The sequence below is a fragment of the Crinia signifera genome, chromosome 7, assembly GCF_055691185.1.
Source record: "Crinia signifera chromosome 7, ASM5569118v1, whole genome shotgun sequence".
In the NCBI taxonomy this organism is placed as follows: domain Eukaryota; kingdom Metazoa; phylum Chordata; class Amphibia; order Anura; family Myobatrachidae; genus Crinia; species Crinia signifera.
The window spans coordinates 40,475,700-40,619,878 of record NC_139223.1 but is presented as its reverse complement, the minus strand read 5'-3'; positions in this window follow the sequence as shown (position 1 = coordinate 40,619,878).

Sequence of the window (144,179 nt, the reverse complement as noted above, 5' to 3'; positions counted from 1 at the left end):
TTTATGTGTCACCGGGTCTCAGACCTTTAAGAAATGGGTGATAAGTGAACGGTTGCTGTGACAACTGATTCAGGTGCTCAGGGTCATATCAAACCCCCATGACCATGAGAGCCTGAATCAGTTGTCACAACCAGCTTTTTTTATTCTTATTTGATGTTGGGCTTCCAGGGCTAGAACACACAATAACATTTAAAAATAAATATAGAAATGAATCTGTCAGTTAATGTATGTTTAGCCCTGGAAGCTCAACATCAGCTAAGATTCTTTTTAAATTGATCATTATCAAAATATCAAGAAATTAATAATAATAATAATTATTAAAAATATCAACTTACATCGATCAACATCAAACTTTAGTAAATATATCCCTCAACTTCAAATTATCCCACATTACATACTGAACTTAATGTGCCATCATAACATCGACTACACACTCCCCTCAGTGACAATGTAATGTCACTCAATTAGGGTATGAGAAATGGAACAGACCTAACTGATTAGCAAATCTGGGAAATCAGTATGCAACTTTATAACATGGGTCCCCTTATCCTCTGGGCCCCATAGCAATGGTAACCCTAATGCCCCTGTGCTGGACCAAAAATCTAGTTCTGTTGTATATACTCCTTTTAAAACATGAAGGATGCCTGTGCCTATGAATTCCATATTTTGGGATCTGTACCCAGTGGCATCACAATGAGGATAAAGGACACACCTGGTTGTCACCTGCCGAGGGATGACACCAAACTACCAGCCATCCCTCCCTCCCAGATCCCGGAGTGATGAAAACGGTATGCTCAACCACGCCCCCGCACAACCTGCCTCATGAAGCCACACCTCCTTATTAGTGGCACACTGCAGGCATGCGTATGGACTGCACTAGCCGCACATGGTATAAAATGTATATGTGATGCCACAAGATGCATTGCAGTATAATTGCTCTGTATGGAGACAAAACAATAATACAATTATCAGTTGCCATACTTTGCAAGAACAAAATATATATATATATATATATATATATATATACATATATATATATATATATAATATATAATTGTAATCCAGCACTATTTCAAAGATGATATACAAGGTCCAGTGCCCCCACATCCAAGCAAAAAAGAATGGAAAAAAGATATGGCTTACAATACATGCGGCACTCGGAAAAAAATGAAGAGACACACAAGGAACGGCTTTCACCGTTTAGAAATGTCATCAGGTGTGTTTCTTAAATTTTAGCTGAGTGCCACACATATTGTAAGTCATACTGTGTGTGTGTATATATATATATATGCAATAACTACTGAATAAGGGATATTCAACCTGTATGTGATATAACCCAATCACGTGTAGTTGTATGTGGCCGGTACCTGAGACTCCGGACTCCTCTTCTGGCACTGCTCTGCTGTGTCTTGCCGGCTTCACTCGCCTGCAGTTCGGAGGGTGGAGAGACAAGGTTCCCCGGGGAGAGCAATACCTCAAAACAACCCCACAAACCGGTCAGCACTATTATGGCGGTGATCAGAATATTTTATTCAGACTGCTATGAAGTGCAAAATCACCGTTACCACAGAAAGATTTATCAGTGTAATGACAATAAAACAGAAGACCAATAACAGGTACACAATCTGTACACTAAAGTTGTCAAGTATTACGAGAGTAACAGGAAATGTTCTACAGTAGAAATATTGTGCGAAATGGGGCCAGCTATAATACCCGTAGGCCACAACTCACACAATATTCTGTTTCAACAATACCGCCAGCGATCTATGCGCAGCTGAACGTGAGGATCTCACATAAAAATAAAGGTTTGCAAATGAATTTCTATAAAACTGTAACACTGTACACTAGCACAAACAATAACAGAGGTCCATAGATCAAAAGATGCTGAGTCCCTGAACTGCGCAGTTCACTAAAGTAGTAGGGTACCCTTTGGCCTAGGTGCACCGTGGATAAGTCAAAAGCTGATAAGGGTCCTGTGATCCACAACAAAAGTCCCTCGGGTACTGGAGGCTTAACTTTCCATTAAAACAAGATCCTAGGAAAGTACTCTGTCTCTCACACTGTAAGGTGGCCAGGCTCTTAATTAAATGTCCCGTTTGTGTCTGTGAGTATTCTCACGTGAGAAAGGGGCAACGTGACACTACACGGCAGTGCAGGCCTAGGTAGCAGAAGGGCCCCTGATGGGGCGGCCCTGGGTAGGCGGTTTCTTGGGTAGCCTTGGAGGCAATGATACACAGTTCCTGGGGCAGGATAGGGCGTCTGGCAGAGCCTGTGGGTGTAGTGGCTGTACTTTTAGCAGGGATGCTGCCCAAGGGGTCAGGGATCGCTGTGGGACACCAGGTACCTGAGTTCTCTTACAGGGTGCCAGCGCCTGCTGGTCGCGATGCTGCAGCTCCTGGGCGTCTTCAGTGCTGGCGGTGGACCCTGCGGCTGTACTCTGTGCTGGGCGGCGTGCTGCTGCGATTCCCCCACGCTGTCGGGTCCTGTCGATCACCGCCGGCGTCTTCTCCAGTCAGACACGCGTCGCTCTCTCTTTCTCTGCTCCCTGCGTTGCTGGGCAGCCGTGACGATGCCGCGCCTCCGTCCTGCTTCTCCTCCTTGCGCTCCGGGTAGGTACGTCTCTGTCTCCCGCTCTGCTGTCGCGCTCACCACGTGGAGATCCTCTCTGCCTCGATCTCTCCTTCCTCGCGCTCTGCTCCTCCTTTTTTCCAGCCCCGCGCCACTTGTAACATTATCTTCTGCCTGGCAACAGGCTAGGACAACCCCCGCCATCTCGCGCCCTGCTGAGCCACCAATGAAAGCGGTCCCTCACTGAAGTGGGCTACAACTGAGCCCCGAGTCCCTGGCCACCATCTTGACAAAGGGCAGGCTGCCCATCCATGGCGCTCCGGGGCATAAGGTACCCCAATCCTAGAGTGCCACACGCTCCCCCGCTTGAAGAATGCCAGTCCGCGGGCATTATAGCGGAGGTCTAATAGTCTCCGGGCTACTAAACAGCACGTTTAGTGCCACAAATGTCCATGACAGGGTGAACAACTGTACATTCGCATGGAAACAGTCCAAACACATACAAAAAAAACTTTCAATGACTGATAAGGATAGGCACTTTACTGTCTATACCTCAAGGGCGGGACACCCTTGGTCGTGCGTTCTGACTTGCGCGTCCAGATCGCGGGCTGAGGTACCTCCGGGGAACCGTGGTCCGGCACTGGTGAGTGCTCTTCTGCTGCAGGGTGGCTAGCCACCGGCACAGGGGGCTCCCGTGGAAGGAAAGGTACTGGAGCACTCATGAAAACTAACAGATCAGTAGGGTTATCCCAAGGCATGCCCCCCCAGGTTCCCTGCCCCTCCACCTCAGGCGAGACTCTTGGTGCTGTTGGGACTTCGGCAGTGCAGAGTTTGAGCTGTTCCCTTGACACCACGCTGATGGGCCCCTCGGGGGTCTTCTGGATCTCGTAGGTGTGGCGGTCATCCGTGGGGGTTCTCACGATGGTGTACGGTTCCGCTTCCCACATGGCGTCCAGTTTACTTGCACGGTGGTTCCGCTTCTTCCATACGGGGTCTCCCACCTTCAGTGGCACGGGTCGATTGCCAGAGTTGTAATCCCTACCTTGCCGGCGCTGGGCGCCCTCCATTCGTTGTGTAACGATTTCTCGAGCGGCATCAATCCTCTGCTGATGTTCACATACCCAGTTGGTCTGAGGCCGGATTGGGGGGCCCTCTATCGGGGATAGTTCCAAATCTTGTGGAAGCCTGCCCTTACGGCCAAACATTAGGTAGTACGGAGTGAAGCCGGTGGAACAATGTTCGGCGTTATTATAGAGGTACGCCAGTTCTGGAAGCAAGGTCGGCCACTTATTTCGATCTTCAGCGGACAGGCTGCGGAGCATGCCGATGATGGTCTGGTTAGCTCGTTCGCAGAGCCCGTTCCCCTGGGGGTGGTAAGCTGTCGTCCGGATTTTTCGGCAGCCGTAGTAGGAGCATAGCTCGTGGAAGAGTTGGGACTCGAAGGCGGGCCCCTGGTCCGTGAGAATGCAGTCGGGGTAGCCATAGGGTCGGGCGAAATGCTTGAGGAATTGCTCCGCGGTGGTCTTGGCGGTGAGGTCTCGGACTGGAACGACCACCAGGAATTTACTGTAGTGGTCGGTGATGGTCAAGGCATATTGATGGCCACTGGAGCTGGGTTCGAGCTTGACGTGGTCGAGGGCCACGATCTGCAACGGGTGCTGGGTTGTGATGGAATGTAAGGGGTCCCTCTGGGAAGCGTCAGGGGCCCTCTTTAAGCTGCAGGGGACGCAGTCTCGGCACCACCTTTCGACGTCCTCTCGCATGCCCACCCAGAAGTATCGGGTGCGCAGTATGGCCTCAGTCTTCTGCACCCCGAAATGGCCGGACTTGTCGTGGTATGCGGTCAGGAGCACTGGGGCCTGTCTTCTGGGGACAACCACTTGAACCGCGGGGTGGTGCGTGCCGGGGTCTACGCTATCCCGAATCAGGATACCCTCTTCTTCACGAAATCTGTCGCGGTGTCTCAGCAGTTTCACGAGCTCAGGGTCAGCGTCTTTGCGTTGGTGCCTGTCTAGCTGACGGCGTTGGCGTAGCAGCACCAGGAGTTCTTTGAATACCGGGTCTTGGCGCTGGACCTTCCTCCAGTCGATTGTCGGGGTGTCTAGTAGTCCACCTCGCTGGAGGCGTGGCTCTGTGGCGGACAGGGGGTCTGAGGTGACCACGTTCCTTGCCTTGTATACCCTGAATGAGGGCATCTCCACTTCTTCGCTCGGGTCCCCTTCTTCTTCGGGGGCGTCGATTACAGGCAATCTGGAGAGAGCGTCGGCATTAGCGTTGGCCTTGCCGCTGCGGTAATTGGTCGTGTACCTATAGTTAGCGAGGCGCGACATCCACCGCTGTTCCAAGGCTCCGAGTTTGGCATTTTGCAAATGGACTAGCGGGTTGTTGTCAGTCATGACCACAAACGGGGTGGCAGCGAGGTAGTGCTTAAATTTTTCCGTCACGGCCCACACCAGGGCAAGCATCTCTAGCTTGAAAGCACTATAATTTTCACAGTTCCTTTCGGTCTTGCGAAGGCCTCTGCTGGCATATGCTATTACACGTTCACGCCCATTCTGGGTCTGGGAGAGTACAGCACCGAGCCCGCGGTTGCTGGCATCCGTGTAGAGTTGAAACGGCTTGTCGTAATCTGGATAGGCCAATAATGGGGCGTCTATCAGGGATCTTTTCAGCTGGTCGAAAGCCTGTTGTTGGTCTTCTCCCCAGGCGACGGAGGCCGACCCCCTTCGTTCATGGCCCGACTGGCCTCTCAACAACTCATGCAGGGGGGACGCTACCTTTGCAAAATTCTCAATGAACCTTCGGTAGTAGCCCACGAAACCCAGGTAACTGCGGACCTCCCTGACGGTCTTGGGCGCTGGCCAGTCCTTGACGACAGTGATCTTCTCGGGATCGGGCATCACACCCTCTGCACTAACAACGTGTCCGAGGTACTGTACTCTGGGCTTTAGCAGGTGACATTTGCTGGGCTTCAGCTTCAAACCGCTTTGTATCAGTCGTTTGAAGACCTCGTCCAGGTGCCGCAGGTGGTCGTCATAGCTCTTCGAGAAAATTATCACGTCGTCTAGGTAGAGGAGCACCATCTCGAAGTTATGCTGCCCAAGGCAGTGCTCCATCACATGCTGGAACGTGGCGGGGGCGTTACAGAGTCCGAAGGGCATCCTGTCGAACTCGAACAGGCCCATTGGCGTCGTGAAGGCCGTCTTCTCTCTGTCTTCTGGGGCCATCTGGACCTGCCAGTACCCGCTGGTCAGGTCAAGGGTCGAGAAGTATTTCCGCCGTTTTCAGGGCCGTGAGCGATTCCTCGATCCTAGGGAGCGGGTAGGCGTCCTTGTGTGTTACGGCGTTCAGTTTGCGGTAATCCACGCGGAAGCGTAGACTACCGTCCTTCTTTTTGACGATCACAAGGGGGGCCGCCCAGGGGCTATGGCTTTCTTTGATAACACCAGCCTCCTTCATTTCTGTGATCATATTCCGGACAGGCTGGCACATGGCCGGTGGGAGGGGTCGGTGCCTTTCTTTGACCGGGGGAGCCGATCCTGTAGGGATGTGGTGGTATACCTTCTCGGCTTTGCCGAAGTCACTCGGGTGTTGGCTGAACGCGGCAGCATTCCGTTCGACAACACGGAGGACCCCCTCTTTCTTTTCGGCCGGGGTGTCCCCATCTCCGATCTGTATGGCTGCGTACCAGGGGGGTTCGCTGTCGTCCCTCTCTCCTTCCATCACCCCTTGTTGAGCTGCCGTGGCGCTTTGCCCCAAGATGTCCTGGAAGTCCACCCAGCTAATCCTGGCCACTTGACAGTACTTGTATAGTTTGACTGCGTATGGATGTGGGTTCAGCAGCCTCACCGGTACTCTCCCTTGGACCACCTTCGCCAAGGTTCTGGCAACTGCGAATGGCTGTCGACCATCTGGATCGCAGGATTCGACCAGGGCTTCATAATCCCTGCCTCCCGGGCCCGTCCTGGCCTTGCACCAGACGACTTGCTCTGAGTTTGGTCGCAGGAGAATCGGGCGGCGGTCTGCGATTCGGGCCTTCCCCACTTCTCCTTGTTCGTTGATGAACTTCTGCTGACCCGTGATCAGTCGCACTGTTTGCTGCAAAGCCTTCCTCTCTTGGGGGGGGGGCTGTTCTCATTTCCCACCGTAATGCTTCTACTACTTCATCCGGGCAATTTCTAAGCACGTTCATGCCCAGTATGACCGGCGGTAGGTATTCATTGGAGTTAGTGGTGACTAGGAACCCCTGTTGGTCCAGGGTGGCTTTTCCCACTTGTACATCAGTTTCCCAATATCCTTGGTAGGTGATGGGCTGGCCGTTGCTGGCTAGTAGGTGTAACCAGGTTGCGGGGGGAGACACGATGTCTTTCTGTGCCCAGTGCTGTAGGAAGTCTGCGATCCTGATGGTGGACACCTGTGACCCTGTGTCCAACAGGGCTGTCAGCTGTACCCCGTTCACCCTGATGCTCAGGTGGGGGCATTCCCCGACGTACCGGGGCCACCATTCTGCTGGTGGTGCCGGACCGGTTAGTGAATCCCCTCCCGAGGGTCGGTCCCTTGCCTCGGGGTCCCCTCGTTTAAAGTCGTTTCTGGGCAATTTCTCTCAATGTGTCCGCTCAGCCGGCACCTTCGGCAGATTGGTCGCCCCTGCTGGTCAAATTGGTCAGATGATCTTCGGCCGGACTCGCGGGTGACTTCCCATCTTGGGCGATTCCTCGGGCCACGGTCCTGCCGCCATTCCCCTTGTCGACTTCTGCCTTGGTTTCTGTCCAAGTCTTCTAGTTTCTGCGACATACGCGTCACATTATTCGTTAGTTCGGACATCTGGCGAGTCAGCACTTCGAGCGGGCTTGGTTCCGCGGGGGCTTGTGCCTGTTGGGTAACGGCCCTGTTCGGGTATAGGGTGTCCGTGATTTGCCCTTTTGGGGCCTGGTAGCAGGCTTCTCCTTCCGTCGAATCCTCATCTTCATCCCGGCCACTCTGGTTCATGCCCAGGATCTGTAGGGCGGTCTCTTTAAATTTGGCGAAGGAGCTGTCAGGTTGTTGCCGCCTCCACATGCGTAATTGCGACTTGACTGCCTCCTCTCTCGCTCCTTCGATGAAGAGGTTGGTCAATGTTTCATCTACCAGTTCCTTCGGTGTCTTTTCCCTCAGCTGTATGGCCTTCATGGCTTCCTGCAAGCTTAGCGCGTATTCCCGCAGAGGCTCGTTCGGTCGCTGCTTTCTTGAATACAGGCGGCTCTTCAAATCGGCTATCGTCTTTGATTCAAAGATCTCCCGCAGTTTTTCAAAGATTTGTTCTGCCGTTTCTTTTTCGTTGGCCTCCCACGTCCTTACTTCACGTAGCGCTGGGCCTCTCAGTTGCCCCACCAATATTTCTACCGCTTGTTTGTTGCCGAGCCGGTACAGCTGCGTCATGGAAAGTATCCGGTTTTTTGAATTCCTTTAGCGTGTGCGTCCCTGGGGTGTTGTTTCCCGAGTACGTCGGTACCCAGGGTGCGCCAAAGTAGTATGGCATGGTGATTGGTGCCGCTGGATTTCCTTCCCCAGGTGATGCAGGAAGTCGTCTCCTCCTTCTGGTTGATGTGGGCGCCTCCGATTGGTCCGAGTCCGACATCATTGAATCCTGTTCGCGGACGCCAAGTGTGATATAACCCAATCACGTGTAGTTGTATGTGGCCGGTACCTGAGACTCCGGACTCCTCTTCTGGCACTGCTCTGCTGTGTCTTGCCGGCTTCACTCGCCTGCAGTTCGGAGGGTGGAGAGACAAGGTTCCCCGGGGAGAGCAATACCTCAAAACAACCCCACAAACCGGTCAGCACTATTAGGGCGGTGATCAGAATATTTTATTCAGACTGCTATGAAGTGCAAAATCACCGTTACCACAGAAAGATTTATCAGTGTAATGACAATAAAACAGAAGACCAATAACAGGTACACAATCTGTACACTAAAGTTGTCAAGTATTACGAGAGTAACAGGAAATGTTCTACAGTAGAAATATTGTGCGCAATGGGGCCAGCTATAATACCCGTAGGCCACAACTCACACAATATTCTGTTTCAACAATACCGCCAGCGATCTATGCGCAGCTGAACGTGAGGATCTCACATAAAAATAAAGGTTTGCAAATGAATTTCTATAAAACTGTAACACTGTACACTAGCACAAACAATAACAGAGGTCCATAGATCAAAAGATGCTGAGTCCCTGAACTGCGCAGTTCACTAAAGTAGTAGGGTACCCTTTGGCCTAGGTGCACCGTGGATAAGTCAAAAGCTGATAAGGGTCCTGTGATCCACAACAAAAAGTCCCTCGGGTACTGGAGGCTTAACTTTCCATTAAAACAAGATCCTAGGAAAGTACTCTGTCTCTCACACTGTAAGGTGGCCAGGCTCTTAATTAAATGTCCCGTTTGTGTGTGTGAGTATTCTCACGTGAGAAAGGGGCAACGTGACACTACACGGCAGTGCAGGCCTAGGTAGCAGAAGGGCCCCTGATGGGGCGGCCCTGGGTAGGCGGTTTCTTGGGTAGCCTTGGAGGCAATGATACACAGTTCCTGGGGCAGGATAGGGCGTCTGGCAGAGCCTGTGGGTGTAGTGGCTGTACTTTTAGCAGGGATGCTGCCCAAGGGGTCAGGGATCGCTGTGGGACACCAGGTACCTGAGTTCTCTTACAGGGTGCCAGCGCCTGCTGGTCGCGATGCTGCAGCTCCTGGGCGTCTTCAGTGCTGGCGGTGGACCCTGCGGCTGTACTCTGTGCTGGGCGGCGTGCTGCTGCGATTCCCCCACGCTGTCGGGTCCTGTCGATCACCGCCGGCGTCTTCTCCAGTCAGACACGCGTCGCTCTCTCTTTCTCTGCTCCCTGCGTTGCTGGGCAGCCGTGACGATGCCGCGCCTCCGTCCTGCTTCTCCTCCTTGCGCTCCGGGTAGGTACGTCTCTGTCTCCCGCTCTGCTGTCGCGCTCACCACGTGGAGATCCTCTCTGCCTCGATCTCTCCTTTCTCGCGCTCTGCTCCTCCTTTTTTCCAGCCCCGCGCCACTTGTAACATTATCTTCTGCCTGGCAACAGGCTAGGACAACCCCCGCCATCTCGCGCCCTGCTGAGCCACCAATGAAAGCGGTCCCTCGCTGAAGTGGGCTACAACTGAGCCCCGAGTCCCTGGCCACCATCTTGACAAAGGGCAGGATGCCCATCCATGGCGCTCCGGGGCATAAGGTACCCCAATCCTAGAGTGCCACACGTATACATAAGATCAACATTTTACATTTTGGTTCGTTAACTATCTATATAATATTTGGCCTTTTCTGTTTGCTATATACTATAGCTTAAAGGCTTTTATTGTGTGTTTTCATTTTTTAGGATAACAGCTTAATAATGAGGTGAACTCTTCAAAGGTGAAAGTGAAAACTTACAGTACTATTCATTCCCCACATTCCTCCTATCTTCCCCTTATTATTTCTACAGTGTATATATTTTCTGACAAACTCTGTTCATAGTCTCAGGGAATTTTAGTTAACGAATGGTAGAGATAAACAGAATATCATATCCATTGTGAGGATCAAGGCAAAACTCTGTACAAAGCAACCTTCACCTCAGGCGCACACATTGACAGTGAGAATAGAGAAAGCAATTATTTTCCTATCTTTAATTGCCGCCTTAGTTTTGTAAACACAAGCAATACAGTTTGCACTGTTTATTGGGTGCAAAGAAAAACAAACTCCTTGCAAGTTGCCAATGGTTTCCGTGTTCTACCCACTCACAAAACCCAGTGAAACTACCTGCTGTGATTTCCTTGAAATAAAGGTGTTTAATTCCGAGATACTGTATGTGCCCTCTATAGCTATTGTGAGATCCTGAGTCTAGACATGAGGAATGCAGCAGCAGAAATCCACTGGAATAGATATTACAATAAAAAAGACAGTACTTACAAAATTGTATAATTCCGCTTACATTGTGTTGGTCTACGAATTGGTTAAGCATTGAGTTGAGGTGGGGCCATGATGGATCAATTTCTTCTTTGTGATTTCCTGGACTAGGAATGCACATAGCAGGATGTATGGGCAAATTCTGCCAATGGAATTACAGATATTCCATAGCCAGGGGTTAAATGAGGGGGGGGGGGGGGGGGGCGTCGCAAAACTGAGATCCAGCACCTGTGATGGTTGGTGGAAATAGTTCCACCTCCACCATAGCCCTGCATAGGAATTCCAACAGTAATACCACGTTATGCTGCTGTGTAGCATAATGTGAATAAAGAGCACTACTGAGTGAAGCAATATGAATAAGGGGCACTACTTTCAGTCATAACATGTATAAGGGCACTATAATGTGATGTAATATGAATCAGGGCACTTCTTGTGGTGCAACGTGAATAAGATTGTATTACTATGTGGCATATTTTGAATTGGGGGTACTATTGTGTGACCACGTTCCTTTCTTATGAGACCATTGAGACCACCTAATGGAGGAGAGGGAGCTAGATGGCAGGGGAAACAAGTTTGACAACCTCTACAGGACCACGGTAAACCCTGTTCACAACTACAGATGGTGCACCTCTCAGCCAGAGCCAGGGCTCGCCAAAATGCCCCCGCTGGCGAGATGGTGCTACATCTGACTGTGATGCGTGAGCATCCAATACGCACGAGCATCCCAGTTTCTGGGCGGCGGGGGACGCGAACCCTGCCCGTCTCCGGGAGATGAGCAAGGTTAGGGGGGGAGCGGGGAGGTGGGATCGAGCGATGGGAAACTCCATTATAAGAGAAAGCGCGAGAGTCCCCTTCCGGGGGCTGATAGGGGCTGGGGGTTGGCGTTCCGACTGCCAGCTCCTGCAACGATGACAAGCGCTACATCTGTAAATGCAAAACAAGACAAATGTCCCAGGATACCCTACATTCTTCTTAGATTTGCTTTTTGGATTGATATTTTACAATGTTAGGGCTTTGGTTTTTGTATGTTCTGTATATGTTTACATGTTCCATGCTGCATTCAGCAGTGTGGCCCTCGCAAGCGATATCCTTCATCTTGGGCATTTTTCATTGCAGCCGCTGAGTAATGCGGGGTACACACCAGGACGACCCGCTCACGATGCACATCGTGAGCGGGTCGTCAGTGTCTCGTCCGACCCGCTCACGATGACGCGGGAGGGCACGACCCGCTCACGATGTGCACCGTGAGCGGGTCCGATCCGATGGCGACCCGCACCCGGTTCTATGGTCGTCATTGAGATCCTACCTGCAGCAGGTAGGATCTCAATAACGACCGACCGACCCGCGGGACCGCGCATCGGATCGGAATCGCTCCACACCAGGTCAGAAAAGGGCCCAATCAGCACACAATCTACATCCGATTGATCGGAATTGGATCTAGATTGTGCTGATCGGGCCCTAGTCGTCCTGGTGTGTACCTAGCATTAGTCATGAGCTACACGGCAGCTGCGATTACTAGTGCCCAGTGTAAAAATTATCCGATAGTTACCAGCTTCTGATGGGATCCCGATAGCCAAAGAAATAGCTGAAATATCTAATCACATTCTCATTGTTTGGGGGTGATAACCGCCATTTTCTGGGAGTGTCAGGAAAAAGGCAGGTGTGTCCAGGTGTTTTAGGGGAAGGCCTCGATCAGTCTGTCTCAGTCGCAGACTTGTGGTAGGATCAGAATACTCACATTTACACAGAGTGGGAAAATCATATAACGCTGAGTGAATTGCGTATGGATGTGCGATAGGATAGCAGGTTGCTAAATTTACGCAATTCACTCGCAGATGTGCACAGGGCTGATATTCCTCTGTTTGGTCTTTAAGCACTAGAGGGACGGTTAGGCACTAAGGGGATATGGTCAGTGTCATCACAATAGCCCCGCAGACCCCGCAGTGGTGGGGAGGCGCTGAGTAAGTGTAGACACCGGGGGGGTCTGCGGGGGTTATTGCTGCGCTGACATGCCTTACCCTCCACTTGCCGCCGCGTCTGTGGCTGGGACCTGCAGATCTACCTGTCTTCGGTCCCGGCACTCCTCCTGGTTCCTGCTGCTAATGGAGGTGGCGACCTCCTCTAGCATCCTTAAAAACTGTCTGCTGTAAGTTTTTTATAGTTACGTCACTGGGTATGGTAAGGCTAAATAGGTATAGTCAGGGTTGCTATCAGGAAATTTGGGGCCTGAGACTCATTTCCAGTTTGCCCCCCCTCCTCACTTGAATTACCTTCACCTGGCTCCTGCTCCCCCATCTCCTCTTCCGCTGAGCTGTAGCCCGAAGGTCCCGGAGCATAGACTTCTTCAAATCAGGATTCCAGTGGCCAATTAAAATGCAGCACCAACTGGTGAGCCAATCAGAGCTCACGTACCAGTAAGTGAGCTCTGATTGGCTAAAAAGTTGGTGCAGCATGTTAATTGGCTGCTGGTGCCCTGGGTTGAATACGCTTGTGCTCCAGGACCTGCTTTGTTCAGTGCACTGAGAGCAGCACAGTGGAGCAGTTGGGGGGTTGCGGTGGGCAAAATGAGCTGCCCGGGCCCTTCCAGAGGCTGAGGCCTGGGACAACTGTACCCACAGCACCCCCTTATTTGCGGCCCTGGGTATAGTTAGCATATGTACCTAAAAGTGTTGGGAGCCTGGCCATCGGGATGCAGGGTTCAGTCTTATGACCGCCACAATCTCAGGCGCTAGGATTCTGATGCCATCCCATAATAATAACTATAGGATTTACTATGAGACCTCTGCACTCCATGGGCCTTATTCTGGTTGGAGCGGCCAAACGTGCGTACGTTCGCTATTAACGTACGCTATCCGTACGCGGCCGTTGGGGTTAAGTCCACCCACAACTCAGCCGCATACGTACGGGCATAAACAACGGCAAAGGGGAGTGGCGTACAAATGAGCGTACGCCAACGTACACGGACGGGCCAGCACTTACACTCCGACAACTGGCGTACAACTGAGCGTACGCCGCCGTTTACGGACGTCTCTCGTCCGTCTTCCCACCGCCTTCTTGCGGAGATCTGAGCGTACGCCAGCTTGCACGGACGGGTCCCTATTATTTTCAATAGAAAAGTCAGCTTATGTCACCGCTCGTGAGAGTGAGCGTACGTCCGTGTACGCTGACATACCCTTCATATATATGGACCTGCAAATCTTGCCTTTCAACTATAATTATAAAAATTAATTAATTGATTGAATTAATTAATGTGCAAAATAGTGGTCATGGGCTTAAAACATTGCTGAAACATCCTTTGTAGGTGTTAGATGTGGTTTATGTTATTGTATCCTAAATACAAAACCTATGTTTGTATTAGAGTGAACACGTTGACACATGTCGACTTGTGTAGATTGAGTGTGCTACTGTGTAAAGTCTATGAAAGCACGTAGTGAATGTGTCTAACTGTTTAACAAATACCTACCTTAGCATATATAAGCAGGTCTTAAAAAGATTCTTACCTTAAATTAAACAAACCTTTAAATGTAGAGAAGTATAGAAAGATAAGCTTCCAATGTGTTTGAGTGCTGTGTGTGGCTTGCAGGTAGTGAAATCATGGTTTTGACTTAATAGACTGCAGCATTGCTTATTACATTCAGGTGTATGTGTTTGAGTAGGAATCAGCGTTAATTAGCAAACTCAGGCGCACGCTGGCATGCGGTATCTGTAGGGGTGGTTTGAGATGGCGGTTGGCGGCCGCCTGTTTTGTGTCCGAAATGAACGGTGCCTTAGTCGATCGTGCGGTAGTAGCACCGCTTATTTTTGGTGCACACCCCCGTGTACGCCCATATTTACGCCAATTTTCCCTCATTATTTCGGCCGCTCCCCTCTTCACGCCCCTATGCCGCCCACAATACCCGTACACTCGCGTACAGGTTTTTTCGCACGTAGAGACCCGTCCGTAAGCGTTGGTGAGTGGTCGCGCCTGCGCATTAGCGAATGTACGCATGCGCAGATCATTAAAAAACCCGGGCCGTACGCGTACGGCCCGGCCGCTCCAACCAGAATAAGGCCCCATATGTGTAAGGTCATGGCTTTATGGGAGGGGCATGGTTTTGCACCTAAACCCCTATTTTCATCACTCCAGTGGGTCAGTTAAATGATGGTTGTACCCAGATAGTGCTTCAGTTTATTTTTTTTCACAATGCAGCACCCAGCTCTTGTTACTGAGCAGAAGCCAGCATTTTGTTGGCACCCCATGGTGGGTGGCAATGGGTGCGTCCCCATTTACGGCGCCAATTGGCTAACTAAGTAGGTAGTAAAATAGGATAGAGGCAAATCCGGCACTTCCGATCGATAATAGAGGAGCACAGAAGAGAAGGGAAGATGAAGAGTAGAATAATCAGAGGTCAGGCTATTAACTATGTAACATTACAAATCGTAGCAGGCACAGAGTTTGCCAAAAGGCCTCCAGTCTTATATTATAAGGTTATTTCTTGTTGGTATCGTTTCGTTCCCTTCATTGTAACTCGTTCAGTTCTCCAGGGAGCATGGAGCCAGTTGCAGCAAATATTAAGTGAATGTGTACTGTTGGCGACTGCAAATGGCTGAAATTCATCTAAATCTCAGCATTCAATCAATTTGCCCATCTTTAATGACGGGTACATACAGTAGTAACTTCACTGCAATCCTGTCTGGCTTTCTTGTGATTTATTTTCAAATCTTTAGTTGACCCAACTACATCAAATAGAGCAATTAACCTTTATAGTGAAATAACCAGAAAATAAAAAAATCTAGAATTTTTTTGGGATGATATTAATAAAGAAATATATATATATATATTTTACATCGAATAAATATTTCTTACATTATTTAAAATATCCTCATTTAACTAGTCACTGAAATATGTTTTTTTAATATTATACTAATACCGATGCCATTTTAATTTTGTGTATAAGCCTGACTTCATAAAAAGGATTATTCAGTTAAACCTTTCTGAATTCATACAATGAGAAGAAAAAAATTGTATTTAGAATTACAGATAAAACCTGGAATTTCAGTTGTGATAGCAAAACGGAACCCAGCGACCAGGATGCAGGAGGGGCTGGGTGTAAGCAGGAGACTGAGCTTCTATAACTGCCCTGACTGTTGATCAGCCAACATAAATACGTTATAGAAAAAGTAATTTATATCCCTTTTCCATTGACCTAAAAATCCTGGGTTTTTGCACATGAACGGGCACTGACCTGGGATTTTTGTCATGTTAAACGGTGACCAGGTAAAAATCCCGGGTCTAGTAAATCAATAATTCTTGCCCAGGAACCAGGCAGGGATTTTAGTGGGTTAAACCCAGGTAATGAGATGTTGAAACAGCTTTTACACTGGTTTTTCGACCTGGGCAGGGGAGGCTGCCATTTCGCACGCACCTCCCTCTGCCTGCCCATCCGCCGCTGACAGACCACTCCCCAGTGCTCACCGCTGAACAGCGCACACCTCCCGCCGGTGATCACTCCCACCCAACCATCGCTGACCCCCCCCACCATTGCCCACCTGCCGCAGACCTCCTGCAGGTGCCCTTCCACTGCCCTTCTTTTCCGGGTTTCCCTTTTCAGTGGAAAATGGATCAACCTTAGGAAAACAGGGCAGTGGAATTGGGGACCATGGAACGGATCCACCAAAATCCCAGGTCATAATCCCGGTGGTGTGACCTGGGATTCTGGTGGAAAAACGGTATTATTCAACTCAAGCTGTATAATTGAAGTGACAGTAAAATTAAAAAAAATTATTGTTATACAGTAAATCCTATGTCAGTGGCCAATTTAATGTACTACGTATATATTGTCCCTATAGATTGTAAGCTTGAAGCAGGGCCCTCTTACCTCCAAGTCTGTCTGTTGTTACCCAGTTTGTTTTATCACTGTCTACTATTGTAAAGCGCAACTGAATCTTCTGCGCTATATAAGAAGCTGTAAATAAATAAATATTGAAAATGAATTTATGTGAAATAACTTATGTGATGATTCAGGGGTGGGACTTTGCGGCTTATGCTAAATTGAGGATATGTCGGTTTTCTTAGTAAAATGCGGTAATTCAGGTGTGGTTGCAGATTTGTGTACTGTAAATCTGGTATGCTTCCTTTAATGAGGGAGGAAGGGGCATCAAATGCACCCCGACTATATTAGGGACATGTTTGCATAACTGTGTCGGAGATGGATACAAATGACTGTATCACTTACGGCTGCCTGAGGATTGGTACAGATCTACACTAATATTGATGAACATGATGACGAAAACAGTTGCCACTTCTGATTGGCTGATTGTAATTTGCCTGCTAAAGCGGATTTCTTCATTATTTCCTATGCTATATGATGCTTTGGGCATGCCTTCCAGTTCTTTTTATTTTTTCAACACAGCCTGTAACATGGCAGTTAGGAGCTAATTGGCTGATACTTTTTCTTTCCACTTCATCACTCTTCAAAGCTTAGTACATATCCCAATATATCTTTTAAAGAGTTTATTTATTTTAATTTACATTACGTGAAATAGAAATAGGGACTGAGATTTCTAAACCATCAGGTGAGATCACTGATAAAAACAGATTAAAAAAAAGAAGTACCTGGTTTGCAGAGCATCCATGGTTGAGTTCAGTATAATGCTCTCCTTCAATTGCTTCAGTTCATTAACCACTTGCCTGATCAACAAGTTAGGCTTTCCCTAACAAAGCTTAACCACCAGTGGCTGCGGAACAGTGGCAGCACCAGGGTCAGGAAGATGGTCAGCATTGCCATCAGCTCAGAACAGGCAGAAACTAGTCGAACCCAGGTACATACATCAATTGTTCAGAAAAGTGCAGTTAGAAGTGGTCTGCGTTCAATTTTTTTGGGCCTAAAACTATATCTTCGATGTGGAAACAAGACCAAAGGACTCAACTACTCAAGAAAACAGAGGAACTGGGGATCAGAAAAATGGCATGAGGAAGGTCCACATTAGGAATAATATTTCCTACTCCTAAATTGTGCTAGATTTATAGTGCACATTTAACCTAGAGCAGGCATGTCCAAACTATGGCCAGCTGTTGTGAAACTACAAGTCCCATCATGCCTTGCCAGTTTTGCTATTAGGGAATGCTAAAACTATTGCAAGGCATACTGGGATGTGTAGTTTTACAACAGATGGAGGGCCATAGTTTGGAAATGCCTGACCTAGAGTAAATACAGGGCACTTATATGGGTAGTAGGCAACATCAATTGTATTGATAAAAAAATTGGTTCAGTCCACAACATGGCTGCCTCCAGTGTCAGTGCAATTTATACTGTACACAGTTCAGATTCCTGAGGTTTTTCTTAAAGGAGCAATCATTTACTAGGCAAACCCATGCCTTGTAAATAATTGGCTATTTAAAAAAAAAACAAAAAAAAACGGCAAACCGCACGGCAGCCAATTACATCTGGCTAGTGAGCTTAGTAATTTGCTAATATGAATTTAATTTTGATTTTTTTTGGGTGGAACCTCAAATATTTGGAATTTTACCTTTTGACTTATTTTCTCAAATAAGTTATAAGTATTTTTGGAATAGTAAAAACAAATCCAAAAGAACAGTAAAAGAAAAGATTTACCAATCCCAAAACCTTTTTTGTGTTCAGACCATAAAACTTTATACCGCCTCATAAATCATGCTAACTGCTGAGAGTTAATTTGCCTGACAATAAAGTGCATTCAATAAGTGTAAAACAAAACTAATTGGTTCTCTCCCATACAAATTTAATCATACTATAAAGCAAGATCAATGTGGAGAAAAAAAAAAACAATCTATACAGTAAAATGTTTACTTAGCACTATTATTCCAACCCTTGGACGGGTTTCCATCTGAAGATAATTCTTATGGCTTGTTTAGCCCAGCAATTAATTGGAGAGTTTTGTGAGGAGCAGACATCTGATTTGTGAGTATAAATGGCGCTGTTGTCTTATTCAGCTAAAATCGCATTCGATCAGTTTTGGTGCATTTTATTTAACTCATTTTTTTTTTGCATATACAGTATACTCAACACATTTGTTGATGCCTTTCCAATTTTATTTGAACTTAAAAAGGACATTGGTGATGGGGGCTTGGCCAGAGGTGTAGCTAGTTGACATTTTAATTTTTTATAGTAATCCCCCTTACACACTATGCAACACCCCACATTATGCCATGCACGGTAATGCCCATTACACATATGCCACAAAAAACCATAATGTCCATTACACATTATGCCCCACACCAAAATGCCCTTTACACATTATGCCTCACAGCATAATGCTTATTTCACTTTATGCCACACACCGTAATGCCTATGACATATTGGGGGACATTTACTAAAGGAAATTTGTAAAAAAATAGGTGTATTTGTATCCAGAAATACACTCATTTTTGACATTTACTATCCCGAAAATACGGCAATTCGTATTCATATTGATGTGCTATCAATACGAATACGAATTGCCGTATTTTCGGGATAGTAAATGTCAAAAATAAGTGTATTTCTGGATACAAATACACCTATTTTTTTCAAATTTCCCCCTTTATGCCACACCATAATTCCTATTACATATTATGCCACAGTTATGCAGCTGACACCATTTTATGCCCCAAGTAGAAAAAATGCACCTTACAAATGATGCCCCACAGTGAAACTTCTACCCCATACATTAATACAATCATTTTTTTTACCTACTGTACCTGCTTGTTGCCATATTGTCTATTCTAAGCAAGTCAGACATATGATTAGAGCGAAGCATACATCTGGCAGAGGCTGCAAGACCGGCAGGTATCTCGCCTGTGAAGTATGGTAGATGTAGTATGGTGGATGTAGCATGCTTTTCAGCTGCAGGGGCTGGAAATCTTGTCAGAATCACAGATGGCCAGATGCAATAAGCTTAAAATAAACAACCGACCAATCAGCTCCTGTCTGACATTTTACTGACATGGCAGTTAGGAGCTGATTGGCAGGCTGTTTATCACTCTCCATTTTATCACTTTTGAAGCTTGGTGCATCTGGCCCTCAATGATTTGGAAGGTGCACGCAAAATACGGGAAGAGGGCGGGCAGCTGACCTGGCACCCTTGGCACTGCCTAATTTCCATGGGAACGCCCAGTGTTTTCATGGGAACACCCATGAAACGCTGGGCATTCCCATGGGTGCAAACCATCACCGCTGCCCCATGCCCCCCGCCCGCACTGCTACTGCTACTGTAGGTGCAAACAGGATGGCGAACTAGCAGTTTGCGGTGCCCGCTTGCACCCAGCGTATGCACATGCGCAGAAGAAAAACATCGCTCCCCTGTGCAAACCCGTGGGGGAGTGTACCAAAATAAGGCCCTATGTGTGTAAGTGGTGCTACTACTGTGAGCTTTATATGTATAAGGGGCTCTACTACTGAAGGGGTTGTTATGTGTATAAGCTGCGCAACTACTAGTACTATGCGGATCCAAATTTCAGTGTTTGCGCGCATGGGGTGGGGCTTGGTGACCTCAATCTCATCCCCGCCCCCCTCGATGTGTAGATTTGGCCTTCTCTCCGAGACTAGATATGGTTAATTGTCGCATTGTGCGAAGATGTACCGATGACAGTGAGGGGTAACCATGAAGGTATCCTCGTGACTTTCCATATCTGCATTTGACACTACAGGTACAGTACTGTATATTAATAATGTCTTCCATATACAGTACTGTAATATATATACAGGTCCTAATGATTTCACCAGTGATTCAATGAGTAGAGGGGGAGATCAAGCACGGTTGGTGGTCTCTGAGGAACCCTGACCTATATAACTTCTTCAGGACCCGTCTCCTATTAATCTAAGTTATTCAAGGCCCTCCAGCTCATTATCACTGAAGGGAGATTGATGTAGGTCAATCTGCCATGGCACCGAGCTGGTTACTTACTTTAACCCATTTATGAACAGACGACATGCCTGATACAGACCTGTTCTATAGGCAGCATCAACACGCCTCCATTTGCAGAGGGTACGTTTCTATGGGCGCACCCACCATTTTTGTGAGCACGCCCATGAAAGCTGGGCAGGCCCCCTGCCAGCCCATCCTGGTGCCAACACCCTGGCAAGTGGGAAACTCGTTGAAGCGTTTGCTCCGAGGGGTTTCACAAATACGCAAACCCCAAACATCGGCCAGGGGAGTGAATTCTGCTAGCAGCGAACGGATCTGTAGCGCCCTTAAACTTTCACGTTTTTATTTTCTGTCCATGTCAGACAACAGAGCGGACGTACTGTACGTCATTTGCCTGTTGCTCTACATTACTGATATGGGCTACGTTTTAGTTACAGTGTACTCCAATAACATCTTAGCCCAGGGCTCAGGGAACTTTTTTTTACCTTTTACCCCAAAATATATTTAGATACGCCGACGTTACCCCTTGATTTGAAAGGAAGGAATTGATATAAATGTAATACACACTGTACCACCCAGAAATGAATGACATATCCTGCTAGTACGGTACACAGCCTGGCAGCCATTGATGATGAGCACTATGTATGGCTGTGTATGGTACAAAATTTGTACCACGCACAGCCATACAAGGTAATCATCATCATCATCCCCAATGGCTGCCAGGCTGTGTGTGGTATAACCACTGATAATGTGAGATCCAAGCACCTATTAGTGTCAGTATTACAAGATGATACAGTATAGTAACAGACTGTGCAATGTTTCCCCTAGACTACAGATGGGTATACCTTGACAGAAGCCTATAACCAGGCAAAGAAACTTGGCACCGCAGCGGCAGTACAGATGGCACACGGCTGAGATGGTGCAGCAACTAGTCAACTCTACTGAAGAAGCGGGCAGACTTGGAAGCGCGGCCCGGGGCAACCGTCCATTACCCCCAGGAATTTCATTTTACCCCATTTACCTCTGTTCCCTGACCACTGTCTTAGCCTTTCTTGAGCAATGTGGTTATTATAAAGGCAGTATCCCCTCTCCCTATATAATAATCAAATGAATGATTGTTCCTGTACATAGGGACATCTTAACAGAAAAGCAAAGCCCTGGGACCAGCCACTCCAAAAATCAGCTTTCCCACTGATCACTAACACTACTGCACTTTACTGACCCGAGGTCACGCATGCACTCAGCCACTGGGAACACAGGGAGGACGAGAAGGAGGGATCTGCCCGGATCCCTCTTTGCAATCCCCAGACCTACTTCCCATTAGAGAGTCTATTGAACCTCTAATAATGAGTGGCTTGTACATAAAATATGCAGAAAGTAGCATTTTCGCATGTGTAACAGATCATTTTAGTTAAGAAGAATGGGCCCCCAAATTGATGGTGTATGTTGTAGCAGCAATATGTGCTAATTTGGCACACCTGCTCTTTCATTCCTGATTGTGGCTCCTTACAGTATGTTGAACTCTTAGAGCGGTATTCAATGCTGCCAGTGAGGGGCTTAGTATGGCAAGGGTGGCTTTTCCTTGCTGAAAATAAGCCATCCTCACCATTAAACGCCCTCAATATATTCAATGTAAGGGCCGAATCCTCACCATGAAAGGCCAGCGAGTATTCCCTTAAACGTTGAGGTTCGCCACAAATGTGTTGCATCCCACTGCAGTGGTGCCCCCTTGTCCGGACTCTTGTGCCCCTTTGATGGTGGCCAGTGCTTCCAAATGACCCTCTCTCCTTTAACCGGAGCTACAGGGGTAAATGAAGTGGTGTGGCACTTGGACCCAGCTGGTGTCCTTAACTCACCCTGGAGCAGCTGAAGTTTGACCCACCAGGATTGGCTGATCCAGCGGTGCGAAGAAGGGGAGTGAGAGGTCAGCCAGGTAGAACAGTGTGGCGTGTGGCATGTGAGGAAGGAGACCTGTGTGCAGGATGGAAGTGCCGTGCAACGGGGAGAGCTTACCTGACAGGGGATAGGAGAGATGGCCCAGACCGGGAAATGCTAAGCAGAGGACTGAAGGAGAAAGCAACACCACAGGGCCACATCTCCACAGCATTCTATAGCAGTGATTGACAGAGGTGACAGAGGCCACAGAGAGCCGGGTGCACAGTGGCCGGGAGAAGCAGAGACGTGCTGCTAACCGAGCGGTACCCGGCGGTGATTGACAGATGCAGGAGCAGCAGGCGGGTTGTGACCAGCAGGAGCTGGCAATGGCAGTGGATCAACCAGGTACCCTGTCCCCCCCCCTGGCCACTAGCTGTACCCCCACAGAGCCTGAGGACAGACATCTGGCCACTCACGCACCCTAAGTCCTGGCCGGGCTAAATCGCCCCTGTAGCAACCCCACGTGATTACCCCACCTCACCTGCCATTGACACTGGCCAGAACAGGGTCTGCCCAAGCCCTACAGACTCCTGTTTCCCAGTGCAGCAAGACACCCTATTGGCAGTGTTCACCATGGGGACAAACCATCGACTGATTAACGGGATATAGAAGCAGAACAGAGAGGCGCCTGCTAGACTCATGTTGTCAAGGGCAGCTTTATATTGAGGCTACCACTGCAGCCTGGTTGAGATACTGAACAGGAGGTTACACCGAAAGTGGGAACTTGCCTGTCCCTCTGCTCAAAGGACCGTTGTACTAGTGACCCTTTCCCCGTGGAGTATAATTTAGGGTGTACCCTACCATAAGACCTAATTTATGCCAGTTTGAAGACCCTTATTCGTGGGACCAGTTCTTGGAGCCAGGGACTGTTTATCTGGGACAGTGTATGTGATTCATTACTTATTTGCATTAAGTTATTAGTAGGTTTGGACTGGCTGCAGAGTCTATTGAGGTTTAATAGATACAGTTGGAGTAGCGCCAATTGGCGGACATTTTTAAGTATACAGTTGTCTTAAATTCACTGTTATAGCATCCAAGGAAACAGATTGTCATTTATTTTCTTGTAAATGTTCTTTCTTCTTGTCTTATTATCATGGTACTACTCATGACCGCTAAATTCTGACCAATTGAGAGCATGAGAGTGGTTATTTTATATATATATATATATATATATATATATATGTAATGCTTTGCTGCGACTGTTTATTTGTTGAGTATTATTGATGTCAATTGCTTATATTTATTGAAGTACTGCAGTGGTCAGTTCGTGTGGGACTAAATAAATTATTGTTGCTGCTAACAGTGGTAGTCCTTCTTTTGTGTGTCTTCCCTGGGGTGTACCATTCCCTGCCATAGGTTCCCCAGCAAAGGGCCGTAAAGAATCCCGAAGTTGGTTGCCTGATCCGAGTCCCGGTACCATCTTGCACCGGTTAGTTACAGGGGCCTTGTCACAAATGCAGCGAGTCCGCTGTATTTTGTGGCGAGCCTCTCCATTTTAATGCCCCCACTTACCGTTTCCAACTCGCCTCAGGGAACAGGCGAGGAGGCAAACGCAGAGTGAACCAGATTCGTTGAATACCCTGGCGGTGAGGCATTGGCACTTCTATGTGCCGATAGCTCGTTGTCAGGGCAATGTCAGTCGCTAAGTATAATAATTTCGGAGTTTGCGCCAGGCGGCCAGCTACAGAAAGGGTTACACTAGTCAGCCTGAAAATAATTTTGCCCACAAAAGAAAAACAAACTCAAGAGGCGGTAATAGCAGGTTCTGTTACACGCAGGTCTAATGCAAAGCAATTGAAATCTAATGAGTGCTGGGTTTTTCCTCCAGGGACTAATTAATATTTTTGTCATGACCTTGCAGGTGTAACTGCAGCAACACCAGACAGATTTAGCAGAGAATAAACCTAGAGAGTCAGTGCGGCAATGCATTTTATAACCCTGACAGATTGCATGTAAATGCCTTGTACCTTGGATACGTTCCGTGCATTACATTACATTCTCCAACATGTTCCATGTACTAAAGCTACATTTAATTCAGACACATTATATATGCTCCTTACAGTATGTTATATGACAATAAGAAGTGGATGGATTTTTGGGGCGTCCTGAAGACAGTGTGGTGGACGATGCACAACATCCAGGTGCACTCACCTGGCAAAGGCGTTATTCTAAATGCACTGTATGCAATACTTTTAGGTTTGGGGTTGCCATGGCGATGATTGCAGAAGTGGTAGGCTGCCTGTGTTTGTGAATATAAATGAGCCTAAAATCCTGTACAATGGCACAGTTAACACTTTGCTTGCAAGCAATGGATTACCTGGTTTATTTTGGTTTATTTACAGGATTTCATTAGACAAACTGCGACCGTTTCATTTCTCTTTGAAATATTAATGGCATGTGTAAGAAATCATCTTTTATACAGTAGGATATTTGTTAGTGTGTATAAGGCTGCAGCTAAGTCAGATTTAGAGTTTGTGCACTCTCTATAAGCGCCATTGTTTGATTTCTCTTTCCCGTTGTTCATTTATCATCTTCCAAATCTCTGCTGTCAATCTAATGAGGCATATAAACTAACGATAAGGTCTATAAAGTCCATATCGGTAGAAAACAAAAGAATATATCGCACGGTGTGTATCAAGCTTGCGATGCCAATGTGCGCCCCTGCTGGGTCAGCATCGCAAGAAAAAACTGAATGTGTGCAGGCAGCACAATTTTGACTAGACAGTGTACAACTTATAGAACAGCATACATTTGGAGCCGCTCTCAGTATTGCCAAGTGTGCACCACATTCCCCTAGCTGGTGAGCGCTGGCAGAGGGCAGTGGTGGGCGTGCAAGCGGCTCACTCGCGCGTGTGTCCCATTGCCGAGAATGGGGCGCATGTGCGGCTCGTGTGGCTTGTAGGGCCCGTGCTTGCACGCCCCATTCTGTCACATGGCACCAGCTAGCGGAGGCTGGCGGCCGGCGATCCTTTCGTTTCTAATGAGAGCGGCTCCATCTTTAGTCTGTATTATAAACTGTATAATACAGTGATGGCTAACCTTGACACTCCAGCTGTTGTTGAACTACACATCCCAGCATGCCCTGCTACAGTTTTGCTATTTGGCCATGCTAAAACTGATGCAGAGCATGCTGGGGTGTGTAGTTCAACAACAGCTGGAGTGTCAAGGTTAGCCAACACTGGTATAATATATATAGCTGTGTGATCAGTTAGCCCCTCACCCATACACCTGAGTGGGATCACGCCCCTGTGTATCCGCAGCGTGCGAAGATGGGAAATTCCTTTTGTAATGGCTCACCATAAAAGGGAATTGCCCCCGTGTGCAGTGCCGCGTAAGCCAAGACTTACTCGGTGGCCCTGTGGACTGGAGGTCAGAGCTGCTGACGACGTCTCTGGCCCTCCCTCCCAACTTCCAAGCCCACCTGTGTTTTTGTGTGGCACTCCCAGAAAATTCTGGTTCACCACGCACAAATGTTGACAGCCTGTCAATCAGGCAGTGTATGGCCTGCGATCGGAGGGCTCATGCATGCATACTGCGGACCATGCATGTGTGCGGTCCTCCAATAATCACCAGGGCTGAATTGGCCCCGGTGTATGCACCTTTATTGAGATACTTTAATCCGTCTCAGTCAGATGGAGAGCCGGGCTGCTGGTGGATCGCCAGCGGTGACAGTCTGGCGAATCGCCAGCAAGAGGGAGCCCGGCTCCATCTGTATGTATGTATATATATATATATATATATATATATATATATATATATATATATAGAGAGAGAGAGAGAGAGAGAGAGAGAGAGAGAGAGAGAGAGAGAGAGAGAGAGAGAGAGAGAGAGAGAGAGAGAGAGAGATGATAAGCAGCTTACGATCTTATACCACAAAAGGGCAATTACATCAATAGGAGCTAGATAAGCCTAATGTACAGTATACAGTATATTACTCACTGGTGCACATGTGATCATGTTGAAACACAGCAATCACCATGGGCCTTATTTTGGTTCATTCTTTCTGACAAAATCCTTCTTAGATGGGCAAAACCATGTGCACTGCAGGTGGGGCAGGTTTTACTTGTGCAGAGAGAATTAGATTTGGGTGGGGTTTTACTTCAAAGTGAGATCTATATTGCAGTGTAAAAATAAAGCAGTCAGTATTTTCCCTGCACAGAAACAAAATTACTCACCCAAATCTAATTCTCTCTGCACATGTTACATCTGCAGTGCACATGGTTTTGTCCATCTAAGAAGTATTTTGTCAGAAAGAATGAACCAAAATAAGGCCCCATATTACCAGAGAAATTTATAGTGGTCAATCTAATTAAGTCTCTGTGGAAGCAAACTTGCTTAATGAATCTAGCACACCACGCCCGAATGTGTGCACCTGACAAATGTAAGCTTACATTAGAAATGCCTAATCACATACTGCTGATGTCAAAAGACAGTTTCCAGGTAAGATAACAACTTAAAATTAGCTGTCCACTTTAGTGTCCTCTATGCATGAAAGAGTTAGGGCGAGAAAGGGGCCCGTGTGCAGTCTCCGCCTGGCCCCCATCCTCTCTGGCCTGTAGCATGTTACTATGAGCTATCCACCAATCAGAGTTCAGCATTCTATATTTGTCTCCCAGCCTGCAGCCAGACATTGAATGACTATCAGCATGCGGATTGGTGTGTGGCTGTAGCTATCCACCAATCAAAATGCTGAAATCTATTCACTGTATGGAAGCAAGTGAAGAGATGGCACAGCACCACATGAAGGGCATGTTATGATTTTATTTTGTTTGTTTACATTTTTGGTATGGAGGGGCCCCAAATGCATTGCTTTGCTGAGGGCCGACAATGCTGTTAAGATTGTTCTGTGCTGGAGTGCTATTTAGGAGTACTATAAAACAATGATCCAATAATATCAATATATATCCCCTGCTCAGGGAAGAAATTGCGCTCACCAATCTTCGAATCGATGTTGAACAGATAATGAAAATAAAATAGGTTGCCCAAATAGAGTGTCAATGTTTTGGTCCACAAAAGGACCTTTATCAAGGCTAACTTTATATAGAGCAAAATGGGTAGGAACTGGAAAACCAGGTTTTGCCTCCCATGCTCCTCCTTTCAAACCAACTGAGAAGTGTGTGGCTTGTGCCCATCGTCTGCTGCGTTCTACAGGGCGGAACGCATGACGTCAGTTTCGGCACAGTGGGCTATCACTGTGTGTAGCAAATAACAGAAGCAGCATTGAGTAAATGTGCTTGGCCTGTAGGTCTTTCATGCATCCAGGCTATCTGAGCTGGACCAAACCACGGGGTCTCAAATTACAGGGGAGCATCATTGGGTGCTTACCACTGAGTGGAACGCATGACGTACATCTGGAATTATCCATAATCTAATCAGGGATAATGTGATCACATGGGCTAGGCATGTGTGTCCACAGTCCAGGAGGTATGTGCAATAACACACATATACTGTTGATATGGTAATGCTTATATAGATTCAGCATTGAGGCAATGAAGTCTGAAATGAATCCAAATGTAGGTGTTAAAATGAAGGTCCTCTGAGCCCACTCCTGCAGGTCATGCAGCATGTGTATCCAAAACAGCACGGTTTTCTTTCCGAAAGCTTAGTGGTGTTATTATTTTTTTGATGGGGGTGATTAGATATTTGTAGGCCCCATAGCAAAAGTTTGTAAGGGTCCCTATATAACACCCAATGGTGAAAAATGTATATATCTCAGAGTTAAGGTGAGCCCTTTTTAGCTTTGGGCCCCACAGCAGCTACCAGGGCCACCACTAGTAATCTTGGGGCCCGGGACTGACCTTCAAAAGTCGGCCCCCGCACCCCCCCCCCCCCCCCCCGGAACAACTACGCCCCCCCCCCTCCGCACCGCCGCACCATTAATTACCTAACTGCAGCTTCGTCCTTGTTCCTGCATGCCTCCTTGAGAGTGCACACTGCACAGTGCAGCCTGCAGAGCTCCGAGCCCCTCTGTGTCCTGGGCTTGGCGCTCTGCAGGCTGCACTGTGTATTGTGTGTGCCTGGCTTGGGGACCGCCAGGTGGGGGAGGCAGTGTGCGGCCGCGGGGGTGCGGGGTGGCACCATGCTGCTGTCGCTGTGGGCAGCGGCCTGGGCCCCTCCAGAGGCTGGGGCCCAGGACAGCTGTACCCACAGCACCCCCCTGTTGGCGGCCCTGGCAGCTGCACTTCCTGCACCTATGGCAGATACTGACTGACTATCCCATTTTGGACATTAGAATCAACAGAAAGTATATTTCCCCTTTGTGTGCTATCGTGCAGTGATTCCTTGTCCTTTCCTGCAGTGAATGGGTGTAATCACCGGTAAATTCATGCTTGTCACTTTGTATCACATGCCTAGCACTGTTTCATCCTTTCCTAACTTACCAAAATATATACTATGCCGTCTTTCTAAGGTGCAGCTCTAGATTAAACGCTTTGAATCATGCGGCTTGATTGGGTGTCATGTTTTGTTGTTCCGTAATAAGAAGCCAAAGGAAGTCATTTGGTGGAATATTGTGTTGTGCAGGAGGTTGCCATCTGGCCCCATAAAACCTAAATGGGCTCAGCCTTTTTGGGCGTTTTGAAATAGCATAGGAGATTTGCAGCCCGAGAACGGCTGAGGCTGCTCATGATAATCTAAAGCCATTAATTTAACCAACCTGCATAATACCGGGACCTGCCATACTGAAATCTGTTTACACATTTATTACAGGACAACCTCGTGTCAAAGCAGAATTATGGCATAGATTTCCAGAACCCTGTTGTTTTATTTAAATGTTCCTCTTATTTATGGGTTACTCAGTATACACGCTGACCTGTGGCATAAATCAGCGTGGTGCCGCATAGGAGTGGGTTCTGCCTTCTGTGCTCCAGTCTGTGCTTTCGCATTCCCCGCGCCAGCAGCTGGCATGTTAACTTGTCTCGGCCGACTTTGTGTGGTGCCCCCCACATGCAAGCACCCCACAAAACCTTCATGTCTTATAAATAGATCACTGAAATCAATGAGTCCTGACACTTTATCCAGCCGGAGTCTGACTGTATAGCGCTATGCATTTATAATTTAATTAGGCAAATGTACACTAATCAATGGCAATCTATCCACATCACATTACAAAAGGCAAATGTGCAGAAATAATGACACTTAATCTGCAACTAACTTTGCGGGTTGGCAGATTCCCCCAAAGACGCGCATTGTATAAAAGATTAAATCATCATTTAAAGTCCATCTGGCTAATAACTCTTACAGACCAATTTACATAATTGCTTAAGATGACTTCAAGGTGGAGGGCTGGTGCTGCACTCACCATATCTCCCACCTATACCTACAGAAGGAGCAGGAGACATCTTTAGCCGGCTCTCGCCAGATCCCGTGCACTGGTGAGCGCCGGCGATAGAGACTGGGACCCGCGTGCGTCTCACATGCACGTGCGTTCCAGTTTCCCATCGGCGGGGGGACGGGAACCCTGTCCAACTCCGCTTCACGTTTTATATATTTGGATGCGCCAAATCAGTATATTTTTTTCTGAAATTCTGAAATCTGCTCGCTGTGTCCTGTCTGAACAGCGAACCTGTTACAGTTGCCATACAAATTAAAATTAGTAATAACAATAAAAATGACTGCTGAGCATTACATGGACTATGGACACTGTGGGGCTGATACAGGTTTGGCAACCATTACAACCGCATTAGGCCTACTGCATAGAAATCATTGCAGATAGTCATCAGTGCGCACCAACCATATACTTTGTGCAGAAGATCTAATTGGAAAAAAGACAAGGTGGATGATATGTGGGTACTGTGAATACAAAACCGGTGGGAATCCGGTGATATTGGCAATAAATGTAAAGCACCAATCAGCTATAACACAAAACCAGGTGATTGTTTCTTTAAATTTAGTACTGAACTTCCGCAATCCCACATTCCATATGTAAAATCCACCACGCACACATCATTGTTTCAGTCGTACGAATAACCCCTCCCTGCATTCGCGGGTCTTATATACTCTTATAGCACCAGGTGTTTTGTTGTTTAGTTTTTGGCCTTAGTTGCAACACAAATGGTTGTGGGGGTCACTGACCAGTGGCGGTTTTTACCTATGGGCTGCAGCCCCCCCCAGGTAAAACCCGCCACTGTAGTGAAGCCAGATGCAGTCTGAGAGACTGCTCTGGCTTCACTGTGACTGGCAGTGACTTCCTATTGGAAGTCTGACCTGCCAGTCACAAAGGTAGTCCAATTGGGAGGTGTTACCTCCCTCCGGGACGCCTTTGTGCGGGCTGCCGTGCAAAAATATATAGGTACTGCACACTCGCTGGTCCCGGTGTTTGTAACTTACATTGTACAGGTGCCGGGACCAAGATTGCTTCTATGGGCTGTTGCCGAAGAAGCCCATAGAAGTTGGCTGCATGTGCGGAACACTTGTGTACTGCGCATGATCCAGAAGAGGAGGCAGCGGCGGCAACAGGGGGAGGGGGGTGCCTGAATTGCGGCATCCCCGCTGCGGCCAGAGGCAGCCCCCCTCCCCCAATAAGGTACGAGCCGCCGCTGCCACTGACATCAATATCGGCCAGTGACGTTCGGGGACGTGCATTGCTGATGCTATAGCCCCCCCCCCCCCCACACACACACCGATGTAGGGGCATTTTCTAAGCGACTTTGCAAAACTCGCTTAGAAAAATGCCTTAATATCGGCATGTGTGTACGGCCCATACGAGCACATTGTTATCTGAGTGTTTTCTCCACCTGTCAGGGATTATGTGTGATTTATTTTTTTAATGAGTGAGTCATAACATTTTTTGCCAGTTGACAGCGCTAAAGCAACACAAAGTATATAAATGTATGTAATGAAATAAAACTGAGGAACAATATGAGGCATAGTGATAACATCAGTGGCAAGCTGTTAGAAGAGAGCAGCTTCACATTTATTAGAGATGTATTAAAATGTCACTCTGCTATTTCCCATTACCATGTTTTGCACTCACGCTGCCGCTTGGCAAATGTAATGATTCTTTTCTTATTTATTGGTATTTTCAATATTTTTCCTTTTCTCTTAACTTAACCTTTTCTTGTTGTCTTCTTACAGGGAGTAATGTAACTACATAAACAGACATAAACAGGACAATATTTACCAGAATAACACCCAGGGGTTTAACTAGATATTTCTTGGCCCCACAGCAAAAGTTTTTAAGGGCTCCTTAGTTAGCAACTGATGGTGATACATGTATGTAAACATGGAGTCAGTAAAGATGGACCCAGGGCCGGCGCCACCACTAGGCAGCTCTAGGCATTTGCCTAGGGCGCCGGCCACTAGAGGGCGGTAGTCCGGAGCTGGGAACCCTCTTGGATTGGATGAGCAGCTAAGTGGCTCCCCGCCACCCCCTGCAACCTCGTCAGCTGCGGATGCATTACACCCTCCCCCTGTCACTTTACTGCCGACAACCCACCCGCCCAACACCGCTATGGAGAGACGCGGCACCCAGCAGGTGAGCAGCTTCCCCCCAGCAATCTCAGCGGCTGCCACCGCATCACTGCCCAACGCTGCTGTGGATCGGCTGATGTGGCAGGCACCCGGCAGCTGAGCTCCCGCCCCCCCCCCCCCCCGGAGCGACCGCATCCTCCACCCCCCTCTCCAGCAGCGGCCGCATCATCCTCCCCCCGTAACAGCGCGACGCAGGGCGCCAGGGCGACCCCCTCGCCTGGGGCGCTCCAGTGCCTTGCACCGGCCCTGGATGGACCCCCTTCAGCTCTGGGCCCCATACCAGCTTGCACCTACGCCTTTGATAACACCATCTCAGAGCCACCAAGACTTTGCCTTTGGTGACATGGGATGTACCAGCCTGTATTCAAACTGTGGGGTCAATTCTGGTTCACTCGTAGTGAACCAAAATTGGCCCTTGCCCCAATGGTCGGGGTTTGCGCATGCACATTTCTACGCACATACGAAATCCGACTCAAAACGGCCGCGTCGATTTGCAATGTCGCTGGGCCGTTCTCACAGAGGAGTGCGGGCCGGGGGCATGGGGCGGCAGATTTTGGTAGTGCCCAAAGAAACGCCCAGCATTTCATGGGCATCCCCATGAAAATCCTGGGCGTTCCCATGGGAATGAGGTGTGACGGGGGCAGGAGGCTGACACATGAAGCCTGCCGCCCACCTTGTCTTCATCCTGCTGTCCGCCAATATAAATCAGTCTCCACTGACTTATACTTCCGAAGACAGGGAAAATCATTCGATGGTGGCCGACCATCGTATGATTTCTCCTGCTGCGGGCACATGCGTGGACACATCCCCTCACATGGTGCAAGGAGAAATGGTGGTCGGTGGCAAGGGTACTCATGCATTACCAAGTCAACCAGAATCACCCACTGTATTCTGACTGCAACATGGGCCTGATTCATGTAAATAAGTAAACCAAAAAAAGCAAAGAACTGGGCAAAACCATGTTACACTGCTGGTGGGGCAGATGCATTGTAAGAAAAAAGCAACCAGTATTTACCCTGCACCGAAACAAAATAACTCACCCACAGCTAACTCTCTCTGCACATGTTACATCTGCCCCACCTGCAGTGCAGCATAGTTTTGTCCATTTTGAGAATAAATTTGTCCTGCGGTCAGGGGTGAATTGCAGAGAGGGATATTAGATTTGGGTGGTTTATATTCAGATTGAAATCAAAATTGCAGTGCAAATACTGTATACTGCTGTACATTTAAAAGCATCCAGTATTTACCCTGCACAGAAAAAAATTAAAATGTATTTTCTCCCCTTGTTTGCAGCATGAATTGTTACTTGCTCTTTTTGCAGTGGGCAGCCCACTGCATGCTACCACTGGGAGTTGCAGCTCCACAAATTTTCTAAATTAGGTCCAATGTTTGGTTATTTCCTGTTGATGGTTGCGGTTCTTTGGGACCGGCTTACCATACTACTTGATAGTGGCAGTCAAAGCTTATTTTGAAGTCACCTTGGAGAGAACAACCCACAATTAATTGACACACCATTATAAAGTTCTGTATGATCACTGGCTGTTGCTAGCCCACCCCAATCCAAATTTTCCGCTGGGATTTTGCAATATTATACAAAATTTCTATATAACATTCAGGGCTGTTTTTATTGACACAAGTCCATCAGGACAATTATGCTACAGTTTTGTACTGTCCCATCATCCAACCAGGGCCGGCACTACCCGCTCAGCAGAGGATGCAAGGCAGGTAGGCGCCGGGCAGGAGAGGCGCTCTCCCAGTCCTGCATCCCCTGCTGTCCTCTGTGGCTGCCGGGCCGGCTGCTGCTGCGCCTGTCACACTTACATGACAGGCAGCAGCACCAACAGCACAGAGATCCCTGAGGATCCTTAAATCACCTGGTCATTGGCAAGGAAGGAAAGGGGGCGGGGCTACGTGGAACAGGGCGGGGCTACAGGGGGAGCTTGTCTGATGAAAAAGGAAGCAGGCGAGGATGAGCTGCCAGCCTAAATTAGGTGAGTAACTTGTGGGCATACTACTGCTGGCAGCTGGTGTGGGCATATGTATAGGCAGCGCTACTGCTGTCGGCAACTGGTGTGGGCATATGTATAGGCAGCACTACTGCCGTTGGCACCTGGTGTGGGCATATGTACAGGCAGCGCTACTGCCATCGGCAACTGGTGTGGGCATATGTACAGGCAGCGCTACCGCCGTCGGCAACTGGTGTTGGCATGTTTATCATCAGCGCTACTACTGTTGGCAACTGGTGTGGGCATATGTATAGGCATCGCTACTGTCAGCAACTGGTGTGGGCGTATGTATAGGCAGCGCTACTACTGTCAGCAACTGGTGTGGGCATATGTACAGGCAGCGCTACTTGCGTCGGCAACTGGTGTGTGCATATGTATAGGCAACGCTACTACCGTTGGCAACTGGTGTGGGCATATGTACAGGCAGCACTACTACTGTGAGCAACAGGTGTGAGCATATGTACAGGCAGCGCTACTGCCTTAGGCAACTGGTGTGGGCATATGTACAGGCAGCGCTACTGCCGTCGGCAACTGGCATGGGCATATGTATCGGCAGCACTACTACTGTCGGCAACTGGTGTGGGCATACTGTATGTATAGGCAGCACTACTATTGTCAGCAACTGGTGTGGGCATACGAAATAGGCAGTGCTACTACTGTTGGTTACTGTGGGAAGCAGTACATGTATAAGCAGCGATACTACTGTCACCAACTGGTGCGGGCTTATGTATCAGCAGTGCTACTACTTTCGGCAACTGGTGTGGCCATTATGTATAAGCAGTGCTACTACTGTTGGTTACTGTGGGAATCATGTATAAGCAGCGATACTACTGTCACCAACTGGTGTGGGCTTATGTATCAGCAGCTGTACTACTTTCGGCAACTGGTGTGGCCATTATGTATAAGCAGTGCTACTACTGTCGGCAACTGTGAGCATTTTATAAAAGCAGCGATACCACTGTGGGCATGTGCAGGAGTACTTGGGGCATTACGTGTAGCATAATGTGTGTCATTATGTCATATGGGCATTATGGTGTGCTGCATATTGTGTAAGGGGCATCATGATGTGTGGCATAATGTATAATGGGCATTACTGTGTGTAGTATAATGTGTAATTGGCATTACGGTGTGTAGCATAACGTGTAATGGGCACTACGGTGTTATTGGTACTTTTATGTGGCCACGCTCCTTCCCCATGAAGCCACGCTCCTACATTTTTGCCGCGCGCCTTCGGTGCACACCCTTGCTGTTTTGCCTGTGGTGCCCTTTCTGTGCCTTTCTGGCACAGGGCACCAAAATGTCTAGTTAAGGCACTGGTGCTGTATAATGTGAATAAGATTGTGCTACTGTGTGGTGTAATTTGAAATGCTAGTACTATTGTGTGGCCACGCCCCTTCCTTGGGAGGGACGTCTTTCTTTTGGTGTACGCTGTACCTTTGTAAAGTATGGGAGGGCGCAAATTTATAGTTTGCAGGAGGGAGCCGAACACCCTAGCACTGGCCCTGCATCCAACCAAGGTCTCACATTATCTATCCTGTCACCCATTGCCCTGGGCCGCACTGTGGGGATGGGTACTGGGATGAGCACTGCCAAATTAGATCACTTTGATGGATTTTTGTTTCATTCTAATTTGCTACGAGATAGACACATACTACAGTGTTATAAGTGTTATAAGGCATGCAAGTGGCACACAGACATGAGAGGGTGCATTAGTTGCTACTATTTCTCAAGACAAATAATTGCTAATCATCAGCATAGCTCCCAACTGTTCCGACTACAGCAGGAAAGTCCCGCTAATTGTAGTGTCACGCTGTCCCTCCTGCGGGTTACAGTGTCCCATGGGTGGAGTGAGCAGTTGGGGGAGCTGGTAGTGATAATGTTAAAGTGCAGGGAAGGAGACAGCTGTTGCCAGCTGATAGGGAAGTGCTGGGCCCATCGCCAAACTGACAAAAATGGGGGGATGCAGTGCTAGGCAACGCTTCCTCAATTGGAGATGAAGTCCCATCCCTTGTAGGGGTGGTCGTGCCATTGGCAGGTCCTGATTTGCAAAATACCAACTTTGGAATATATGCATTAGTTTACCATACTGCATTGTCCCTTTAAACTAGGACACACATGGGTTACACAGGTTCTGTGGTTGATTAAAACCAGGTGAAATTCAGGCTTGAAGTCAGCAGCCACAGAACCTGTGCAATTCATTAGTGTTCGTGTCCCAGTTTAAAAAACTGTATACTATGGCAAGCCTGGTAATTTATGATGTAAGAGAAGAATGGGTGAGAGAGGAGTGCCAAGTAAAAGATCAGCCTTGATATGGGGCAGAAACAACTTACCGGTTTGAGTCAAAATGGGGTGATCAATTCAAGTAAGGTGCGGCTATCAAACACGTTCTGGGGGGGACTAGATTGTTGGTTCACTCTCGATCTGTGGACAACGCAACGTGTGTTGGCTCACTCTCAATCTGCACTCCAACTGGAAACACCCCCTTTCCAGTTGGAGTGCAGTCCTACCTCCTTAACCCTTTGAGTGCCAACATCTCTGTGGAAAAATGTGCAAAATATACGCTAAAAATGGCAGCGTCGCTCACATTTGTTATATCAATTCAAATAAAAAAATGTAGTGTTCAAAAAGATTAAGGGGGGGATGTAACAGGGCGAGAAAATCAGAAAGTGAGAGATCTGGTAAGACATCTCCAGTTTTTTTAAAGCTGCAATCATTTACACTGCAAAATCAGATTGGTTTTGCAGTATAAAGGATTGCCGCTTTAAAAGAAACTGGAGATTTCTTACACTATTACATTTCCCCCTGTATTTCCTATATAAGGCAAACATTACAGGTCATTATGATGAATACAAATGTTTGCTTGCCAATTTTTGACAAATTCACTTGGCACTCAAAGGGTTAAGATGGTGAGATGTAAGCAAGGAGCCCAAATGGGCGTGGTTTGTGTGGGGATGTGCTGTCTGGTGTGGGTGAGAAAACAGCTTGCATGAGGCTGCAAGTGAAGGTGTGTCAGTCTCCAGGTGACAGGTGAGGGCGGAGTCATGATCCAGTAGGCTTCACTCCTAGAAAATGTGATTATCTTGCTCTGCAAACTTCAGCCTCCAGTGAACAAGATACTGCTATCCTTACAATTTGTACTCACCTTATCGAGTCCAATTATTGCTGCTCTGTACAATTATGGCACACCATGCACTCTTTATTTCACACGTCTATCATACTGCTTGGTGCACACAGGCTGGAATGAGTACGTGCGGCTACTGGGGAATGGAATTCCATTGTTCTAATGATATATTACATTGGAAATAAATCTGGGGGAAAATGAGAACGGTATTTCTGTCTGCGCTGGGCTTTAAATCTGTTCCCTCTCATAAAAGTCAGACACAGAGCTCCAGATGAGACCATGCAGAGACCTTGTTTGGAGTATGCGAAGTTACCCGTTCGAAACATATCCTTTAAAACTTGTGAGACAATTGACTATTCCCTACAATTTTAGCACAATAACTATCATTTCTTATAGCCACATGGGCTCTGATTAATCCCGGCGAAGAGAGAAAGCTTTCTACAGTATATTATAAAGTTACTCCCAGGTTTGGCTTATGCACATCCATAACCATCAGGTCGCTGATATGCAAGCACATGGTTCCTGGACACTGGAACGTAACACTACTTTTTCAGTCTCCTCTCCAGGAGAAGTTCGGAGAGGAGACTGTCAGGTGCACTTCAGGGGGTGGGGACTGATATCCACGTGATCAAGCCCCACCCCCAGTACAGCAAATACTGCAATTCGCAGGTCTGCGAGGAGGAGGCAAGGGCTAAAATTATGCAATTTGTGTCATATTTGCCCGACCGGCAAATTCTGGTTATATACCTGCAACTAGCAACCATTTCTTAAGTGCTGATTGGTCGGTCAATTAAACTTGCTTTCCAAGAGATAAGAGTGATGGGCTGAGTAAATTTTGTTGTTCTGAATGGTAAGATATTAACAGAAAATTTCCTCACAGCATATATATTTACTAAGATCCCATGTTTCAGTTGATTTGCAACTGGTCTGTTGGTTGGGTGAATTTATGTTTGGTGAGCCGGCAGCCGAACACTAATGAACATGAAGAATGCAAGGGTCAATCGGGAAACAAACCAAAAACAATAATTAGGTCAAACCACAATTTTTACCTAATTAACCTTTGTGGTTTGTGGTAAACCACATTTTCCCACACATACACTTCTATGGGACAGCTCAGCGGAGATAAGCCAATCAGGATATCGCTATTACAGTATGTGGTGCTCCCTGATTGGCCTCCAAATGACAGATGTCAAGTGGAGGACCTGCTTTTAGTGGACGAGAATCCTTAGATCTGTGGATACTTACATGACTAAAAATGAGGACCAAACTACACTGGATTAAGTGAGTATGGATTTTTTTTTTATAGGTACTCTATGGATTACTACTGGAGAAAAGGTGTTAGAATGTATGTGAGTCTTGATGGGTGTTTAATAAAAATGTTACCTTTGCTGCCCATCCGGATTCCAGGACACCCCTGAACACCCCCCAATCCGAACGCGTTCAGGAGCTTGTTCAGGTTTTCTCGCCCCCAGACTCAGGGTGCGCCCTTTCGGCACCCACGAGATCTCGCTGTCGGATCTTGCGAGATCCGGACAACATCACTACAACGTCACTATATGTATATAAGGATGGCCAGGCGGGCGCCAGATTCACTCCAGTCTAGGAGATTGAACAGTGTGCACGTCTGGCTGTCTTCCCTGATGCCCGCCCACATGCTCACTCTTCCGCCCCACTGTGCAACCTGCATGGTGTAGTAGTTTTAACTACTACACTGATGATAGTGACAACCTGCTGAGTCTGACTGTGGTAGTGTAGTGTAGTGTAGTGTAGTGTAGTGTGGTGGTACACTGACAGTCTGTGATGTATATTATATATTTATCCCTGTAGTCTGTGCCTGAGCCTCATATAGATTGATTTACCTGTCCTCCAGTCCCACTCCCAGTTCCTACTGGGGGTCCTGGCAGAGTGGAGCTTCCCCAATAAAGGAAAAAAGGGGTCCCCACCTTCCAGTGCACCCAAGGGCCAGGGCTGAAGCTGTCAGCCCTTGGTGTGTGCTGCATTCAGAGCAATATTGTGTAAAAACAATAATAAATATTGTGTTTCACCTGTGCAAATACAAATACCAGCAAGCATCCCATTCATGGTGGTATTTTGTGAACCACAAATATCTGCCTGTGGGGTATTAAAGGACCTACTGGCACCTGTAGTGTAGTAAACACAGGACACACACATAGCAAAGGTAACATTTTTATTAAACACCCATCCAGACTCACATACAGTCTAACACCTCTTCTCCAGTAGTAATCCAGAGTACCTATATAAAAAAAAAAAAGTTCCATAGTCACCTAATCCAGTGTAGTTTGGTCCTCTTTTTGTAAGCATCCACAGATCCAAGGATTCTCGTCCACTAAAAGCAGGTCCTCCACGTGACATCTGTCATTTGGAGGCCAATCAGGGAGCACCACATACTGTAATAGCAATATCCTGATTGGTTCCACTTTCTGAATGGTATGCCCAAAGAGGATTTTTGTTCCAGGCACTTCTTTCCCAGTTACTAAATCCTTAACTTTTCTTAAAGGGATTGTACGGCTCGCATCAATACTCATTGGCATGCCCTGAAAGCATCCATTGGTGGTTGTAAATTTGATTTTCTTGCCAATGACCTTCGTTAGGAAGCTGGCATCAGTTACTATGTCCATGCTAAACGTGTATTACGGGCACAGGAACGAGCACAGCACAGACCGCCGGCAGCAACTGCAAACAACCGCACCCTCCTAAAGACATTTTATCACAAATCCCCAAGGAGAGTCAAAGGGTGTTGGTGGTTATGATGCCGGACCTTCCCATCACTGTGGTGGAGGATTACTTTGGTGACAGCATCCAAGTAGACATGTCAGACAGTCCTTACCTGTACTGGAAGGACAAAAAAGGCAGTTTAGAAGCCCCTGTACAAAGTCAAACTGGCTCTATTTTACCTGAGTTGGCCCCCCTCCAGTGTGTACTGAAAATAGTTTTTAGTGCAGCAGGGAACCTGGTCAGTGAGCAGTGTAGCAGGTTGCCTCGGCAAAATGTGGAGAAGATGATGTTCATCAAAATGAATTGGATGAGGATGACATATTGCCTCTATAGAGCCAGTTTGTACAGCCAGAGGTGACTTGCTTCTTTTTTTGTGGGGCCCAAACAAACCAATCATTTTAGCCACAGTCGTGTGGCAGACCCTGTCGCTGAAATGATTGGTTTGTTAGTGTGCATGTCCTATTTAAACAAAATAAGGGTGGGTGGGAGGTCGCAAGGACAATTCCATCTTACACCTCTTTTTTTTTGCCTTTTGTGCCTAGTTTTTCAAACTGCCATCCTGTCTGCCGCTGCAGTGCCACTCCTAGATGAGCCACGTGTTTGTGCCACACACTTGTGTGGCTTAGCATAGTTATCCAGCTACCTCTGTGCAACCTTTTGCCCTAAAAACAATATTGTGAGGTGTTCAGAATAGACTGGAAATGAGTGGAAATTAATGATATTGAGGTTAATAATAGCATAGGAGCAACAAAAACAATTGTGCAATTTTAGCAGTTATTATGTTTTTAAAAAAAAATCAGAACTCAAAGCACGAAACACAAAATACGAAACACGAAAATGGTGGTGTTTTGAAACAGATCCAGATCCAAAACACTGCACGAAATACAGACCCAAAACTTGTTTCACGGAACATGAAAGTGCCCGGTGCACATCCCTAGCAGGTACCAATATAAATGTGTTCCCTGGCAAAGGCATTACCTTACTGAGTAGTAGAGTCCTAAGCTGGTTTAAAAAATACATGGGCAACTACATTATTATTATTATTATTATTATTATTATTATTATTATTATTATTATTATTTTTGTAGAGATTTTGTTAGAAGTTTCCTTTTTTTTAAAGCGGCAATTATTTACACTGCAAAACCAGGATGATTCCGTCATGTAATTGATTGCTGCTTTTATAAAAATTGGGAAAACTCTCACAAAATCTCTCAATTTCTGATTCTTACACGCTATTACATTTCACCCTAGGGCCCTTATTCTGATCGGTGCAGCTGGATCCAAATATGCGGCCAGCACCGTGCGTCCTAAACCCCGCCTTCCATACGAATCGCCAACTCCGTCCGTACACGGTAAGAAGCTGTCCGAACGGACCGCACTTGTATTTCTCAAGAATACACCTCCTCCATCTCAGGGAACCTCCCCCATCATTCGATGGTCGCAGACCATCGAATGCAGGACCGAATGGCCAGGCAGCTTCCGCAACCTCAGACCACACGGGCATTTCTCCGTGCAAAAGCAGGGATCTGGGCGGGCAGCTGACATCCGGCAATGTCATATGTCCGCCCCCCACACGTGCGTCACGGCCGCATTACCATACGTACGCCCAGCGTTTGCATGAAACGCGGGGTGTAAACATATGGTAATGAGCCCAAACAGCACTTCACACCCCTCTCCACCCCCTGTTCGTAGTGTACACATTTCATGCGGAATGTGGCCATGCGTCCCGCTCGCACATGCACAGAGACGCCTCTGCACATGCGCAGACACAAAACATCGGCGGCACGAACGCACGCGGATATTACCGCACCAACCAGAATAAGGGCCACGGTCTCACCTCATTGTCACTAATTCAACTTTTTTGGCACAAACTGGATGAAAAACGTATTGGCCCTTATTCTGGTTGGTGCGGTGTTTGCCGCTTGCGGTCGTACCGCCGATGTTTTTCGTCTGCGCATGTGCAGAGGTCACTCTGCGCATGTGCAAGCGGTTTCGCCGTACGTTTTTTTTAGACGCCGCACAGGGGGCGGAGAGGGGCGTGAAGGGCTACTTAGCCTCATTACCCTATGCATACGCCCCGCGTTTCATGGGCGTTCCCATGCAAACGCTGGGCGTATGCATGGTAATAAAGCCGTGACGCATGTGTAGGGGGCGGGCATCTGACATCGCCGGATGTCAGCTGCCCGCCCCCATACATGATTTCATACGGACAAGTGTCCGTGTGGTCTAGGGTGGCGGGAGCTGGTGGAGCGTGCGGCCCTGCATTCGATGGTCGGCGAACATAGAATGCAGGGGCTGCTCCCAAGATGGAGGAGGCGTATCCCCGTCCACTTTCATGCGGACCGCCACATATCCGCGTACGGACTGAGGTGGCGATCCGTATGGAAGGCGGGGATTCGCCTGCACGGTCCTGGCCGCATAAACTCCACACAGACATAGGCATTCATCCACACTCACACCACTTATCTAAGAAATAAAGACGCGTACAACTGAAATGGGCTTAAAGGGGACGGCTTATTTATTTTGAGCAGGGGCGGCCTATTTGAATCTAACTAAAATTTATGTCCCTGCTCTAACTAAGGTGGCGGGCAAAGAACGGCATGCAAAATAAATAACATTGCTGGAAAATAACAAAGTAATAAAAATAACAAACTCCGGATCTAAGGGCCAATTGCCCTTAATTGCCAAGGACCGGCCACCTGCCAGCGTCCAAGACAACGGCTCAATTATGAAGCGGACTTTTCAAAAGGGGCCAATTGCCCTTAAGGTCAGGGGGTTGACCTTCTGCTTCTGCCCCTGACCTCGCAAATATCACTAAGGCAGAGCTCACCACTCTGCCCGAGTCATCAAAAAATTGGGCCACCTGCCCTAAACTACAAATGTCCGCAAGAATTTTCGCTATCCGAAGTAGATGATCGTTAAGGTCCAGATGCGGGCCCACCTGGATCGGTGATGCCCACATCTCGACATCAACCACCAGCTAAGTGTAAATACATCTCTAATTTAACTACCGTTCTTTCCGCCAATACAAAATAAGCCGACAACAACTAAACGAATAAATGCAAACGACTTCTCAAAAAACTAATTCTAACTAATAATTGGGGCGGGCGGGAGGGCAACGTTTCCTGAAGCAAGAGACAGAATCTTCTGGAAGCAAGAACATCACCCCATCAATCTCCACCTCTGACCTCAACCGGCCTATCCTGAACCGTCATTCAAATCAGCCAACCCTTCAATCAAGATAAGCCGAACCCCCGGGCCCAGATCAAGTGTGTGAGCTAAGGATTCCTGCCAATAGCCAGGTGAGTTTATGCTGTTCTCAGCCAGACAAGCCGGCTTCTACAGTCTTAAACTCCACACAGACATAGGCATTCATCCACACTCACACCACTTATCTAAGAAATAAAGACGCGTACAACTGAAATGGGCTTAAAGGGGACGGCTTATTTATTTTGAGCAGGGGCGGCCTATTTGAATCTAACTAAAATTTATGTCCCTGCTCTAACTAAGGTGGCGGGCAAAGAACGGCATGCAAAATAAATAACATTGCTGGAAAATAACAAAGTAATAAAAATAACAAACTCCGCATCTAAGGGCCAATTGCCCTTAATTGCCAAGGACCGGCCACCTGCCAGCGTCCAAGACAACGGCTCAATTATGAAGCGGACTTTTCAAAAGGGGCCAATTGCCCTTAAGGTCAGGGGGTTGACCTTCTGCTTCTGCCCCTGACCTCGCAAATATCACTAAGGCAGAGCTCACCACTCTGCCCGAGTCATCAAAAAATTGGGCCACCTGCCCTAAACTACAAATGTCCGCAAGAATTTTCGCTATCCGAAGTAGATGATCGTTAAGGTCCAGATGCGGGCCCACCTGGATCGGTGATGCCCACATCTCGACATCAACCACCAGCTAAGTGTAAATACATCTCTAATTTAACTACCGTTCTTTCCGCCATATCAGTTCAACTTGAACTGACCCGCCACCAACCTAATTCCAAATACTCCCTCAACTAAAACTCTAAACTTCTCAATGCGTCTATTAAATTCTGAAAAAACAAATCCATCCCGACTAAAGAGAGGTGCACCCCATCCGGCCTGTACAGGGTCTCGTTTCTAAAGGATATGGCCTCGTGCCTGACGACCACTCCGCCCTCCGTCACTATAGCCCTGCCGACTACGGAATTGATCCGTCTACGTACCAAATCAATGGCACCCGGATTGAGTGCATCTCTCCAAACCCTCCTAGGTATAATCTCTGACCAGAAGAAACGGCAAAATCTCCATTCTCTGATCAGGTCCAGCAATAAATTCCTAATCTCAAATCGAATATTGAGACCGGAATTATGGGTGAGGTCGTTGCCCCCCAAGTGGATGATTACAAAAATTGGGTAACCAAACGCCCTAACTGACTCCTCCAACAGACCCCTCAACGCGGACCACCTCATACCTCTACGCCCCAGCCAACGGATAAATCGTGTTTCAGGGAAACGTTCCGTATCCGTGGTTACCTGGGACAGGGACAACCAATAAATAAATGAATGTCCCACCATCCAAATCATATTGGTGTCCAAGCGTTGACCTGTAAGTTGAATGATAGATGCTGTTAGAAAAATTGAAATAAAGGCAAACATCTGGTAAAATTTTAAAGGGGGGCCCGGGAGATTCCCTTAAAGGTGATTTTGGAGTTCTATATTAAATTGTTGATAACTAATAGGACTGTGATTTGGGTGATCTATTTAAGACTAATTGATTATATGACCCACTTGAATTATGTATAAACCCTACCTGTTGTTTCTTATTCTATGGTGGGGGGGGTGGGGAGGGGAGAGGGTCGCCCGATTTGACTTGAGGCAAAAAACACAAATCTTCCACCAGTTGGCTAGAGCCTAATTTAAGACTGGTGATAACACAAAAAATTCCTCAAGGCCCCTCAAACACTAAAGCGTGTTTGGGCGAGCGGCTACTCCTCAAATGGGCTCACTGGACTATGTCGGCCTGATGTATCGCTTAAATGCACCAGACCGCCATCTTCCGAGTGCTCGTATGTCGACCTGAGACCAACCCGCCGCAGCGGCTGCCGAAGCGGCGCCGATACGGAAAGAGTGTGTCCCAAAGTCGGCTGGAGAAAGACCCTGATGCAATATACAGCGCCTGAAAACCGACCTGAACTGGAAGTTAGTAAGGGGGGACCCGTCGATGTGCATCAGCCAGGCCCCGGGCAATTGGGGCCGTAACTCCACGTAAGCCAGAGCCGCCGCCACCGGACAGATCCGGCGGTCGCCACTCCGACCCAAATGGACCCACTGCCCCCTGCCCGCTACATCGGTCTTTGAGCGCTGTATCTTACACCATAAACCGTCGTGGTGCACGTCGACATGGCCGAACAGCATAGGCGAGGAAGATGCCCTGGTTGCGGACACCAGTTCGCCTACTCTGAACGCCCCATGGAAAGCCATGGCAAAGGCCAGCCTGAAAAGTCGAACCTCGTAATCGTTTGAGCAAATTACTCTTAGGGACCTCGAGATTCGACGCAACAAGCCGGCATCAATCGGCCGTCGCCTGTCGGGCAAAACCGGCCTGGCTCTGGCCCATCCTTTTAGCATCCTGGAAAGCATGAAAGACTTGGTGATGTCTCTCTTCCCACCAAGACGCAAAAAGAATGATATGCCTGCCAGAGAGCGTCCAACAAAACTTCTGGACTTACCCTCCGTGTACAGGCTCCATACATAGGCATTAATAAGACGCTTAGAGCTCTTACCTGTGCCACCCTGTTCCAGCATGAACTCGCTCCAGCGCTCCCATGAGGCCAGATAAGCTCTAAATGTAGCTGGCGCTAGCGACCGCAGGGCCAGCTCCTCTACCCCTCCAGAGGCACCTGCCATAAAAAAGATGGACATTGTTCACCATACTTCTGGGCTAACGGCACAAGTTGCCTGAATCTTACCCATTCAAAACGGGACAATGCATCCGCTACTTCATTAAGTACGCCTGGGACGTGCTTTGCTCGCAACGTAATATTGTTCGCCAAGCACATCATCACTATCCGTGCTAGAATACGCAAAACTGGGAGAGAGGTTGACCTTAGTTGTGTAATAGATTGGACCACCCCTAAGTTATCACACCAAAAGACAACCTCCCTGTTTCCCAATTCTGCGCCCCAGAGCTCTAAGGCGACCATTATTGGAAATATTTAAAATAATAGCATATTCTTGGTCATGCCGTCTCGTGCCCAAGATTCGGGCCAAGCCTCTGCGCACCAACGTCCCGCATAAAATGCGCCGAATCCGGAAGATCCTGCAGCATCTGTATATAATTCCAACTCCGCATTTGCAACGGCTGGAGCTTGCCATATGCATATGCCGTTGAAACTATCCAGAAACATTTCCCACACTTTCAGATCCCTCTTCATTTCTGAAGATAGACGTAGAAAATGGTGGGGTTTGCGAATCCCGACGGTCGCTCGCTGCAGCTTTCTACAAAATATTTTGCCCATGGGTATAACTCTACATGCGAAATTAAACAGGCCCAATAAAGATTGAGCCTGTCTAAGTGTTAACTTAGCAGCCGCGATGGCATAAGTTATTTCGTCATGTAACCGGTGTACTTTATCTAGTGGAAGTTTACACAGACCTAGCTCGGAATCGATTTCAATTCCGAGGTACACCAAATCAGTAGTAGGTCCCTCTGTTTTTTCCCCTGCCACGGGAACCCCGAAATCCCTAAATAACTCAAGCGCTGCTTCTAGTAAACTAAGGCACAGGTCAGAACCTGGAGGACCCACTAAAAGAAAGTCATCCAAATAATGAGTAATGCTGTCGACTCCCGACACTTCCTGCAGGCACCACTGCAAAAATGTGCTGAAGCGCTCAAAATAAGCACATGAAATGGAGCAACCCATGGGCAAACATTTATCTATGTAAAAGCCCCCATTTAATTTAAATCCCATGTACTGAAATGCGTTCTTATGCAAAGGTAATAGTCTAAAAGCTGATTCAACATCCAATTTGCACATGAGGGCGCCAGGACCAATTTTTCGAATGATGTCTATAGCATCCTCAAACAAACAATAATTAACTGTGCATAAATCGTCATCGATGGCGTCATTGACAGACGACCCTCTAGGACAAGAAAGATGCTGAATCAGCCTGAACTTTCCTTTAACTTTTTTGGGAACCACCCCAATAGGGGACAAAATTAGTCCCTCAACTGGTGGTGTTGAAAACGGGCCTGCCATGCGACCTAGTTTTACCTCGGCTTCAACTTTTTGTGATATTATGTCAGGGTGTTCCATGGCGGAGCGTAAGTTTCCCTTACTACCCGTACTAATTGGAGCGGAAACAGGTAATTGAAAACCTTCTGAAAATCCGGACTGCAAAAATCTTGCTCCATCTCTGTCCGGATACCGTTCCAGCCATGGTAACATCCTGACCAATACTATTGGAGTTGGGGCTCTATCCAACGACAGGTGCCGCTGGACCGCGGCTTTGTTTTGTCGTGGACTGAGCCCCACCTCCCCCACCAGATGGAGGTTTAGTGCAATCCTTGATTGCGTGTTGACCTCCGCATCTGATACAAAGGTGCCGAAAACGACACCGGTTACCCAGGTTGCATTGCCCATTATTAAATGAGTAGCACCTACCATGGCCATGCTTCGTATTACTTCCCTTATTAATATTATTGTAAGGCCTGCTCCCATATTGCCTTACCCACCCCTTATTCTCAGGAGCCCTAATAGGTGTAGCTGATTCGGCAACTTCGCCGTATAATTCTACGTCTTTCTTACCAAAATCGTACACCTCCCGGCCATGCTGTTTCCTCCTAAACTCTTCGTCATAGACCCGCCAACCGGGACCGACGTAAGAGGTGTAGAGTTTATGAATAAGGAACTGGTATCTCACCAGGTTCACATATTCATCTGGATGTGTCTCTAAATAACAGGCCGCAAAAATTAGTATGCCTCTTACCCAATTATTATAAGTACGAAAGGCATCCTCGCTAGCGGGTCCTTTCTTACTTGCGGCTAGGAGGGCCCGCCTATCTTTGCTTGTTAATGCAAAGATATCTACATATCGCCCTTTTCTGATCCTATCCCTAGCCCTAGGACGCAAACCCCGCTTAACAGCGGTGTTTGCGCATTGCACTGCATCGGACTCGACCGATACGTTAGAGGATCCTGAGCTAGGGGACCTATATTCTCTACGCCTTTTCCGCCTTCGTCTCCTCGCGACGCCGTCCGAAGATGACTTATCCTCGGAAGACGTCGATGCCAATGAGGAATCAGAGGTTTCATTTCTGCGCCGTCTCTTACGAGACTTAGCAGCTCTTTTCCGCTTAGCTCTCTTCTCTACCGATGAATCCTCTGACCCCCCACTGCTAGACCCTGCATTATCATCCTCTGACCAGTCAGGATCATTCGTGGACTCACCAGTATCAGATGATGCTGCCCTCCTTCTTCTACGTTCACTTCCTCCTCGACTTGACGAATGTCCTTCCATGGCTTGTTTCGCGGAATCTTGACCTGTCAATAGAGGTTCGTTAACAACCCCCATCACAGTTGGGACATTCGGCGATACCCTTTCAGCAGGGGAAATGGCATTTCCCCCTCGCGCCGCAGTAATAGTCGGAGCTATCGCTTTGGCTATAAGGTCAGATACTGACTCCAAAGTTGCCGAAGGGGCAGTTTCCCCCTGCCCACCTGGCCCGGTGGTTAACAGAGGAGCCACTGCCGACACCACCGCCGCGCATATAGATGTAAGCGCCGATGTGTCTAATGACACTATGTTACCCTCTGTGTTCCTCCCTGCAACCGCGTCTGCGTATGAGCGACCCGGTTGCGTCCTGGCCCCTTGTGGCGCCATATTGGTCTCCCTAGCTTTCTCCGCGACCAACCTTCTCCTCGCTGCCCTTCTTGATCTGGCGTTAGAATTTCTAACCCCCTCTACAGGATTCATTGCAGAATCACTTTGTTGGTCCCCGTCGCTAGTCTCGCCTTCTCCGTTTGAAACAGCCAAGGGAGCTTCCCCTGGTGGACCGAATTCGCTGCTTTGCGAATCCACTTCACCTGAGTTAGAGCTTGATAATACGGATTCGGCCGAATCCTCGCTATTATCCTGCCACGAAGCTACAGCCGACTTAAACATTTCAAATTCGGCATAAGTTAACTTATGCCTCATGTCCTCAATAAATTTCCCCCTAGGGTTGTCATTAAAATTAATGCCACTAGATGGCGCTGCTGCCACATTGTTATTTTCTCCCTTCTTATGAGACCTCCTGCTATTTCCCTTTCTTCCAGCAGAGGGCGCTCCAGGCATAGAAGTGCCTGCAACACCCTCTGCAGCATCTCTGGCTGCACCCCTGCGGCCATTTCTAACTCTGGCTGCCATTTGACTCCCAGTGCTCATAGGCACTGCACCCCCTTCTTTGCCTTTATTTGGCGCTCCGGTCCCCCGACCGGCGCGCCTTGATCCCTTTTGTGACACACTTTTTCCCCTGCCTCTTTTACTGGCAGGCGCACTGTTGTTGCTAGGGGCAACGGGATGTCTATCCCGTCCCCCAGCGCGCCTGCCATTATTTTGAACAAGGGGAGAGGGAGCCGGGCCGGGCTGCATCCCGGCATCCCCCTCACCCATTACATCACCGCCTACACGCGCCGCTGTGTCTGCGGCTGGGCGCGACGCCCGGCGCTTACTATGTGCCCGGCCGGGGGGAGAAGAGAGCAGCGCTGGTGAAGGGGGAGCCGGAGCAGGCTGTACCCCGGCATCCCCCTCCCCGTTCGCTGCGTGGTACGCTGCGGTTACCGCAGCAGACCGCGACCCCCGGCGCCTGCTGACTACTCGGGCGGGGGGAGGAGGGACCAGCGACGGTGCTCCTAACAGACCACCGCGCGATCTCCCCCGCCGCCCGTCGCCATTGTAAGTGGGTGTACGCGGCGTCGCGGATTGAGCCCCGCGACGCCCTGCACCAGCCCCACCAACCCTGGGCAATACCTGGGAGGGGGAAAGGACCCTTGTGCCTGCATTTCTCCTGCGTGGCGAAGGGGATAAGCCCCTTACATCGCCGCGCGCAGGAGGCCTGGCCCTAGCCCTAACATCAGCCTCATCCAGGCTGACATATCTAGTGGGAGCCCCCACAGAACGCTTGGGCCTGGCAGGCATTATAGAATAGAGGGGATAGAACAGCTAGAAAAGAAAGGAAAGGTGACAGAAATAAGAGGTATATAATCTAGAGAGAAATAGATGGGTTAAGAAAGGGTTATTGAAGGAAAAATACAGCAATAAAGACAGTATATAGATAATCAACTGAATCTCTGTACTCAACAGTCCTCTCCAACGTTTCCTGAAGCCAGAGACAGAATCTTCTGGAAGCAAGAACATCACCCCATCAATCTCCACCTCTGACCTCAACCGGCCTATCCTGAACCGTCATTCAAATCAGCCAACCCTTCAATCAAGATAAGCCGAACCCCCGGGCCCAGATCAAGTGTGTGAGCTAAGGATTCCTGCCAATAGCCAGGTGAGTTTATGCTGTTCTCAGCCAGACAAGCCGGCTTCTACAGTCTTATTCTGATCTGGCCGCACAGATCAGAATAAGGGCCATTGTGAGCTGTGATGTGGTCTAAATTTAGTGGAAATGACTGGAAGTGAATGTTATTGAAAATAATAATACTGTAGGAACAAAATGAAGGCCCAGATTATGTGATTTTCGGTACTCTTTACCTAGAAGGGCGCCAACGATCAAAATCGTGGTCATCGCGGGTAAAAATTGCGGTGATCGCGGGCATCGCGGGTAAAATTGGATGGTCGCGATGCCCGCGATGACCGCGATCACCGCGATTTTCCCATAGGGAACAATGTTAAAAAGGCTGATTGACCGCGATTTCACTGTTAAATGGCTCAATTGACCCGATTTGGCCATATTAACCCTGAATTAGGCCCAATTAACCCTTAAATGTCCCCCCCAATTTTTGACGCCACCCCACGATCCACGCCAACCCGAAGCGTGGCGAGCGCAGCGAGCCCGCGAGGGGCGGCGGTACGCGTCCTCCGACCTTTTCATGCCCTACTATCCACGTCGGCGTGGTGTGAGAATAGAATAGTGTGGCGAGCGCAGCGAGCCACCGAGCCCGAAGCGTGGCGAGCGCAGCGAGCCCCGCGAGGGGACGCGGATACCTTCACAGGTAGACGCGTCCCCTCGCGGGCTTCACAGGTGTCCGGGTCGCCACGGACACCTGTGAAGCCCGCGAGGGGACGCGTATAACTGTGAAGGTATCCGCGTCCCCTCGCGGGGCCCGCTGCGCTCGCCACGCTTCGGGCTCGGTGGCTCGCTGCGCTCGCCACACTATTATATTCTCACACCACGCCGACGTGGATAGTAGGGCATGAAAAGGTCGGAGGACGCGTACCGCTCGCCACGCTTCGGGTTGGCGTGGATCGTGGGGTGGCGTTAAAAATTTGGGGGGACATTTAAGGGTTAATGGGCTCTGTGGCCCATTTAACATTGATTCCTATGGCCAAATCGGGTGGATTGAGGCATTTAACACTAAAATCGGGTCCATCGCGGCTTTTAACATTGCTTCCTATGGGAAATCGGGAGCATCGCGTCGCGGGCATCGCGGGTACGTTTATGGCCGGCCGCGACGCGACCGACACGATTTTCATGTTTTACATTGGTTTCATTGGGAAATCACGGGCATCGCGTCGGTCGCGTCGCGGCCATACATAAATGTACCCGCGATGCCCGCGACGGGCGCCGTACTAGGTAAAGAGTACCTGATTTTCTTTTAAAAAATTACCAGTTTTTGAAAAATACAGACCCAAAACATATGGAGATGCTTTTGGCAAAAAACTAAACCAAATTGTCAATACTGATTGGTGGCACAGATGATTTTTATTTTTTTTTACAAAATTTGTTTATTAAGGATTGAGCATAATAAAGATACAAACATCAAACATGATTGGACATTGTAACTTGAATGTGTTGTACAATTTCATCACAAAAAAGACTGGTACCGGCACCAGTCTCGTACCATTGGGTGGAACGAAAGCAGTTTTGAAGTTTTAACCAGTAACAAGTAACTTAATCAGCCGTAAATTGTACCAATATTTGGTACATGTACTATAGATGGAGTCTTCTTCAACTTGCCTTCTCTGGAGAGCCATTATGAACCATGGCTCACCGAGGCCTATTGTTCTCAGCTGCAATACAATACATACTGTAGAACAATACAGTAGGGGCTTAGCATAGGAGTAAGTCCGACAGCTCTTGCTCACTTAATTTTATTAAAGAGCTAGATGAGGATGACTCTCTCTGTACCACCATACTACTATAATTGGAATATTGTAATCTCTGTAAAAGGGTTATATGTTTTTGGTGGTCTTATGTGTTCTGGTGCTTTTTCTCTATGGTAACAGACACTGGGCCATATTCTCTAAGCTTCAAAAGTGATAAAATAGTGAGTGATAAACAGCCAGCCAATCAGCTCCTGTCTGAAATTTTTCAAACACCGTCTGTGACATGGCAAGTAGGAGCTGATTGGCTGGCTGTTTATCACTCTCCATTTTATCACTTTTGAAGCTTAGAGAATGTGGTCCACTGTATGTACAGTAGGCGAAAATGTACTAGTTTCTAAAAGAGAAAAGTGGGGCTAGTGCCCATAGCAACCAATGAGATTTAGCTGCTGCATTTCACTATTGCATTCTAAAATAATGGGCTGAATCTGATTGGTTGCTATGGGCAACAACATCTCTTTTTTGCTTTTAGAAATTTTACCCTGTAGCAAGCAATTCACTTTGGTTCTAATGCAGTTTGGCTCGCTAGGCAGAGTATATTCCATGTCTAGGGAGCACCTTAATGACACCCCACCGATCCGCCACCCCCCCACTTCGCTAACACATCCCCTCGCATTAAGGCTGCTAGCAGGAGAAATCATTTGGTTGCCGATTATCGAATGATTTCTCTCGCCTTCAGAAATAAAAGTCCGTCTAAACTGACTTTTAATTCCTCCACAAATCGCCGAAGACTAGGCGGGCGCTGACGTCATGTGACATCAGCCGCCCACCTCGAGCAGGCGTTCCCGTAGACGCTGGGCCTTTCCCTGCTCCAGGGCCGGTATTTGCCCCGCCCCCTACCTGTGCAAATTCCTCATCGAGTGTGATGCACATGCTCAAATACGAGCATGTGCAGACACCTCACCATTGGAACGGGCCTGATTTTGGCGCCTTCTGATCAAACAAGCATTAGGCCCTTAATACAATCCCCTGTTAAAATAATATTCAAAAAACACAGCAGTGGAATGATATACAAATTATTGCTATTGGTGGCTAATTGAATTGCCCCCAAGTTGCCATTTCTCAGGTACTGCACTGTACCTCTTTTAGTCACTATTTTGCACCAGCATACCTCCCAACTGTCCTGATTTCCGCGGGAACATCCTGTTTTTTGGGGATGTTCCCATGTCCCGCCCGCAGTGTCCCACGGCAGGAGGGAGTGGAAAGTTGGGAGTCCCCCCTGTCACAAGTGAATAGACACTGTGCACTATTTAATGCCCCCACAGAAGCGAAAACAGGGGCATCGCAAGTATAGGCCATGCCCCCTTCCTGCTAGGCCATGACCCCCAAATTTTGGCGGCACCAGCATCCCTCCTCCTCCCTCCTCAAAGTTGGGAGGTACACTATGCACCAATGCTCGGTTACACATATAAATGGACTGCGTTGCAGAATGTTTGGGCAGAACAGTTCTTCATCTCCTGCTGTTGCTAAATCTCCAACATCTCTATAAGACAGACATAGCATTACCATATTATAATGTCAGAAAGGAGCACAGATCTAAGTAGTTATATCGATCCTGGGAATTCTGCAGGTTAACAGCGGCTTAGTGTAATTTCACTCTGTGAGTTATGACAATGATTCTCCAATAATGTCTATTCATCTTCATTAATGATGTGCTAACATGATGCTGTTGTTGTTCAATATTTCTGTGTATGAAAATATTGGAGCTATTTAGAGCCCCTGAAACTGCCATATAACTAACTCATTAGAGAGCACAATCAGAAATTGAAAGCGGAGGTGGAAAATACACCCCAGACTGGAGAGATTGAAATGATTTACACAGCTAATGGAGACGTGATTTCTTTAACACTATGGAATCAAGAAGAAACAGAAATACTTTAATAAGGGAGGCCAAGGTGGGAACCTACAATTGTAATACAGCACAGTGACAAGTTACCACTAGCTTAGAGCTAAATTAATCATGGGTTACTCAGTTACCACCAGGTCTTCCACGGAAGGAGAACTAGATTACCCCCAAATCTTAGGCTAATTGTGTACCCCACCTCTATGTCTTTTGCTGGAACAATACTCAGTTGATTCCAGGCCTTGTGACCACTCCAGATTTCTGCTGAAGAAATACTGAGTTACTGTCATGCCTTGGGTGGAATGTGCTTTGAGTTACCCCCAGGTTTGCTACTGAAGGATTGCTCCGTTACCATACGTCTAAAGGTGGCCATAAACTGCTCCCACTTCACGGAGCAGTGTATTGGCATCCGATCCCCGTTGAGCCGCCCAGGACCTTCCTGGGTGGGATCACATGGGATACAGTGCACGAGGTCCTTCTGCATGTGACATATCGCATACATCGAGGTCGTACATGCAGCATGTATGATCTCCAACTTGGATGCACACTGGAGTGCACATAGGATCAGATGTCAACACAGGTCTGATTTGGTCTCTGTTCACTGGGCCAATCAGTCGGAATTGGGTGAAAAGAGGAAAAATTGGACCTGTGTATGAGCACCTTTACACTGAACATGTACACTGTTATACCAGGTTTAGCATCTTAAGAGTACTCGCGTAACCATAGATCTTGGGGTCCACTCGTACTCTGTTCCCCCAGGTCTTCTGCTGAAGGAGTACTTCATTCTCCCAGGTCTTCTTTTGAAGGAGTTCACCATTACCTCCAAGTCTTGCACTGAACAAGAATTGAGTTGGCCCCAAGACAGATTAAAATCAGAGATTACTGCACCTTACAGCTTTCTGCACCTAACTGAAAAACACAACAGGAGATTGGTCCCTGCAGTGCAGTCATGTGACTACTCTTTAAAATACCCAACTGGCCACTCAAAGTCCCCCAAGCAGCCAGAAGTGGTGGCATGGAAATGTGGCACGTGTTTTTCTCCACCCCTCATAATTACCTTTTGAATGTGCCTGAACAATGTACAATTAATCCAAAATCTGTATTTACGGACACCCCTGAATGATCAGAAAACTTCAAGGTGCCCCACAAAATAGGAAGTGGGCAGCACAGATGGCACAGTGGACAGCAATACTGTCTCACAGCACTAAGGTCATGAGTCCAATTCCTGTACATGGTAGAACTTTGTGGAATGTGTAAGACCTTCCTGTGCATGCCTGGGCTTCCTCTGGGTGCCCCCGATTCCACAAAGATACAAAGAAATAGTGGTAGGTCAGTTAGCTTCTGAGTTCTGACATTAGGGGTCATTCTCATTGGCTCGCTAAGTAGCGGTGGTTAGCTGCTTAGCAAGCCTTCTAATGCTCGCCCACACCACCCAGTGAATATCCCCTCCACACTGCGTCTAGATGTTTTGCTTAAACATCCATTTGCAGGGTAGCATTCGGGCCTAAAATCATTCGATGGTCACTGACCATCGAATGATTTCTACAGTCTGGGCTGACTTGCGGCATCTTGGCCCGAGAACTGGGTGGACATTCTGTGATGTTAGCTTCCTTCCCCCCGCCAGGCAGGTGCCCGCCTGCGTTCACATGGGGACGCCCATGTTTTCCTGGACCCAGCCTTTTCATGTGAACACCCCCTGCCTGCCTCCATCACATCCCCCCCCCCCTGTAGGCACCCACACAGAAGCCCTGCCCATGCGCATAAGGAAATATGCGCATATGCAGTGCTTCAACATCAGTCCCAGTGCGAACACGCTGGAGACTGATCAGATTAGAACAGGGATGCCCACCCTCCTGGAATGGCCGGGAGGGTCCTGAAAATCGGTTCCCCCTCCTGGCCCACCGGAAAGGACCCCCCCCCTTCCCCGCTCCCCCCTGATCGCGGCTCCCCCCCTCCACGCACCATTTAAATAACCTGATATGCTTATCTCCAATGAGGGTGAGGGGGCTAAAGTGTCATAATCGCGGCATTTTAGCCCCGCCCCCTCCACGGAGATGTGCAAATCGGGTCATTTTCAAGCATGGGCGGGGCTTAATGACATCACATTCAAGCCCCGCCCCCGAACTCCTGCTGAATGTCTCCTCTCCGGGCTTCTCCCAGAGAGGAGATTTAAAAAGTCGGCAACCCTGGATTAGAATCAGGCCCAATATATACAGTATACAGATGGAGCCATTCTCATTGTACCCATTGGTGCACCAGACACCTGTACAGTATCTAGGAATTTGTTCATATGTGATTTAAATCTACTATACAGTATAGTACAATATCTTATTGGAATCACTGATCCATGCTGTTTGAATTAGAGTCTAATTATGCTATAATTTATTTCTAGCGTATACTACATTGACTTTGCTCAAAACACACTATGTTAAAGATAATAGGGGATAAGGCAGAGATGTAACAACCCGTTTTCCACAAATGCAGATGTAAAATGCAGTCACTTATATAATACAATTGTGCGCTTAAGCAAAATTAGACTGTTGGGTGCAGGGTTACAGTGCATCTGAATTACTTACTGCCAATTGCTTAAACATTTGTTGTGACTGCACTAGCTCTCATTGAGTATTACGTTTAATTAAAATCTAAAATACATTTCGGGAGTATAGCAGCTCTCCTAGTGTGATGGAATAAAAATCTTGCTAAAATTCATTGGAAAAAAAGCTAATACATTACAAAGCAAAAAGCAGGGGCGGATTGGAAATGACCATTGGTGCCCATGCTACTGCCCGGGGGTGGGGGTCGAGGGTGGGGATTTAACGCTACTGACCGGGGGGCACTCCACGCAGGTTCCATTCACACTGCAGCTGCTTCCGACCGATGTCACCTAATCAATGGCCGCATCTGGGTCTCAAAGAAGGGCAGCACAGCCCAAAACGAATATGGCTGCAGCATACATTCCACCCAGCGGGATGACACCACTAGCACCGGCCCTGGTACAACTGTCGGCCGCCCGGCCAGGGGGAAATCTGCACCAGACCACCGGGATATGGGCCGGTTTCCCGGCGGGCCAATCCGCCCCTGGCAAAAAGCATCTACTGTACCAATGGTTAGCTCGTGTATTTGCGCCTGTCACTGACAGTTGGACATGCATGTCTGCGTGGGTCTGTATCAGCTCGCAATTACTGAAAGGCGGACTTACTGCACTCACAAGGAAACACAGGGGGAAATTGACTAAGATGTGCATTCTACTTCACATGTGATGTTGCTATGGGCAACCAATCAGATCCTGTCTACTATCTTCTAGAGGGTGCTAAATAAATAAGCAACATCACATGTGAAGTAGAATACACATCTTAGTAAATTTCCCCCACAGTGTCAGATATCAGCAAATCTGCCTATGATATCGGCCGTCAGTCACCAGGCCTCGCCCCCAAAATTCAGTGTTTCATGGGTCTGTGAGAGGAGGTGGGGCTAAAGGATGCAGATTTGCATAATATAGCACCGCCCCCAGCATATGGTGCTGCAATCTCTTATGTAGTGTAAATCTTAACCGAGGAATGTGAGAGATATGACCGCTCTTCCTGAACAATTGGGAGTTTCTGCAACTTGTGGGAGAGTTATCAAGTATCGATGAATAGAGTGGGGTAAATTATTTATCCTACTCCATTCATGGATTAGAACATTCATCAAATAAGAATTTTCAAATAATTATGGAATAATGATGTAACAGCGGAATTTGAAGTTTGCATTGATAGAACTTTGCACCGTGTATACAAGCTAAAAGTAATTTCAGCAAAATGTGCATCTAATCACGCTGTACAACAGGCATGTATATAGCTGCAGTATAATTTAACTACAGGTACAGTAGTTGAATATTTATTTTCAATGCAACCAAGGCTACTCTAAAGGCATTTGCCATGAAGCAGAGATGGCTCTCGACCATCGATAATTCGAAATCATTGATGGTTTATGGCCGATGTTGATGGGGAGAACCATAAGGTTTCCTTCCATTGATGGCACAGCAAAACCAATGTTTTGTTTTTGTATTTTTCAAAGTGCCGTGACACGGAACATATCCCTGCACCTGACAATCCTGAAGCCTGCCCCCATGTTCTGATTGGTCCAAGGGCCAGTCAGTCAAAGAAAATGGATGACCTTCAATAGGTAAAACTAATGATGGCCATTCATCACATAGTTAGTTAATATCAATGACTGCAAAGATGGCCATCCCTACCCGGAAGCTCGCTGACGATGTCGATCATGGAGCATATTGTTTAGTGTATACTGAGCTTTAGGATTTCATAGAAACAGCGCTCCCTGGAGGCTGGGAGAAGAAAATACAGTGCTAAATAGAAATTTTGTTTTCATGCATGTTTTAAACTGTTTCAGCAGTATGCAGGGGCGTAACTAGAACATTGCGGCCCCATAGCAAAATTTTGAAAGGCCCCCCCCCCCAGCATTGTCACACTAGAGAGAGAGGGTGTGGGGGAGAGACAGGGAGACAGGGAGAGAGGGTGTGAGGGAGAGAGAGGGAGAGAGGGTGTGAGGGAGAGACAGGGAGAGAGGGTATGATGGAGAGACAGGGAGAGAGGGTGTGAGAAAGAGAGGTGAGACAGAGGGGATTGAAAGAGCCAGGGGGAGAGAGGTAATATCTGGGGGAGGGGAAGCAATGGGGGTTGAGGGGAGGGTGGAGAGCAAGGGGGTTTCACAGGCACATACCTCCCAACTGTCACGATTTTAGAGGGACAGTCCCGATTTTCGGGTCCTGTCCCGCTGTGCGCATGCGCACAGCGTCTATTCTCGTATGAAAATGAGGTCGCGACTAATTAGCATAAGCCGCACCCTCATTTGCATACGCCCCGCCCCCTTTGTGAGTGTCCCTATTTCTTACGGACAAAAGTTGGGAGGTATGCAGGCATGTTAGTTTGTCATCGTCGCCCCCCCCCCCATCCCCCCCACTACAAACGGCAGGTCTATCACTCACCAGCCGTCTCCCATTAAAATGCAGTGCCGTGTCTACACTCTCCACTGCTATGTGGGCCTCCAGATGCCACGTCGGCACTTTGTAATATAGCTCCAAACTGGGATCCAGATGCAGTGCTCTCTGATGTGTGGGGTCCTGGCCGGGTATCCCGTGTGGCAGCACGTCTCATGCACGCCGGGTCTCCTGTGCACTGAGCAGGCAGTGGCATGTTACTACTGCTGGAGGGGTAATCAGGACAGCGGCACAGCCACTGCCTGTGTTGCCCTTAAAAAAAAATCGAGAAAGAAAAGTTAGGAGGGTGCAGGTCCTTGGGGCCCCCCCAAGCCCCTGGACCCCATAGCAACTGCATCCCCTGCACACTCGCTAGTTACGCCACTGTCAGTATGATTGACTTTAATTATCAATAAGCATATTAATTTCTAAAAAATATCTATTTCATGGGTAGATTTATCATAATGCCTTTATCGTTCCTTAAGTAACAGGACCCGTTTCACCATATTATAGTGATAAAGCGGGACCTTTTATTGGCAGCATGTAGTACTACTGTGGCATCCTTTATTGGAGTGAGTCATCCTCCCCCGGCGAGTTTGCGCATCCTCCCATAACGGATGTCAGCTATGTCTCCAGCCTTCTAATGTCAATGCCGCTTGCTGGTCTTCGGCGTCTTCAAGTTAAACAGGGTAATGTTCCCATGGGATGCTGGGAAATGGAAGGCACTGTAACCTAGCGCATGTGCTGTTTTCATTTCAAGATGTCGGAGACCTGCAGCGCCAGAAAAAGCTGTTGATCAGCGACAGGGCCGCATAAGAAATGAAGCCTCACAGCGCCTGATGATACAACAGCCCAGTGCGCTACTTAAAATATACCAGTGCTTATAAGTCTCCTGTCCCGTAGCGCCGCCAATATAATACCCCCATGGCGGCTGTTATAGATCAAGGAAAGCGCTATCCCCTGCCATAATATGCTGGGATAGCGCATGTACCCCTCAACGCCGGATAATACATCTACCTTTCAATAACTGTTGCAACCAGCCATCATAAGAAATACTGAGGGGCGAGGTACTGTACAGTATAGCGCAACACATCCTAAATAAATACTGAGGGGTGAGGTACTGTACAGTATAGCGCAACACATCCTAAAGAAATACTGAGGGGCGAGGTACTGTACAGTATAGCGCAACACATCCTAAATAAATACTGAGGGGCGAGGTACAGTACAGTATAGCACAACACATCCTAAAGAAATACTGAGGGGTGAGGTACTGTACAGTATAGCGCAACACATCCTAAAGAAATACTGAGGGGTAAGGTACTGTACAGTATAGCGCAACACATCCTAAAGAAATACTCAGGGGTGAGGTACTGTACAGTATAGAGCAACACATCCTAAAGAAATACTGAGGGGCGAGGTACTGTACAGTATAGCGCAACACATCCTAAATAAATACTGAGGGGTGAGGTACTGTACAGCATAGCGCAACACATCCTAAAGAAATACTGAGGGGCGAGGTACTGTACAGTATAGCGCAACACATCCTAAATAAATACTGAGGGGTGAGGTACTGTACAGCATAGCGCAACACATCCTAAAGAAATACTGAGGGGCGAGGTACTGTACAGTATAGCGCAACACATCCTAAATAAATACTGAGGAGCGAGGTACAGTACAGTATAGCGCAACACATCCTAAAGAAATACTGAGGGGCGAGGTACTGTACAGCATAGCGCAACACATCCTAAAGAAATACTGAGGGGCGAGGTACTGTACAGTATAGCGCAACACATCCTAAATAAATACTGAGGGGTGAGGTACTGTACAGTATAGTGCAACACATCCTAAAGAAATACTGAGGGGCGAGGTACTGTACAGTATAGCGCAACACATCCTAAAGAAATACTGAGGGGCGAGGTACTGTACAGTATAGCGCAACACATCCTAAATAAATACTGAGGGGTGAGGTACTGTATAGCATAGCGCAACACATCCTAAAGAAATACTGAGGGGCGAGGTACTGTACAGTATAGCGCAACACATCCTAAAGAAATACTGAGGGGCGAGGTACTGTACAGTATAGCGCAACACATCCTAAAGAAATACTGAGGGGCGAGGTACTGTACAGTATAGCGCAACACATCCTAAAGAAATACTGAGGGGCGAGGTACTGTACAGTATAGCGCAACACATCCTAAAGAAATACTGAGGGGCGAGGTACTGTACAGTATAGCGCAACACATCCTAAAGAAATACTGAGGGGCGAGGTACTGTACAGTATAGCGCAACACATCCTAAAGAAATACTGAGGGGCGAGGTACTGTACAGTATAGCGCAACACATCCTAAAGAAATACTGAGGGGCGAGGTACTGTACAGTATAGCGCAACACATCCTAAAGAAATACTGAGGGGTGAGGTACTGTACAGTATAGCGCAACACATCCTAAAGAAATACTGAGGGGCGAGGTACTGTACAGTATAGCGCAACACATCCTAAAGAAATACTGAGGGGCGAGGTACTGTACAGTATAGCGCAACACATCCTAAAGAAATACTGAGGGGCGAGGTACTGTACAGTATAGCGCAACACATCCTAAAGAAATACTGAGGGGCGAGGTACTGTACAGTATAGCGCAACACATCCTAAAGAAATACTGAGGGGCGAGGTACTGTACAGTATAGCGCAACACATCCTAAAGAAATACTGAGGGGCGAGGTACTGTACAGTATAGCGCAACACATCCTAAAGAAATACTGAGGGGCGAGGTACTGTACAGTATAGAGCAACACATCCTAAAAAAATATAAAATACGATCTGAAAAGACATGAAGTTAATCACTTTTGATACCAGAGAGAGTGGAAATGTAATTGATAAAGATGAGTTAACATTAAAAGATATGAAAGAAACATAAAGATTGCAGATGAAAGCGGACAGAGAGGCGCTCGGAAATCAGAAGATAATGTGACTGGCAGAACGAGAGTACAGATAAGTAAGAGGGCCTTAGATCAGCCGGGATGTGAGGAGAAAATCTGTCTGAGTAACTCACAAGCTCATGTCACACACAGCAGCGAATATTGGAAAAATAACTGAAATAAACCCCAAGTCTAGAATTCCAATTTACGAAATGTTAATAGGGAGACTGATTTGAAGGCTTTTTAAATGTTTTGACACTGAAACGCACCAGGGGGGTGTAATAAGCTCTGACAGAGCTGTTTTCTATGTTAATGCGCTGTACTGAGTGAAATGTTGTTTACTGTAAAAATGTCTGTTTATGCAAATATTCCTCGCACGCCAGCGCAGGAGCAACGGGACTCATTTATCCCCTTTTTACCATTTCCAAATATTTATATATATATATATATATATATATATATATATATATATATATATATATATATGTGTGTGTGTGTACAGTATGTACCCTCTTTTAACATATATTATATATAGCTGATGTTAACCATTTTCCTATAGTAGTAGTAGTAGTACGTTTATTTATAAGGCGCCGCAAAGTGTCCGCAGCGCCGTACATAGCAAACAAAAAACAAATGACAAGGTAACGTACAGGGTGTGTTGAAAAATACAGTATAAATAGGGGTAAAGCTGGTAGAAATAAAATCAGCATCAGTTCAGAAGTAGGTGTCAAAATTGTCGAGGAGACTGAAGATGAAGTAGAGGAAGGGAAGAACAGGACAGGAACACAGGTGAGGTAAAGAGGTAGGGTGAGTACGTGAGGCAGGAGGACCCTACTCATAAGAGTTAACCTACTAAAAATAGGTAGATGGACGAACGAAAAACAACAGGATAAGTAGGAACTGAGGGGAACGGAGGCAGGATAGGTGCCCGCGAGATGTGTTGGTAACTGCTCACCTTTAAAAGCATAGTCTGCTGTGAGCTATAGACCAGCACGGCCGCTACTAGAAATTTTGGGGCCCGGGAGTGACCTACAGTCCGGGCCCCCAGCAGCACAGCGCGATACCTCCAGCCGGCCGTCGCCCACATGACAGCACCCCGCCATTACTTACCATCATTCACGGCACATCGTCCTCCGGCTCCTTCATGTCCACAGGTCCGGCGTGCACAGTGCAGCCTGCAGAGAGCCAAGCCACACTGTGCACTAAGCTCAGCGCTCTGCAGGCTGCACTGTGTATTGTGCATGCCTGGCCGCCGGCGCCGGGTGAGGGTGGCTGGGTGCGGGGGTTTGTGGGCAGCTGCCCAGGCCCCTCCAGAGCCCGGAGGGCAATGGTACCAAGCTGCATAATCCACTTTGCCTCACATTGAATGAGGAGTCTACCCCTGTCTCCTCCCCTGACCGATGCCACAATATGGTCTATCATGCTATATTTTACACTGGTTAAAGGATGCCCTGCAACGGCAAAATGCAGAGCTACAGGTTGTTGGCTACTTCCAGTCGACAGAGCTGCTTTTATGGAGCGGCGGGATTGGGGGCATTTATCTAAAAATTATAGGTGGCCTTGAAGGTCGAATTAATACATGCTCGATACTAAACATTATGCTGCTATTTAGATTATATATGTATGATATAGCCATGCTGTCGTTTACTGTATTGTATTTTTTATTTTTATTTTTCACGTTTATTTTTCATGAATATTTTATATGTATATTGTGTAGATTTTAAGGTATATTTTTACACTTTGATTACTTGGTTGCTATAGGCAACCTCTGATACACTCCTGTCTGGAATAGCCGATCACGGCATGGTGTGACGTCATCTGTTAGCGCTGACAGCCGAGGCGTGCGCGCCGGCGGGCTGGGTCAGCGTGGTTGTACACATATAAGGTTGGTGTGTTTGTTACGATTGTTAGCCTGCCTTCAGCTGATTGGCTGGTGGTTTATCACTCTCTATTTTATCACTTTTCAAGCTTAGTACATCGGGCCCTTACTCTTCCCCCATCCTCTTCCAACGCAGGCAGCACCATGAACTATCTCTATCTATCTATCTATCTATCTATCTATCTATCTATCTATTCGTGTATAGATAGATAGATAGATAGATAGATAGATAGATAGATAGATAGATAGATAGATAGATAGATTATGCTCAGCCTAAAATCAGCAGACCATTAGCACACAGAGTTGGAGGCTTTCAAATGCCAACATCCATATTTTAACATTTACAATTAGTTTGGGTTCTGAGAAGGCAATTGCCTGGCAGTCTGGCTGGTGTAAATGTAGCCTGGTGTTTGGGAGTGTGTTGGCACTGTCTTCATTCCAACTGTTTCCACATTGACAGAGCAAAACAATAGTTGGCTTTTGGGATAGAATTAGTATTAGATGTGTTAACGAGTTCAGTAACTTGGCAAATACACAGTTATACAGTTTGTTAACTGCTTTACATATCTAAATAAAAACATGTTGTATCATTTCATCAGCTTAAGGTTCTAAAGGCACTTTTCATGTAGAACATGAAGTGGCTATGGGTACTATCATTATATATTGGGCCATATTGACGGCAGCGCAAAGACAGACATACCGGGAGGCTGATGTGTTTTCGTCTCACTGGGTATGGGTTGGCAGCAGAGGGGGTGGAACTGAGTTCCAGCACCTCTAATGGTGAGGTGGAACACTGTAACCTCCACATTGGCCCTGCACAGTAATTCTCATAGAAAAGCATTCTAGTTTGCAAAAAACCCTACCACTGGCCCTGTCTCTGCCTAATGGGGGGAGGGGAGGGGGTGTAATTAGGTGGCATAGAGAAATGAGTTAACACTGGGCACAAGGGGATGAACGATGTGGAAGGAGCAGGATCAATAAACAGGGTGTTAGTAGTGAGTGCATTTCGGATACATTGCAGGTTGAATACAGTGCTGGTCTAACACAATGCCAATTAGTTACAGCCATATTGCACTTACTGGGACAAGGGGTGCCAGTGGTGCCCACAGTGCTGGAGTGCCAGCAGTGTGATGGTGCTAGCAGTGACCTCACTCTGAGGGTGCCAGTGGTGTCCTCAATGCAGCGTGTCATGATTCAAGTAATTAAGAACACTTACTTACCATCCAAGTGCATGCTCAGACTTTACCTGTGCTTCAAGCCTGGCCATCATCTGTGCTGTTTGCGTTCCGTCCACCGCTCAGCACCTTCATTACCTCTCTCCAGTTGTCCCAGTGCTACTAGCTACTCAGGATTTCCCCTCAGTTCCATCAGATGGTGTGTCCTGTCTTCTGTGGCCTCCGAAAGTTTCCACCAGTGCAGTAGGCCACAGCATGCTGTCTCCAAACACCATTTCCCTCCAGATCCAAACATGAGTGCAGCCATGTTTGGTTTGATCACATGGCTTTCCTCAGCCAATCTGCTACTCACCATTTCCGTTATTATTGTTTAGCCAATTCCTGCTTCCCAGCAGGTATAAATTCCTGTCTGTGCACTTCCTGAACCTGTCTGTGCTTCAGTGGTCTAACCCAATGTTGGACGTCTTTGTGTTCTGTGTTAATTCTGCTCTGCTCCAGGTGCCAGCTCCTGAGACTGTCCTCTACTCAAAGAGACCTGCACCAGTTCTTATCCTGAGGTGCTGTCTGACATCTCTCGATGTTCCAGCATCATTTATAACCATCAGTGCTTCACCGCTGATCTCTGCATTATCGGTGCTCTGCAACATCGGTGCCCTGCCATTACTGTTCCTCACCACCGGTGTTCTACCAGCAGTATCTCCAGTTATCGGTATTTCCATCATCTTCACTAGTCAGTAACACATTGTGAGCATTCTATACCATCTGCTGTCTACCTTTGGAACTTCATTGCTGTTGCTATACTGCAATTATTCAGCTACTATCATTGATATTACCCATTACAGGACTGCTCTTGTATCTATGCAAGTGTTTACCTATTAACCAGGGCCAGATTTAGGGGTCAGGCCACCCCTAGGCACAACATTTTTGCCCCCCCCCCCAAACCCTTGCTGCAGACCAGCACAAATGGATGGGGGTGGGACAGTCTCTGGGGGGTACACACAGACATTCTAGGGTTAATTTTGTTGGGAGCCAATTAGCCTACCAGTATATTTTGGAATGTGGGAGAAAACCGGAGTACCCAGAGGAAACCCACACAGGTAAGCGGAGAATATACAAACTGCACAGTGGGAGTTGAACCCATGACCTCAGTGGTGCTGTAATGCTAACCATTACACCATCCGTACTGCCCACAACTAGGAAACATCCTGCCCAAGCAGAGGCAGAGGTCACAGTGTTAGCGGCTGTGCGAGTGCTGTCTGCGGGTGGGTTGGTTGTGCAATAGTGTTCGGCATATGTGTAAGGGGCATTATGTGTGTCATTATGTGTATGAAGGGCATTAATAAAGGTTGGTATAATGTGGAAGAGGCATTATGGTTATAAGGACATTAATAATGTGTGTCATGTGTAAGGGGCATTACTGTGTGGTATTATCAGGGGTGCAGAGAGAAAGGGGTAGGGGGTACAAATTACCCAGGCCAAAGTCTGATGGAAGGGCCCAGTGGGGGCCCCGGGCCCCCTCCCCTTAAAGTGGTACTAGTGTGTGATGTAACGTGAATAATGGACACCATCGCATGATATAATGTGAATAAAGTTGCACTACTGTGTGGCATAATTTGAATTGGGGGGTACTATTGTGTGGCTTGCACCTTCCCAGCAAGAACACACCCCTGTTTGGGCTGCGCACTGAATGTGTGCACTGTTTCTATTTAAAATATTGTGGGTAGGAGCACCAAAATGATGACTGCTATGATGAGGATTGATGGTGCTGGGAAAGGGGAGAAGGGTCAGAGGCGGAACTAGTGGCGGTGCTAGGGGGCACCAGCCAAAATCTTGCCTAGGGCGTCATTTAGGCTTGGGCTGGCTCTGCCTGCTGTGCTCACTGAAATCTATGGGGAAGTGCTTATTGGCTGAGAGCTGGAACTCTTAGACAATCAGCAGTCACCCCATAGATTTCAATGGGACTTTAAAATTGGCGCCATATCCAAAAGTCATGAGATCAGGAAGTGGGAAAATTACATATGGCAGTGTTTTGTGATCCAATACAGGTAGGCAGATTCGAACTCCATCACACATCACCTCGGAACCCGGAAGTTCTGAGAACTGGGCCAGCTTATCTCTATAAATAGTACATGAGGAGCTTACTTTCTAATTAGGGGGGCAAGCAAACAAGTGAAACAAATGGGGTAGACAGTAAGCATGGAACAGAGGTTAGGATGAGAGATAGCTGAGTTTGGTGAGTAAGTGGGTCTTGACAGTCCATTCAATGTTTTAGAGAGGTAGAGATTGTTATAGGGATAGGTACAGTATTCCTATATACAAGTAAAAGACATGTATTATGCTGTATATTCAACCAAAAACCTTTTTAGAACGGGCAATGAATCTGTAACCAGTTTTATATCAGCACTGAGAGGTTTATGTATCTATTTGCTATGGGAATATCATAATTTTTGTTTTTATGTGATCACTGTCCACTTGCTTGTTAAATATCTGAAGGTTGTGGTGATTATTGGTATACTAGTTAAAAGCCTGTCAAAATTACGTCTTAGTACCTGTCTGCTTATGGACAGTAAGGATGGTGTAATGGTTAGCATTACTGCCTCACAATCCTGAGGTCATGGGTTCGGTACTCTGGTTTCCTCCCACAATCCAAAAATATACAGGTAGGCTAATTTGTTCCCAACAAAATGAACCCAAAAATGTCTGTGTACATGTGGTAGGGAATATAGATTAGGAAAAAACATTTGGTATCCCAATTGCACACTGAGTGAAACATAACTTCATAACAATCAGATAACACAGATTTTGGTTGCGTATATCTGCAGATATAGGGCTAAGCCCCCAGGCCGTTACAGAGATGCCTAGACGTATGGCCTGGGGGCTTAGCCCTATACAGTATCTGCAGATATACGCAACCAAAATCTGTGTTATCTGATTGTTATGAAGTTATTTGGGATACCAAATGTTATTTCCTAGCCAAAATTACCCCTCCCTTTTGGCACCTGAGTGACACACCTCTGATTGAGCAGCTTACCAACAAAAGTGTTGTGCAGTTGAGAGGCATAGATGGGTCAGCATTAGGAGGGATTGCAGACACCTGAGTGCCATTGGAGAAGCCAGGGGTATCTCCAGGTAAGCTGGCTCTCAGATGTTATATGCCATTATCATGTGGCCTTATACTGGGCTATTAAGCCCAGACATATATGTTACTGCTAATGGGATGGGTTTGGGAGTGTGGTCCCCCTCATGTTGATATGGCTGGTCTGCTCCATGTTAGCACACCCTAACACTTTATTAACACTTATTTTTTCCTATCACATTGTATATATTTTGTATTTTAATCACACCTTCACTTCCCTACATAGCACCTATGTGCTTCTTATTAACCCCTACTAATTTTCATTTGTGTGCTGCCCTGGAGTACTCAGCCTGTGTCGGCATGTTGGGGGCCCACACCACAGATCCATACCCAGTATTAGGGACCCCCAGTGACAGAGATGCCTTGACGTACGGCCTGGGGACTTAGCCCTATATCTGCAGATATACGCAACCAAAATCTGTGTTATCTATTGTTATGAAGTTATGTTTCACTCAGTGTGCAATTGGGATACCAAATGTTTTTTCCTAGACAGAATTGCCCCTCCCTTTTGGCACCTGAGTGACACACCTCTGATTGAGCAGCTTACCAACAAAAGGGAATATAGATTGTAAGCTCCACTGGGGCAGGGACTGATGTGACTGTTCAAATATTCTGTGTAAAGCGATGCGGAATATGTATGCGCTATATAACCACCCTAAACACACAAGCATACATACTACTAAAAAATCACACCCAACTGCCCCCCCCCCCCCCCCCCCCCCCAATCAAAAGGGTGAAAATCAAATAGGTGGGAAAAAATTACAATTCTGCACAATAACAAAAAAAAAAAAAGGTAAAATGAAAAATTAATTACAGTACACACACACACACACACACACAGCTTTCTTGGAAATTATACAGTATAAAACCCAGTGTGTATAATTATGGTCTTATGTTTTATTTACTCATCTAAACCAATTCCACATGGTGATTACTTCTGTTCTCAATGTTTACAGGGTTTTTTTTTGTTTTTTTTTTGTGAGAACTTAGTTGTTTAGAAGACATCAGAACTTAAGACATTGGGGCTATGATGATATTAACTAAAAGATCAGACAGTGATAGTGTAAAAGGTACAGCCACCTCCCTCTTACACATATATTTCCCAGGCATATTTTGGACACACATACAGTACACATACACCCAGGGGCAAACGCAGGATTTTCAGAAGGGGGTTTCCAGAGGGGCGGAGCAAAGCACAGAGATGGACACTTAGGTGACCCAGTATATCCCGGGTCAGTTAAAGTATTATAGATAGACCAAATGTATATAAATAATAATAATAATTAAGTAATGCTTTCCTAGCACCGCGCCCGTCTCAATGATTGTATGCCTTAAGTTTAAGGTACTTAAGGCATACAATCAACGCGATGGACCCGATTTTTTAATCTCATGGATCTTATGCATCCATAAGATGCATGAGATCCATGAGATAAAAAATCGTGGGGCCCCCAATAACCATTGTTAACGCCACCAGCACTATCAATGCCAACCCGAAGCGTGGCGAGCGCAGCGAGCCCGCAAGGGGTGGCGGTACGAGTCCTCAGACCTTTTCATACCCCCACTATCCACGTCAGCGTGGAGTTGAATTTATATAGTGTGGCGAGCACAGCGAGCCACCGAGCCCGAAGTATGGCGAGCGTAGCGAGCCCCTTGAGGGGACGTGGACTACTTTACATGTATTCCGCATCCCCTTGCGGGCTCACTGCGCTCGCCACGCTTCGGGTTGCCGTCAATAGTGGGGTGGCGTTAACAATGGGGGGGGGGGGCATTTCACCCATGAGGGGGGGTTAGCAATTAAAATTGGGGTTTTGGGGCCTTTTTACATTGATTCCAATGTAAAAATCTCGTCGATTCCATCATCGCATGCATCTTATGCCGCACAAACACATAAGATGCATGAGATGCTTGCAATGTAAAAATCTCGTCCATCTCGTCGATTGCATCATCTCATGCATCTTATGCCGCACAAACACATAAGATGCATGAGATGCTTGAGATATCAGCCCCACACATACAATCTAGATCGTGGGCGCTGTGCTAGGAAAGCAGTACCAATAATTATTATAATTTCCACTAATTACCCCTTTACTGCACAGATGGTGGGAGATGGGGTGGTAGAAGGGGGCATTGGGCTGAATGAAGGGGCCCTGATACATAACTTCCGGGGTGGTAGAGGATGTTTAATATGCAGAGGAGGGGTGTATAGTGGAGTGGGCTTATTATTCATAATTTTCTGGTGGAAGGACAGCTTGCTTGACTGCAGATATCTCCAGTTCCCGGAAATAGATTTCTTAGATTTTAATGGAATTAAAAACTAGAGAATCCCACCTACCAAATGGTACTGGGGACTAGGGGATCAGAGTTCAGGAGGCAGAGCAATCTGCCAACGAGTATATAAAACTACATACCAGGTGTGTGGAGCTGGAGCAGTAACCAGCTGCTGGAAGGCTGATATCTCTGGTTCTGGGCACCGGAGAGACAAGCTACTAGTATCTTTTAAAAGGTGAGAGTCCCAGCTTTTGGAACATACCTTCAGAAAAACTCTAAGTCAGACAGAACCTGAAATATCTGACTGGGAAATGCAATTAACAGGCTTGGATCGGGACAACTGCTTTAAAGTCAGATATCTCTGGTTCCCTCGGCTGATTTTTAAAATTCTCAGAAACCCCCCCCCCCCCTTGCGTGTGCCACTGACACCAGCCACCTCCCTCTCACACATATATACCCCAACCAACTCTCTAGCACACACACATATACCCCAGCCAACTCCCTTTTACACACACATATACCCCAGCTACCTACTTCTCAAACACACATATACCCCTGCCACCTCCCTTTCACACACATATACCCCAGACACCTCTCTCACACACATATACCCCAGCCACCTCCCTCTCACATATATATTCCCCAGTCACCTCTCTCTCACACACACATATACCTCAGCCACCTCTCTCTCACACACATATACCCCAGCAACCTCCCTCTCACACACATATGCCCCAGCCACCTCTCTCTCTCACACATATACCCCAGCCACCTCTCTCCCTCCCACACATATACCCTAGCCACCTCTCTCTCTCACACACATATACCCCAGCCACCTCTCTCTCACACACACATATACCACAGCCACCTCCCTCTCACACACATATACCCCAGCCACCTCCCTCTCACACACATATACCCCAGCCACCTCCCTCTCACACACATATACCCCAGCCACATCTCTCTCACAAACATATACCCCAGACACATCTCTCTCACACACATATACCCCAGCCACCTCCCTCTCACACACATATACCCCATCCACCTCCCTTTCACACACATATACCCCAGCCACCTCCCTCTCACACACATATACCCCAGCCACCTCCCTCTCACACATATATTCCCCAGCCAACTCCCTCTCTCACACACATATACCCCAGCCATCTCTATCTTACAATTATATACCACAGCCACCTCCCTCTCGCACACATATACCCCAGCAACCTCCCTCACACACATATACCCCAGCCACCTTTCTCTCACACACATATACCCCAGCCACCTCCCTCTCATACACACATACCTCAGCCATCTCCCTCTCACAAACATATACCCCAGCCATCTCCCTCTCACAATCATATACCCCAGCCATCTTCAGAAAAACTCTGTCAGACAGAACCTGAAATATCTGACTGGGAAAAGCAATTAACAGGCTTGGATCGGGACAACTGCTTTAAAGTCAGATATCTCTGGTTCCCTGGGCCGATTTTTAAAATTCTCAGAAACCCCCCCCCCCCCCCCCCCTTGCGTGTGCCACTGACACCAGCCACCTCCCTCTCACACATATATACCCCAACCAACTCTCTAGCACACACACATATACCCCAGCCAACTCCCTTTTACACACACATATACCCCAGCTACCTACTTCTCATACACACATATACCCCTGCCACCTCCCTTTCACACACATATACCCCAGACACCTCTCTCACACACATATACCCCAGCCACCTCCCTCTCACATATATATTCCCCATTCACCTCTCTCTCACACACACATATACCTCAGCCACCTCTCTCTCACACACATATACCCCAGCAACCTCCCTCTCACACACATATGCCCCAGCCACCTCTCTCTCTCACACATATACCCCAGCCACCTCTCTCTCCCACACATATACCCCAGCCACCTCTCTCTCTCTCCCACACATATACCCCAGCCACCTCTCTCTCTCACACACATATACCCCAGCCACCTCTCTCTCACACACACATATACCACAGCCACCTCCCTCTCACACACATATACCCCAGCCACCTCCCTCTCACACACATATACCCCAGCCACATCTCTCTCACAAACATATACCCCAGACACATCTCTCTCACACACATATACCCCAGCCACCTCCCTCTCACACACATATACCCCATCCACCTCCCTTTCACACACATATACCCCAGCCACCTCCCTCTCACACACATATACCCCAGCCACCTCCCTCTCACACATATATTCCCCAGCCAACTCCCTCTCACACACACATATACCCCAGCCATCTCTATCTCACAATTATATACCACAGCCACCTCCCTCTCGCACACATATACCCCAGCCACCTCCCTCTCATACACACATACCTCAGCCATCTCCCTCTCACAAACATATACCCCAGCCATCTCCCTCTCACAATCATATACCCCAGCCATCTCACTCTCACACACATATACCCCAGCCACCGCTCTTGCACACGTATACTCCAGCCACCTCTCTCTCATACACATATACCCCAGCCACCTCCCTCTTGCACACGTATACCACAGCTACCTCCCTCTCATACAAATGTACCGCAGCCATCTCCATCTCACACACATCTACATAAAAATAAAGCAAACAACTCAGCCTTCTAAAAACATGGTATCACAAATCCCCAAGGAGAGTCCAAGGGTGTTGGTGGTTGCCATCACTGTACGGGAAGAGGTGGCTCCTTCAACCAATTGCGTTCTGGAACTGGACTGTGGGTTATCCTTTCAGCATATGCAGAGGGCGTGCTGCCCTCTGCATATGCTGAAAGGATAACCCACAGTCCAGTTCCTCATGTTGAAGTTGTCACTGTTCTACACCAGGAGGAGGAAATTGATGTAGCTGGCGCTGAGGAGGAAGTTCATGAGAAGGAGGATGCTGCTAATGGTGATGTGGATTTCCTAAATGAGGCACTGGGCAAGACAGTTGTTGTCCGTGGGATGCAAAAGGCCACAAAGGCCTGTGCAGAAGACCAAAAAATCTACCTCTTTGGTCTGGAATTATTTTTATCCAGATCCGAACAACAACTGTCTCACCATATGTAGCTTATGTAAAGCTGGATTAAACAGGGAAAGGGACATTGGTTACCTAGGGACATCCTTGCTTATGTGTCACATCAAGTTAGTTCACAAGTGACTGTTTAGTTCAGAAACTGTGGCTAGGACCGTAAGCAGTCCAGGGACACCTAAATTCCTTGGTCCAGTTGTATCCAAGCACCTGCAAACCACACTAGCAGGTTACTCCTCGTTAATTTCCTCCTCCATCCGGATCGGAGGTAGTCCTGCAGGCCATGTCACTGTCATGACTGACTCCTCTTCCGTCTGGGATTCCTCTAGAGGATCCTGCAGTGGTACGCCTTCTATTGCTGCCGCAGCTGCTGTTGCTCCTGGGGGACGTAGTAGTAGTAACACCGCTATGTCTTTCACTAAGCAGTTGACTATCCAACAATCATTTGCCATGAGGACGAAGTACGACAGCAGTCATTCGATGGCAAAGTGGATAACTGCGGCTTTGACAGCTATGTTGGTGTTAGATGTGCATCCAGTGGAGTGGGATTTAGATGGTTAACTGAGGTATTGTATCCCCGGTACCAAATCCTGTCTAGATTCCACTTCACTAGGCAGGCGATAATCCGAAAAAGTGTCCTCAGTGCCCTGACATATGCGGTTGTACCCACTGTCCACTTAACCACGTACATATGGACAAGTGGTTCAGGGCAAACTAAGGACTATATGACTGTGACAGCCCAGTGGGTAGATGCATCGTCTTCCGCAGCAACAGCAGCAGCAGCAGCATCTCCTGCAAGTCAGCTCCTTCCAAGGCATGCTACGCTGTGTATCAGTGGCTTTAGTAAAATGCATAGCACCGACAACCTTTTAAAGAAACTGAGGGAAATCATCTCGCAGTGGCTTATCCCACTTAGACTCTCCCGGGGATTTGTGGTGTCGGACAACGCCAGTAACATTGTGCGGGCATTACATATGGGCAATTTCCAGCACGTGCCGTGTTTTGCCCACACTATAAATTTGGCGGTGCAGCATTTCCTAAAAAGTGACAGGAGCGTACAGGAGATGCTTGTGATGGCTGGCAAAATTGCTAGACACTTTCGGCATTCTGCTACTGCCTGCCGAAGGCTGGAGCGGCAGCAAAAACTTCTCAACCTGCCCTGCCATCACCTCAAACAGGAGCTGGTAACGCGCTGGAACTCCACCCTCTATATGCTGCAAAGAATAGAGGAGCAACAAAGGCCATTCAAGCCTACTTGGTCACCTATGACATAGGCAGAGAAGAATACACCTGACTCAAGTGCAGTGGAGGCTGATTTCGGTGTTGTGCAAGATTCTCCAGCCATTTCAACTTGCCACACATGAAGTCAGCTCCGATAGTGCCAGCTTGAGTCAGGTGATTCCCCTGATCAGGCTGTTGCAGAAGCAGCTGGAGAAAGTGAAGGAGGAGCTCAAGCATTGCGATTCCGCAAAGCATGTAGCTCTTGTGGATGAAGCCCTCAATACGCTTTTCCAGGATACAAGGGTGGTCTGTCACAAACCGTCGGTCTCAGCCCCGTCTGAGACCACGTCCATTACCTTCCCGGTGGTCAGCGTTGAGAGTAAGGCCTCTGGTCGCTGTCAGTATCTGGCGAGATGTTCCATGTTTGGCGGGTGCTGACCCGTGTCATCGACATGCCAGCACGCTGGACTCCGCGCGTCATGGGCGCCGCCATGACACATGCGCTCAGCTGACCAGAAGGTCCAATCCCGCTGTTCAGCCAGGGTAACCTCTGACCCACACACCTGCATACCTCTCAGGTATGCTCACTCTTTCCCTGTACTGATTGGTGCTGCTGCAGCTACCCAATCAGCACTCAGCAAGGGGGATATATTCCGGTCTCTGATCCTCAGTCATTGCCTTGTACTTGTGTTCATCTGACCCCAGTACCTCCTGTGTTCAGCTGTTTCCAAGGCTCCTGGTTATCCGGTCTCCCCGTGTACCTCTCGCAGTTCCTGCAGCTACTACCTGGTTTGTCATCCCCAGAAGACTCCTGCCATTTCCACTCTGCAGTCGAGTAACTATTTCTGCTACCATCCTCACCTGGCATACCATCTCCAGAAGCCTCCTGCAGTTACCATCGTGCAGTTGAGTGATCCCATCGACCCCGCTGTCGACATCGGTGTTGACACTTTCACACTGTGCCTTCTAGAGACTGTTCCACCTGCCAGTGTCTCCAGTGTCATTATTATTACCATCTCCTGTGCTCACAGCCTCAGTCCCAGCCTACGTCCAGAGGGCCAGGGCAGAGGGCCGCGACCTGCCTGTCAGACGCAGCTAGGTCCATATCCCCTTGCGGGGGTCCCTGGTGAATACCGCTGGCAGGTTAGACTCCGCGCCTCTGTTTGTGGTCTCCGCCAACACTCTGGTACGCAAGGCCTTGCCCCTGTGCATGTCATACATCAGGCCTCCAGCCTTCCGATACGCAGCGCCCTCCACTGGTCCACCACGGTCAGAGTCGGGAACACAACAGATCCCAGACCTGACAGTAAGTACAAGGCCGATGGACTCGGCTCAAGACCCAAGTGTGGGACCAGCGGTTCTTCAAAATGTTGCTGCCAGAATGGAGACCCAAGAAGCCACTCAGCAGCAGGTGATTAAATTCCTACAGGATGTGTCCAGCAGGTTGGACACCCTGCAACAGTCCCTGTCGACTTCTATGTCAACCTCTCCCGGAGGATCAGCATCACCAGCTCTACCTTCTCGTCTCCAACTGCCAGCACCCACCAAATACGATGGTGACCCCAAGACCTGCAGAGGGTTTATCAATCAGTGCCAAATCCAGTTCGAATTGATCCCTCATAACTTTCCTACGGCCAGAATTAAAATTGCATATATTGTGTCATTATTGACTGGTTCTGCCCTAAAGTGGGTGTCACCCTTATGGGAGAGAGCAGATCCTCTGCTGGCGGACTATGACCAATTCATCCAGACCTTTCACCGCATATTCGATTTGCCAGGTCGACCGGTGTCAGCAGCTATCGACATCCTCCAGATCAAGCAAGGGCCCCGCCCCATGGGGCAGTATGTAATCCACTTTCAAACTCTCGCGTCTGAATTACAGTGGAACAATGAAGCCCTGACAGCTGCCTTCTGGTTAGGAGTTTCTGACCGGATTAAAGATGAGTTGGCATCCCGCGATCTTCTTGACCAATTGGAAGATCTTATATCTTTATGTATCAAGATTGATCTACGTCTTCGTGAGAGAGGACTAGAAAAACACAAGAAGTTAATTCCCAAAGTTTCTCCCAAGATGCGTTCTGAGTCTCCTACGCGTGAAGAACCAATGCAAGTGGGTAGATCACAACTGACTCCCGAAGAACGTACCCGTAGGCAGCGCAATCGGTTGTGCCTATATTGTGCTGCTCCCAGTCATTTCATTAACAATTGCCCCGAGCGTTCGGGAAACGACCGAGCCTAACCTGCAAGGGAGGAGTCAGGTTAGGTCAAGTGGCGAAGTCTCCTCCAGAATATGCAAAAGACAGAGTTGGGTTAATCTTCTGCACAGGATCGGTTGTTATGTTTTTAAGATATGAATAGAGGCCCCCTGTTATTAAGATAATTGATTGATATAGTAGTGCTTACTAGGGGTGTGCTACCACTGACACAAAATGATGTATCAGAATATAGAGAAAGAGAACGTGTGTCTTGTTTGTGGTGCACCAGAGAGAATTAATTAGAGTCAATAAAAATTAACCTTTATTTTATTTAATTATTTAAAAAACTGCGAAATATAAAACCAAAACACAAAAATTGACAAACAAAGTGCAAGATAGTGCGTGTTAAAAACAGCACATGCGGGGACTTGCTTGTGTGCCTTTAATGAGTCTCTTTAATAATGATTTAGTGTTAGCGTCTATTTGAAAACGGTTTCTGCTACAGTATGGGAAAAAACCTCATATACATTAGTAGCTGTCTTCTAAATGGATACACTCCTAGCACTGAAACATATACTTGATATGTGTTGCCAGATTTCTCCCTCTATCTACACCTGTCTTCTAGTCACGCTTGTTGCTGATTTTAGTGTGTCGACACTTTTGTGTAGATATGATTTGTTCAATACTACGTTGTCTTGTGCTAATATTGAAATGACTCGGTAAGGGGCTTTAATTGCCTCCAATGACCTGGTTCTATTTCAATCTGTTAGCATATATTGGCAAGACAGCGTGTTCTTATAGAAATTTGGTGATAATCAAGAAACTATGTAGCTGTAAAGCTTGTTATTGTTGTAGTGCTGTTATGCTGCTACAAATAGATAGACATTAATTACAGCCTCACATATTATTGATTTTCATAAACCAAGCTGTCAGCAAGAAAGTCAGCGCTGATGTTCAGCGTGCCTGCCTGTGATTTCACAGCGAGACAACTGTAGTGACAAAACAGTGTGTCTATAGAAACAGTTTGGTAATAGTGCAAATAATTATATAGCTTACGGGCTTGTTGCTTGTGTAATGCTGCTTATGCTATCGCATCCAATGCAGTCATTCATCCAAGCCTTAATACCGCTAATTTGCAAACCAAAACTATTTTACAATAAGACAGTAGTGATAGCAGGACAGCGTGTGTATTTGCCTGTTTGCTGATATATCAGTGTGTAGACACTTTAGTGTAGATATGCCTTGCTGACATTAAATTGGTTTCTGCTGATATCGAACTGATCTGGTTAGGGGCTTTAATTACCTCCAATTACCAGGTCTTGTTTCAATCTATCCGTGTAAGGTAGCACAACAGCATGTAATATGGATATTTTTTATTGCTAGTACAAATACTTTGTTGCTGCAGAGCTGAAATAGCGATGTGACGTTGCTATGATGTCACAGATAGACAAGCATTCATTACAGCCTCAAATGTCATTCGTTGTTGCAAACCAAGCTGTCAGCAAGTAAGTCAGCGCTTATGTGCAGCGTGTCTGCCTGTGGTTTCACAGCGAGACAACAGCAGTGACAAGACAGTGTATTTATAGAAACAGTTTGGTAATAGTGCAAAATAATTATATAGCTTTCGGGCTTGTTGCTTGTGTAATGCTGCTTCTGCTATCGCATCCAATACAGTCATTCATCTAAGCCTTAATACCGCTAATTTGCAAACCAAAACCATTTTGCAGTAAGACAGTAGTGATAGTAGAACAGCGTGTGTGTCTGCTTATGTTCTGCTCTTCACATATGTTGTCAGATTGCACACTGTATTAATAACTGTATTATTGTTCTGCTTGTTGCTGTTTGCCAATATGTGTAGACACTTTAATGTAGATATGCCTTGTTGACATTGAATTGGTTTCTGCTGATATCGAACTGATCTGGTTAGGGGCTATTAATTGCCTCCTATTACCAGGTCTTGTTTCAATCTATCAGTATAAGGTAGCACAGCAGCGTGTGATATAGATAATATTTATTGACAGTACATATACTTTGTTGCTGCAGTGCTGAAATAGCGATGTAACGTTGCTATGATGTCACAGATAGACAAGCATTCATTACAGCCTCAAATGTCATTGGTTTTTGTAACCCAAGCTGTCAGCGAGTGATACAACGCTGATATTCGGCGTGCCTGCCTGTGATTCCACAGTGGGGCAGAAGCAGTGACGGGACAGTGTGTACATAAAAGGGAGTTTTGGCAATGGTGTAAATATTAAGTTACTATTGGGCTTGTTTGATAGTGTGATGCTGCAATGCTCCAGCATCTAAACAGTCGTTTATCAAAAGCCTCTATGTTGATTAGTAACCCAAAGACTGTCAGCGGGTAAGGCAGCGCTAATGCTTAGCGTGTCTACCCGTATCTTGACAGTAAGACAATGCCAGATGGCAAGATTGTATACAGACAGTTCAGTATTACTGCAAATATTAGATTGCTTTTAGGCTTATTAATTATGTGATGCTGCTATGCATACGCATTTAAAACAGTCATCCATCAAAGCCTTGATGCCGCTATTTTTGCAAACTGAATAAACTGTCAAGGGGTAAGGCTGCGCTCGTAGTCAGCGTGCCTGCCCGTTAATCTCACAATAGAGCTATGGTGGTGGCAGGACAGCTTGTGTACCCGTTTCTATTGCTAGTAAGTGCCAGGCAGTGTCATATATAATAGAACGATATTCTGGTCAAATTACAGCCCTAACAAGGGCTAACAGTAGCAGACGCTATCCACACATATATATGATTAAAGTAGAGACTGTGCACACAGAAGTACACCCACACGGCCGTGCTGCCGGCGCGTGCGTTTCGCTCCCCGCTTTTTCAAGGCAAGCCGCTCTGCTGCCTTGATGGGGTTTAAATTCTAAATTCAAATGTAAACTCGTCCAATGACCTTTGCTGGTGTGTGGGAGTCTCCTCCCATTGGTTACAGATGGGTGTGTTCCTTCATCGTATCCACTATGTACACACCGGGGGATTTTTGAATTGTCCCATTCTCAGGTAAGTAGAGATGTTTTTTTGTTTTGTGTTTGTTTTTTGTTTTTTATTTGGGAATAACTCCTGGTAAATAAGCATGAAATATGCATACTTGGTGAAAAGAAAGATCACAGCTAGTTTTTAGAGAATTGCTGCATACACACTGTGCGATTTTGATGTGCTCAAGCCGCCAATTTGATGGATTATTTTCTTATTTAATTCTTATTTATTATAGGTTTCATATATTGAAATAAGGTAAGATTAGGTTCTGCGTTTATGTGTTGTTGCAATCGAGAACCTCCTCCTTATAGATATTCGTTCGGATACCTGCTGAAATTTTATTTATTAATCAAGAGGAAAATATAGGTGTATTGATTAGTACTAAATTATAGTACTGGGGCTAAAAAATAATAAAGTCACCGTTGTGCAGTGTATTTGTATTCTTGTGTATTGATACAAGAATTCTGTGCTCGGTGTAAAAGTGTCTAAGTGTTGCCCCACACTAGGTTGTGGGTGAAAATTAGATTTAGGGTGTGATTGGATAATGGTAATAGAAATAGGGGTTAAGGTTAGGGTTAGGGTTAGGGTTAAGGTTAGGGTTTAGGGTTAGGGTTAGGGTTAGGGTTTAGGGTTAGGGTTAGGGATAGGGATAGGGTTTAGTACTAGATTTGTACTAGATTATAGTACTGAGGATGGAATTCAAAAGATGTCACCATTATATGGTGTGTTTGTATCCTTGTATATTAATACAGGAATTATGTGATTGGTGTTGATACGTCTACGTGTGGTCCCACTTTTGGGGTGTGAGTGAGAATTAGGTTTAGGGTGTGGTTGGATAGTGATATTAGAAATTTGATGGAGTATTAATGGCTCGTGATAGTAAGAAAGTAAGTACAGGTCGAGTATCCCGTATCCGAATATCCGTTATCCGAATTATTCCGAAATACGGACATTCCAGAAAGTAAAAAAAAAATTTTTTTTTGCTAAAAACTCACTGGGGACATATGTAACAGCATCACTGGGGACATGATATGTAACTGGCACTATATATGTGCAAGACAATGATTGCTTGGCATTCAAATTCAGTGCTGAGATAGTACACACATTTTGTTTCACGTTTTGAAACCTTGTTTTTTGAACAATTAAAATATGTTTGTGTGTATTTTATGTGGTAATAAAATATATTTGTGTCTATATTATGTGTTTATACAGCATAAATGCAAGATACTTCAAAATACATCATTGAAATATTAAAATATTCCGAAATACGAAATAATCCGTTATCCAAAATTCTCCTGGTCCCGAGCATTTTGGATACGGGATACTCAACCTGTAATACTATTCGGTGGAGTCTTAAAGATACAGTTCATTATGACCCATGTGCATCATGAGCTAAATTGCTCATGAGTAATGATTTCTGGATATGGTGCCTCTATGTTTCAGGAAAAAATGGTAGTGAGTAAGGTGAAAGAAAAACAATAAAAAGTAAGTGACACTCTGCAATAAATAACAAAAACACAACAGAGAAACCCAAAAAGAACACGTGTGGGGAAGGAGGTATGGTGAGTATCCTCTTTGTATTATAATAAATAATGATAGTGAACGAAGTGTCTTTTACTAGGGTGGTCTGTATCACCCTGACACAATTACTCCTACTGTCTCAGCGTATCTTTCACTGAGTGTGTATTTATTCTAGCTGGTCTCTATCAAGAAAAATGTATTCAGGTATCCCTTTAAAGGAAAGCAGCAAAGCAATTTTCTTCGTTTAGACCTGTGGGGACCATGGTATTCATGAGAAAGATGAATTTGGTCTCCTGTCGGAGCAACTCCTTATCTTTGTTGCCCCGTCTAATACCCAAATCCACTTTATGCATGCCGAAGGCCTTGAGTCCTCCACATTTACTTTGGTGAAATCGCAGAAAGTGTTTTGCGATAGGTGTTAATATCTTCATATTCTGCTTGTCTCTTGGGGCATTCCGAATGCTGGCAAGGTGCTCAAGTATTCGATGCTTGAGGGGTCTGAGAGTTTTCCCTATATATGTCAGATTACATGGACATGTTAGGTTATATATGACTCCAGGGGTGTCACATGTGATGTAGTCTCTTATTTGCCAATTTTTTGCAAATTTGTCTTGGAAGGACGTAGTGGTAATCATGATAGAGCATGCCTTACAGTGGCCACACTTATATGATTCTTTTTTCTGGATTCTCGGGGGTCCAATTTTCCCCAAGTGACTATGGACCAACATATCTCTTAAGTTACTGCTTCGTCTCCAACTTATGTCAATGTGGTCTGTCATGATACTTTTCAGATCCTTATCTGTTTTAAGTACGTCAGTATGTTTATTAAGGATATGGCGTATGTCTTTCCATTCCTTGCAGTACGTACCAATGTATCTGACCGTGTTGTTATTCTCTTCAGGATCTTTAGGGTGAGGAATGAGTAGATCATCTCGGTTGTAATTCCTGGCCTCTTTAGCAGCTCTTTTAATGTGGCGTTTACTGTACCCTCTGTTAACCAGTCTGTTTTCCCAGAATATGACTTTGTTTTGCCCGTATCTTTGGATACCCCTGCCGGTGCCCATTCCAGCACCGCTTTGGCAGATTCCGGTTCAGCCGGGAATTTTATTTCTCAAGACCTGGTTACTAAACTGAAGATTTCAATGGAACCGTTAGTTCCACACCTAGCTGTTACAGCAGTTGACGGCAGCAGAATCCCAGGCAGCGAGGTTCGTTTCTGTACCAGCCTCCTCACCCTCAGAGTTGGCATGTTGCATCAGGAGCAGATCAAGTTTCTCGTCATTCCCAAATCTTCTTATGAAATCGTCCTCGGTCTTCCCTGGTTCCGTCTTCATAATCCCAACATCAATTGGAAGACGTTACAGATCGAGCAATGGAGTTCTCATTGCCAACAGCAGTGTATCAAGCCAGTGGTACCCACTCGTTCAGCCAATGTAAAAATTCTTCCTGGGCTCCCCGAAGTCTACAGTGATTTCGCTGATGTATTCTGCGAGCAGTCTGCTGATACTCTACCTCCTCATCGTAATTGGGACTGTAAAATTGATCTTCTTCCAGGGAAATTTCCTCCTAAAGGTCGAACTTATCCATTGTCTGTTCCTGAAACTCAAGCCATGTCTGCGTACATACAGGAGAACCTTCAGAAAGGGTTTATCCGGCGCTCAAGTTCCCCAGCAGGCGCAGGTTTCTTTTTTGTAAAGAAAAAAGATGGAGGCCTTCGCCCGTGCATCGATTACCGAGGTTTAAACAATATCACAGTCAAGAACAGTTACCCGCTTCCTTTAATTACCGAACTCTTTGACCGAGTGAGAGGTGCCCGAGTCTTCACCAAATTGGATCTTCGTGGGGCATACAATTTGATACGGATTCGTGAAGGTGATGAGTGGAAGACCACATTTAACACCCGGGATGGTCATTACGAGTACCTGGTAATGCCTTTCGGCCTCTGCAATGCCCCAGCAGTATTTCAACAATTCGTAAATGAGGTCTTCAGGGACATGCTCTACGTTTGTCTTGTGGTATACCTCGATGACATCCTCATTTTCTCAAAAGACTTATCCTCTCATCGAACCCAGGTCAAAGAGGTATTGTCTCGTCTTCGGCGAAACAAACTGTACGGCAAGATTTCCAAATGTACTTTTGAAGTTCCTTCCGTGCCCTTTCTGGGTTACATCATTTCTGGTTTTGATTTACGTATGGATCCAGAGAAATTGGAGGCTATCAATGGGTGGTCACAACCCACTTCCCTCAAAGCAGTCCAACGCTTTATAGGGTTTTCCAACTTCTACAGGAAATTCATTCGAGGCTTCTCCACATTGATTGCACCCATTACTGCACTCACCAAAAAAGGTGCCAATCCAGCCAGCTGGCCTCCAGAAGCCGTCGCAGCCTTCCAGTTTTTAAAACAAGCCTTTGTCACTGCTCCTATCCTGTCCCAGCCTGATGTCGACAAACCCTTTTTTCTTGAGGTAGATGCCTCCCACATAGGAGTAGGTGCTGTACTATCTCAAAAAAACAGTGACGAAAAACTCCACCCCTGTGGGTTCTTCTCTCGCAAATTTCTCCCAGCAGAAAGAAATTACTCCATTGGAGACCAAGAATTGCTGGCCATCAAACTAGCCCTCGAAGAATGGAGATATCTTTTGGAAGGTGCCAAGTTCCCCGTGACGATCTTCACAGATCATAAAAACCTGTTATACCTCCAGTCTGCCCAGTGTATGAATCCTCGACAGGCTCGTTGGTCCTTGTTCTTCTCTCGTTTCTCTTTCAAGTTGTTATACCGTCCAGGCACTCAGAATGTGAAAGCTGATGCTTTATCTCGTTCCATGGAAGAAGATTCCGACCTGCAAGAGAGTCGGCCCATTCTTGACCCCATCGCTTTTGCCCCCACACAAGTGTCGCCTGTGCCTCCTCCTGGTAAAATCTTCGTCCCCACTGAACTGCGTCAGAAGCTACTCTCCTGGGCACACAAGTCGTTATTCTCTGGGCATCCTGGCGCCCAGGGGACATTAAAAATCCTGCAGAGATCCTATTGGTGGCCGCCGATTGGCAAGGAAGTGAAGGAGTTTGTGGCCTCATGTCCAGAGTGTGCACAGCACAAAGTGTCCCGACAAGCCCCAGCCGGCCAGCTCCATCCTCTGTCCATACCATCTCGTCCCTGGACTCACATTTCAATGGACTTTATCTGCGACTTACCCAAGTCTCAAGAGTATAACACCATATGGGTAATAGTTGACAGATTTTCCAAGATGGCCCGATTCATCCCATTGCCCGGGCTACCGTCCGCTCCCAGTCTGGCTCAGCTGTTTGTACAACATATCTTCAAAAGTCATGGCCTGCCCAGTGAAATTGTGTCCGATCGTGGGGTACAATTTGTAGCACGGTTTTGGAGAGCCCTGTCTGATGCATTCCAAATTAAATTAAAGTTTTCTACAGGCTATCACCCCCAGTCCAACGGTCAGACAGAAAGGGTAAACCAGGATCTAGAGACCTTCCTACATCTTTACGTATCATCCTCTCAAGATGACTGGTCGAGACTCCTCCCATGGGCCGAATTTGCTCATAACTTCAGGTACCACACTACCACTGGTCATTCCCCTTTCTTTACAGTCTATGGACAACACCCCCGGGCTCCCAATTTTGAAGCTTTACCCGCGATAGATGTACCTGCAGCCGCAGCAGCTGTTAATCATTTCTCTCAAATCTGGCGAGAGGTGCATTCCAACATCAAGAAAGCTTCAACAAGGTACAAATTCTTTGCAAATCGCAAGAGAAGTGCTGTCCCTGAGTTGCGTCCAGGGGATAGAGTTTGGCTTTCTACACGGAATCTCAGACTGAGAGTTCCCTCCATGAAATTTGCTCCCAGATTTATCGGTCCTTACACTGTTCTACAGAGGATCAATCCTGTGGCGTATAAATTGAAGTTACCCAAATCTTTACGCATTCCCAACTCATTTCACATCTCTTTGTTACGTCCTCTCATCTTGAATCGCTTCCATACTTCTTCACCATCACTACCCAAAGTTCGAACCAGCAGGGGAGTAGAATTCGAGATAAACAAAATCATTGATTCTCGTCGGAGGTATGGGCGTCTCCAGTATCTGAAAGAAATATTCACTGGGAATATTCAGGCGCTTTGACAATGAGCTGATCCTACAAAGTAAGCTGCTGCCGGGGTGTGAGGGTAGTCACTCCTCACTGGTACAAAAAAGAAGAAAATACTCGCACAAGGCGAGTTTAGGCAGCGCTTGAATCAATGAATGTAAGCAAAATTGGTTTATAAATGTACAAATCTTTTTACTAGTTAAAAATGCATACATACACAATATAATAGTACAATCATGAACATAAAACAGTAATATAACTGAATAAAAGTTGAGAAGGTGGGGAATAAAAGTAAACTGGAATTAATGGAAATAAAGTTAATATAGGGATATCCCGCCTCAAAGGACATATAATGGTGAGTAGATGGTGTGATCACTTGATTTGTGGGGAAAGAAACAGGTAAGTGCACTTTACCAATTAGAAGTTCTGGATCTTTGTAGAACAAATGTAGGTGGGAGCTGGATAGGTCCTCACAATGAATGCGGCTATTAGTCGTGCCGCTGGAGGGGTCAGGGATCGCTGGATGGATACAGTCCTCCAGTATCTCATTGATTGGAGAGGATATGGTCCTGAGGAGAGGAGTTGGGCAGATGCGGAAGATGTGCATGCCCCCCGTTTACTCAAGGTGTTTCATGAAGAGAACCCGTCCAAGCCTAAAGGGTGTTCGGTGCCCACCCTAAAAGGGGGGGGGTACTGTCACAAACCGTGGGTCTCAGCCCCGTCTGAGACCACGTCCATTACCTTCCCGGTGGTCAGTGTTGAGAGTAAGGCCTCTGGTCGCTGTCAGTATCTGGCGAGATGTTCCATGTTTGGCGGGTGCTGACCCGTGTCATCGACATGCCGGCACGCTGGACTCCGCGCGTCATGGGCGCCGCCATGACACATGCGCTCAGCTGACCAGAAGGTCCAATCCCGCTGTTCAGCCAGGGTAACCTCTGACCCACACACCTGCATACCTCTCAGATATGCTCACTCTTTCCCTGTACTGATTGGTGCTGCTGCAGCTACCCAATCAGCACTCAGCAAGGGGGATATATTCCGGTCTCTGATCCTCAGTCATTGCCTTGTACTTGTGTTCATCTGACCCCAGTACCTCCTGTGTTCAGCTGTTTCCAAGGCTCCTGATTATCCGGTCTCCCCGTGTACCTCTCGCAGTTCCTGCAGCTACTACCTGGTTTGTCATCCCCAGAAGACTCCTGCCATTTCCACTCTGCAGTCGAGTAACTATTTCTGCTACCATCCTCACCTGGCATACCATCTCCAGAAGCCTCCTGCAGTTACCATCGTGCAGTTGAGTGATCCCATCGACCCCGCTGTCGACATCGGTGTTGACACTTTCACACTTTGCCTTCTAGAGACTGTTCCACCTGCCAGTGTCTCCAGTGTCATTATTATTACCATCTCCTGTGCTCACAGCCTCAGTCCCAGCCTACGTCCAGAGGGCCAGGGCAGAGGGCCGCGACCTGCCTGTCAGACGCAGCTAAGTCCATATCCCCTTGCGGGGGTCCCTGGTGAATACCGCTGGCAGGTTAGACTCCGCGCCTCTGTTTGTGGTCTCCGCCAACACTCTGGTACGCAAGGCCTTGCCCCTGTGCATGTCATACATCAGGCCTCCAGCCTTCCGATACTCAGCGCCCTCCACTGGTCCACCACGGTCAGAGTCGGGAACACAACAGACCCCAGACCTGACATGGTCATCCTGTTAAAGTAAGAGGAATACATTCTGGCCACAGTGCTCGATCCTCGGTTTAAAGCTTATGCTGTGTCTCTGCTTCTGGCAGACACAAGTCTACAAAGGTGCAAAGACCTGCTGGTCAGGAGATTGGCATCTGAAGTAGACCGTGACATGGCAACAGCTCCTCCCTCATTTTCTACCACACCTGTGGCTGCAAGGAAAAAGCTGCAATTTCCCACACAACCCAATGGCAGGGAGGCAGGAGGGAGTTTGGAGTTGGACATCTGGTCCGGACTAAAGGAGCTGGCAACAATTGCTGATGTTTCTACTGTTGCTGAATTGGATGCTGTCACCATTAAAAAAATGGTAGAGGATAACTTTGGTGACAGCATCCAAGTAGACATGTCAGACAGTCCATACCTGTACTGGCAGGATAAAAAGGCAGTTTGGAGGTCCCTGTACAAACTGGCTCTATTTTACCTGAGTTGTCGCCCCTCCAGTGTGTAGTCCAAAAGAGTTTAGTGCAGTGAGGAACCTGGTCAGTGATCAGCGTAGGGGGTTACTTCCGCAAAATGGGGAGCAGATGATTTTTATAAAAATTAATTATCAATTCTTTAATGAAGACCAACAATTGCCTCCAGAGCAATTGCCTCCAGAGACAACAGACGGACCTGTGACAGAATTGATAATCTGTGAGATTGAGGAAGTACACGCTGAAGAGGGTGAGGAATCAGAGGAGGAGGATGAGGAGGAAATATTGCCTCTATAAAGCCAGTTTGTGCAGGGAGAGGTGACTTGCTTCTTTTTTTGTGGGGGCCCAAACAAACCAATCATTTTAGTCACAGTCGTGTGGCAGACCCTGTCGCTGAAATGATTGGTTTGTTAAAGTGTGTATGTCCTATTTACATAACATAAGGGTGGGTGGGAGGGTCAAAGGACAATTCCATCTTGCACCTCTTTTGTTGACCATTATGTGCTTTGTGGGGCCTATTTTTTTCAAACTGCCATCCTGTCTGCCGCTGCAGTGCCACTCCTAGATGAGCCACGTGTTAGTGTTACACACTTGTGTGGCTTAGTATAGTTAGCCAGCTTCCTCGATGCATTCATTGGCTTGTCTTTTCAACCTGGGTAAGAAACCCTTGGCTATTGACAATGTATTAGTGTATTGCTTCCTCTCCCCTAACTTGCTGGAAAACAATTTCTTTTGGAAGATCCAAGCAGATCTCAGTGCAGCCCAAATCATCCGCTGCTCCTTGGCTATATGTATTTAAATACCCATAAACCAATGATGTGAAATCAGCTAACATGGAATCCAACAGTGCTAGGCGCAGAGCCAAGCGGTGTAAGACTTCCAGAGACAATTTTTGAACAAATGTGTAGACATTGGATGATCACACTACTGTATATAGTGGGGTTATCGTTTATTAAACTGCTTGTAAGTCAGCTTGTAAGTCTCGCCTAACTTGATGGAAAACACAAAGTTGCTGAATTTCTTTTGGAAGCTCCGAGCAGATCTCAGTGCGGCCCAAGTCATCAGCTGCTCCTTGGCTAAATGTATTTAAATCAAATGCATTTGAAACGTCCCAAGGTGCTATCAGTCCTTGCAGCCACGAACCCAAATGGAGGATCACTGTGTCCCACAAAATGTGTTTCTCGTGATATAGAGAAATGAAAAATAAAAATAAAAAGGTGTAAATGTTGAAGGTAAAAGGTGTTAGGGGAAAACACTCCATGGGAAAACTCGTACCAAAACTCACTATATAGCAGTGTTTTACAAGTGTATAAAGGTATCTTTATGGGTCCACCCATGTAAACAACATAAGACAAAATACCAATGAAGACGAACAATCTCCAAAATGCGTACCATACTCACTGTATAAACAGGAGCTTTGACACATATCAAGGTATCTTTACTGACACATAATGACTTATCCAGAGATTATAGCATATAAAACGAATCAATCCAATTGCCAAGATAGGTGCATACCGTACTCACTGCGGGTATGGATATGATAAGCAGGTAGCGGTTTCTTTAAAGGACAGGTCTCCCTTTATCCAATCAAGCCTTAAACCTCATACGGAGAGGTGTATAAGCAAAAAAAGGGGGCAGGACCGGTCTCAGTAAAAAAATATAAATTTAATATTGGTACAGCTGAAATGTGGCAAATTGGCCAATAGCCACAGAATCAGATAGTCCAATACACAAATGCAATAAAAACAGAGTAAAATGTAAAAACACTCACTTCTCTGCCAACATGTTTCGGCGGTCACAACCGCCTTTTTCAAGGTAGAGAGTGAGTTTGTTGCAATTTGTTTTCCCCTAACACCATTTTTACCTTCAACATTTACACCATTTTATTTTTATTTTTCATTTCTCATTTCTCTATATCACGAGAGAAACACATTTCGTGGGACACACAAGTTCAGTGCCGTCAGACCTTCATATGTATTTAAATACCCATTAACCAATGATGTAAAATCAGCTAGCATGGTACAGATGAAGAAACTGGCCAAAACAACCAATCAAGTACATTCTATAAAATGATAAGGAGACATCAGTGGCGGGACTAGATATTTGTGTAACTTGTCGTGCAAATTTAGCCTTGTGCTGTTTCCAGAACACGAGTTCCAATAAGAGACCGCCCTGACAAAGGGGGATAGCTTACACCTAAAATCCAGAAAACATCTAGAGGACCTCACTATGAAAAATCTGCACTATAGGAGCTTTCTATTCCAGAACTTGGTAAATCTGACAGCATAGCAGCCTTCTTAGAAGCCTCTGGGGGCTGCTTCATGGTCAGAAATCAAGGGAAGATATCTGTCGAGACCCCATAATGTTTCATGCTAAAACAATGAGTAATATTTACAGGTACACACCAAATTGGGTGTTTTGGGGAGATATCTTCTATGTTCAGGGTTGAACTGGCCCACAGGGCAACAAGAGAAACCCCCGCCCGGGGGACCCACTGTCTGGGAATTCTATCTCCTCTTGGGGGGGCTACAGTATATTTTCTACAGTTCATTGCCATTATTAATCTGGTACATTATCATACATGCACTAGCAGTATTTATTATATATATATATATATATATATATATATATATATATATATATATATATATATATATATATATAAAACATGTGGTGTGTCCGGCACTCCTCGCTGAAAGGTAGTAGGGGCCCGGGTGCCTTCCCCTGTGGCTTTGCTGCCACCAATACAACCTTCAATAAAGCAGGCGTCACTCCGGGTCTTAGTGAATCAAATAGTGGAATTTATTTTCCTTCTTAACGGTCTACGCCGTTTCGGGCAGTCGCCCTTCGTCAGGACCAGAAGAAATAACAAGTGCAACAACAAAGTGTATAACAAAAAAGGGACTTGCATATATGTAAGTCCCTTTTTTGTTATACACTTTGTTGTTGCACTTATTATTTCTTCTGGTCCTGACGAAGGGCGACTGCCCGAAACGGCGTAGACTGTTAAGAAGGAAAATAAATTCCACTATTCGATTCACTAAGACCCGGAGTGACGCCTGCTTTATTGAAGGTTATATATATATATATATATATATATATATATATATACATTGACATACCTCCCAATTTTTGTTCCTGCTAGCGTGGGACATATGCCACGGCGAAGGCACACGCCCAAAAAGGACGTGGCCTATGAAAAGGGGGCATGGCCTCACGGGATGACGCGTCCTAAGGCTGCGCCCCCGTTTTTCACCGCTCTGCGATGCTGTAAATACGCTGTGTGCATGCTATTTTCTTCAGGTTGGGGAGGACTCCCAACTGCCACCCCCCCAAAAGTGGGACAATGGCGGCTCCGAGCGGGACAATGGCGGCCCCGAGCGGGACGCGGGAACGTCCCCAAAAACCGGGATGTTCCGGAGCTAAGCGGGACAGTAGGGAGGTATGCATTGATATTGCTCTCTCTAATACCCCTTCCAGATTGCAAACACGCATCGGACCCGGGCTCGCAATCCCGGATCAGACAAAGGCCCAGCGCATTCCCATTAAACCTGGGTCACCCATTATACAGCGAGTGACCTAGGATTAACTCTTCTTTAGACCTGGGTCAAATTGCCGGGTTGCTACACCTGAAGAATAGAACAATGGAATCTCAGGATCAATACGCTAAATATCCCAGATGCAGCTCAACAACTATATACAAAGTGAATTCCCACATCCACTTTAAACATGCATAGTAAAGAACAAAGAAATATAGGTGTTCAAGCGCTCCTGGTGTTTCTCACCCCTTCTTACACCCAGTGTGGATGAAGAAGAAGAAGAATAAAAATGTCACCATACAAGAGGGTAATATTCCTTTTTGAATCTCAGTAGCTTTATAGAATCCGATGTCAAATCACCATCAACTCTCCATACACTGGATTGGATGTAGAGAAAAAAATGTGCAGATAGTGTAATACATCTTCACTGTAAAACATTTAATAATATAATGCACTTAAAAACTATGACATATAAAACAGCATGAAACAAGAGGTCCCCCAGGCAAAGCAGCAGTCACAGTGTCCTCAGATGTAAATTCAGCAGCTCAAAGTCTGGACCAGAGAACCGCCACGACAAGCGACTAAGGCTGAGCAAGGAGGGATCATTCCTTCCACCAGCGTCACACTTAACGCGTTTCAAATTATGTATCCTTCATCAGAAGTGTGATCCACAGTCTGCTTAACCGATTTATCCAGCTGGCTCCAATTATCACCAATTTCCGGATGTGGGCAGCTCTGGCCAAAAACCATATGGCCGTGCGTTCCATCTAGCCGGAAGATAGACGGCTGTGCGTGTCAATTGGGAGGTCACATGTTCTCCTTATTTATGACAGAGTCTGACCAGACGCAAACTAATAAACCATGGGCGGCGAATAATGGCTGTGCTTTCCATCGCTTGCCATATGCGTTCCAGACATAGAATAATGTGCCAGTGCGGGATTTAATTAATACTATAAGGGTAAAAAACATGCAGATGTAATTAAAAACAAAACTTCAATGCAAATTGTATAATAAAGTGGTAAAAATCGTGTAGGCATAATTCAGAACAAAACTTCAATGCAGATTATATAATAGATAAAATATTGAATTCATTGAAAGACAAATAATTAATAAATAAATTAATTTAAGTTAAAAAATGTTTCAGCTCAAAATCCCCTTTAAACCATTAGGGGCAATGGTTTTTAAACAATGGATCCAGCGCATTTCTGCTTGTGATAAACACTTTTCTATGTCCTTTGTTCGCTCGGGTTGCTACACCTGGGTTATAAGGTTTGATGCTTTCACACCGCACATCACAAACCTGCCAATATCCCGGGTGCGAGGTGTGGTGTGAAAGGGGCCTTAGGGTTAGCTAGACCTTTGTGGCAGCTTGCCACACCCCTTCTGGAGATTAAACACACCCCTAAACAAGGGCCCCTATCACTGCATTCCCTGGTGGGCCCTTCATGTCCCAGTCCAACACTGCAAAAAGTGAAAAAGCTTAATTTCCCAAGCTGGTATAATGTCCTTATTCCATTGTCCGCTCAAATGAAACTCTTGTTCTACAAACTAATAATATTTAGGTCAGAAATGTCATCTGGCCTTTCACATAATTTATGGCTTTTAGGTCTTCAAGTGGACACTCAGCATGCAATTGTGTACGTGCTGTAGAATTAGCAGCCATTGCACTGTTAGGTATTGCATTATCAGTCTCACTTAACTTTTAGTACATTACCTCAACCGCTTCTTACCAATATAATGTATTTTAAGTTAGTGGAAGAGGGAGGGCTGTGCTGAGGATGGTGGAGCTGGAATTTTTCTGTATGCTTTGTGTGTGCTTACTGAATGTAGTTGAAACTAATTGTGTGTTCCTTATTAATCAGCACTCCTGGGTACAACTTCACACTTTACTACGATGGGAGTGCTATGGGATGTTGCTGTAGGCTGTTGCTGTAGGCAACAAATCAAAATCTTCTTTCTAAAAAATGATTGCCTCATGTAATTTCCTTTGTGAGGCAATTGCACCAGGCATGGAAGTTAGTTTATACTGTATGCGCACAGCAACCCACCTTGGTTGTGCACATGGGGAGATCTAGACTTACCTTTCTTTTGAGGGGTGGTATGGTGGTTTATAGTAACAATTAATTAATCTAAAATGTTTTATCCTGCCAAATATACAAAGATTACAAACAACAGGGGACTGATTGATCACAGCACCACAGTGCTTTAGGGGCGATCATCCCAAAAAACCCTCCCCCTGAGTCCGCCACTGGTTGTACACTTGTGCTCTTCAATGGCTAGCTAAGGTTATGTCATGGTCTACACAGAAGCGGTAAGATCTCTAGACAAGTTCAATTCCCTTAAATGCCACAACATATTCCAACCTTCTTCCCCTATAGGAGCAAATGCACAATTCCTTAAAGACTAATTTCCTAATGCAATATAAAACAATAAAGTATAATGTAAATTGTATATTAGCTTTAGCAATACCTGCTCACCCAAAGATGTTCTTATGAGTAGTGTCACACTGGTATTCCTTGATAGCTTGGGTTGCTGAGACCTAAGCCATGGCTGGATCAAACCGGTTCTGGAGATCTACCAATGGTCCAAGTTTATCAGACCACCTAGATGGTGCACAGGTGTAGTCATTTCTAACTGTCAAGTTGTCAATCATGATGAATTCATTCCTACTATAGATCCGCAGGTTGGATCAATATACACACACAAGGTATAAGCATGTGGAATACTGCGACCAGCTTTGCCTTCACAATACCAAAGCCAGCTTCTTCTTCAATTCCATTCCAACCTGGTCCTTGGACCCCCGCTTCTATAGGCCACATGCTGGGAGTGACCTGAGGTGATCTCCACAGCGACTTACATCAGGCCGGTAAGTGTGACAACCTTCCCCGGCACAGAGAGGACAGCGAGAGATGGGAGATTGACAGTCTGCTCCCGACGGAGGCTCCAAGTCCAACAGAGCCCCGCTGGTTGTAGCGGACAAAGATTTATCCCCCATTCAAGTAAACATCAATCCTTGCTGACATCACCCCACTTATATATGCAGGCTATGGTAACTATAACATATTGGAACTTTTTTATGCCATCCGGAAATGTATGAAATTCTTAAAGGCACAGGAACTTTTATTTATAATTGAAGCAGCTCAAATGTTTTTTTCTTGTTGAAGGCATCTGAACCGGTTTAATAATTAAATTGATAAAAAGCTACCCATCTTAAAGGAGATTGCGATATTCAACCTTATGGGTTAAGTGCCAATAAAATTGATGGATTGTGTATGCAAGCCTGGATATCAATTGTTTTTATAATTCTTTTTTTATGTGTATGGTTATATGTGTAATTCATTTTTAATATATTCAATTTAATAGATCAACACAGTGCGCTCTCTTTGATTTGTTTAGATCCACAGGTTGACTAATAAACATGAACTGTTGGTACTGTAGATCTTGAGGAGAGGTTTGGCCACCCCTGGCATACGCTATATCCTTATTTCTGATATAATGGGAAATGTCCACTAGGGGTTGACCAGTAATGGCTTAGTACTTAGCAATAGAATTATACACAATTTAGTAGGCAACAAAGAAAAGAAAAGGACACACCTTTTTAAACCATATTGTATTTCTAACACTAATATTTACTCTATATAAAACAATGACAGTTTGTACTGTACCTTGTATTCAACAAGATGACAATAAGTTGTCGGAATTCTCCAGAATTAGATAAAGGTCAACAGTATAGCGATCCCTCTGCAAAGAAATGCATTGGGACCCCTATTCACCAATTCACTGGAATACATTTAAAAACACATCATTACTTTCCCCTCCCACAGTCCTGCATCATCTCTTCAGATGTTTCATAAAGTGAATGGCTGTTAGCACTGATTATTAAATAGCTCCAACCACGCACCAATCATCAATTGGTTGTCTGGCTGAAGGCAGGTACAGCCATTCGCAGGTAGAATGCTGCTCTCTGATTGATGGATAGATCCTGCCATCTGCCAATTGCAAGCTTACAGACATTCCATTGGTTGCATCCTTCGTGTCAGCCACATCCTTCTGCACAGACAGGCTCCCGGGTCATAAACATGGATGTGTGCCATGACCTGTACACCTCTGTGACCGCTCTCATTTTCCGGTGAGCCAGTTCTCAAATCTGGGCTATAATGGCACCATGGCGCCTGGGTTGGTGGTTGCAGTGGGAAGTGCCGGGCCGAGGATTGTACAGAGAGGCAGGTGCCTGGTGTTGGGGAAGGCTCTTTGTGTGACACTTCCAGGGCCGGTGCTAGGTTTCTTGGCACCCTAGGCAAAACCTATGACTCCCTCCCCCAATAAAACCTTTGAAACCCCCCCCCCCAATATATAAGTATACACTGCAAAATAAATAAAAAAAATAAATAAAAAAATGGTACTTGTTTCCTAGCACGGCCACATATCTTATGGATCGTGTACCTTTAGTTAAGGTACACGATCCATAAGATGGACCCGATTTCCTTTGAAATCAGGTCCATTTGGCCGGCTAGGACAAAATATCGGGGGCATCGCGTCGGTCGGGACCGCTAACAAAGGTCCCGACGCGACCGACGCGATGCCCGCGATTTCCCCATAGGCTTCAATGTTAAAAAATATTTTAACATTGAAATCGTGTCGGGAAAGGTAAAATATCGGGGGCATCGCGTCGGTCGGGACCATTAACATAGGTCCCGACGCGATGCCCCCGATTTTTACATAGGCTTCAATGTTAAAAGATTTTTTAACATTGAAATCCTGAAAAAATGTGAAAAATGTGAAATGGGCCAATATGACCCATTTCACATTTTAGATGTCCCCGTCGTCACCCCACGATAGACGCCAACCCGAAGCGTGGCGAGCGCAGCGAGCCCGCGAGGGGCGGCGGTGCGCGTCCTCCGACCTTTTCATTCCCCTACTATCCACGTCGGCGTGGAGTTGAGAATAGAATAGTGTGGCGAGCGCAGCGAGCCACCGAGCCCGAAGCGTGGCGAGCGCAGCGAGCCCCGCGAGGGGACGCGGATACCTTCACAGTGTGAAGTCCGCGAAGGGACGCGTTTACCTGTGAAGGTATCGGTGGCTCGCTGCGCTCGCCACACTATTCTATTCTCAACTCCACGCCGACGTGGATAGTAGGGGAATGAAAAGGTCGGAGGACGCGCACCGCCGCCCCTCGCGGGCTCGCTGCGCTCGCCACGCTTCGGGTTGGCGTCTATCGTGGGGTGGGGTGTACGTCGTGACATTTGGGGGGGTTGGGAATATTTTACATTGAATCCAATGTAAAATCGGGTCCCAGGGACCCGATTTACATTTAATTAAAAAAAAAAAATCGGGTCCAAAATCGGTCGGTCGCGACGATCGCATCGCATGCGACCAAATCGCATGCGATGCGATCGACCCGATTTTTCCGACACGACCACCCCGATGTAAATCGGTGTGGCCGTGCTAGGAAACAAGTACCAAAAAAATAAACACAATACCGTGTCTCTGGTGCAGGTACAGCTGCCAGCCAGGAAGCACACGGAGGTTGTCAGTACTAGTAAGAGACGAGGAGCTGCAGGCCCGCAGCTTGCTACTTGAAGCATACTGTGGGAGGGGAGGTTGCTCCTCCCAGCGTCCTGTAGGTGCCAGGCGGCCCGGGCAGCAGAAGCAGAGTCGGTGCGCATTGGTAACCGGCACTGCCACTGGCAGGGCGGGAGGGGGGGGGGGGAGAGAGCGGTGTGGTTTTGCACAACCGCACATTGGGGCAGATGTATTAAGCCTTAACAAGAGATAAATGCAAGGGTGATAAGGAGAGATAAACATCCAGCCAATCAGCTCCTTACTGACTTTTTTCAAACACAGCCTGTAACATGGCAGTTAGCAGGTGATTGGCTGGACGTTTATCTCTCCTTATCACCCTTGGATTTATCTCTTGTTAAAGCTTAATACATCTGCCCCAATGAGCACAAAAAAATGCAGAGCGTCCACGCCTCACGCTGCTGACACTTTCTCCTGACGGCTCCGGTGCCATTTGCAGAGTTACTGCTTCTGCTGCTGCTGGCGGGGAAGAGCTTCCCCCTGATGCTTCGGCCAGCTCCATGACGCCGATAGCTGCATTCGCGCAATCGCTGGTGAGAGCTGGGTGGCTACTACCTTTATCTCATTTCCCCCACCCCTAAAATCTGATTAAAAAGCCTAAAAAAAAAATCATAGAGCTGGAAAAAAGTGGCGGCCATTCATGAGACCTGCTGACAAAAAGAATATAGTATATTTGAATGTTGGGCTGAGGGGGCGCCCTCCAGTGGCTGGCTCCCTAGGCAGCTGCCTAAAGCTGCCTAGTGGCAGCGCCGGCCCTGGACACTTCCCATTTCCATGGCTGGTTAGCCATCGATAGTCACAAACTATGTGATGGATGTCAATCTGGTTCTTCCCCATTGACAACAAAAGTATTTGACATCGACCAGAATAAACCATTGATGGCCATCCCGATTTTCACAAGGGTATATGCAAGAGGTCTGACAATAGGTGAAGGGGGAAGCCTGTATCAGGCAGATAAGGTGCAAGTGCAGATACTAATCATTGGAGTTGTTCCTGTCGATGGAAAAATTGGGCTGAGCGTCTTCTCGCTTAAAGGATCCATGCACCAGCAGTAGGAATTCTGACATTAGCCTAATGTCTTCAGCCAGGGGTGGATTTAGGGGTCAGGCTGCCCCTAGGCACACAAATTTTGGTCGCCCCTGCCCCACTCATCGGTGCACCTTTCGTTGGTGGTGTAGTGTGCCTTACACTCCCTATGTCTCCCGATCGTTGATGGTATAGTGGTACTCCGATGCACGGGGAGGCATCTTCCTGCATCTCCCCTTCAGTGCGCACTGTACTTCTGGGTCCGGCAGTGCGCACAGGCACAGCACATCACCCGGGCCGGCTCTAGTTCTGCTCTCACGCAGATATTTCCTCAGCCGAGCCTGCCCACACCGTGACTGGTGGCCGTGACAGAAGGACAGTGACACGGACACTGCGGGCTGCCAGACTCTGGTGTGGGCCTGGTAACTTGTAAGTGGTAACCCTAATTGTGCCGCCCTTAATAGGTGCCACCCCGAGGCCAGTGCCTCACAGGCCTAGTGGCAAATCCGGCCCTGGCTCCAGCAGCATCATGCAATTGCGCCTACTATGTGCATGATGCAGGCCCTAAATGGATATTTAACATTACAGTATCTACTTTATTTGTTTAAAACTCATTCAATCAATGTATTTTGTTTTTGTGTGTTGTAGAAATGAAAAAAAAAATTGACCTTCTGCCAGGAGTGGCATTTCGCTAGAGTGGTACACTTATATATGCTTGAGAAAGTATTTTCTTCTCTCTTTAGAACTTTTACATATTTAGCAGAATTGAAAAATATCTGTACAATACGTCAACACTTCTTTTTCCATTTCAACGTCTGTTTCTGCAACGCCAAGAAGAATGGATTTGCTGCAGGGCTTGAAAAACACAGAGCCTTGCTAGGAATTGATGGCCTGGAGCTTGAGACATAAAGAGCCTTCCTGCAGTAGAGAAAGGATTGTGCCATTTCTTTCTCCTTCAATGAGAATTAAATAGCGAGGGGCCAGCAGAGAGCTTAGCTTAGTAGGACGGGAAATTGGGCACATCCTGTTGTGGCGCTACTTGTAAGGCTGACGCAAATGGCATGTTTTTGTTAATTTTCCAATGTCAGAATAAATAGAAGCCAATAAATAGAAGCCAACACTGTTTTTTTCGACATAAGAACAGAAAGTATAAATAATATTGCTGAAAATGTCACAAGCAAAAGACTACCTGTTTGCAATACAGTTTAATTAATATGATTTCTTACAATAACTAATAAGTTTCCACCGAGAAATGAAACGTTGATGAAACTAATCTCTGTCTGAGTACTTGTTTGATTATTCACTCACTCCGAGTGCCGCGCCAAGTGGATCTGTATATATATATATATATATATATATATATATATATATATATATCTTCAATAAACCCACGGATAAGAACACCCTGCTAAAGGCCAACAGACACCATCCGAGGTCCCTCATCGGAGGTCTCCCGAGATCTCAAATTATCCGGGCAGCTAGGATCACAAGCGAACCATCCTTCCTTCCAGCTGAGTTGGACCGCATGGTGGCCAAGTTCGTGGCCAGGGGATACAATCTCAGAGACCTGGAAGAACAAAAACAAGAAGTCCTACGGATACCTAGGGAGGAGCTAATGACACCTAAAATCAAAGAAAAGTCGGCAGTTATCCCATGGGTCTCTAGATACAATACCCGCAGTCCGGTCATACTGCGGGCCACCAGAGCCCTTTAGCCACGGACAAGGAACTCAATGTCTCAATGACAGACTGTCCTTTGGAATATTCAGATAACACCAAGAATTCCCCAGAGACAGAAGAGCCCACATTCGGGTCGGGTCAGACCTTGATTCTAGTCTTCTTTCCCATATCCCGTTTCCTCTAGAGCAATCCCTGTTAGGGACACATGCACGTTCTGCAAGGGGGCCCAAATATGGGCACTCATATTAATACCCGGTAACTGTCGTCCACCCTGGCCCTCGTTCCCTCTTTTCAGCCCAGCCCCCTCCCAGCCCAGCCTCTCCACCATGGACAGTCACCCGCTCCGGGGAGAGACATTCTGTACTCAGTGCAATTGCGTTTACATGTATTGTTGCACGTAATTGATAGTCTGTATATGGTTGTCCACACACTTGTTTTTAATCGTTTTAAAATGCTAACTTTATTATGTCACAGTAACACCCATAGCCCGGCAGATATCTGCAGGCTTCTTAGATCAGTTGTGCACCATTTTAATGTGTTCTTTTGTATTCACAGTCACGGCCCGTCCACGGGAATGGAGAGGCATCTGACAGCGGTAACCGGGCAACAGAGACGCATACGGCGTCATCTTTACCAGACCGCAACAGCAGTAACCTAGCAACACAGACGCGGCTGCGTGCCTGTACAGCGCGTACAGCCGGAAGTGACGTCAGACGCCGACTCCGGCCCCGAGCACGGGACCTCTTTACACTTTCGGTGGGGTATTTAAGGTAAGAGTTATGCACCATTTAATTTGTACACCTTGAAAAAGGAGCACGTTTGCTCCGAAACATTGGAGATTTCTGTTTTCTACATAAAGAATTTATCACTAAGGCCCTTTTTCTGATCGGTGCGGATATATCCGCGTGCGTTCGGCCCGCCGATGTTTTGTGTCTGCGCATGTGCAGAGGCGTCTCTGCGCATGTGCGAGCGGGGCATACGGCCAAATTCCGCATGATATGTGAACACTCCGAACAGGGGGTGGAGAGGGGCGTGAAGGGCTATTTGGGCTCATTACCATATGCATACGCCCCGCGTTTCATGGGAGTTCCCATGAAAACGCTGGGCGTACGTATGGTAATGCGGCCGTGACGCACGTGTAGGGGCGGACATATGACATCGCCGGATGTAAGCTGCCCGCCCAGATCCCTGCTTTTGCACGGAAAAATGTCCGTGTGGTCTGAGGTTGCGGGTGCTGGTGGAGCACTCGGTCCTGCATTCGATGGTCTGCGACCATCGAATGATGGGGGAGGTTCCCTTAGATGGAGGAGGCGTATTCCGTGAAAAATACATGTGCGGTCCGTTCGGACAGCTTCTTACCGCATACGAATGGAGTTGGCGATCCGTATGGAAGGCGGGGTTTCGCACGCACGGTCCTGGCCGCATAATCGGCTCTGGCCGCACCGATCAGAATAAGGGCCTAAGTCCGCTGAGTGCCGCCTCTGCTTCCAGCTGATACCTATATATATAAATATATATATAAAGCATGTAAACATTGCCTGATGCCATCACGTTAGCTTTATGAATGATGCTAAAATACAGTACAAGCCATAGTATAAAAGCTAAGTATATATACTTATCATATCATATCGAATGTTGTCATACGTGTGACACATTTTATAATGCTGATGCCTTTTGTGATTGATTCAATCCACACTTAATATATTCAAATTACAATGTGCCTGTTTCTGAGGAGCGATGTCCTTCAAAATTAGGAGCTAAGACAGAAAAGGGAATTATTTGGAAATATTTCCTTCAGTTACAGTAAATGTCCTTTTCTATAATTACAGTAGGTAAAAGTCTATTGTTACTTTTCTTTATACTTCCACTAGTTGATTTTAGGTTCCTATTCATCATCGGTATAGGGGTAGGTAACTGCGCTAGCGTTTTCAGCAGCCTTAATTGGATATGGACAATTGTTTTTGGTATTTAAGGCGCTTGTACAAGTAAGGGGATGCGGGTGTTAAACGAATGAGTAATGTGCTTGCCTGTAAGGAAAAGGGGTTAGTATTAAAATGTTTACAGCTCCTTTAAGGAGTGAGTTTGTTTGAGATGTTTGCGGTGGTTTCCGGGGATCACGCATATGACTGCGCACCTACACTGTCCCTACAATACCTCTCCTCTCAGCAGGTTCAGTGCAGCGCTTGTCCAGATGATATAGCTGCGTATCCGTCTCCCGGTCCTCTGTCCGGCTCGTTGTACCGGAAGTTCGGGGTAGCGTGTTTCCGGCTCACGCTCCCGGGACCAACGCGTTTCGAGCAGGTCACTCTTTGTCAAGGATGGTTGCCCCTTGCTGGGGTTTCCTATTTATTTGCTAAAAACTTTATTCAAACTTTAAAAACGGACATTCATTTTCCCGGAAGTTGTCATCATCACCAATGAGCCAGTTATACCTGCCGAAGTACTAGTTTCTGCGTTTATTTTGTAATGGGCTCATTCATCATGTTCACCTCCGTAATTGTTTGTGATTTTGGATCTGTATCTCTGTCCGGTTTTGGATCTGGATTTGCTAAAATCGCCCTTGTTGATGTTGGTTTTGTATCTGGATTTAATAAAAAATAATCATAAAAACAGCTAAAATCACAGGTTTTTTCATTTTTATTCCTACGGTATTATTAACCTCAATTAACTCAATTACACTCATTTGCACTTAGTTCCAGTTGTTTTAGACCATCTCACAGCTCACAATGATATTGTTTACATCCAGACAGGGTAGTAGTTTAATAAACTATGAAGTAATGCTCCAAACAGCACATACAGTAATGCAAAGAAAAAAGAGGTGCAAGATGGAATTGTCACCCTTATGATCTGTATAATTACCCTTTGATATCCAAGGGAATTTGACAAAAAAGGTGTGCAAATTGGCCAGCAAACATTTTTGTTCATCGTAATGACCTGTAATGTTTACCTTATATCGGAAACATAATATTTTTTTACAAAACATTTTCTCTTTGAATTTATATAACAAATGTGAGCGACACCGGAATTTTTGGTGGATATTTTGAACATCTCCCACAGAAATGTTGGCACTCCAAGGGTTAAACAGGACATGCACCGTTTAATAAACCAATCATTTGAGCAACAGTGGCGATTATTTTTTTTGGGCACTATTAAAAAAAGAAGCACATAATGCAAAGAAAATAGTCCAGGGGTACAATTAAGAAGTGTCTCTCTTGCTCACTCCTCCCTCTCACTCTCTGAAACTGTGTCCCACCATAAAAACGTTTGGTCAATTTTTCTCTCTCCCTTTCTAACTCTATCCTATCTCTCGTTTTCTCGCTCTCTCCCCCGGACAACCTCTTTCTCCCTCAATTCCCCCTCCCTCTCCTGCCCCTAAGGCACATGTAGTGGCAAAAGCTGGGGTAAGTGGCAAAAGCTGGGGTAAGTGTTGCTACGTGGCCCATAAAATTCTAGTACCGCCCCTGTACACACCTCACACCACACCATTATCACCCTTACAACATGAGGATATCACCTTTGTCTAGCTTACAAACAAATAAATAACACATTAGCTATTGATAATAAATAAAATAATTGTTGCATTTCACAAATACTATAAACAAAAAACAGCTAATATAATCAAGTTTCTTTATATGTATGTGTGTGCACATGGGTGTTTAAGTCCTGTTGGATTGATGTTTTCGTTTTACTTATTTTATGCTAGGTTCAAAAATGGCAATGTTATCTTGACTTGTGTGGCACTATTGGCACTTGATGCCGCAATCACAATTCAATCTTCAGAGAAGTCCACCACAGTCTAGCAGCCTGCTGGCTGGAATGAATATAATGACAACTAGAAAAAAAAAAAAAAAAAGAAAGAAGAAAACAATCAATGAATAATCTTGACTTTTGTAACAGTTCAATTCTGATTGAACCAAATTGGACTTGCTCGATCAGACTCAACGAGACTATGGTTGCATCCATCAAGCTTGCAAATATTGTTGTTTTGAAGAAGTGGTTCTGAATAACCAATTTACATCCAGTTATAGCATCTCTATCTGTCATCTCTATCATTCCAATGAGTCATTTAAAAAATATATAGAAAAAAGAAATTGTAAATGAAAATCAATGACCCCTCTTGCATTGATATTCCTGTAATGAGCTTGTTTTAATATTTGCAGTTTTGTAAGGATAAAGTAGAAAAGTTAAGTCAGTATCCACAAATACACTTGATCCAAGGGCGTAACTACAGTAGGTGCAAAGGGGTGCAGCTGCTATGGGGCCCAGAGCTAAAGGGGGCCATCTTTGCTGTGTAAGTAATATGTTTTACATACATTAGTCACCATCAGTTGCTAAATAGGGGGCCCTTACAAACTTTTGCTATGGGGCCTACGAATATCTAGGTACGCCTCTGACTTGATTAATACTTGTGCTTGGACAAATACATGTTCTGTATACACTATTCATGGAAGAGAATAGTGTAACCTCAAGAACTGGAAATAAATGCTTGACTTATCAAAAACGTAAAGAAATATTTTTGAAAAAGTAATGTACTGAGGTTATTCTGTGTGGCCACAGTTCTGTCAGGTGAAGTCTATAATAATATATATTTCTTCCCATTCAATATTTAGGTGATTTCTTAACCTTCAGGGCTCTGAGTAATTCTAGTGAATCTTCCTGGCTGCAGTCTCCTGCGCTCCCTTAATCTTATAACACAAGTTGTATTGTGATAATACATCACAGTGATATACGGCACTGCTGTGACAGAGGAAAAGAGAAGAAATAGGGAGGTTTTGTATTTGGGTGACAGAGGCACTAAATAATATTTGAACTTGCTATGAATTTAATATTTTAGGGAGAATATCTTTCATTACAGGGATGTGGGTAAAATAAAATATTCAGCATGTAGAAATGGAATATTATCTATTCTATCTCCTGACAGTAGAAGTGAGGCAAGAATTCAGTGAGTGGGTGAGTTAAGCATGTTTTAGACATACAGTATTTCTATACTATACATGATATAAATAAAATGGGCATAGTATGCGCCTCCGACAGTGGAGATCCCGGGTCAATATCCCAACATCAGGATCCCGACTGCCGTTGCTCCGACAGGGGGGGGGGCGAGCGCAAAGAAGCCCCTCATGGCCCCCCACAAGGGAGAATAGCCCCTGTGTGTCGGTATCCACCCTGTCGGAGCACTGGCAGTCGGGATCCCAACGTCGGGATACTGATTGCCGGGATCCCCACTGTCGGAGCGTCATCCGGCATCCAAATAAAATATAATATGCATACATTCGCAAACATCCACTTTGCGAATGGATGTTTTTCAAAAACATCCATTCGCAGGGTAGAACACAGGGCTGAAATCATCTGATGGTCACCGACCATCTAATGAGTTTTAACCTCTTCACATATCTACAGCAAGTCAGTCTGGGCTGACAGACTTGCAGGGTCAGTTCCGAAAACGGAGCAGGCGGCTGACGCCCACCCCCAGCCGGCAGCTGCCAGCCTGTGTTTTCCTGCATGCGCCCAGCTTATTTTTTGTTACGCTCCAGGAAATGTATGCTAATGCCTCCTACCCCCTTACATCCCTCCGCCCCATGTGCAAATGCTATGGTGACTATGCAAGTTGCCAATGGTGCATATGCGCATGTGCAGTGCGAAAACAGTCCCCGGTGCGAACATGCCGGGCATAGAGTGAATCAGAATGACCCCCATAGAGTGGATATCAACGTTAGATGGGATGTAGAGATTAGTGACAAGGGCTCATTGCAGTGTGGAAAGTAAGTATGTTTTTGTGGGTCACACAATTTATGCCATAAATATACAATACGGCATTATATGCGGTACATTTACTGATAAGAGTTCTTTTGAAGATTGGATGTTGCCGCTAGCAGCCAATTAGATTCTACTTCTTATTTATGTAGCACCTTCTAGAAAAAACTTTATAGAATCTGATTGGTTGCATACCATCTTCAATAGTGACTTCTTAGTGATTTTTAAATATGGCTGCATTACTTAATTTGGAGCCTACAGTTTAGACCAGGGATAGCCATCTCCAGTCCTCGAGAGCTACCAACAGTTAACGTTTTCCAGGTCTCTTCACAGAAGTAATTAGCTCCACCTGTGGATCATTTATAATGTGTCAGTCAGTAATGAGTGCACCTGTGCCCCAGCTAGGTGATCTAGAAAACGTGAACTGTTCGTAGCTCTCGTGGACTGGAGTTGGCTACCACTGGTTTAGATAAGATAATAATAATGGTGCATACCTCCCAACATGACCCTCTCCAGGAGGGACAGAATGCTCTGCTCCTGGACTTCTCTCTTAATGTATGATTACCATCACCTGTGTTGAACAGGTTGTGTAATAAGAAAGGCACTTCAACTCAGGTGATGGCAATCATAAATTAAAGGGAAGTGTAGGAGCAGAGCAATGTGTCCCTCCTGGAGAGGGTCATGTTGGGAGGTATGATGGTGTTGTGTGGCAATTCGTGATAGCCCTTGATTGCAGGAGCATTTTGCACTGCAAGTGGCATATTTGCTATTGTGTTGGGCTGAAATGTGTTTTCCGATGGTGATTGGAATCATGCTGGGAGGTGTGAATTTATATGTGATAAACTGGTGTGTTTTTTGTGAAGTTTGCAAGAGTGAGTGAGATCCATGCAGAATTTTTGGCACTCTGCATCGAGGCACACTGATTTCAAGAGTAGTTGAATATGGATTTCTTGCAGCGCATTTTACTGTACATGTGCACCGAGCAGCGACAGGGACAAGGTGAGTATATGTGAGTGTATTAAAGTTGTACTGTCTGCGGTGAATGTGTCTTGCATGGTTTTTACAAAAAGTTTTTATAAGGGGACTATATGAACCATTGGGCCTTTAATGCTTACTTGTGGTTCTTCAAGTAATGACACCTGGGTGCAATACTATATTACCCTAAGTTTTGTACTACTGCAAACAACCTGGCACTATCCACCCGGGGGTGCCAGGGATAGCTCTGGGCTTCACTTAAGCTCCTTCACTGTGGGATCCTCACTTCCAGAGGAATCTTATGACTGGGGTGATTAGTTTGGGGGATGAATGCTTTGGCTGGGGTACTATTTGAAGTGTGTCTCCTGGCTTTGACATCCCCCTCTTATCAATAGTAAGAGCCCAGTGTTGGTCCTGGAAGTACAATGGTCCACTACACATTTTCTTCAGCGTATTTTTAGCAACAGGGCCAACTAAAGAGTCAGGTGCTGAAAATGTGACGAAGATGGAAGCTAGCAAGTTTTATATAAGATTTATTCATGCGGATGAGGTTACAAACAAGAATCTATGGCTGAATGAATAAAGTCAGAGTTCTTCAAAGCTGGGGGTACCAACGATACTAGAAAGTAGGCGTGCTCAGAACTGGGAACACCAGCGATGCAGGAAGGCAGGATTGCATGGAGCTGGGGACACCAGCAATCCAGGAAGGCGGGCGTGCTCAGAACTGGGGATATCAGTGATGAAGGAAGGCAGGCTTGCTTGGAGCTGGAAACACCAACAATGCAGGAATGCAGGGTTAATTGAAGCTGGGGATACCGGCAATACAGGAATGCAGGCTTGCTCAAAGCTGGGGGCACCAGCAGTACAGGAAGCAGTGTTGCTTGAAGTTGGGGACTCCAGCAGTATAGGAGCACAGGCATGCTTGAAGCTGGTGACATCAGCAGTACAGGAAGCAGAGTTGTTTGAAGCTGGTGACATCAGCAGTACAGGAAGCAGAGTTGTTTGAAGCTGGGGACACCAGCAGTACAGGAATGCAGGCTTGCTCAAAGCTGGGGACACCAGCAGGACAGGAATGCAGGCTTGCTTGAATCTGGGGACACCAGCAGTACAGGAAGCAGAGTTGCTGGAGAAGCTGGGGGTACCAGCAGTACAAGAATGCAGGCTTGCTTGAAGCTGGGGGCACCAGCAGTAAAGGAAGCAGTGTTGCTTGCAGCTGGGACACCAGCAGTATAGGTGTGCAGGCTTGCTTGAAGCTGGGGATTCCAGCAATGCAGAAAGCAGGTTTGCTTGAAACTGTGAGCACCAGCAGGTCAGGATAACTGAATTGCCTAGAGGCAGGTGGAGCTGGAGCTGGAACTACACTGTCTCTTTAAGGAACTTGCATATAGCAGGAGCTGTCCTTAGCAAACACCGGGAGGTCAGGGAACGCTGAAGCTGGTAATTGCACTTTGTCTTGGAAGCAGAGTTAAGCAGGAGCTCACTACAGGCTGAGAGACAACAAAGCTCTGACAGCTCACTGTTCCCAGAGCCTGGCTTTATACATCTGAGCTGATTGGATGAGGTGTTCCCCTGCAGGGAAGTCAGTCCTGAAGGAGAATGTCGCCAAGGCTGGCATAGTGGGCCCCAGTGGCGTAACTATACATTTTGCTCCCCCTGCCAAAAAGTTTGTGGCCCCCCGCCCCCGGCTCCTCCTTTCCAGCTTGTTTCCCCAGCATGTGATGTGATGACGTCACACACATAACGGAGAAGCTGAAGCAGGATAGAGGAAGAGAGACTAGCAGACACTGCAGCTTCCCTTGGCTCTGACGCATCCCAGGCCACCCTAGCATGCCCATCACCCGCCCATCCGCCCGGCCATCCACCCGCCCATCCTGTACACAGTAGCCAATAGCCGGCTCTGTTTACAGTCAATTGAATCAGAGGGGGGGGGGAATTTGTTGTCTCTGCCATGGCCGCACCCACGCTGCAGCTGACTCGCCTCCGGTGCACAGTCAGTGGGCAGTGGCAGGCATCAGCATGTCAGTGCGTCAAGCGGTTCCCGGCACCCACACAGAGCCCGCTGCCTCTTGCTCCCCCAACCAGTAGTACTTGGGGCTGCCTTACAGTAGTTACGCTACTGGAAGGATGCACAGCCAGACGCCGGGTTGCTGGGGCTGAATGCCGCAGAGGCAACAGTGGGACACCAGACAGGGCAGCCGATGGTGGCCAGTGCTTAACAGAGAGCAGGAGGTAACGCAATGTGCGGCTGGGGAGCGCTGACAGTAGAACAAACTAGATAAAAACATGGCAAGAATTTGATTGGTTGCTATGCTTATCCTCTATAGAAGTTTAGCTGTATCTCCCACTAAGCCACACAATATCTACTTGCAACATGTTTTAAAAAGAGCATTTTTCAGTTTAGCCGGTTATGTCACTATGCAGAAAATAGGGCACCTATTCTTCCCCAGCTCAGTTAAATGCATTAGTTGATTTCTTTCTTTCAATAAAATAATATGTGTTACATAAATTTGGAAAGGACTAGAGCCTCCTGTCATCCTCTGTCTGTAAGCTCTGCTACACTGATGCGGTATACGTCCTGATGTCAGATTACCCTTATATGTAGGCATAACAAGATAATAATAACCAACTTGATGGCACAGAGAAATATTGGTGTTTGACTTGATTTATATAATGAACTTAATGGAAAGAGGGAGAAGAAGACAGATAAAGTATGGTGGTGAAGCAAGATTGGTCCCACTAAGCAATTCCGCCATCTGCTCACCAATTACACTTAGACCTAAACGAGGAACCAACCACCATCCCATCACCGCAACTCAGGGTATCCAATTCCGATACAATGACACAAAAGGAGCTGTGGTTCTGCTGACCTCAGTAGGGTGGAATCAGACTAACAAATGTATCCAGGAGGAGAGGGAAAGCAGCTCAATACCTTAAGGCAGATACAGTCGCATCTGCTATCATTCTTTACAAATAAAGCCAACACCAAAACCAACACATTGGCAGTTGGGCTTAAAATCCTTGAATTTATTGAAAATTACTCTCTATATATATATATATATATATATATATATATATATATATATATATATATATATATATATATATATATATATATATAAAACATACAATGTGGTCAGGAATTGCGCTTAGAGTGGGTCTTTCGACCAGCTGCACCTCTGGAACGACTTTCCTGTTAGTGAGAGACAGAAGATAGAATGCAAGGGGGGGGTTGTCCAGAGTGCGCTCTAATGGTACCACCTAGCCAGAAAGGGTAAATAGTCCCAAATTGGTGTGATCCTGCAGTCACTTGTATTCAACGGAGTGTTCGTATACTTCAAAATAATACCGAAGACATCGAATATGAAAAGCAGTTCTTTATTAGAAGCCCAACGCGTTTCGTCTACACGACTTCATCAGGGGCAAAGGCTAAAAGGTGGTACAGAAAAGGGAATGTTGGCAAACACTCAGTATATAATGGAATTTAAATACACAAATTTCATCTTACATAATTTGTACATACCAAGGCCAAATAAGGCCAGAAATCCAGACAGAGGTAAAATAGGACAGTGTTCCTTTACACGTACTGTTAAAATCTGCAATAATGCATTTAAACATCAGAATGATGCACGATTTAAAAATTAGAAATTAATTAAATAATAAGTTAAAAAAGTATAAGGGTGGGGGTGAAATGGAGGAGCAAGCAATAGATGATGGAACTGAAAGTACACCTACCAGTGCGGGTGGGTGGGTATGGAAGCTTAACGCCAAGGATAAAAATCCAAATATAACTCTTTCAGAGAACAAGAGGTGTATATAACCTACAGATAATAAATATACGTGGATAAGTCCCAAATGTCATAACAAATGACCCAGTTGACAAATGAGTTCTTAGAAATAATAAAGTGTAAACGTACATACCAAGGGGATGGGGTCCAAGGTGTGGACTTAACCCACAGACTAGAAGGAAAGGGCTTCCTTTCATACACTCAGCAAATAAAAACAGATATAGTAGAATCCTACGGAAGTATAATCCAAAAATACTAAATCAGTAACCCTTTGAAATATACTAAAAACTTATACAGAAGATAAAAATAATAATAATAATAAATGCCAGGGGGCGGAGTCACCATTAGAAGGGTGTGGCATAAAAATTATATAGACGTGAATCGCCATCAAAATAAGGACAATATGAGAAAATTATTAGGGCTTCCCTCTATAAATGTAAATATATATCTGTCGACACGCATAGGTAAGAACAAATATAGCGAAAGGGTCATACAATGGGGTCTCATAGAATTAATGTATATACATAAATCTTTAAAAAATACATTAGAAGAAAAAAGAAGAAATAATTCATATAATTCAGTTACAGCTCAGTCTTATAATATTATAATGAAAGCAGCACTATGAACCACACTTCTAGTTCAATGCTTGAAAGGATTTAAACCAAAAGAACCACGAATGCTGAATAAGCACTGAGTGAGCATAAACCCCTGATGGTTCCCCAGGTTACGCTGGAAGGTCAGCTGATATGCTGATAGGATGGGCACAAGGCCTATCAGAGCTGTGGGAGGAGTATAGACAGGGAAGAAAAGGATCATACTTACAGGAAGTCTTCCTCTGTCTGAAAAAAGCTGTAGCTGGATCAGGCAAGCGCTGCTTTGCAGCAATCAAATCTGTTCTTTCTGTGCAAGTTTGTTTTTCTTATCTTACATTCTGCTCTTCCCTCTCTGTCTCCTCTTCATAGATCTGTCCCTCTATTCTTAACTGTCCCTCTCTCTAACTGTTAGAGCCATGGCCTACCGGCCGCGTAGGACGACCCGCCCGCCCGCCCGCCTTGCTGATGCTGGGGAGGCGGACTGGGAGGCTGCGGGCCCTAGCGGCGCGGTCCCTGGTGGTTCCAGTGGGGACCGGAGGGGATCGCGGCGGGGTCCTGCGGCTCCTGTGCCGCCCGCGCGTCATAGCGCGATGGTCGCGGCGCCGGCCGATGACGCGGCCCGGCGCCGGACCTCGCGTAGTGGAAACGCAGGCCGCGGCACGCGCGGCAGGGGTCGCGGCGGCCAGGGGGGGTCGGGCAGGGGTAGCGCCCGTGCAGCCAATAATCGTGCGAGTGGGCTAGGCCCCCGCACGCCCGGCACCTCCATAAGGCCTGGATCGCGGCCTTCTGCCCGATCCAGCGCCAGAGGCGCGGTGGTACAGGCCGCTCAGGCCATCCCACACCAAGAGCAGGGCGCCCATAGGCGCAGACAGGCACAAGTCACCCCGCTGCAGCCACAGGGCTTCCATAGGCGAGGACAGGTTACCCGCGCCAGAGGCGCTGGGATACAGGCTCAGGTCACCCCTCTGCACTCACAGGGCGCCATTAGGCGCAGTCAGGCTACTCGCCCTTCATCCATCCCCATCCTGGCATCCAGATTGCCACAGATGGGCCTCACATCAGGAGTAACCACCCCCACCCCCAGCAGGTTGGGTAGGGGCCGCGGGAGGGCCAGAGGTGGGGGCCAGGGGCCGGCTAGGGCCCAGTTAGTGCCACCACCCCCTTTGGAGACACCTAGGGGGACAGGGCCACTAGGGATGAGATCATCACTGCATATAGCAAGGCGGCAGATCCTTAGAAGGGCCAGATTGCTTCCCCTGCGCAGTACTCAGGCCTCTGCGCCTGCTGCACCAGTTACCATGGCAGCCCCCACACCACCTGCGGCCGCAGATGGGGGGGTACAGCAGTTCCTGTCCCTACTTTCAGACTTTATGAGGCAGTCACCTGCTCCCGGGGGGGTTGCCCCGGCCCACAGTCAGGACCCTTTGGCACCCTCAGGGATCCCTTCCCCGGCTCTGGCAGCTAGGGCCTCATCAGCGGCGATGGCAAGACCTACGGCCCCCCTCACCGCGAGGGATATCGTTGCTTCTGGAACCCCTCCAGTGGGTTTGGTGGTGGATACCCCACAGATGAGCCTTGTACCAGTGGAGGGTACTTCAGGTGGGTCAGCGCCCAAGCGCAAGCGGCGCAAGCGTAGGGCGGCGCATACCTCCTCCTCCCCCGGCGGATCGGACTCAGGGTCGTCGGAGGGAGAGGGGGGCAGAAAATCGCGCAGGCGTCGCAGGCACAGGCGCAGAAGGCATTCTAGCTCCAGTGGCAGCTCGGGGTCTCCGTTGTTCCCTAGGGGACAAGTTGTCCAGTGCGAGAACACAGCAGTGCTCAGAGGACTTAGGCGCAGCGTCCAGGAACGCATTAACGACGGGAAATACGTCAGCTTCTTCACCATGACGGCTCAGGCGGAGAAAGAATACCGCGCGGCGAAGAGGCGAGGGGGTATTGGGGAGGAGGCCTACTGCACCTATCACCGGTGGCAGGCGGGCATGTTCATGTTTGCGGCTTGTTACCTAGAAACAAGACCGCAGGAACACATGAATATGGTGCGTTACATGCACATGATTCATCAGATGTTCCTGTCAGAGGCCGACTCCTCATGGCGCTCATATGATGAGAATTTTCGCCGCAAGCAGTCAGGGCTGGCCATTATGGCATTAGGGTGCAAAGACGTGGAGATCTGGATGGGGCCAAAACCGGCGGCTGCTCCTGCAGTTGCTGCGGCGGCCGCGCCAGCCTCCAGCCCCGCCCCTCGCAAGCAACAACAACCCTTTCGCGGTAGGGCGGGGGGGGCCCCCGCCGGGCGTTGCTTCGCTTTCAACGGAGCGGGCTGCTCCCTGGGAGCCTCGTGCAAGTTTAAGCACGCATGCTCAAAATGCTGGGGCAATCACCCTTTTAGAGACTGCAGGAAGGGCAAGCAGGGAGGCACCTCCCAGGCTTCCACAGCCGGGGGTACACCTCAGTAAGGCCCCTTCTCCTGTACGGGTTGACCGCTTGGCCGGATGGCTGGGACGGTACCCGTGTAGGGAGGAGGCAAAATTCCTAGAGCAAGGCTTCCTCTTGGGCTTCCGTCTACCAATCCAGGGGGAGGTGGTAGCACGCTCCCCCCGAAATTTAAAATCCGCAATACAGATGCCCGGGATAGTGTTAGAAAAGGTAGTCAAAGAGGTGAGCTTGGGGAGAATGGCGGGTCCTTTTCCATTCCCCCCTATAGAGAACCTGGTTATCTCCCCGGTGGGGGTAGTCCCCAAAAAAGCTAGCGGCAAGTTTAGGCTTATCCAACACTTGTCCCACCCACCGGGCGGCTCTGTTAATGACGCCATCCCTGAACACTTGTGTCGCGTGCAATACCAGTCATTTGAGCAGGCACTTGATATAGTGCGCAGCCACGGACACGGGGCCCTGCTGGCCAAGGTGGACATTGAGTCAGCCTTTCGCCTTCTCCCTCTACATCCGGAGTCATTCCGATTCATGGGTTTTCGCCTGCCCACGGGCTTTTACGTGGACAGGTGCTTACCGATGGGCTGCTCGATTTCCTGCGCCTACTTCGAGAGATTTAGCAGTTTCTTGCATTGGTGCGTGGAAGTGGGTTCAGGCGAAAATAGCGTGGCCCACTACTTGGATGACTTCCTATGTGTGGGCCCTGCCGATTCACAACGGTGCAAGCATCTGCTGACTTACCTGCAGAATCTGTTTAGGGAGTTTGGGGTCCCCATTGCGGAGGACAAGACGGAGGGCCCAATGCAGCGCCTGTCCTTCTTGGGGATAGAAATAGACACAATAGCGGCATGTTGCCGCCTCCCCCAAGACAAGCTTTCGCGGCTACGCGGAGCCATTAGCCTGGCTCTGGCCACGGGCAAACTTCAGTTGCGCCAGCTTCAGTCTCTCCTGGGACTACTTCATTTTGCTTGCAGGGTCATACCCATGGGCAGAGTTTTTTGCAGAAAGTTGGAAAGATCCATGTCAGGCGTCAGGCACGCACTCCACTTCGTACGTCTCTCCGCAGAGATAAAGAGGGATTTACGCACTTGGCTCTCCTTCCTGGAGCAATTCAACGGTGTCCTGATTTGGCCTGCCAGCCCGCGCACCAATGCGCAGTTACAATTGTATACTGACGCAGCAGTCGGGGCGGGTTTCGGAGCCTTCCTGCACGGGTCATGGTGCGCCGCGCCATGGCCTGTGGAATGGGTGGCGGAAGGACTTACAAAAAACTTACTGCTGTTGGAGCTGTTCCCCATTGTAGTGGCGCTGGAGCTATGGGCAGACAGGCTACGCGACTCCAGCATCATATTCTGGTGCGATAATTTGGGAGTGGTGCACTCTATTAACAGGCAAGGCTAAGCTTCCATGCCTGTGGTTCGTCTGCTTGCGCGGTTGGTGCTGCGATGCCTGCTGTTCAACATACAGTTTGTGGCACAACATGTTCCCGGAGTAGAGAACTCTGTGGCAGATGCATTGTCCAGGGCCGACTGGGAGAAGTTTCGGGCCCTGGCTCCCGATGCATCGATTGTTGGTGAATGCTGTCCCTCTTATATTTGGCAGATGATCAGGCCGGAATGGAGGGGCTAGCCATGCGGGCTATCGCACCACGTACGCTCCACTGCTACCAGGCGGGATGGCAGGAGTGGGAGCAGTTCAGACTGGCTGCTCCTCAAGCAGGTAAGACACCTGAGGAAGCCATGGTGGCTTTTGTTTGGAGTGCATACTCCAATGGTCGCTCTGTTGCCTCTGTGCGCAGAGTCTTGGCAGGGGTGTCTTTTTTCTCCGCATTACAGGGTAGGGCGGACCCGTCCCGATCATTCCTGGTGTCTAGGGCGCTGAGGGGTTGGCGGCGGGATACACCTGCCCCCACGGACTGTAGGCGCCCCATTGATATGTCATTACTTCCAGCATTGCTGGACGCTCTGGGGGACATCTGCTGGCCTCACTATGAGGTACTCTTGTTCCGCACGGCGTACGTGATGGCGTACCACGGGGCCTTCAGGATTGGGGAACTGGTGGCACCGTCAAAACGAGCGCCCTCGCCTCTGACTGTGGACGACCTGGTGGTCCAAGCTGACTCGGTGCTATGTCACCTGCGACGATCCAAGACGGACCAGGCTGGGAGGGGGCGGTGGCTGTCCTTGCTGCCGTGCACGGTGGAAAAGGCGTGCCCGGTGACGTTGATCTCGGCCTTCGCCCAGGCGCGCCCGGACCTTCCAGGTGCATGGTTGATGCACGAGGATGGGTCACCGCTCACAAAGTACCAGTTTTGTCACGTCTTGGGACGGGCGCTGGAGGCCACGGGTCTCGATCCTAGGGAATTTGGGTCTCATTCCTTTAGGATCGGGGCTGCTACCTCGGCGGCTGCGGAGGGCCGCTCCGACGCAGAGATTCAGGCTCTGGGTCGATGGCGCTCGGCAGCTTTCCGGAGGTACATTCGGCCAGCTTTATCTGTCACTTTCAACCTTGGTCAACTGGACGCATAAGCGCTCGCCAACTTCCAGTGGGGGCCTTGAGGTGTGTTTTCACATCCGTCTGGGGGCACAATTCGGCTATAATTACAATCTGGCATGGCGTACTTGTTAGTTTACTCCAGACGGTGTGTTTTGTGCCTCAAGAGCTGGTCGGCCTCGGCTTCTTCTCATTCCTCTCTCTAACAAGCGTGGTGAATGATTGGTATGCAAGCTTGTCGACAGCCTTCTAACCTCTTTATAAATATTTCAGGTCGACAGGACGTTAAGTCCATTTGGATGATTGGACATTCCTTTGTCTATTGGGCTTCCAGGGCAAACATTGCATCTGATGTACGAGTGTTTAGTCGAGCTGGGGAGGTTAGGTGGCTGGGTGAGAGAGGTATGCTGTGGAAAGGGCTGCAGGCTGGGCTGATTCGAGCCCTGAGAAATTTTGGGGTCCCGAGGGTCATTATTTTCCACCTGGGTGGTAATGACTTAGGGCGAATGACTGCTCTCGAGCTGCGCTCGGTGATTGTGCGGGACCTCTATTTTATTTCTCTGTATTTGCCTGCATGTAAGTTGGTGTGGTCCTCCATTACATCTAGGATAGTGTGGAGAAATGCGGTATCCTGCCCCCGCCTGGAGCGTTCACGGAAGACGGTGAACGCTGCAGTTGAGAAGTATCTGCTGACCAATGGCGGGGGTGTTATTCGCCATGACGCCATCAGCTTTCAGCGGAGTGCGCTGTATAGGAGCGATGGCGTTCATCTGAGCCCGGAGGGCGTGGCTCTGTTTTTAGGCGATGTTTTTAGTTGGTTAGATACACAGTGCTGAGCGTTTCCTACTTGGTGGCGGTGCTGCGGCTTAGGGCCTAGCTTTGGCGGTAAAGAACGGTCATCCTTGTAAGATCTTGATGTGTGTGTGTAGATAGTGGGGTGTCGCTCTCTCCTGACATCGATGGTCATCGGCCATGCTCCCGCCCGGGGTGGTGGTCACCACTAGCAACGAGTGGATGACCGGGGAGAGCGATCACCAGCGATGGTGTGTATGGTAACATCTTTAACCCCACTTTCCTATAATGACCGTTCTTTGGTGCCGCCACCATTATATATATAGTTAGTTTAATTGTCAAAATAAATTGACATTCATTTTGAAACGCCAGCACTTGTGTCTGTGTCTTTTTTATTATATAAGTATAGTGTTAAGGTTTAGGTTAAGTTTATGGTGAGATGGAAAGGTGTGGACCTGGGGGATACCTGATGGGGAGTTTAAGAACCACGAATGCTGAATAAGCACTGAGTGAGCATAAACCCCTGATGGTTCCCCAGGTTACGCTGGAAGGTCAGCTGATATGCTGATAGGATGGGCACAAGGCCTATCAGAGCTGTGGGAGGAGTATAGACAGGGAAGAAAAGGATCATACTTACAGGAAGTCTTCCTCTGTCTGAAAAAAGCCCCGCCCACCCTTCCCTATTTCTTTTCCTCTCCGGCGGCGGTAAAGAACGGTCATCCTTGTAAGATCTTGATGTGTGTGTGTAGATAGTGGGGTGTCGCTCTCTCCTGACATCGATGGTCATCGGCCATGCTCCCGCCCGGGGTGGTGGTCACCACTAGCAACGAGTGGATGACCGGGGAGAGCGATCACCAGCGATGGTGTGTATGGTAACATCTTTAACCCCACTTTCCTATAATGACCGTTCTTTGGTGCCGCCACCATTATATATATAGTTAGTTTAATTGTCAAAATAAATTGACATTCATTTTGAAACGCCAGCACTTGTGTCTGTGTCTTTTTTATTATATAAGTATAGTGTTAAGGTTTAGGTTAAGTTTATGGTGAGATGGAAAGGTGTGGACCTGGGGGATACCTGATGGGGAGTTTATGAATAACCTAATAGACATAAGACTCAGGGATACAGAATAAGAAATCAACATATACACCCAAAATGTTAGCACTCACCGCAGTAGGCGAATATGGATGCTTACTCCACTGCAAACCAGGACAGAATGAGTGGACATATGCAGCCCTCTTATATAGGGAGAGGGTTAGAACCCTATTTCCGGTATGTAAAAACTCCTAATCAGTCTTAATAACAAAAAGTAGGACTTCCGGTTCCGGGTTCATGGAGTGAGGAAGCTGGCGCCGGAGCTCCGTGGAACCCGATCAGCCAAACCCTTGTAAAGGCTATCTAAGCCTCCACAGCAGCCCGCATCTACTCCCCTGACATCCAGGGAGTGGAATGGATCGCTCAGCGCCATCCACCTCACCTGGCACAGCGCTCCCACCGCGCCAGGAGAAACGCCGCGCGGACGCCAACATGGCGGCTGGCAGCGGCTCCCCCCTCCTTACTCCGGCACACAAGAAATCAGCAGCAGAAATGCGGGATCCCACGCTGCAAGAACTCCGTTCGCCTGAGAGCCCGGTAACGTATGGCGATATCGTATCTGCTATTAAAAGCACTATGGAACCTTTGCTAACCAGGGCAGTGCAGGATATCACCACACAATTACATGCACTCGCGCAGAGGGTGGACAGAGCTGAAAACCAGATAGGCGCAGTATCACACGAGGTCTCTGGTATCACCCAGACTGTAAAATCCCTGACTTCTGATAATTATCACATTTGGAATAAGCTGGATGAGATAGAGAACAGATCAAGAAGAAATAATATAAGACTTGTTGGACTCCCTGAATCGATCAAGGGCCCTGCCTTAGCACACTTTGGCCCTTATTCTGGTTGGTGCGGTCGAGCCGCATATGCGGCTCCGACCGCACCAGACGAATCCCCGCCCACCATACGGTTCGCCACGGCCGTCCGTACACGGACGGCTGGCGAACCGCACGAAAATGGTGGAGGCGTACGCCTCCACCATGCTGGGAGCTGCCCCCTGCATTCGATGGTCGACGACCATCGAAGGCAGGACCGCACGCCGCGGCAGCTCCCGCAAGCTGAGACCACACGGACAATCGTCCGTGTGGTAGCTTGTATGGGGGCTGAAAGCTGACATCCGGCGACGTCAGCTTTCCGCCCCCATGAGTGGCGTCATGCCCTCATTACCATGCGTACGCCCCGCGTTTGCATGGGAACGCCCATGAAACGCGGGGCGTACACATAGGGAAATGAGGGGATGAAGCCCCTCACGCCCCTATACGCCCCCTTTGCGGCGTCTAAATTTTTACCACGGAGAATTCCCCTGCACATGCGCAGAGTGACCTCTGCGCATGTGCAGAGAGAAAACATCGGCGGTACGGCCGCACGCGGGCCGTACCGAGCCGATTAGAATAAGGGCCTTTGTGAGAAATACACTCCCAACACTACTGGGAATAGCCCCCGAGTGCACAGATCTAGTGATAGAGCGAGCACATAGAGTGGGCCCAGTCCCAACCCCCAATAAGCCGAGGCCACGGGTAACCCTGTTCAGGTGCATGAACTATTTACATAAACAACTGATCTGGACAGCCTCCAGAAGAATTAAAGATATTCAATGGGAAGGAAATAAGCTGTTAATTTTTCAGGACTTTTCTATGGAGCTGACTAAGGCCCGGAAAGCATTTTCCCCTGTTTGCTCCCAACTCGCTTCCGAGGGCCACAAATTTGGATTGCTCTACCCGGCCAGATTACGCATTTATGAGGGTACCTCCCATAAAGACTTCCTGGTCCCCAGAGACGCCGAGGCCTATGTCCGAAACATGCGATCTGACAATAATCAAGATATAAGTGACCAGACTCCACCACCCGCAGCAGGCACTTGATCTGGAACCTCCAGTCTCCAGAAATCACAAGTTTAGCACTCGGGCAGCCACTCTCTTACACCCACCTGGATTTCCTCCTCACTTTAGAAACGTCCGCAACCTGTAGCAGTGCCTCATATAGACATTGTCATAAGACTCATAGGTCCTACAGGTCTGTCATGAGTGACATCAATCGTTTTGAAGAATGACACCTCGCCCATATTTTCCTATGCAGCACTACAAGTGCGCCTATCTTATGAACCCGGCCTTCTGCCATCATTCCACCTTGACTAAGTTGAACTGACATCAGTGGCGTTTGGCCCCAACTGACACACCTCTCATCACGGGATGGGTTTGGTTTCTAATGGTTTATGTTGTTATCTACGTTTATCCTAATGCTAATCTAATAATTGTGTCAAAGATAACTAGCTAAATGTTCCTATTGCTGTTTGATTTAGGGCTGTTGGAGAATGATATATATATATATATATCTCATTAAGTAGGCTGTTATTCGGGTTCTGGCGGAGCCCCATAGCCGGACCCACTGTAACATGCCCTTTTTCATATTCTTTTTGACTTTATATTGGCGCTGGCCGCCACCAAGTATCTTCCGGAAGTTGGTCACTTTCCATCTTATCATCTGTTTCAGATATATTAGCCTATTGGTAATAAGTGACCTACAAACGAAGCGACCTCTTCGCAATTGTTCTCAGGTTCCCCCCACGTATGTTTGCTCTCCCCTCCCCCTCTTTCCCTTCCCTGCCTTCCTCAGGATTAATGTTATATTGTTGCAGATTATGTCCCGCCCGAGATTACCAAAGCTGTTTGCATATTCGACCTAAAGATAGCTTCGTGGAACATCGGTGGCTTCAACTCGCCGGCTAAACGCCGCAAAGTGCTACTCCACCTGAATAAGAAAGGTATTCAACTGGTCTTCTTGCAGGAATCCCATCTAGTCCCCTCTGAAATCTCCAAACTCAACACACTAGGATGGAAGGTACTAGGATCAAGTCCCTATAATTCTAAAGCTAGGGGTGTAGTCACACTTATTAGAGCCGGTATTCCTCATGAGGTCAAGGAGTCACTGACCGACCCTGAAGGGCGTTATCTAATTCTAACAGTAAACATTCAATCCAAATCTTTTGTCTTATGCAATATATATGCCCCAAATGCTTACTCTAAACCTTTTTTACAAAACATACAGGCTAAGCTTTCCCTCAAACTTTCTGAACCTTTAATAATATGTGGGGACTTTAACATGATCTCTTCACCCACCCTAGACAGGTCCAAGTCTGCATCTACCCCCTCAAAACCCCCTCGATATGGCATCCCGGCCCTTTCAGAAGCATTACAAGTGATTGACATTTGGAGGGCCCTTAACCCAACTGAAAGGGAGTACACGTGTTTATCAGCGGCCCATTCTACATTATCAAGAATAGATTACATCCTACTATCCCCCTCCCTGCTTCCCATGGTTAGCAATGTTGCGATAGATCCGATAGTGATATCGGATCACGCTTTGGTCTCTGCCACTATCGGTATCTCTCCTAAGTCCCCGGAATCCCGTAGTTGGAAGTTCCCGGCCTACTTAGCCAACTCTCGCAAATTCCAGGCACACTTACGTTCTAAATGGGAGTCTTTTAAACAGGACAACCAGGCACATCTGGAACAGAATCCGACCTTATTTTGGATGACTTCCAAAGCAGTAATCAGGGGAGAAATTATTTCCTATGTTGCCAATCTAAACAAACAATACACCTCCACATATCTGACACATCAGGGGGCTCTGACCTCGGCCTTTCAGAGATACAAGGGACAGCCAACAGGCCCGAATAAATTAGCTTATCAAGCAGCTAAACTTAACTATGAGGACTACTTGCAAACGATGGGAGACAGGCATCTGTTCTCCATGAACTACAGATTCCACAAGTTGGGAAACAAAACAGGGAAGTTGCTCACAAACCTATTGCACGGCACTAGGCAGCCCACGGTAGTCCAACCACTGAGGAATCACCTAGGTAAACTTTCTACAAACAATGCAGAAACCGCAGAACTCCTACGTCTTTTCTACACTAAACTTTACACAGGCCCCTTACCCCAACATACACCCCCACCGACTCTCCCACCAATTCCACAATCCTTCTGGAGCTCCTTACCCCTGCCCCAGATATCAGAAGCTGACGCTAATACTTTAATGGCCCCAATCACACAATTCGAGGTAGAGAAAGCGATAGGCCAATTGAAAAGAGACAAAGCACCAGGACCGGATGGTCTGAGTGGTGACTATTATAAAATATTGTCTACTGAATTATCCCCTATTCTTACTTCATGCTTCCAATCTATTCAAACATCTGAGGAACCCCCACCCCACTTCAACTCGGCTACACTCAGGGTTCTTCCAAAACCGGGTAGAGACCTCACCCTCCCCTCATCCTATCGTCCGATATCCCTACTGAACCTTGACTATAAGCTGTACACAAAAATCATTGCAGATAGACTTAAGACACTTCTCCCTAGTATTATCCACCCGGACCAGACAGGATTTATCTGGGGTAGGCACTCAGAGCTAAATGTACGCAAAGCATTAAGCGCAATATCTGTCTCCTCCTCTCTACCCCAGAACACCAACCCACTGCTGGTGGCCCTTGATGCGGAGAAGGCCTTCGATCTGGTAGACTGGCAGCATCTACATAACACCCTTCTAAGCTTCGGCTTCCCGGGGGGCTTTCTCCGCATCATCCGCTGTCTGTACCACCTTCCACAAACTAGAATAGCATGCAATGGCCTAATGTCTAGTCCCTTTGTCATAGAAAAAGGAACGCGCCAGGGTTGTCCTTTATCCCCACTCCTCTTTGCGGTGGCACTGGAGCCCTTGGCTGTGGCCCTTCGCTCCTCCTCTCTGTTCACTGGGATTAACATTGGATCAATGGAAATCAAATTGTCTCTGTTTGCAGACGACATGTTGTTGTTTGCAACCAACCCACCCTCATCTATCCCTGAAATACTGAGACTTATAGACTCATTTGGTTCCCAATCAGGTTATCGCATTAACCTAGACAAATCAGAACTACTCCTCCTTACTCCTCCAGATGCATGCACTTTAGAATATCTCTCCACCCTCCCTCTATCCATTGCCAAGTCACATATAAAATACCTAGGTGTCCTGTTACCTTCAAACCTCTCTTCTCTCTATACCATTAACTTCAAGCCTGTTATAGCTAAAGTGATAACTATGCTAGAGGGATGGTTACTTCTGCCGATCTCACTATTGGGACGCACTGCAGTCATACAAAGCATTATCTTCCCAAAAATATTTTACTTTATGCAGAAACTACCCCTGAAATTAACCCCTGCCGACTTGGGCGCTATCAAAAAAATTTTGAACAAGTTTCTATGGAAAAATTCTAGGCCCAGGCTGGCATTAGCTAAAATCTCAAAACCCAGACAATTTGGGGGCATTGGTATCCCAGACTTCATGGCTTATAACCTAGCTACCTTGTTCCGCTGTGTCTCTGATTGGCTGACTAATCAGTCCTCCTACACTGATATAAACATAGACAGTGCCCTATTCCACCCGTTCTCTCCTGCAGGACTCCTACATTCCCCACCTCAATCTATTCCTGGGTATGTCAAATCAAATGTCCTCTTTAAGGATGTATACTATGCTTGGCGTTATGTCAACCGTGTACTCCACAGAAATCCCCTGTCCACAACTAGAGTTCCCATTTGGGGCAATCCTGCCTTCCCGCCTTCACTCTCCAACAAATGGTTCTATACCTGGAAAGAAAAAGGCCTTCAAGACGCATCACAGATATTCGACCCTGGTGGTCATATTAAATCTTTCTTGCAGCTCAGCCAGGAATACCGGCTCCCCCAAAAACATTTCTTCATGTACCTGCAAACCAGGCACTACCTGCTGGGTTTGCAACCCCACAGAGCATCAATTACCAATAGGCTGATAGCTGACCCCATCCAGAGAATCATAACTAACTCTGAAACCTCTCCATATAAAACTAGACCCCTATACTACCTCCTTACAGAACTCACTAGCCAAGCTCAATGGGACAAACTTAAAATCTCCTGGGAATCTGATGTTCCCTCCTTAACATCTCCCACCTCCTTAAGCACTAAATTCAACGCCACAATGAAAATACTTAACTCATCTTACCTGCAGGAAGTCCATTTTAAGACCATTTACAGGGCGTATATATCTCCAGCACGCCTAGCGCATTTTGTTCCATCAGTATCTGGAGAATGTCCTAAATGCCACGTATCCAAGGCAGATTTCTATCACTGCTTCTGGGACTGCCGGAAGATCAGACGCTTTTGGAACAAAGTGTTGGTATACCTTTCTTCCCAATTTCGTATCCAGGCGTCACCAGACCCATTAGCATGCTTATGTGCCAATTTCGACAACTGGGATCTCGACCCCAGAAGACTAATTCTGACACCAGTCCTAACTGTTATTGTTACTATTGCAAAAAAGATTATATTGTCCCACTGGATATCTCCCTCCTCCCCCACCCTCTCCGAAGTGCAAGCCAAAACGCTACAAATAATGTACTTCGACAGAAAATCCGCTATAATTACAGCAGAATCAGGTGTGAACAAATTCTACAGAAAGTGGGGGCTATTTATTGATGCTCTGCCCCAACCTACTCAATCCCAGATATTCTCTGCGTTCGAGACCACCGAATGGTTCCTACATAGACAGCTTTTAGGCTCTATTGCTAATTAATGTTGGTTTGACGTAGTCTGCTATATGCCCGAATATAAACACCTAAATCCCCCCCCCCCTCTTTCTTCCCCCCCACCTCTTTCCTCATGTCTCCTTCCTTGCGACGCCCCCCCCCCCCCCCGTACTCCAATTTACAACCTATGTTTAACTAACTTGTTTCATTCTGAAGATATGCAATTCTCTTTTTGTCTGTGTATCAGCCCCCTTCTTACAGAAGACGGCTCACTTGAAGCCCCTGTTGTAAAGTTGTAAGTTTTATTATTTCTGGATCATTGCGGAGATTGTCTCCGTAAAAAATTGAAAAATGTTTTGCGTTACATCAACTGACATATTGCTAATGTATGGTAACTAAGATAACATTACCTTCAGACTATTTGTGAAATTTACATCTGTTGTCATACTGTGATTTAGACTCAATAAACAGATTTAACAAAAAAAAAAAAATAACAAAAAGTAAGGCGCTACAGGCCCACCAACGATGTGGGGACTTAGGAGTGATATAGTCGATATGAGTGGAGGGGATAAAGAGGGCCAAATACCAAAGATTCCAACTTGAGTGCAGGAATTAGATGGCATCTCTGCCGGACGGGAGGTGGAACGCAGACTTCCGCAGTCAGCGTTCCATAACAACAACCCGGAAGTGCCGGCGTCGTGATATCCGGTGACGGTGGGACGCAGACTACCGCTGTCTGCGTTCCAACCTAACTGGAAAAACCCGGAAGTGTCATTTAAACAAGTAGGTGGAGCGCAGACTTCGTTCCACCCCTAGTAGGCGCATAATAACCTAGTGAATACATAGTGTAGAATAGGGTTTATAAATACCATATAAATTAAGCTAGTGTATAAGGGATAGGACGTGAATTTTCTATACTGCTGTGGTGAATAGGAGTAAACTGTGTAAGTGTCAAATACATGACTAAGTAATTAATCCTAATAATGCTAGGGGGTTATAATATTAATTATTAATTTATTTTAATTTATTCATTTATTTATTAATTAATTATTAAAAGCCTATATGAACAATAATAATGAATATGGGGACCATAACATTATAGACCTAAAGGAGCATATACCTCTAAGGTAAAAAAAATGAGGGGTGTTAGCCCAAATGAGTGACGTGAATGATAAAAATCTTGGGTGTACATTTACAAACATCTCATTTAGAATAAATACATGTCATAAACGAAAATTCCATATTAAGTATGACACAATAAAGAGGTGTTTAAATCAATAATATATATAGAGGTCATAAGCGTGTATACAAACACTTCTAAATGGTACTAATGGAACAGCGACATCCAGTATCAAGTATGACATAAATATCTGAATCTAAAATATAACGGCCTGGGATAAGTGTAAATGCAGAAAAATTTCATTACATTCTAACATAACTACAGAAAGGAGACAATATCAATATTCTCATTTAACCCCTCAGGGATCAAGGTGTTAAGGGTGTAGATCCAGTAGCTCTCTCTCTTGGCCAACTGGAGTTCCCTATCACCTCCTCTGGGGTTGGCCTTCACATGCTCCAATACTGTGAATGAGAAGTTATTCTTCTCCACTTTGCTGTCATGTTTAGCGGAGAAGTGTCTCGACAGGCTATGTAGGAGGAACTTGTTTTTAATATTACGTAGGTGTTCCTGTATTCGGATCTTCAAGGTTCTTTTAGTTTTCCCTACATAAGCTAGCCCACAGCCGCATGTGATCCTGTAAACCACAAAGTTTGTAAGGCAAGTGCAACTCTGGACAACCCCCCCTTGCATTCTATCTTCTGTCTCTCACTAACAGGAGAGTCGTTCCAGAGGTGCAGCTGGTCGAAAGACCCACTCTAAGCGCAATTCCTGACCACATTGTATGTTTTTTGTATGCTCTTACTGTTAGAGGTTCAGGTCTGCTGCTATTTCGTTGTGTTAAGATCTTAATATTGCATAGGATTGTGTATTATTTAATAAACCTTAAGGTTTTTATCTCTCGGTCATTATGCCAATCTTTAAAGACCGCAATATTAGATTACAGAGAGTCAAAAATATCTTTCAAGAAGAGGAGCAAGCAATTCAACTGGATGATGAGGATTATTACTGCTACCTTAATGTTATTGAGAAATTAGCAGTAAAGGAAATGAAGGGCTGGTATGACATCATGACCCTCGAGAAATACCTAGAAGTCGGCCGTATACCACGAGGGCTGAGAATTCAGAAGATACCCACATTGGGAGGAGGAAATGAGACTTTCATGTCAAACTGGAACACAATTCTAGATGATTGCTCTGGTAAATTGATTTCCCTTATAATTTCGGAAAGAAAAAGAGAGGTTTCCAAAATTGAAGAGGAAATGAAGAAAATTGAAAAATCCCTGGAAAAATTCGAAAACAGTGAAGAGTTCAAAAGGGATATTGTAGATCTCCAACACAAAATAGAAAGTTTGGAAAGTGAAATAATCCTTAAAAAACAGAAAAAATTCTTAAGAGACAGAAATGACTATACCTGTGGACAGGTCCATAATTGGAGTAATCAGGACAGACGAGCTGATTATAGAACTTGGAATACTCAGGATAAACGATCCGATTATAATAATCCCGCCCAACATAATGGTAGTCGTTCTCAAAATTATAGGCAGAGGCCTTATGATAATCAAAGACAAAACCAGAATGATTGGCAAAGAACTGATCGAAGACCTTATCGAATTAGTTCCCCCAGACGTGACTTTGAAAGATTCCCCAATAGACAGAGAACAGACACCATGGGTTATCGGAACCGAATTCCATCATATCAAAATAATTCTAGAAAGAGATACCCTTCTGTTAGGAACCGTTATGATGTTTTAAGATCTCCCTCACCCGATAATCGGAAAACTACCTCTTTACATTTTTTAGAGGAGAAGAGAGGCGCTACGCGCCCTTTCATCCACAGGAGGGAAGAACTTCACACCAGATTGGACTCCCCACAAGGGAGAAAACGCAGCCTCCATGGAGAGGAAGAGGCAGAAGAGGAGGAAGAACAAAGCCCAAAACGCAGCAGAGGACTAATATCACAAATTCCGAAACAGGGGTTGTTAACCTCTCTAAGAGGGAGTTACAACCACCTCAAATCTCATTACTAGAAAGGGGCTTAAAATTCGCCCCAGATAGCCATGTGAACAAATTTGATCTCTATATTGATCTAAACAAATATATTAGGCATCTGACCTTACAGAGACATTTTTTGAAATATCCTATAGTAAATGACCACACAGATTTCAAACCCAGTCCTTTTTCTGTTAAATCAAAATTTTATCCTGTTGAGTCACGGGGGAGCTTCTTGGAAGTGTTCTATGAATCTGTCAACGAAGATTTTAAAAGGATGAAAGAATTAAAATTGCATCACAGCAGCAACTTAAAACCTCAGGAGCTAAAAGCCATGAAGAATTTCTGTAAAGATGATGAAATTATTCTGAAGAGCGCAGATAAAGGAGGCGCCGTGGTCCTGCAATCAAAAGACGCCTATATTACTGAAGCCAATAGAATTCTACATGATGGCATCACCTATGTAATACTGAATGAAAATCCCACTGAGGGCTTCCAAGAAGAACTATTCAAACTCCTATCCTCAGCTTTAAAAGACCAATTCATTAGTAAAAAAGAATTTGAATATCTATACGTTAAGTTTCCTCTCACCCCTTTATTCTACCACCTGCCAAAAATCCATAAATGCAAAAATTCTCCTCCAGGTAGACCGATTGTCGCAGGGGTTCAATCGATCTCGGCGAACTTATCACACTTTGTGGACTCCAAACTTCAACCTTTTGTTTTGAAAAATCGTTCTCATCTTAAAGACTCTACTAGTGTCCTCACCAAACTTGAAAATTTCGTCTGGATGGATAACATGTTTTGGGTCACCATAGACGTGCAAGCACTCTATTCGTCCATTCCCCACCTGGGAGGAATAGAGGCCATTAAAAATATCTTATCTGAAGATTCCACACTTTCTAATGGCATGGTCAACTTCATTCTTGGGAGCATACATTACATCCTTACACATAATTACTTCGAATTTAATGGTAATTATTACCTCCAAACACATGGCACAGCCATGGGTACAAAATTTGCGCCATCTTACGCCAACCTAGTAATGGCTGTATGGGAGGAACAGTATGTCTACCAGTCTGAATTTTTTTCAAAGATTGCTTTTTATCAACGTTACATCGATGATATGCTTGTCATCTGGCAGGGTGACCCTTCAGAGATCGAGGAGTTTGTGAATCATTTACAAATCAACCATCTAGGTCTAAAATTTACAATCAAAATGGACCCTGCGAAGATCGAATATCTGGACCTTGTATTCCAGGGCACTGTAGGTCAAGTCATTACAACTAAGACCCACTTTAAGGAAGTGGACGCTAATAGTTTCATTCCACAAACCAGCTGCCACCTTCCTAGATGGAAGGAAAGTGTGCCGTACGCACAATTCCTACGTCTAAGGCGTAATTGCAGCAAAATGGAGGATTTCCAGTCCCAGTCCACCATTTTAGAAGAACGCTTCCTGGAAAGAGGCTACGACCCTGACAAGATTAAAGATGCCCAACTCAAAGCCATGAGGAAAGAAAGAACGGACCTTCTGCTAGGAACGAATAATAGACCCAAGGACGATCCGGCCTTCAAAAAATCTCGACCGTTTATCACCCAGTTCAACAGGGAGAACCATCAAGTACGTAAAATTCTGGAGAAACACTGGTACATATTACTGAAAGACCCAGTATTAGGACCCACTCTACCAGCTAAACCCACATTGGTCTTTAGAAAAGCCAGTAATTTGAAGAACATTCTGGCCCCCAGCAAATTAAGGACACCTAACAGCAATGCCCCCAGAAATGTATTCCTGGGTCTATCCAATAGTTGTGTTCCATGTAATAAATGCATTTGTTGCAAATATATGGAAAGGAACTCTTTTAGTTTCAAACTACCGTCTAATTACACCTACAAATTAGGGTCAAGTTGCACTTGCCTTACAAACTTTGTGGTTTACAGGATCACATGCGGCTGTGGGCTAGCTTATGTAGGGAAAACTAAAAGAACCTTGAAGATCCGAATACAGGAACACCTACGTAATATTAAAAACAAGTTCCTCCTACATAGCCTGTCGAGACACTTCTCCGCTAAACATGACAGCAAAGTGGAGAAGAATAACTTCTCATTCACAGTATTGGAGCATGTGAAGGCCAACCCCAGAGGAGGTGATAGGGAACTCCAGTTGGCCAAGAGAGAGAGCTACTGGATCTACACCCTTAACACCTTGATCCCTGAGGGGTTAAATGAGAATATTGATATTGTCTCCTTTCTGTAGTTATGTTAGAATGTAATGAAATTTTTCTGCATTTACACTTATCCCAGGCCGTTATATTTTAGATTCAGATATTTATGTCATACTTGATACTGGATGTCGCTGTTCCATTAGTACCATTTAGAAGTGTTTGTATACACGCTTATGACCTCTATATATATTATTGATTTAAACACCTCTTTATTGTGTCATACTTAATATGGAATTTTCGTTTATGACATGTATTTATTCTAAATGAGATGTTTGTAAATGTACACCCAAGATTTTTATCATTCACGTCACTCATTTGGGCTAACACCCCTCATTTTTTTTACCTTAGAGGTATATGCTCCTTTAGGTCTATAATGTTATGGTCCCCATATTCATTATTATTGTTCATATAGGCTTTTAATAATTAATTAATAAATAAATTAATAAATTAAAATAAATTAATAATTAATATTATAACCCCCTAGCATTATTAGGATTAATTACTTAGTCATGTATTTGACACTTACACCGTTTACTCCTATTCACCACAGCAGTATAGAAAATTCACGTCCTATCCCTTATACACTAGCTTAATTTATATGGTATTTATAAACCCTATTCTACACTATGTATTCACTAGGTTATTATGCGCCTACTAGGGGTGGAACGAAGTCTGCGCTCCACCTACTTGTTTAAATGACACTTCCGGGTTTTTCCAGTTAGGTTGGAACGCAGACAGCGGTAGTCTGCGTCCCACCGTCACCGGATATCACGACGCCGGCACTTCCGGGTTGTTGTTATGGAACGCTGACTGCGGAAGTCTGCGTTCCACCTCCCGTCCGGCAGAGATGCCATCTAATTCCTGCACTCAAGTTGGAACGCAGACAGCTGTGGTCTGCGTTCCACTGTCCACCATGTAGCACCTTTCACATATCGTTCCTCATAGGATCTTACTTCCGCATCCGGTAACACTAGGTGGAACGCATACATGACTATTATGCGTTCCATCTACGTATTTTATCAAGTTACACTTATATCTTTGGTATTTGGCCCTCTTTATCCCCTCCACTCATATCGACTATATCACTCCTAAGTCCCCACATCGTTGGTGGGCCTGTAGCGCCTTACTTTTTGTTATTAAGACTGATTAGGAGTTTTTACATACCGGAAATAGGGTTCTAACCCTCTCCCTATATAAGAGGGCTGCATATGTCCACTCATTCTGTCCTGGTTTGCAGTGGAGTAAGCATCCATATTCGCCTACTGCGGTGAGTGCTAACATTTTGGGTGTATATGTTGATTTCTTATTCTGTATCCCTGAGTCTTATGTCTATTAGGTTATTCATTTGGTTTAAATCCTTTCAAGCATTGAACTAGAAGTGTGGTTCATAGTGCTGCTTTCATTATAATATTATAAGACTGAGCTGTAACTGAATTATATGAATTATTTCTTCTTTTTTCTTCTAATGTATTTTTTAAAGATTTATGTATATACATTAATTCTATGAGACCCCATTGTATGACCCTTTCGCTATATTTGTTCTTACCTATGCGTGTCGACAGATATATATTTACATTTATAGAGGGAAGCCCTAATAATTTTCTCATATTGTCCTTATTTTGATGGCGATTCACGTCTATATAATTTTTATGCCACACCCTTCTAATGGTGACTCCGCCCCCTGGCATTTATTATTATTATTATTTTTATCTTCTGTATAAGTTTTTAGTATATTTCAAAGGGTTACTGATTTATTATTTTTGGATTATACTTCCGTAGGATTCTACTATATCTGTTTTTATTTGCTGAGTGTATGAAAGGAAGCCCTTTCCTTCTAGTCTGTGGGTTAAGTCCACACCTTGGACCCCATCCCCTTGGTATGTACGTTTACACTTTATTATTTCTAAGAACTCATTTGTCAACTGGGTCATTTGTTATGACATTTGGGACTTATCCACGTATATTTATTATCTGTAGGTTATATACACCTCTTGTTCTCTGAAAGAGTTATATTTGGATTTTTATCCTTGGCGTTAAGCTTCCATACCCACCCACCCGCACTGGTAGGTGTACTTTCAGTTCCATCATCTATTGCTTGCTCCTCCATTTCACCCCCACCCTTATACTTTTTTAACTTATTATTTAATTCATTTCTAATTTTTAAATCGTGCATCATTCTGATGTTTAAATGCATTATTGCAGATTTTAACAGTACGTGTAAAGGAACACTGTCCTATTTTACCTCTGTCTGGATTTCTGGCCTTATTTGGCCTTGGTATGTACAAATTATGTAAGATGAAATTTGTGTATTTAAATTCCATTATATACTGAGTGTTTGCCAACATTCCCTTTTCTGTACCACCTTTTAGCCTTTGCCCCTGATGAAGTCGTGTAGACGAAACGCGTTGGGCTTCTAATAAAGAACTGCTTTTCATATTCGATGTCTTTGGTATTATTTTGAAGTATACGAACACTCCGTTGAATACAAGTGACTGCAGGATCACACCAATTTGGGACTATTTACCCTTTCTGGCTAGGTGGTACCATTAGAGCGCACTCTGGACAACCCCCCCCCTTGCATATATATATATATATATATATATATATATATATAGAGATACAGAAGTACCACTGCACTCGCCATTCCTACAAATGGGGTGCAAACAGCATCCACACTTCTCAGGTTGACCACCCACTCTATTAAATACAAATACATGGTGCTCAGCACGCAGCATAATAAAGTGACTCACCTTGATATACAAATAATCAAATAAATAAATAATGGGGGTTAGTTCATGAATTGATCAATGCATTTAAGCTTGCAGCCCATCGCCACGGGACCCCATTTCACTGCAAGTCCTACACTAACAACTGGTCTCTCAAGTGAATAATTAACAGTGAAGGCCTTTATGCATCTATAGATATTAATGTATTGAGACACCATTTTGTCCTGTGCGTTTGACCACCACACATTGTACGCCTTGGAGAATGATAAAGTAGATGATCTCATCTGCCAGCCAATCAAATCCTACATGTCATTAAACTAACATTAATCAAACACAGCCTTGCAGTTAGCAGCTGATTGTATCAAGCTTCAAAAGTGATAAAATCAGATCCTAACTGCCAGGCTTGGTTTGAAAAATGAAAGGTCAGAGTTGATTTGCTGGTTGTTTAGCACTCTCTACTTTATTACTTGTCCCTTTGTCTCTTTAAATGCACCCTTTTACGTCTGAGAAGTTTGATCAGGGTGGGTTATTGTTATTCAGGACTGACTTTGCCCAGGAGCCAGAGAAGTGAGTCTGAGAACTAGTAAGTCCAATATTCTTGTATTTATTTAATTTTATTCATCATTGTATCCCAAAAATTTTTTGGGGAAAAACCAGAGAATGTAATAAGCTATTTCAGAACTCATCCAGTCATTTGCAAAGCATAGAATGTTTTCCGCAGAGATAATACGCATCATTGTGAATGATCAAATATAATTAACATCATTACACACACATCAAAACAGTTTTAAACTTCAGAGTATATTTCCTTAAATCTGTTCTATGCACACCCACCAAAGTTTTGCTAAAGCCAGTTGTACATTAAATAACCATTAAATGTAGATGTCTATTGTAATTACGATGGATTTTTCCAAGTACTGGTGGGTCAGCCAAAATCTGGGCAGCTTCCAACTCGTCAATGAATTAAGTTCTTGAATTCCGTATTAGTCGATGCGGCTTCTGTCTTGAAGATCCACAGGTGGATTAATTAAATGTAATTAAGATTTCTTTCCACAAAAGATATTTTATAAAGATGTTTGCATTCTGTCTATTCCCACCCCCTTGGAGAATTTCCTAGCTCGTTGCTTGAGAACATTTGATTTCCTGTTCTACAATTAACAATTGCCTATTGTGCCTCCAGCATTGTATTGTTTTACTGATGACAATTGAGTCTTTGACAAAAGCAGGAAGGAAACTGCTCAGGAATAGGTAATGCCCTGGCTGGTCTCCTATTGGCTTAATGATCTGGCTGAGCAGCCCGCTCTTCATTGTCTCGGATAAAAATGTACAGTGGTTGCCAACTGTTGGCTGCGGACAGGAGAGCAGAAGCTGGAATGTGGATGTTGCAGACATCCCTTCGCCCATGCAAATGCTGGTAGCCAGGCTGTATGCATATTCATAAATGTACAGGTGTGCGTAATTACAGTAATCGCATGACCAGCTAGGAAAGCGCATTCTTTAATCCACAGCTCCAGGCAGAGGAGGTGGAGATGATTGTGTTGTACAAGCACAGCCTCTTGAAGTTGATTTTAAATGACTTTGAAAATCCAAAAGACCTGCTACAGTAGCCGCTGTAAAAGAGGCATTTGTAATGTATTACACAATAACTCTGTTTCCAGCGGCGTGTGCTGGCAGACAAGGAGATTGACAAACGCCAGGTTATAACCAAGTAACCACCGTTAGAAACCATAAATAATTCAGTAGAAGCCTTGTTAGACACATTAAGATACAAGTGATGTCATACGTCTATTCTGACAGTAAAAACATTTTAACATGAAATACTTGTGCTCTGTCCTTGAAGCTAGTATGAGGACCGAGAGAAAAGGAAGATATAAAGTCATGTGAAAAAAATGTACAAGTGCTATATAGTCGCTTTCGAAGCAGTGTTTTTCATATGAGGACATAACAGTGATCTAGTCCTCCCAAAAATGTTCTAATTGTAATCTCATGGTACAAATAAGTCTGAACACAATATACTTTGTCATCGTTTTGTATATAAGAAAAATAACCCAACACGAAGAAGCTACCTGTGAAAAAGTAAGTACTGATGGAGCGCCGGTCAGCCAGCCTGCAGAATCGCCAGATCTCCTGAGCTGGCAAAGGCTGGCGGTCAGTAGCTCCATCCGACGGGTATGCGCAAGCGTCTCAAACGCTGATGCATCCCAGTCAGCAAGGAGGCGGGGTGCGGCTTCCCTGCTCATCTCCACTTCATGGAGACGGGCATGGAGTGGGGGCTGACTGGGGGAGCTGCAGGGGGCTGCGGTGGAGCTGCTGGAGACTGGCAGAGGGCTCCGACAGAATGGGGCATGCAAGCATCTTGTGCATACGCACTCCATTCTGTTGGAGGATGGTGGCTGGCACTGGGCGGCGACTGGCGATTCAAGGAGACACTGGAGACACAGGAAAAGATGACATGTCCCGCTGTGCCTGGCTCAGAAAGGTGAAGCCGTAATGTCAGTGCTGCCAATCCCTGTTTCCTGGCACCAGAACATTAACAAAAGCCGGGTTACGTAACCAGGTTTGCAATTTTCACAGTGCAGAATTCAAGAGTTGGTCCCATGTTTGACAATGGCCTCAACCAGGTACAAGGACCCAGGTCACTCAACCCATGTTGACCCATTCATACTGTCACACAACCTGCATTGCCTCTGCAAAATATTGAATAACTTTGCCTTTAATCCTTTAATCCAGTGACTTTAATCGTTGGAATGGAATAATATATAAGTATAAATCTGTGCTGCAAAGAGAACTCAGAGAAAAAAATAGAAAATAAAGAGTTAATGATACATTCGAGGATTAGACAGTGATGTCCCACTGGTCTTGCCATCATACATCTGCTCCCCCTGTGATGATATTAGCAGCCTCGTTGAGTCTGTTTTACTTTCATCCAAAGAATTTTCATTTATCACTGTCCTATTGGCAACATGACAATTCTCAACACTTTCAAGCCAAAGTGAGGAAAATAGTGAAATATTTATGTAAATGTTTTAAAATTAGAAAATATTTCTATAGCTCCTGTGTCACCCAAATCCTCCCAAATTCCCTACTCATCAGTGTATATACAGTATTTACTGTATAACTGCCCTGCATAGTGTGTTCATCATTGTCCACCACATTATACTCAGATACTATGTTAGCCAGCTGAGGTCCATTATTCACTGCAGACTGGAAAGCCTCATTAGGTCACGAATAAGTGTAGAGTTTGATCATTCTGGTGACAAGAACTTAGATTAGCCTTTTCTTGTGTTCTGTACATAACAAGTACCAACCAATCAGCTCCTACCTATTATTTTTCAAACACAGCCCATAACGTGGCAGATAGGAACAGGGGCATAACTAGACCTGTCTGGGCCCCATAGTAAACTTTTGAAAGGGCCCCCCAGCATTCCGCAAGAATGGGGGGTGGGGGGGTGGGGTGGGGGTCAGAAAAGTAGATGGGGAGGGGTATGACAGAGTAGAAAGCAGGACCAAACTAGATACTGGTTAAGGTTACACGAAGGTGAGGAGCTAATTGGGGAGATAAGGGGGGGCAGTGTGACAGACACTGGGATGGTCGGGGCCACTGGGCTGGGGACAGGGGATTGTTGGTGAGATGGGGTGCACTGGGCTGGAGATGGGGATGGTTGGTTAGATGGGGAGGAACTGAGCTGGGGACAGGGGATGGTTGGTTAGATGGGGGCGCCGGGTTGGGGATGGTTGGTCAGAAGGGGGTGCACTGGACTGGGGCCCGGGGACATGAGTGCACTGGGCTGGGGACAGTGGATGTTAGCACTCACCTGGGGGTTGCTTATCTGGCTTACTCAATCCAGCTCCTCGGCTGCTGCTGCTTGAAGGTTCTCTGTGCTGGGGGGGGAGGGCATCAAGTTTCATGGTCAGCGTTGGAGGCAGAGGCGGAGCCGGCGCAATGGACTGGGGAACCACTAAGGCCAGTTCCCAAGCACCACCCCACCACCCGGAGTTTCATGTCTTCCCGATCAGCGCCGGGGAGGGGCGCGCCACCAAACAAGGCCAGTTCCTTCTGCTGGGTTTCACTTTCTGCAATGGTGCTGGCCCACCGGTGATGACATGGGGGGGACACATCTGGCCCTAAGCCTTGATAAATATTCCCTACTCTGTTGTCCTATGACTGTGACTATAGAAAGCAAAAATACCCCATTTTTGGAGGCCAGTTTACAACAGAACAGATTATTTTCTATTTTCGACCATATTGCCCGCGTTGGGAGTGTGCACCGGCGGTATATCGCCGGGTGCACGCTCACGTTTTTACCCCCGTAGTGATCGCTGGTCGCAGGAACATGCTCCTGCGACCAGCTGATTACCACTGCCGGGCTCCCCGGCAGTTTCTCTGGTCGCTGATGAACAGGAGACACAGAGCAAAATATTGCTCAGCAATATATTGCTAGCAATATATTGCTGAGCAATATATCTCCCCTGTGTGTACACAGCTTTAGGGAGGTAGTGGGAGTGGTTGAGGCTAGTACGGAGACCCTGTTGGGATTCTCAGATTCAGAATGCTGGGGTCGGTCATCCTAAATGACGGGATTTCATGTTTCCTCATAAAGACTATTTTATAAACAGTGCTACTAACGCTTTTTATTTGTCCAGTTCAGCTCTATTATTGCAGTTAACACCAACAGAAAATTACGGTTCTGAGTCGCTCAGGTTTATTTTGGGAATAACACTGTTTTTCAATAACCAGTCAGCTTCCACCAGTTTCTTCACCTTAACATGTGTGAACAGCAAACACTGCCTCGTGGGCTATAGGCAATGGCAATGTGCACCGTAGCAACCGGTTAACAGAATAGCAGTCCAGTATCAGGACACAAATAGATTTATCAGGCAAGAAATAAAAATAACAAAAAACATCCAAATGAATCTAACCTGTCTGGCACTTAGTAAATAACAGTTCCATTTGTTTGGGTAGCAGACACAGTTTATCTAACAGGAATCGCAGATGTTTATTTCTGCTGTAACCTCCTGCCTCTATCCCCAGGTAGTGAGAGATAGACCGCAGTCTACACACCCTTCCATTTACACCTCTAGCTGTAGCTGCTAATTACCCTGCTGTGTGGTGGAGAGGCCAAAAGATCTGATCAGGGCTTTATCAAGACACTGCCTTCTCTCTACTCCTATTTCAGGAAACCCTTAAACTAGCTCTTATTAGAGTTTTGTCTTTTGGAAAACTGTGTTTCACCACAATAATAAGACACATACAGACCATCTACATACTGTGCCTCCCAACTGTTCTGATTTTTGGGATGGTCCCGGGCTAAGGGCATGGCCAGGAGCTCCCAGAATGCTGACCATGCCACCTCAGTGGCAAAAATGGGGCATGGCCTTGCTCCCAAATTTCGGGGCCAATACTTCGATGTGTGCGGTAGTCCCGCTGGCCATGCTTTAAATGTTTGGAGGTATGCGTCTTTCATTTTTTCAGCGTTGATATCACATTATCTACATATGTAAAAGGATAACTACTCCCCACCGCCAGTGACCACTTAATGGACCAAATTGCTCCTTAACAGAAAGTTTAAGTAAAATTACCTGTTTCAAACATGATGGATATGGAGAGAGGGAGCTGTGAGGACAGAGATTGGAGGTAATGGCAGATAGGGACTAAGCCGTCATTTTGACTGGCTTTTAACTAGTGTACAAAAAAATATAAAGTTCAACCCTTATTTTTACATATGTTTCCCCCTGGGTGTTTTGCAGTGACTTAACAATTTGCAATTTTATACATTTTTGGCAGAAATAGATAACAGTAACTATAGGCCGAGCATGTGAGCGGTAGCACACACAGGGAGCTCCTCACCAATCCTTCATTAATCCTGAATCCCACATCCCTTTTCTGCTCCTGAGATCGCTAGCTACATGGCTTAAAATCTGCAACTACCTTGTGGTGTCCTCTGACCTGCCTGATCACAGAACAGCTCCTGGCATCTGGGGAAACACTGGACTGTGTCCGGAGACGCGACCGGATCCGCCATCTTGGAGGCCTGGTGAGACGGAGATCGTGGTGGTGAGTGCTCCCCCTGGGCTGTGCGGCAGCATCAGACTTTGCTGTCTCCTGCTCTTGCCCTGCGCCATGACACCCGAAGGAAGAGGGCCGGCGCACTGCCAGCTCACCCACCACATTCGCCAAATTAATTAATGAGCTTAACCTAATAGATATATGGCGACTCAGAAATTCAGAATAGATCTTGTGCTGATCTCTCCAGATCTTATACATAAAACAAACTTAGTTAACTACTTACAGAGAGGAATATTGTATCATTCCCCTGTGGTGATAGCCTTGGATCTGATGCCCTCCAGGGGGAGCCAGCACATGGAAACTAAATCCCTTCTGACTCACCTTGATGGCTGACGGTGATTCGATGGTGGAGGAGTGGACAAATTTCCAGGTAGATAATGTTTCATGTACGGACCCTGCCACTCATCACGAAACGTTCAAGACCGTTGTTAGGGGATCTCTTACGAATTGCCAATATTAAAAAATCCAGCAGGGAGGAGGAGTTGAAGTTAGAAACAACGTGCTCCCAAAATGAGGCAGCATAATGTACTTAAGTTCAGGCCTGTTAGAGGATAGGGTGAGATGGGATGAGGTGCGAAGGATATAGACGGACTACCTACTGGATAAGTCCAAGCCTAGACTTCTGTTCTCCTTTTATGGTTAAATAACCTACCAGTATGTTTTTGGACCGTGGGAAACCTGAGTACCCAGAGGAAACCCACGCAAGTACAGGGAGAATATACAAACTCCACACAGTTAGGGCCATGGTGGGAATCGAACCCATGACCTCAGTGATACGAGGCAGTAATTCTAACCATTACACCATCCTTCAGTCTTTTATATATATAGATATTGCGTTATAAACCAATTTATAAAACGTGTCCTCATAAAAAATGCTACCACTGAATACAGTATGTGTTGTATTGTTTTATTGTGGAGATCTGTGCAATTTGTTCTATAAAGATTATTGAATTGTTCAGATAAATAGCAATGCACATTTTGCTCCCTCTTTTCTTATCAATAGTACATTATATAAAAAGTTGTACTATTCAATTACATCTGTATAATGTTATTTTTGTCATTAATAATAAGCAGGTTACCTTTCATCTAAAGTTGTGTCAACTATTACAATAATTACAGTAACAATTATGGAAATGTGCTGGAGGCCCCACACGCATGGGGGCCCCAGAGCAGCCTAAGGCAGAGCAAATCAAAAATAAAATGATGCTTACGGCAATACCGTTCTCCACCTGTCCTCCTCCTCCAGTAATCACACCGAATGTCAGAAGTGACGTCATCACGCCCGATGTTATCAATGAGGAGCTCCGAGAGAGGAGCCATCGCTGCAACAGACAAGGCAGAAGAGAGAAATCATAAGAAAGACGGCAACACAAAAGCGGCATGATCGAGGTAAAAGTGTCAAAAGCGGTGGTTGTGTAGGTAAGGGGCCCCACTGCACTGCTTTGACTGGGGGCCCATAATGCTGTTAAGATGGCCCTGACTTTAATATGTTTTCAAGAATACAATGTACCATATCCTAGATGTAAATAATGCAAACTTCATGAACTATCATTGCCTGTTCTTTAGACTTGTCTGTCTTTCTGCTTTCTTTCCTTGTTGCTTCTTTATTTAAAATGTCATTTTTGTAATATTTCTCTATAATATTTCATGAATAATAGTATGTTATTCTCCTTGTCATCTGGGTGCAAAACTTTAATTACAAGTGTGTGTTGCCACTTTCCTATTCTTTCTCTGTGCACTGTGCTTGCCAACTCTGACTGGGAGACTCTTGGGAGGGTGACACCGGTTCCTTACCACTATCACCAGAAAATAAGGGTTTCCCGGAGACTTCTTGAGCTTCAGCAGAAAGATAAGTATATACTATATGTGCAGGTTGCGCGTGTAGGGCCCTCTCTGGTGCCAGGGACCCGTGTGCCCTGCATACTCATGATGGGTATGCCCCAATGTAGGGCACTCTGCACCTCCATTTGCATTTCTGTGGCAAAGTGAATTTCTAAGCACCAAAAGTGGTCCTGGAAAGGTGGCGGAACTCATTTCCCTGTACCACCTAATTAACCCCCCATTAGGTAGAGCCAGGGTCAGTGGTAGGGTTACTGGTACCCTCTAGGCAAACTATAATGTTTTTTAGAATTAGAATTACTGTGCATTGCCATGGTGGAGGTTGAACTAGTTCCACATCACCATTACAGGTGGTGGAACTCAGATCCATCCCCCCCCCCCCCCACACACACACACTTTGACCCCTTCTAAGTAGAGGTGACAGCTGGATAGCCAATAAGATCCTGTTTTGAGATCCGGGTAAATCCGAACCTGCACATCTCTACTTCTAAGCACCCATCAATGAATGTAATAAACACTTGTAAAATATTTATATATAGATTTAATTAACCTCTGTTACTGTGAAAATAGCTTTCTCATGCACCATAGATAATCTCATTTACCTGAAGCCTGTGACAGCTGCCCCTTTAATACTAATTCAGGTGCTGTGTTTGGGATTGTCTCGCCTTTAAAAGCGATAAGGTACTTGGCAGTTGAGCTTTAACCCAAGAAAATAACACATGTTCATTTTAGCTATGATGTGTAAGCAGTGGCCAGGTTCCCATGAAAACCAGTTGTTAGTGTAGGACTTGCAGTGAAATGGGGTCCCTTGGCGATGGGCTGCAGGCCTAAATGCATTGATCAATTTATGAACTAAAACCCCATTATTTATTTAATTGATTATTTGAATGTTAAGGTGAGTTAGTTTGTTGTAGTGAGTGCTGGGCCCCCTGTGTTTGTATTTACTAGAGTGTGTGGTCACAGGCCACTGCACCCACATTCGTAGGAATGGTGAGTGTGTTGGTACCTCTGTATGTATATATATATATATATATATATATATATATATATATATATATAGCGTGTTCTGGTGGCCTGGCACTCTGGACGATGGGGTCCGTAATACCGGGGTGCCTTCCTAACAATTGTACAGAGGTAGATCACAGCATGTAATCACGAGGCGGCACTCTCCGCGTCTTTGCAAAGGTGTATATTCAAATCACAGCAAATATTTCAGTAGTGGGTCATAAACAACGACAATTTTGGGGTGAATTCCCCTTCACCAGGAAGAACTCTTGTCAATAAAGTGCTAAGTGCAATAAAGTGGTTATATATATATATATATATATATATATATATATATTCACAGTTCCCACAACGTAGGAAATACCAGCACCAGTCCATGTAAGCAAAAAATTCAATATACGTTTATTGTCCACAGACAGCAAAAAAGACCAATCATGGTCATGTCAGAATCAGCACCCATAGGCAATAAATGATACTTAGCATTCCTGCATTCCTGCATCAAGCATAGGCAGCGTCTCCTCGACGGCCGTTTCGGTGCCCAAGCACCTTTTTCAAGAGGGGTCACCCCTTACATGGACTGGTGCTGGTATTTCCTACGTTGTGGGAACTGTGAATATACTTAACTGGACCGGGCACAGTCACCTATACATAAGTGAAGCTGGTGCGATATCATTTACTGCCTATATATATATATATATATATATGTATATATATATATATATATATATATATATATATATATATATAGTGAAATGCACAGGTGAAACATATCAGCACTAGATTGCAGTCCAAAAACAGCAAACAGGGGTATGGCCACCCCTTATAAGATACACTAAGTCCCAATCCAGACTTCAGCTCACTCCAAACGATCCCAGGACCCACGGGATCAGATAGCAATCTGTGGAAATACAATAAAAGAGGAACGCTCCATAGTGTGAAATTGAAGTTTTTTAATAAGCATATAAACAATGCTCCGGTGTAGCCAAAGTGGACTCATACCGGGAATAAAACGGGTGTGGGCTTGATACCACAAGGTGTAATATATAGAAGCCAGGCAAATCACCTACCACCATACGGAGCTCTGCGGACACATGCGGTAACCCGCCGGAGACGGCGGGAAGGCAGGGGAGATATTGTGTTTAGCTTTAAATTAAGGCTAAGCAACTGACCGCTGCAACCTCGGTTTGCCAAGATTAATCACAACCTACAGTACGGTATTAGCTGCAATCGGCAGAACATTTGCCACTGCAACCGGGTTACATCAGCAGTGGCCAGTATTGTCATAACGCCAACTGTCAACATTGTTAACAGTGTCAACATGCACAATGCCGACATGCATTAGTCATTGCAAGAACCTTGCAATGACTGAGCAGCCGGCAATCCTGAAATGTGTGTTGTGGACAAGTGGTGTATGCGCCGCAGTTTACCGAGAATATGCAGAAAGTAACAGAGAGATAGATGTGAAACATTATTTATTAGAAAATGCTTTTTTCTCTTACTGTAAAATACATGGGGGGAGTATGAGTAAGGCCTGTGGGCATTTGTTTCATGTACAATGTGGTGGTGTACAAATAGCAATACAGTAATTTCTTGTAGAGGTCAAGGACACATAGCGACAATGCAATGTGTGGATCAGAGAGAGCGAAATGCAGAGAGACAGTGGAGACAAAATGCACCCATTCCTTCCCATGTGATCTTAAATACGTCCAAATTCATCTGATTTAACAGTTTTCACCCAAATTGTAGGTGTAGGAATGAGTACACCATCGGTAGAACTCGGCTGTATATGGCCATGAGCATAGGTGCCGATTTATGTTATTGCCAGTGGGTGCTCAAGCCAAAACAATAGGGGAGTGGCTTAATGAGGGGGGCATGGCCACAAAATAATACCTGTTATTAGTCATAAAGCCAGAATAGTCAGTAATAACTACCAATAACACATTTTTGGACCGCACTGCTCAGTGAGCATATATTTAAAACTGACAAAAGCCATAAGCCTGGACTCACTGTAATTAGATGCCGGGCGGTCCCGCTCCTGCCAGGCTGCTAGTCTCCATTGGAGACGGGGTCACGGCTCACAGGGACCGGGTAAGCTGCCTCCTCCTGCTGCAGCGGGTGCCCCCGACGCGCCGTGTGATTGCGCGTGGAGGAGAGGGAGGGGAGGTTGTTGACTGCACATGGCCGGTCACGGTGAGTGTGACGTGACGGAGGTCACATAAGAGAGCGTGCTGCGCGGGGCATGCACTAGTCTGCAGGTAGGGCGGAAGTGCTGTTATAGCGGCTGCGGCGGGTATGATGATTCATTGATCAGATTCAGCAGCTGCAGTAGTAGTACTACGGCGACCAGCGGAACTCGGGGGGAGGCCAGTGGGTGCTCATGAATTTCCGTGGGTGCTCAATCCCTTGAGCACCCACAGAATCGGCGCCTATGGTTGCAGAAGTACAGGGAAACAAATAATTGGGGTCTCTCTGTATTTCTCAAAGAGCCCTGGGCTGGTTATGTTCATGAGGGAGGACCCCAAGCATTTTTATATATATATATATATATATATATATATATATATATATATATTGATTTCTCAGGCCGTATTTTCTGATGGTGAAGTCATTTGTATTTGACTGCTAAGTTTCCTGTAAAAATAAAGCAGCCAGTATTTACCAGCACAGAAACAAAATATTTAACCCAAATGTAACTCTCCCTGCACATGTTACATCTACCCCACCTGCAGTGCACAATGGTTTTGCCCATTTTGCTAACACACAGACACACTATAACAATCGAATGCTAAATGACACACTTAACGTTGCAATCAATCGCGATAGTGTTACATTACTCTTCCATACATTCAGGGTTATTCTGGTCCGTTTGCACCAAAGGCTGCGGTGTGCGGCAGCTGGGAATAGTCGCGCCCATGGGAACGCCAAGCATTTCATGGGCGTTCCCATGTATTCGCTGGGCGTTCCCATGACAATCGGGCCGTGACGTCGGTGCCGGGGCAGGCAGATGACATCACCAGATATCAGCTGCCCGCCCACTTCCTCCCGAAGGTGCACACAAATCTAAGTGACCTGAGAGTCACTGAGATATGCGGGTACGTTCCACAACATTCGATGGTCGGCAACCATCGAGCGATGTGGGTGTTCACCCACAGGCTGCGAATGGATGTTTATGTTAAACATGCATTCGCAGGCCCTGCATGCGAACCCGCGCTGCAAGGGGGGTGGGCGGGGTTTGGAGGACCGAATTCGCAGCCTTGCCAATCAACCAGAATAACCCCCATTGTCAGTAGAAACAACCAAAAACCAACGAAAGATGCCCAGGAATTAAGGTAACATCTGGTGAGGTCAGCTTCGGCCATGCAAATCCTGTCTCTGCTGAGTAAGTCCTGGGCTACGCAAAGACTGCACACAGTGATGGTGAGCGGGTTGTGAATGGATTTGCAGATAATCGCAGAGTTGCAATAGTTTTGCAAGCCGCGCTAAGCAATAGGCAGACTTGTGTGGGGGCGACTCACTTTGGCTGGGGCGGCATAGAACTGATCGCAGGGCTCTGAAAACTCAGCGATCAGATCTGAATTAGGACCCTGGTTCTT